We start from the raw sequence: 121,896 nt of genomic DNA on the forward strand, positions 1-121,896 counted from the left end.
ACCCCACCCAATGCAACCTCCTACTCTGCTCTTAAGCAGCTCTTCCCCAATGCTGCATCTTCCTCTCCGTTCCCTGGCCAGGGAGTGGAGGCTAGGGTTACCATATTTTGAGCCTCCAAAAGGAGGACACTCCACGGGGCCCCGCCCCCACCCCGCCCCTGGCCCCGCCCCAACTCCGCCCCCTCCCCTGCTTCCCGCGAACATTTGATTCGCGGGAAGCCTGAAGCAGGTAAGGGGGGTGTGGGGGGAGGAGGCGCGGCCCAGTCTGGCCCCCCCAGCGTCTCCAGCCTGGGTCGACTCGGGCCCTGGGGTGCCGGCCCCGGGCCTGGCCCTCGGCCGAGCACCCCCGGCCCGCCCAGCACTGCTGGTCCCCGGCCCAGCCCCTGAGCCCCCGGCCGAGCACCACCGGCCCCTGGCACTCGGCACCGCCGGTGCTCGGTGCTCGGCCCCGCCGGCGCTCGGCCCCGCCGGCCCCCGGCGCTCGGCGCCCCCCGGCACCGCCGGCCCCCGGCGCTCAGCACCGCCAGCCCCCCGCACCCGGCTCTCAGCACCCCCGGCACTGCTGGCGCTCAGCGCCCCCGACCCCCGGCGCTCCGCACCGCCGGCCCCTGGTCCCCGACCCAGCACCGCCGGCCCCCGGACCAGCCCCCGGACCAGCACCGCCGGCCGCGCATGTCCCGATTTTCCCGGACATGTCCGGCTTTTTGGGATTTCCCCCCGGACGGGGATTTGGAGCCCAAAAAGCCGGACATGTCTGGGAAAATCCGGACGTATGGTAACCCTAGTGGAGGCTACCCTGTCCAATGCCATTTCCCACTCTCTTTTCTTAATTGCCTCTTCCTACTCTGGCCGGGGAGTGGAGGCTGCATTTAGGGGAGGGAGCTTCCCTCTGGTGGTCAAAGCTGGTACCTGCCTCCTCTGCTCCCTCCTCACTAAAATCGTCCTTGCTGTGTCTCTGATGCTGGGAATGGAGCAGCCCCAGCAAGTGAGCTGAGAGCTGAAGCCTCAGCAAGCAAATGGAAACTTAATGAAATGGGTCCCATTACACAGACTGAGGAACTGCAGTGACGTCCCTGCTCAGTCTCAGGTGCCCAGGACAGAGGCAGCTCACTGGGATCCAGGCCTGTCGCAGCCAGGATGGGGCTGCTGGGGAGTGTGAGAAATCGTCCTAGCCTCCCCCAGGGCTGAGCTCTTCCCCTAATGCTCTGATTCTCTCTCTCTCTCTCCCACCAGCAAATGTGACTCTGGATCCAGACACGGCTCATCCCCAACTCATCCTGTCTGAGGATGGGAAAAGTGTGAGACGGGGAGACAGACGGCAACGACTGCCCAAGAACCCTGAGAAGTTTGAGACTGAGTTCTGTGTGCTGGGCTGTGAGGGATTTACCTCGAGGAGACATTCCTGGGAAGTGGGGGACTCTGGGCTGTGGGGGTGGCCAGAGAGTCTGTGAGCAGGAAGGGAGGGATCAGCCATAGCCCTGAGGGGGGGATCTGGGCTGTGCAGCAATGGAGGGATCAGTTCCGGGCTCTCACCTCCCCTGTGACCCCCCTGCCCCTGAGCCGGGTCCCCAGCAGGATCCGGGTTTGTCTGGACTGTGACCGGGGGCAGGTGACATTTATCGATGCTGGTGATGAGGCCCCGATCTTCACTTTCCCGCTGGGCTCTGTCTCTGGGGAGAGAATCCGACCCTGGCTCCAAGTGTGGCTGGAATCCCAGCTCCAACTGTGTCCCTGAGAGGGGGAAATATCCCACTGGGGAACTGGAAATCAACCTTTCTAGCCTCACAAACCCCAGTCTCTATGACCTTGGAGGATTCCTGTCTACCCAGCTCCTGGCTCCTCATCTCTATGTCCTCTGGAAACCCCTCCCCTTCCCTGCAGCCCCAGGGATGTGAGGGGGAGGGTAGGGTTACCATATCTCATAAATAAAAAAAAAGTCCCTCGTCCTCCTTTTCATGTGGGAAACCACCATCTGCTATTGCCCTAGCTCTCCTCCACCCTCCTATCCCTGGATACATTCCCAATCCCTACCCTCAGTTGCTAAGAGAGTAATTTAGTTGAGGGTGGAGTACAGGTTGTACACTTAGCCTGAGCAACTTTGCTTGAATGAGAGCCCTGTTTTTTTTTTTAATGGTATTTCATTATATAAATCTTGTACATTCAGCCATCAGGGATTCATTTCAATGGGTTTTCTAGAGTGCTAATGGGGTGCAGTAATACATTCATCTCTTCTAACTTTCCTCTGGTCTCTCAAATAGAGGCATAAGTGGGCTTCTCCAAGCACATGTGATTGCAAATAGATACTGAAGTTGACTTGAATCACTTGCTAACAGGCCCACCAATTTAGTGCATTATTAAATTGGGGGGAGGAAGAGAGCAGCATTCTCCTAGAGAAGAAAACACAATCTCTCATCAGAGAAGAGCAATTCCCCCTCATCATTGCACTCTAAAGAAAGGCTTTAATGAGCCATTTACACCTGAGAGTGACAGTTTTAAGTCTTTCTTTTATGCTTCTGAACAATCCTCATGCTCAGAGATTCCAATTTTTATTCTATGTAACAGGACACAACAGATTTTACTTAGCACCAAATATAGGAATGGCTAATTCTTATTGGCACTTTCAAGAGTGCAGTTGAGAGCCTAGTTCATATACCCTATATATCAGGATTGGATCCATGATTAATAACAGGCCTTGGGATGTTTCAGGTTAAACACTGAGCTGGTGCAATTAACTCCGAAGAACACGGTCCTATCCTCACTGAAGTCTATGGGAGTTTTGGCATTCTATCTAGGGTCTTTTAGTGACAAATGGACACAGGATTGGGATGCAGGTACGAATTCAGCTATCACATAGTAAGGACCCATCAGTGGATGCTACTTGCTGCAAGAAGGAACAAATTTGGTGATGTTTTCTCTTTGACATTTTATATAGAAAATATCCTTACTGCAGGGGGAAAAAATGTACTGGCTTTTAAGCAGCCAGTCTCAGAAACATACACTCTTGCTGCCTGAACAAGAGATGCAGAAGTTAGAATGTATTTGCTTAAGGAGTTAAACACCTGGAAGAAGACTTCTTCAGTTGCCTACCGTACCCAATTCCTGTGACAATTATTTCAGTATGTCTTGGAATCTAAGAGCTGTAATGGGGTGTACAAATGCCACCCTAGCAGGCTGGGAGGCTGTGTGCACCCCACTAGGGTTACCATATTTTGAGCCTCCAAAAGGAGGACACTCCACCGGGCCCCGCCCCCGCCACTTCCCCAAAGTCCCCTCCCCAACTCCGCCCCCTCCCCTGCTTCCCGAGAACATTTGATTCGCGGGAAGCCTGAAGCAGGTAAGGAGGGGTGTGGGGGGAGGAGGCGCGGCCCAGGCTGGCCCCCCTGGTGTTTCCAGCCTGGGTCGGCTCGGGCCCTGGGGTGCCGGCCCCGGGCCCAGCCCCCGGCCGAGCACCCCTGGCCCGCCCAGCACTGCCGGTCCCCGGCCGAGCACCCCCGGGCCCCCGGCCGAACACCCCTGGCCTGCTCAGCACCCCCCAGCCCCGCCGGCCCGCTCAGCACCCCCGGCCCGACCCCCGGACCCCCGGCCGAGCACCCCCCCAGCCCCGCCGGCCCGCTCAGCACCCCCTGGCCCGGCCCCCGGACCCCTGGCCGAGCACCCCCCCCGGCTCCGCCGGCGCTCGGCCCCACTGGCCCCCCTGGTCCCCGGCCCCGCCGGCGCTCAGCCCCGCCGGCGCTCGGTGCCCCCGGTCCCCAGCACCCCCGGTGCTCAGCCCCAGCGCTCGGTGCCCCCGGCGCTCACCCCGCCGGCCCCCGGCGCCCCCGGTCCCCGGCACCACCAGCCCCTGGCGCTCGGCGCCCCTGGTCCCTGGCCCCGCCGGCGCTCTGTGCCCCCGGTCCCCGGCACCCCCGGCGCTCGGCCTCCCTGGTCCCCGGCACCGCCGGCGCTCGGCCCGCCGGCCCCCGGCCCAGCACCGCCACCTGCATGTCCTGATTTTCCCGGAGATGTCTGGCTTTTTGGGATTTCCCCCCGGACGGGGATTTGGAGCCCAAAAGGCCGGACATGTCAAGGAAAATCCGGACGTATGGTAACCCTAGGGGAGGGGGAAGGACCCCTGGGGCTGCAGGAGGAGCAGAGGCGCCCTGAGGGACAGAGGTGGGAGCTGAGCAGGGGGGAAAACTAACAGCTGGGCTAGGGACAGGTGGAGGTGGGGGTGGCAGGGACACAGCATGAATCAATCAGGGTTTGGGGAGGTTGGGGAAAAGCAGCAGCAGCAGGAAGCATTTTGTACCAATCTGTGGGATTAGATCTCACTGGGGTCTCACACCCAGAACTCCTGCTGCAGGGGCCCAAGTCACCTTCCCCTGTAACTACAGGACAGCTGATAACCCTGTAATTGTCACAAATGGGGTGGGGGAGGAGATGGGTGCCGATCGACAAAAAAACATTATATAACCTTAAACAATCATCATTGTGTCAGTCTCATGATTATTTTTTTTTAAACTCCCAAGGTTGGCAGCACTGGGGGAGGCAGGGACAGGGTGGGTTTAACCAGAGGGAATTAGAAGAAGCAAGAAGAAAAATGGAAATTAAAATAAAAGAAGACTAAAGGTAGAGTCTATGAGAAATGGTGGAAAACAGAAATGAGAAGAGTGACAGGAACATATCCCTGACAGGGGAACCAGCCGGGGGCAGCAAGAGGAGAAGGGATAAAATCAGGGGAAAGAAGGGAGCAGCCATGGGGGATGATCTGTGACAGGGAGGGGAGTGGGAGAGACACAGGAAAATAAACAGGGATCGGAAGTGAGAGTTAGAAAAACAAGTAGAAAAGGACAGTATGAATAGAAAGGGAACATGACAGGGATAGAGATTTATTAGAAGTTACTGAAAGTGACACTGTGACCCATTAATTCCCTATATTCATTCCTGGATGACTGTACTGTTGTGCCATTAAGAAAACTGTTCTCAGTAGCTGGGGAATCTCCTTGCCATGCTGTGGTTATTAAGGCTCCTTCTCGGCTCTGTTTACTTACTACCTTTAGTTACTTACTGTAAATAAAACATGACAAACAATTCTTCATGTTTGTTCCACTTTACTGTCCCAGCTGCAGGTGCTGGGGGCAGAGTCCTGGGATTTGCTTTCTGACTTGGTTGTGTCCCCCCAGCATCCAGGGAATATCGTGTCCCTCAGATGAGAATTGGGATTTTACTGCGTGATGCGTCACTCTGCAGCCTGTGCTCTGTCTCTGTCCTATACACACCTGTAGTGGTTTAAAACAGCCCAGGAGAGGGCTGTGACTGGGAGCAAGTAGTTCCCAGGCTGATTGGGGAAGCAGGCTTAGCTGTGGCCATGCCCCAATCAGGGCTCAGCTGGCCCTTATAAGAGGGCAGTGGGCCAAGAGCAGACAGTCTCTCTCTCCCTGTAGAGAGGGCAACGCAATACAACTCAACTCAGGAGCTCACAGGGTACCTAGAGTGGAGCAGGGCTGGGGAAAGGCCAGAGGAGCTCTGGCCTAGAAGCCCTGCAGGCCTTGTTAAAGGCCCAGAAGGGTAGTGAGGTTGCAGAGGGCAGCCCAGGGGTAGGCCAAGGCAGCAGGTCCAAAAAAACCCTTTGGCCTTTACAGACTGCAATCTGCCCCAGTGAATGGGGGCTAGATGGTGACTGGCAGTAGCCAAAGACTGAGGTGAGGTGGGGATAGGGAGTTCCCTGGGAAGGGGAGACCCAGAGATTGGGAAAGAGGCACCAGGGGCTGGGGGGACAACAGCAAGTAAAGGACATTGGCCTGCAGTAGGTGCTCTGATGTCTGGTGAGCTAATTCCTGAGATGACCAGCAGGGGTGCCGCAGGGGTGAGTCCTGCCCTGCTACAACACGTGTGTCAATCTGGAATTGCTCAGTTGCGCTCTGCGGAGAGGTGACTGGTTGCACAGGAGGCAATCCATGAAGGGACTCAGGTGTTGCAATTCTGAGCATCACAGTGAGTAACTTTTAAGCAGCGAGACAATCACAGGGACAGCAGCACTGTGACCCTCAGAGCTGAGTCAAGTGCCTAAACTCCCTAGACAGTGCATGGGCAACACAGGCACCTTACAATGCGATTCACAAAAGCCATGTAAGCTAGCCAATGGGAGATGCCAACAAGGGGGGAAGGGGTGTCCTAAGCCACACCCCTCTCATGGATAGGTGCCTAAATCTGGGCTGCAGAGGGGTGTGTGTCTCTGCTTAGCAACCCACAAACAGGAACCCACCACCTGACATCCGGGGCTTCCAGTCGCAGCTGCTCCCAGTACCTGGTGGTGGCGGCTGGGAGCCCCAGGCCCTTTGAAATAGCCCCAGCAGGCTGCAGGGCTCCTAGGCTGGGAGCAGCCTGGGACCAAACCCTCCCCCTGCAGCCCAGCTGTGGCTGGAGGTGTGTGTGTGTGGGGTCTCTCTCTACTTCCCTCGGAGCGGGACCCGCCCTGGGGCAGGGGCTGGGCTGGGCAGGGGCCCTGGCCAGGCTGAGGGCTCTGCCCTCGGAGAGGCTCCTGGGCAAAGGCCTTGCTGGCTGTGGTTGTGTTACAGAGTCACCTGCCCCACTAGGGCCCAGGCTGGGATCCCAGCACATTCCACACAGGCCCCTGAGTCACCATCAGATGGACTTTCAGCCTCGGTCTGTGTGGTGGTGGTGGGGGGGGGGCACTGGGTTACTGCCCTGGGGGAGCTGCTGGGGGAGGGAGGAGACTTACCTGCTCAAAGACAATTTTAAGTTAAAAAGTTGAAGATTTATAAATCTCAGTGTCTAGTGTCATTAAATATTTCTGGTCTGACCAAAATATTGTCTGATTCCCGCCCCCCCGCATAATTTCCCACAACTGAGAAAATTTAAATTGGAATGAAATGCTAAAACCCCAGACTTTTGTGCAAGTGTGAAAGTTTAAATCAATAAATATAAATAATTGCTTAAAATAAACATTCTGTCAAAATTAAATATTATAAAAAAATTCTGCTCAGCATATCACTCCTTAGACACACAGCTCCTGCTCCTGCAGGCTCATCCTCACAGGCGGATGCCTCAGTGACCCTCCCCACCGGCACAGGGACTGATTGCAGGACCAGAGCCCTAGTATATTTTTTCACTAAAGCCTCCAGGGGTGAAATTGGTTGGGTCCTTCCTGCTCAGCAAACAGCACGAGTCAGTTTCAGGAAAGGAAACACCCCCTTATTGCTGCAGGCGGGGCATAGTGTGAACTCAGGAAATTGAAACTAACCCTGTTCCACTGCCCAGAGGGAGCCATGGCTGCAGAAAACCCCATAGAAAGTCTCCAGGAGGAAGCTACATGTCCCGTCTGTCTGGAGTATTTCACAGAACCTGTCACTCTGGAGTGTGGGCACAATTTCTGCCGAGCCTGCATCAGCCAGTGCTGGGAGGGATCCGACACAGCCGCTTCCTGCCCTCAGTGCAGAGAAACTGTGCAACAGAGAAACCTCAGGCCCAACAGGCAGCTGGCAAATGTCCTAGAAATCGCCAAGCGGCTGAGTTTCCAGGCAGCAAAGGGAGCAGGAGGGGACGGGGTGTGTGGGGAACACCAGGAGGCTCTGAAACTGTTCTGTGAAGAGGATGAAACCCCCATTTGTGTGGTGTGCGACAGATCCCGGGCTCATCGCACTCACACGGTGGTTCCGATACAGGAAGCCGCCCAGGAGTACAAGGTACCGAGTTGCTGTCCAGTCTAATGGGTAATAACTTTGGATGTTAATTACAGGTTAATGGTGTAACTGTGTCATTCAGCTGTGTGTAGCCTTCATTGCATGAAAGCTGATAGGGGAGTTACAAGCTGTGGCTGGTATTACTGGTTGTATCACAGTGTTTGTTATTTGCATCCCCTACAGACCACAGACGAGAGCTGACCTCGATTGTGGGAGGGTCTTGCACAAAACCCAGTGAGGGCCAATCCCTGCCCCGAGCCATTTACAGTCCAACTGGACAAGACAGACAAAAGGTGGGAGGGGAAACTGAGGCACAGTGAGGGGATGTGACTTGTCTAAGGTGACTCAGCAGATCAGTGGCAGAGCTGCATATAAAAAACCTGTTTTTCCAAGGCCCAGTTCAGTGCCCCAACCACTAGCTACTCTGCCCCTTTCAGCAGCACTGAGCAGTGATGAAGTGCAGACAGTAGGAGGAAAAGACTCCTTGATACAGGCCCCAGGCCCAGCTGGGAGATGAGGTTTCCTACTGGGATTGTGAATTCCTGTGCTGCTCCAAGAGGGGTTAAACTCAGATGCTGCTGCCTGCACTAGAGGAGATCACTGTGCTAAATGCGCTGTGGGACCCCAAGCACCTTGAGTGCACACCTACAAGGGCTCCAGACAGCGCAGGTCCGTGCCACATGCCACTTGGATTACACTTATCTTCAGCAAAACGAACCGCTGGGCAGTGCGGACCTACGTCAGTCTGACCTGTTCTCATGTGTTCATGGGTAAGGACCAGCCAAAGTGGTTCCATTAGTCACACCAGGCAGCCTTTTGAAATCTGCCAGAATCCACTGCTTCTGGGGTCTTTGCTAGGGACTTTGGGGTAGCTCCCCAGAGGCCATTGCTACAGAAAGGGGCTAGAACAGTGCTAGGGCAAACTCCAGCTGTTCCTAACACAAATCAACACATCTAATGGGGTTTGCCCTTGTCTTTAGTTCAGTGCTGTCCAACCAGTCCCACCCGCAGGGGTACAGGGCTGAAAGTCAATGGAGTTGGACTCCTTTGAGCATCCCGGCCTATATGGCTGCCCCCGGTGGCTTCTGGGATTGATATGACTGTTTCTGAAATCTGCTCAAAAGCATCTTTATAAATTCACCACCATGTGACACCAGTTTCCTGCCGGTTTAAATCGATGGTGAAAGTGGACATAATAACTCAACTCTGAATATAAAACACTCCCAGTTTCCATAAATAAGGTTTCATTTCCTTCGTGTCTCTGATGTCCTACCTCTAGAAAGACCCACTGTTGTACACAGTATTGTTGTAACTGTGTTGGTCCCGGGCTATTAGAGAGACAAGGGAGGTGAAGTAATATCTGCTCATGGCCGGCTTCTGTGGGTGAACAACAAGCTTTCAAGCTTACACTGAGCTCTTCTTTAGGCCTAGGAAAGAGTATGTTCCCCAGAGCTGAGTTGTGTGTAACTCTCTAACCAACCGGAGCTGGGCCAGCGGAAGATATTGCCTTACCCACCTAGCCTATCTAGGAAGACTGACCGTTACCTTGAATTTTGGGTGGAAAAACACCTCACCCACCCCCTACAACCCTCAAAATAAACCCACCAAATCATTTCTGTTTGTCAGGAAAAAATACAAGCCCATTTGAAGACTCTGAGGGAAGAGAGAGAAAAGCTGCTGGGATTTAAAGTGACTGGAGAGAAGAGAAGCCAGGAATATCTGGTAGGTGCCTATTTTTCTTTGCCTGCTGGGACATGGAGGTGGGAGGGGTGTGTGTGTGTGCGCCATTTCATTAGGGTGTACACTCACAGAGCTGTGCCCTAGCCCTGCCCCCATCCACTTCCTCCTACTTCCCCCCTCAAAACTCCCAACCCCTCCTGCTCCTTCTTCCCTGACTGCCCCCCAGGACCCTACCTGTCCCCTCACTGCCCTGACCCTTATCCACACCCCCGCCCCCTGACAGGACCCCCAGAACTCCCGACCCATCTAATTCCCCCTGCTCCCTGCCTCCCCCAACCCCTCTCCACACCCCTGCCTCCTGACAGCCCCCCCAGAACTCCCAACTCATCCAACCCCCCCAGCTCCTTGTCCCCTGACTCTCCCTCCAGAGACCCCCACACCCTAACTGTCCCCCAGGACCCTCCTTACTCCTTGTCCCCTGACAGACCCCGGGACTCCCATGCCCCATCCAACCCCCCTACTCCTTGACTTCCCCCTCCAGAGACCCCCACACCCTAACTGCTCCCCAGGACCCTCCCTGTCCCCTGACAGACCCCGGGACTCCCATGCCACATCCAACCCTCCCTGTCCCCTGACTGCCCCCACCCCTTATCCAACCCCCCTGGCCCCAGACCCCTTACCATGAGATGAGGCTCCTAGCCCCCCTGCGGAGCCAAACACTGCCCCACAGGAGTGCACAGCCCTGGCCCCCAGAGCGCTGCGCACACGGCAGCATGGCTCCAGGGGAGAGGGGAGCGTGTCTGCCTCCCCGCAGACCCCCGGCCCCCAGAGTGCTGTGCGCCGGACAGCACGGCTCCAGGGGAGGGGGAAGGCAGGGGAGGGGCCAGCAGCTTGCTGTGATCGGCTGGGTGCTCCGGCCTGGGAGCACAGATCCCAAAGCTTGCCGCACCAGGAGAGGGTGGCCATTTGCCCACCCCTGCATTAAGGTGTGCCTGGGCACACCCGGCACACCCCGTGCGCACACGTGTGTGTGTATATATGTGTGTCACGTGTTCTCTCCCTGAAGAAGGACAACAGCATCTTCTGCAGGATATACGATGCATTTTAATTAATGAGTTAATTACTCCCCCGGTGGCTTTCACAGCATTTCTCCCAAACTGCACTGAGTATATCCCAGTAGACATCTCCCTTTCAGAGAGATTGGGGCCAAATGGGAAGCTGTAAGAAAATCCTCTCCCTTGTGATCACAATGTATAGTCAATTGTCAGGATGTGAAGAATGCTGGGTTTTGAATCTCAGTCATTCAACCCAACCACTCTCCAGAGCCAGCAGGGGAGGGGCTAGTGGAACTCTGGCCCACCAGAGGATCTACCTATGAAGCTCCTGATTGGAGCAGACATTCGGATGCATGAATTACGCCAGCAGGAGTCACTGGAAGTTGTCCAAACAACTGAGTGAACTCCCGATCTGCTGCTGGACTGGACCCTGACTCTGGCTTGGCCCAGGCGTTGTCTCTGACTCAGGTTTGACCTGCAGTACAGGTCTGTCACATCTTACGCGCATTTAACATGCACAATTTCATCTTTATGCAGTCAGCAAAAACAAAGAGAAAAATAACAATTTTAATACTGTACCTGTAGTGCGGGCGATTCTGCCCGCCATTACACTCAATGTAATTTTGACTATACGCAATTTTCGCTTTACACGCTGACTGTGGAACGTAACCCCAGCGTAAGATACGACAAACCTGTACTGCTATCTGACTCCAGCTTAACCCTTCATGTGGCTGCCTGACTCTGACTCCAGTCCTGATCCCCCCGTGACTCCAGACACTGATTCTGGCTCAGCCTTTGGCATATCTCTTGAGATTGACTGTAGCCCCAACCCTTGCTGAGATCCTGACTTTGACTCCAGCTCTGACTTTGGCCGTAGTTCCCAATTTCCAACTGCAGCTCTGAGCACTAGGCCTGATGGCTCATGTCCTGGTCTCTATACTGATGTGTTAGAGATTGTAAAGAAACTCTCTTGTAAGACTGTATGAAAGGTCATCAGGCTCCATCCATGTTCCTGACCAGCCCTTTCCTTATTTCTTATAGAAACAGACAGAAACCGAGAGGCAGAAGATTGTGTCTGAATTTCAGCAACTGCGGCAGTTCCTGGAGGAACAAGAGCGACTCCTGCTGGCCCAGCTGGAGAAGCTGGACGAGGAGATTGTGAAGATACAGAATGAAAATATCACCAAACTCTCCGAGGAGATTTCCTGTCTCAGTGAGCTGATCAGTGAGATGGAGGGGAAGTGTCAGAAGCCAGTGAGTGAATTTCTGCAGGTGAGACTGAGCTAGAAACATCCCAGATCCCCACACAGGGACAGGACAGCTGCTGAGCTACGGGCACAGGGGTCCAGCAGTCAGAGATCTCAGTGTAACTCGGCATGTGCATTGCTGAAATGTGAATGACGATTATTCTTTGCAAATTCACAGACGCAGAGATATTAAAGATGGAAAAGCCCCATTAGCTCAGTGAAACCATGGCCCTGGGGCCAGGGCAGGGCTCATTTCCCCTGTATTTGAAAAATCCCTTTCCTAGAATCCCAAGTGTGTGTCAAGTGGTGCTGAGATTTTTTTTTATCTCTTTCCTCTCTCTCCCCTCTAGGATGTCAGAAGCACCTTGAGTAGGTATGTGGCTCTCTCTCACTCCCACACATACTTGGCAATGATGGGAAAGAGCATGAAGATGATGTTAGCACTGCATCTCCTCAGCAACATTATGTGGGGAAGGTCACATTTTGGATACAAATCTCTCAGATAAATTTAATCCAGAGGTTCTGACCCTGGTACAGAAGACTCTGGAATTCTCCATTCAGTGGGAAGGACTGACCTCCAGTGTTTCCGAGAGATGTCACCTCCCCGAGGGAATGGCTGCCTCAGGATTGTGGGGATGGAATATGGGCCTGTCACTGCTGGGGCCCTGGTCACCATTCAGCCCAGGGCAGCAGTGGTCAAGAGTCTTTCCCAGCCTGAGGGTTGTTAGGAGACCTGTGTGGAATGAGCTGGGGGAGGGGGGAGAGGAGTTGGTATCAGTCTAGTTTCTAGTGGTCAGATTTCTACAGCACTTCACATAGGAACCTCCTGTCCCTCAGAGCATGGAGGCCAAGGAGTGAATTGGCTATGGAGACTCTTTAGTCCCCAGAGCTGATCTCTCCAGACCAGAGTTGAAGAATACTAATGAGTCCTTTGAAGGGAAGGTTGTACGGCCATGGGCTGTGTTGCACCTGCTGTGGGGCTTGGAGAAGTCGAGGTCCAGGCCCATTAGAGCAGCGACTCACTAGCCAGAACTTATGAGTCACACAGTGAAATATAATCACATGAAATTGTTTCTCTCTAGGTGTGAGAAGGGGAAGTTCCAGCAGCCAGAGGAGATTTCTCCTGAACTGGAAGAGCGAGTCAGTGGTTTTTCCCAGCAAACAATTGTGCTATCGGAGACTCTGAGGAAGTTCAAAGGTACCTAAAACGGATCTAGGAATGGAAATTGGGATGAATCTCTGAGACTGTGGGAAGAGAATGGTGCTGGTCAATTGGTTCACATTTACATGATGCTACTATTTAATTGTTGGGTGAGAATGCCAGACACTTAGTTCCAAGACACTCAGGTTGATTAATTCAAACCTTTGTTTGCACCAAAAACATGCCTTTCAATTACAATTACAAAGTAAGAAATTACTCATAGACTTTAAGGTCAGAAGGGACCATCATGATTCATCTACTCTGACCTCCTGAACATTGCAGGCCACAGAACCTCCGCACCCACTCCTGCAATTTACTCCTAAACTCTGGCTGAATTACTGACGTCCTCAAATAATGATGTAAAGACTTCAAGTTAGAGAATCCACCATTTACAGATGTTAAACTAGAATAAATGATACGTGCACCATATGGCAGAGGAAGGCAAAGCAAACAAACAACCAAAACCCTAGGGTCTCTGGCAATTGGACTTGGTTGAAAATTCCTTCCCTATCCCAAATAAGGTGGTCAGTTGGACACTGAGCATTTCAGCAAGACCCAACAGCCAGACACCTGGGAAAGATTTCTCTCTAATTCAGAGCCCTCCCCGTCTAGTGCCACATCACTAGCCATTGGGATATTTGCTACTAGCCATCGCATATAGAAAGAAGTGCTGGCCAGTTCCCTTCTCCCCTGGCATAGGCGGGTCATGGGGGATTTCTCCTATGAAGCTCTGATTACCCCTTACAATGTCTGACATATTATACACATCCAAATTGCATATTTACTAGTTCTTTTCCAATCACCTTTGAATGATATGAATATTAAGTACCTTATATAGGTCATACACTGCACATGCATGAACATTTCATTGGCAGGGCTTTTTTTGATCAAGCTATTTTCATGTTATTGTTCTCTTCTCTGATTGGTTTATTACCACTGATTATGCACACGTCACTTTTTCACCCTTTTCTCCACACAGGGGGTATTGGACTTGGACTTCTCTGTGGCTGGATGCACAGCCCCACTCAGCCAAGCTTCTCAGAAGCAGCAGGGATGAGGGACAATGGGAAGGCAGTTCAGGGAGCCATGAGAGATGAGCCCCCCCACCACCAAGAATTTGTTTCACCCTGGACCCTGCTCACAAGAGACCCACAGCCAGGGCTTGTTCCTATGTCCTGGTCAGGAGACAGAGGAGGTTCCCACCCACCCTAGGATAACCTCTGCCCAGAGGGGGGTGCCCTGGTCACAGTGTGGAGATGGGAAACCCTGCTCCACTGAGACACCCTCCCCCCCCGCTTCCCACATCCTGTGAGATGATGGGGGATCTCCCATATAAGAGAGACAGAAAGGGGAGAAACATGGGGTAAGCAGTGTAGAGGTGAGACACACACACACACAGAGACACTCATCCTCCCATAAAACGTTTATTTAAACAAGAAAAATTAAGAAGTAGTGACAATGCACTGAAATATGGTTTTAGGATAAATATTTATTTCAATGCCCCCATCCTCCAAAAAAATACTGACTTGCAGTGAGGTACATTCAAAAACACTGAAGTGAGTTGAATTTATTATGATTATTGTTTATTATTTATTAGCTAGCTAGGTTATGGTTTTTTCAGTGTGGAAAATTGTGTGTTATTTTACGGGTTGAATGATGACTGAATGACATAACCAACCCACCCACCCTCCCCCAATGTCCATCACTAACTCCGGTAATTTTGTCATGTCCATTGCACAATATGATGCTGCCTACCCCAGCGAAAGGGACCAAAGTGGGTAAAGTTACTTTTATGACAAAGTCTTTGTATGACCTGGGTCTAGGTTGTGACAAAAGGCAGTAAGTGAATGAGACAAACCAACTGGAGTTGAAGGGTGGGAGGGGATGATGAGAGGAAAAGTAAATCTCTTACAGATTGTGTCCTGCGATGGTTGTGAGACTGCAAGGATGTTGGTTCCATTTCTGAGAGATGCCTGAATGAGAGAGGAAAGAGAAGGTTTTAGTTAATTTACACTTGACCTGCGCTCAGAGGAGCTGAGAATGCCTAGTGTGTCTCTGGGCCTCTCGGTCTCTTTCTGTCATGATGAAAACACAGTTCTGTGTGTTCAGAGTGGGGATGCTGTTATAAATATGAAAGTCTGAAATCTTGTCTCTTTTCTCCTTTCCCCTGCCAGACACTCTGCCGTCTGCACTGGAGACAAACAGAGGGAAACCCCTAGGAGCACACAGACAGGGTGAGATTGCAGGGGAGATGGTCTTTAAATTATGAGAAAATTCCGGTGAATACATGTTCATGGGATTGTAACTAAAGTTACCAACCAAATCAACAGTGGCCATGACACACACAGCCTTAAACATAACCCATTAAACAGCGAGGAGATCCAGGGACACTGGAACATGGGGGACTAGGGGGACAAGCCAACCCACTTTTTAACATGGGCATAGTTTGCGGGCAGGGGGCCATGTTGGAGCCCCAAACTGGAAGCCTTGGGCAGGTTTGGAGCGTCACAGGCAGTGGCTGCGCTTCATGGAAGTGCAGCTGATCAGCTCCCTTTTTAGTGCAGCTTCTTCCTGGTGCTGGCCCCTCTCAGTGGCCCCACCCCTGCTCCTCTTCCCCCTGGACCCTCCACCTGCTCTGGGTGGTGCACACTGGAGAGTGGGGACATGGGAAGGTGGAGGGTCAGGGGCTCTCCACTGTGGCCAAGGCTCCCAGCCTGGCCAGGGGCTGGGCTTCAGCGGGAAGATGAAGAGTGGAGCAGGGCCACAAAGAGGGCAGGGCCACAGGTGATGTGACCTAGTACCCCCCTCCCCAACTTCTACCAAGGTGCCAGAACACCTGGGAACATCCCAAGCTGACATCACACACATAGTCCTGACACCGACCTTAATGCTGAGTTCATGCCCATGCTGCTGAACAGAAACGCTCTCCCTGAGCAGCACCGGAACAGATCTCCCTGCCCTGAAGGCTGACACATCCCTCTGCTTTCACATCCCTCTGCTTTACCCGGTGCAGGGGGTCTCCCCATCACTCTTCTCCAACATCCTGCCTTTCCTCTGGGCAGGGCTGGGCTCTCCCATTGGAGCTGCTCCCTGCTTCCTGGATTGGGGAGATGCTCTTCCTGTGATGCTAGCAGCTCCTCCCTTCTCTCTGGGCTGGGGATGGTGCTACCCCACCCAATGCAACCTCCTACTCTCTGGTATTAAGTGGCTCTTCCCCAATGCTGCACCTTCATGTCTGTTCTCAGCCCTGGGAGTGGAGACTGCATTAGAGGAGAGACATTCATTCTGGGGTTCAAAACTGTACCTGCTTCCTCTGCTCCCTCCTCACTAAAGCCTTTCTTGGTGTGTCTCTCCTGCTGGGAATGGAGCAGAACCAACAGGGGTAGCTGGGAGCTGAAGCTTATGCAAGCAAATTGGAAACTAATGAAGTGGGTCTCCTTACAGAGACTGAGGAACTGCAGTGATGTCTCTGCTCAGTCTCAGGTGCCCAGGACAGAGGCAGCTCCCTGGGATCCAGGCCTGTTCCAATCAGGACAGGGCTGCTGGGGAGTGTGGGAAATGGTTGCACCCCCCCCCCCCGTCCCCAGGGCTCAGCTCTGCCCCTAATGCTCTTATTCTCTCTCTCCCCAGCGAATGTGACTCTGGATCCAGACACTGCTCATCCTCAACTCGTCCTGTCTGAGGATCAGAAAAGTGTGAGACGGGGAGAGACATGGCAGCGACTGCCCAACAACCCTGAGAGATTTGACTGTTGGGCCTGTGTGCTGGGCTGTGAGGGATTCACCTCGGGGAGACATTGCTGGGAGGTGGAGGTGGGGGATGGAGGATACTGGGCTGTGGGGGTGGCCAGAGAGTCTGTGAGGAGGAAGGGAGGGATCAGCCTTAGCCCTGAGGGGGGGATCTGGGCTGTGCGGCGGTGGCTGGGTCAGTTCCAGGCTCTCACCTCCCCTGTGACCCCCCTGCCCCTAAGCCGGGTCCCCAGCAGGATCCGGGTTTGTCTGGACTGTGACCTGGGGCAGGTGACATTTATCGATGCTGGTGACGAGGCCCCGATCTTCACTTTCCCGCTGGGCTCCGTCCCTGGGGAGAGAATCCGACCCTGGCTTGGGGTGGGGGGATCCGAGCTCAGACTGTGTCCCTGAGACACACAGCAGAGGGGGGAACTGGAAATCAGCCTCTCTGGACTCATGGACCCCAGTCTCTATGACCTTGGAGGACTCCTGTCTACCCAGCCCCTGGCTCCTCATCTCTATGACCTGTGGAAGCCCCTCCCCTTCCCTGCAGCCCCAGGGATGGAAGGGGGAGGGGGAAGTACCCCTGGGGCTGCAAGAGGGGCAGATGTGGGGGCAGGGGGCAGAACTAACAGCCTGGCTGGGGACAGGCAGATGTGTATGTGGCAGGGACACAGCATAACTCAGGGTTTGGCGGGTTGGGGAGAAGCAGCAGCAGGGAGCGGTTTGTACAGATCTGTGGGATTAGATCTCATGGGGTTTCCCAGCCAGAGCTCCTGCTACAGGAGCTAAAGTCACTTGAGAACAACTGGGCACACACTGTAATGGTCACACACATGGGGGTGGAGGGGGAGATGGGTAAGGGGTGCAGATGGATGGAAAAACTATTATATAACCTTAACAAAAATCATCATTGTGTCAGTCTCATGATTTTTTTTTTTTTTAATTCATGAGGTTGGCAGCACTGGGGGAGTCAGGGACAGGATGGGTTTAACCAGAGGGAATTAGAAGAAGGAAAATGTGAATGAAAGTAAAACAAGTATAAAGGGAGTGTCCACGAGAAATGGTGGAAAACAGAAATGAGAAGAGTGGCAGGAAAATATCCCTGGCAGAGAACAAGCCAGGTGACAGCAAGAGGGGAAGGGATAAAATCGGGGGAGAGGGGAAGCCATGGGGGATGATCTGTAACTGGGAGGGGAGGAGAGTGGGAGAGACACAGGAAAATAAACAGGGATCAGAAGTGAGGGTTAGAAAAATGAATAGAAAAGGACGGTATGAAAAGAAAGGGAACAGAGACATTTATTCCATGTTACTGAAAGTGAGACTAACTCATTAATTCCTGGCCATTGGAGCTATTTTAGTGCCATTAAGAAAACTGTTCTCAGTAGCTGGGGAATCTCCTTTCCATGCTGTGGTTATTAAACGCTTGCTTTTAAAACAAGTTTTATATTTTAAAAGGTAAACTCACCTGAGGTCCCTTCCATGGGGTCATGGTCTTGGATACTGGCTTGGGAGGGTACTTCAGTCAGGCTGAGAAAAAGATCCTTACTGTTGGGGAGAACGGAGTGCTGGGTGCTCTGTGCAAGCTCGTCCTCCTCCTCCTCCTCTTCCCCATCCGCAGAATCCTCAGGTGTAGCTGATGAGACTATCCCCGACCCGGAATTCACGGTCACAGGTGGGGTAGTGGTGACGGCCCCCCGTAGAATTGCATGCAGCTCGGCGTAGAAGCGGCATGTCCGCGGCTCTGACCCAGAGCGACCGTTTGCCTCCTTTGTTTTTTGATAGGCTTGTCTAAGCTCCTTGACTTTTCACGCGGCACTGATCTGAGTCCCTATTGTGGCCTCTCTCCATCATGCCCTTGGAGATTTTTTCAAAAGTTTTGGCATTTCGTCTTTTCAAACGAAGTTCTGCTAGCACTGAATCCTCTCCCCATATAGCGATCAGATCCAGTACCTCCCGTACGGTCCATGCTGGTGCTCTTTTTCGATTATCGGCCTGCATGGTTACCTGTGCTGATGAGATATCTGTGGTCCTGTGCTCTCTATGCTGGGCAAACAGGAAATGAAATTCAAATGTTCGCGGGGCTTTTCCTGTCTACCTGGCCAGTGCATCCGAGTTCACATTGCTGTCCAGAGCGGTCACAATGGTGCACTGTGGGTTAGCTCCCGGAGGCCAATACCATCGAATTGCGGCCACACTAACCCTAATTCGAAATGCTAAAATCGATTTTGGCGCTACTCCGCTCGTCGGGGTGGAGTACAGAAATCGATTTAAAGAGCCCTTTATTTAGAATTAAATGGCGTCGTGTGGACGGGTGCAGGGTTAATTCGAATTAAGGCTGCTAAATCCGAATTAAAGTCGTAGTGTAGACCAGGCCTAACTCCTTCTCGGCTCCGTTTACTTACCATCTTTAGTTACTTACTGTAAATAAAACATTACAAACAATTCTTCTAGTTTGTTCCACTTTAATGTCCCAGCTGCAGTTGTCGGGGGCAGAGCCGTGGGATTTGCTTCCTCACTTGGTTGTGTCCCCCCAGCTCCCACAGGGAATATTGCATCTCTAGGAGGAGAGTTTGGGGTTTACTGGGATGTGTCACTTTCCAGCCAGCCTGTCTCTGTCCTGTACACACCCATGTCAATCTGGAATTGCTCAGCTGTGCTCTGCAGAGAGGGGACTGGTTACACAGGGGGCAATCCATGAAGGGACTTGGTGTTGCAGTTTGTAGGCAACCAGAAAATCACATTCTGCAAAGCTCTGTCAGGTGCCTAAACTCCCTAGACAATTCATGGGCATCAAAGGCACCTTGGGCTTGGTCTACACTATGAGTTTAGGTCAAATTTAGCAGCACTAGATCGATTTTACCCTGCACCCGTTCACACGACACAGCCATTTCTGTCAACTTAAAGGGCTCTTAAAATCGATTTCGGTACTGCTGCCCGACGAGGGGATTAGCACTGAAATCGACCTTGCTGGGTTGAATTTGGTGTAGTGTGGAAGCAATTCAACATTATTGTCCTCTGGGAGCTATCCCAGAGTGCTCCATTGTGTCCGCTCTGGACAGCACTCTCAACTCCGATGCGATGGCCAGGTAGACAGGAAAAGCCTGGCAAACTTTTGAATTTCATTTCCTGTTTGCCCAGTGTGGAGAGCTGATCAGCACAGGTGACCGTGGAGTCCCAGAATCGCAAAAGACCTCCAGCATGGACTGAATGGGACGTACTGGATCTGATCGCTGTATGGGGAGATGAATCCATGCTGGAAAAGTCTGTTAACGTGTATGGGGATGGAGCGGAAATCTTCCAGGGACATCTCAGTGAAGCTCTCCTGGATGTACTCCCAAAGCCTTTGCAAAAGGTTTCTGGGGAGGGCAGCCTTATTCCGTCCTCCATTACCACACCAGGCCAGTAGCACGTAGCCTGGAATCATTGCATAACAAAGCATGGCAGCGTACGGTCCCGGTGTTTGCTGGCATTCAAGCAACATCCATTATTTATCTCTCTGTGTTAGCCTCAGGAGAGTGATATCATTCATGGTCAGCTGGTTGAAATAGGGGAATTTTATTAAGGGGACATTCAGAAGTGGCCATTCCTGCTGGGCTGTTTGCCTGTGGCTGAACAGAAATCATCCCCAATGTTAGCCACGCGGTGGGGAGACGGGTGAAGCGATCATCCCAGAGAATAGAGTAGTGTGGCGGGCTTTAGTTGGATTTGTGCTCCACATTAACCCGAAAACCGCAGCCCCTCCTTTTAAATGGCCAACCCATTTAAAATGGCGAACCCAATGGGTGCTTGGTATGGGACATGAGGTCGCTGCTGCTTGAAACCATTCCCACATGTTACGAAGGTTAAAGAAGCCAAAAGACTGTGGCTTACCATGGCTGCCTGCAAGCCGAATTCTGTTGCCCACCGGCCCTGCATGTGTGATCTCTCACACCAAACCAGCAGGCCCTCAATATAAGAGTCAAAATGCAACCTTGTATAGAAAGTGCACGTGCTATGTAATGTTAACGGCTTGGTTCACAGTGGAAGAGTGTACCTATTGTTCTCTAAAATGTGTCTTTTTAAATACTACTCTCCCCTTTTTTCCCCCTCCTGAAGCTGCAAATGTTTCAACACTCCCCCTATCATCTCCATCCCAGAGACTAGCAAAGATTAGAAGGCGAAAAAAATGCACTCACGATGACATGTTCTTTGAGCTCATGCAGTCTTCCCACACTGAAAGAGCCCAGCAGAATGCATGAGGCAGACAATGTCAGAGTACAGGAAAGCACAAAATGAATGTGAGGACAGGAGGGATGCACGAGAGGACAGGAGGGATGAGCGAGAGACAGGAGGGACCAGCGAGAGGAGATGTGGCGTCACTGTGATGAAAGGAGGCATGAGGCAATGCTCAGGCTACTTGAGGATCAAACTCATATTCTCCGGCGTATTGTTGTGCAGGAAAGGCAGCAGGAGGAACACAGACTGCTGCTGCAGCCCCTGTGTGACCAACCGCCCTCCTCCCCAAGTTCCATAGCCTCCTCACCCAGATGCCCAAGAACGTGGTGGGGGAGCCTCTGGCCACCCAACCACTCCACCCCAGAGGACTGCCCAAGCGACAGAAAGCTGGCATTCAATAAGTTTTGAAGTGCAGTGTGGCCTTGTCCTTCCCTCCTCCCTCTTCTCCACCACCCCACCCGGTGCTTCCCTCCTCCCCTACTCCTTCCGGGCTACCTTTGCAGTTATCCCTCCATTTGTGTGACAAAGTAATAAAGAATGCATGAATTTTGAACAACAATGATTTTATTGCCTTTGCAAGTGGTGATCAAAGGGGGGGGGGAGAGGGCAGTTTATTTACAGGGAAGTGGCGTGAACCAAGGGGGCAGATTTTTATCAAAAAGAAACAAACAGAACTTTCACACCGTAGCCCCCTGACCAGTCATGAAACTCGTTTTCAAAACTTCTCTGATGTGCACAGTGCACTGTTGTGCTCTTCTAACTGCCCTGGTTTCTGGCTGCGCGTAATCAGCAACCAGGTGATTTGCCTCAGCCTCCCACCCTGCCATAAACATCTTCTCCCTTACTCTCACAGATATTGTGGAGCACACAGCAAGAGGCAATAACAATGGGAATATTGGTTTCACTGAGGTCTAACCAAGTTAGTAAACTGCGCCAGTGCGCTTTTAAACATCCAAAGGGACATTCTACCACCATTCTGCACTTGCTCAGCCTATAGTTGAACAGCTCCTGACTACTGTCCAGGCTGCCTGTTTATGGCTTCATGAGCCATGGCATTAAGGGGTAGGCTGGGTCCTCAAGGATAACTATAGGCATTTCAACACCCCCAATGGTTAGTTTCTGGTCTGGAAAGTAAGTCCCTTGCTCCAGCCATTGACACAGACCAGAGGTCCTAAAGATGCAAGCGTCATGTACCTTTCCCAGCCATCCCTCCTTGATATTGGTGAAATGTCCCTTGTGATCCACCAGTGCTTGCAGCATCATTGAAAAGTACCCCTTTCAGTTTATGTACTCGCTGCTTTGGTGCTCCGGTCCCAACTTAGGGATATGCATTCCATCTATCACCCCACCACAGTTAAGGAATCCCATTGCAGCAAAACCATCCACTATGGCCTACACATTTCCCAGAGTCACTACCCTTGATAGCAGCAGGTCAAAGATTGCTTTGGCTACTTGGATCACAGCAGCCCCCACAGTAGATTTGTCTACTCCAAATTGATTCCTGGCTGACCAGTAGCTGTCTGGCGTTGCAAGATTCCAGAGGACTATCGCCACTCGCTTGTGAACTGTCAGGACAGCTCTCATCTTGGCATTCTTGTGCTTCAGGGCAGGGGAAAGCAAGTCACAAAGTTCCATGGAAGTTTCCTTACGCATGCAAATGTTTCACAGCCACTGGGAATCATCCCAGACCTGCCACACTATGCGGTCCCACCAGTCTGTGCTTGTTTCCCGGGCCCAGAATCGGCGTTCCATGGCATGAGCCTGCCCCATTGTCACCAGGATGGATAAATTGCTTTTAGAGAAGTCTGTTCCCTTGTCCTCATCACTCTCGTGACCGCCCTGCCATCGCTGCCATCACCTCCTCACCTGCCTTTGCAGGTTCTGGTGCTGCATATACTGCAGGATAATGCGCGTGCTGTTTACAGTGCTCATAAGTGCTGCAGCGATCTGAGCGGGCTCCATGCTTGCCGTGCTATGGCGTCTGAGTGGGAAAAAAGGCGCGGAACGATTGTCTGCGGTTGCTCTCAGTGAGGGAGGGGCAACTGATGACTGTAGCTATCCCACAGTTCCCGCAGTCTCCGCCAACCATTTGAATTCTGGGTTGAGCTCCCAATGCCTGATGGGTCAAAAACATTGTCGCGGGTAGTTCTGGGTACATGTCTTCAGCCCCCCCTTCCCCATGAAAGCAATGGGAAATATAGTTTCTAGCCTTTTTTCACTGTCACCGTATGTCTCCTGGGTGCTGCTGGCAGACGCGGTGCTGCAGTGCTACACAGCAGCATCCCCTTGCCTTGCCTTGCGGACGGCAGACGGTACAGTATGACTGGTAGCCATCATCGTCGTCCCGTGGGTGCTCCTGGCCGGCCTCGGTGAGATCGGTCGGGGGCGCATGGGCAGACATGGGTGCTCCTGGCCGGCCTAGGTGAGGTCGGTCAGGGACGCCTGGAGAAAAATGGGAATGACTTCAGGTCATTCTCTCTTTAAGTTTTGTGTAATGGATATTCAGTCCTGCCTGGAAAATGCCAGCTGGAGGCTTCTGCCTCAGGCTGCTCTCCCAGTTAACAGCACCGCGCTGTCACAAATACCCCAGCCTACCCCTTGCTCCCATGGCTTATGAAGCCTGGACAGTAGTAAGGAGCAGTCCAACTATAGGCTGAGCAAGTGCAGAATGGTGGTTCACTCTACTTCCCTGTAAGCCACCCGCCTTCCCCTCCCCTCTTTGATCTCTGCTTGCAGAGGCAATAAAGTCAGTGTTGTTTCAAATTCATGCATTCTTTATTACTTCATCACAAAAATGGGTGGATAACTGCCAAGGTAGCCCAGGAGGGGTGGGGGAGAAGGGAAGCAACATGTGGGGTTGTTGTAGGGGCACCCCCTAGAATGGCATGCAGCTCATCATTTCTGCGGGATGTCTGGGGCTCTGACCCAGAGCGGCCATTTTCCTCTCTGGTTCTTTAGTAGGCTTGCCTGATATTCCAGGCAGGACTGAAGGAAGGAGCAGGTGGGGGGCCTGACGACATGTATCCACAACCACCCACGACAATGTTTTTGCCCCATCAGGCATTGGGAGTGCAATCCAGAATTCCAATGGGGGACGAAGACTGCGGGAACTGTGGGATAGCTACCCACAGTGCAACGTTCCGAAAGTCGACACTAGCCTTGGTACTGTGGACGCACACCGCCGACTTAATGCGCTTAGTGGGGACACACACAAATGACAGTATCAAATCGACTGCTAAAAAATCAACTTCTATTCAATCGAACTAATTTCGTAGTGTAGACATACCCTTACAGTGCGATTCACAAAAGCCAGCTCACTAGGTGGGGAGCCATCTAAGCTAGACAACGGGAGATGCTGACAAGGGGGAGGGGTGTCCTAAGCCCTGCCCCCTTTCACAGACAGGTGCCTAAATCGGGGCTGCAGAGGGGCATCTGTCTCTCCTTAACAACCCACAGATGAGAACCCAGCACCTGGTGTTCAGTGGCTCAGGTGCCTAAAGCGTTTCTTGCTGGAATTAGGTTAGGGTGAGCATATGTCCCGATTTGATAGAGGCACTCCAGATTTTGGGAGCTTTTTCTTATATAGGCTCCTATTACCCCCACCCCTTGTCCCGATTTTTCACATTTGCTGTCTGGTCACTGTAAGCCAGACACCAGGGTGGTTAGAAGAGCACAGCAGAATGTGCTGTGCATCAGAGAAGCTTTGAAAATCAGTTTCATGACTGGCCAGGCTACGGTGTGATAGTTCTTTTTGTTTCTCCTTGATGAAAACCCACCCCCTTGGTTCACTCTACTTCCCTGTAAGCCAATTGCCCTCCTCTCCCCCCTTTGATCTCCACTTGCAGAGGCAATAAATGCATTCCTTATTAATTTGAAACTGCCAAGGTAGCCCGGGAGGGGTGGGGGAGGAGGGAAGCACCGGCATGGGTGGCAGGTTTGTAGAAATTTTGGTGGTGCCCAGAACCTGCCTCCCAAACTCTGCCCCCCCAAACTCTGCCCCCCACCTGCCTAAGGTTCTGGGAGGGGGGAGGAGGTCTGGGGTGCAGGTCCTGGGCAGGGGATTAGGGTGCAGGAGGGGTGCAGGATGCAGGCTCTGGGATGGAGTTTGGGTGGGGGTGGGAGTCTGGGGTGCAGGCTCTGGGATGTAGTTCGGGTGCTGGGTGCAGGCTCCGGGCTGGGGCAGGGGGTGAGTGTGCAGGAGGGGGTGAGGGGTGCAGGCTCTGGGACAGAGTTTGGGTGCAGGCTCTGGGCTAGGAGCAGGGGCATAGGAGGGAGTGAGGGGTGCAGGCTTTGGGAGGGAGTTTGGGGGTGGGAGGGGTGCAGAGGGAGGAGGTGCAGGCTCTGGGAGGGAGTTTGGGGGCAGGAAGGGGTGTGTGGGAAGGGGCGGGGGTGCATGCTCTGGGAGGGAGTTTGGGGATAGGAGAGGGTGCAGGGGTGAGGGCTGTGGGGCTGAGGATGAGGGGTTTGGAGTGTGGGAGGGGGCTCAGGGCTGGGGCAGAGAATTAGGGTGCAGCGGGACGAGGGCTCTGGCTGGGGATGAGGGGTTCATGATGCAGGATGGGGCTCAGGGCTGGGGCAGAGGATTAGGGTGTGGGGGGATGAGTGCTCTGGCTGGGGCTGGGGATGAGGGGTTTGGGGCATTGGAGAGGCTCAGGGCTAGGGCGGAAGGGCTGCCTGCCCTGCCATTAGTGGATGGGGGTACTAGGATCCTGGGGCAGCAGACAGCAGTTGATGCCGGGAGCCAGTGTAGTGTAGGATACCACTCCACGTAGGAATGTGCTAAACTGGCAGCACAAGCAGGCATGGGAGAGGCACAGGCCACTTTCTTTCAGGCAGGGGCGCGGTGGGGCAGAGGGGGAGACATGCAGGAGGAGGGGTGACAGACGGGGGCCAGTGCCCGCTCCAGGCAGGGCCAGGGGAGAGACCCATCTCCAAATATTGGTGGAGCAGGGCCCCTAGCGCTGAATATTCCTGGAGTCGAGGCACCACAAAAGAATATTACTCGCTGCCTATCAGCACCGGGTGGGGTGGTGGAGGAGGGGAGGAGGGAAGGACAAGGACACACTGCACTTCAAAACTTATTGAATGCCGCTCTGTTCTTGGGCGTCTGGGTGAGGAGGCTATGGAACTTGGGGAGGAGGGCTGTTGGTTACACAGGGGCTGCAGCGGCGGTCTGTTCTCATGCTGCCTTTCCTGCACCTCAACCATACACCAAAGCATATCAGTTTGATCCTCCAGTAGCCTCAGCATTGCTTCCTGCCTCCTCTCATCACACTGACGCCACCGATCATCTTGATCCCGCCACCTTTCCTGTTGCTTCCGCCACCTGTCCTCTTATGCGTCCCTCCTGTCCTCGCATTCATTTTTTGCTTTCCTGCACTCTGACAGTGTCTGCCTCCATGCATCCTGCTGGGCTCTTTCAGTGTGCGAGGACTGCATGAGCTCAGAGAACATTTCATCCCGAGTGCGCTTTTTTCGTCTTCCAATCTTCACTAGCCTCTTGAACGGAGATGATAGGGTGAACGTTGAAACATTTGCAGCTGTGGGAGGAAAAAAAGGGAGAGTAGTATTTAAAAAGACACATTTTAGAGAACAATGGGTAGACTCTTTCACGATGAACCAAGCTGTTAACATTACATAGTATGTGTGCTTTCTTTACAAGGTCGCATTTTACCTCTTATATTGAGAGCCTGCTGGTTTGGTATGAGAGATCACACACGCAGGGCCGGCAGGCAACAGAATTCGGCTTGCAGGCAGCCATGGTAAGCCACAGTCTTTTGGCTTCTTTAACCTTCATAACATGTGGGAATGGTTTCAAACAGCAGCACCCTCATTTCCCATACCAAGCAGCCGCTGGCTTGGCCATTTAAAATGGGTTGGCCATTTAAAAGGAGGGACTGCGGTTTTCAGGTTAACGTGCAGCACAAACCCAACTGAACCCCCCCCCCACAATTCCATGGGATGATCGCTTCACCCCTCCCGCCACCGCGTGGCTAACAGCGGGGATGATTTCTGTTCAGCCACAGGCAAACAGCCCAGCAGGAACGGCCACCTCTGAATGTCCCCTTAATACAATTCCTCTATTTCAACCAGGTAACCATGAATGATATCACTCTCCTGAGGGTAACCCAGAGAGATAAAGAGGATTTCCGCTCCATCCCCAGACACGTTAACAGACTTTTCCAGTAGCTGTACTGGCTGCGAATGCACCCCAAGTCTTCAGGGCAAATTAATTATTAAACATGCTTGCTTTTAAATCATGTATAATATTTACAAAGGTACACTCACCAGAGGTCCCTTCTCCGCCTTCAAGGTCCGGGAGCCTGCCTTGGGTGGGTTGGGAGGGTACTGGCTCCAGGGTGATAAACAGTTCCTGGCTGTTGGGGAAAATGGTTTCTCTGCTTGCTGTGTACTATCTTCAACCTCCTCCTCCTCTTCAACTTCCTCGTCCCCAAAATCCGCATCCCTGTTGCATGAGAATCCATTCATGGAGTCCTCTCACAGGGGTGGGGTAGTTGCAGGGGCACTCCCTAGAATGGCATGCAGCTCATCATAGAAGCGGTATGTCTGAGGCTCTGACACAGAGTGGCCGTTTGCTCTCTGGTTCTTTAGTAGGCTTGCCTGAGCTCCTTAAGTTTCACGCGGCACTGCTGCGGGTCGCTGTTATAGCCTCCGTCCTTCATGCCCTTGGAGATTGTTTCAAATATTAGGGCATTTTGTCTTTTGGAACGGAGTTCTGACAGCACGGGTTCCTCTCCCCATACAGTGATCAGATGCAGTACCTCCCATTCGGTCCATGCTGGAGCTCTTTTGCGATTCTGGGACTGCATGGTCATCTCTGCTGATGAGCTCTGCATGGTCACCTGTGCTGATCAGCTCGCCACTCTGGCCAAACAGGAAATGAAATTCAAAAGTTCCCGGGGCTTTTCCTGTCTACCTGGCCAGTGCATCGGAGTTGAGAGCGCTGTCCAGAGCGGTCACAATGGAGCACTCTGGGATAGCTCCCAGAGTCCAATACCATCGAATTGCGTCCACACTACCCAAAATTTGACCCAGCAAGGTCGATTTCAGTGCTAATCCCCTCCTTGGGGAGGAGTACAGAAATCCATTTTAAGAGCCTTTTAAGTTGACAAAAATGGCTTTGTCGTGTGGACGGGTGCAGGGTTAAATCGACCTAACGCTGCTAAATTCGACCTAAACTCATTGTATAGACCAGGGCTCAGTGTAAACACTGAAAAAGAAATCAGTTCTACAAGTTTAATTAATTTCACTTTCAATGTCCTAATGCTCCAATATTTGGCTTTCAAACACTGCACAGGAGTCTTGGTTTAAGAACTATTTTCAGTCAGATACAGACCCTGTAAAAATAAGTTTTAAGTGCTGGAACTAGGGGTACTGGGGATGCAGCACCCCTGGGGGCTTGAAGTGGTTTCATGGCTGCATGATCTCTAGATTATTCTTAGACATGATATTTTTGGAGATCTTTCTACTTCATCATGAAATAAATTTTCACATTATGTGTTGTAACTTGATCTTTCACCCTTAACATAAATGAACTGATGCTGAGCTACAGGGATTAAGATGAGGTAGGCACCTGCCTCGCTCCACACAAAATGTGAGTGTGCGGAGAAGGTGGAGGTGGTTTTTGTGATGTCACCTGCCTTATAACTTTTAGCCCCATGGTTAGAGCACTCAGCTGGCACATGGGAGACCCAGGTTCGACTCCACTGTCTAGAGTAGCTCACAGATGTGAGTACCAATCTCAGGGCAAACAGTTACAACCCAGGGTACAAACCCCAGGCTAGGTATCAAATGTGAACCTCTCAAGCACAATAACAGCCTTAACATGGAGTTACAGACAGTCCCCTTGGGTTCTCCGGTCTCTCTCTCTGCTTTTCTGCCTCCTCTCCTGCTGCATCTCCCCACTCCCCTTGCTGGAGCTGCCACATTCCCAGCAGCAGAGTTGGGGCAGCTCCTGGCCACAGGGGTCTCTGGTTAAAGCCACCAGCTGCTCTATCCTGGCCACAGAGAATGGTGGAAGACGTGGAACAGGAGACAACCTCTCCCCCACCCAGGAACAACCATTAATAGAAATCTTCCCACCCCAAGGCAAAGGGAGCAGGAGATGGCAGCACTGGAGGGAGAGACTTTTATCCAGAAACAGGGAGAAGCATCCAGGAAAGAGCTCCCCTCAGCCCAAAGCAAAGGGATGTGTCAGCCCTGAGGGGGAGACCTCTCCAGTCATGTCTCCAGAACCCACCTGGTCAGAGTTAAGGGTGTTTGGATGCTGGGCACTGAGAAGGTTTCTGTTTACTGGTGTGTGTGTGTATCCCAGACCTGGTTAGCAGCCACCGGACTGCTGTAATTCAAGCCTCTGGGACTGGAACAGAGTCCATCCACTGCTCCAATCTTGGGGTCCCTAGACACATTCTTTGGGGACTCTCCCCCTATCCGAGGTGTGAAACCCACTGCCTAACTCCCAGGTGTAGAGCTGACCCTCCAGATTCCCGCATGCCTGAACACACCATCTCCCAGAACTCCCTGCCAAGGTGAGAGCCTGCTAGTTTCAGCTGAACTCTCTCTGAAGGCATGCAGTAGTTGTGAATCATTTGGCTCTGTCTACACTAGACAGCAAAGCACTGCCTGTGTGGTCATCCACGAGCTCTGGGGAGAGAGATCTCCCAGTGCTCCTGGTAAACCAGGTTGACGCTCAGAGTCGGTGTCTACACTGGTGCTTTACAGCGCTCAAACTTGTAGAACTCGGGTTGTGTGTGTGATTTTTCACATCCCTGAGCCAACAAGTTGCTGCGCTGTGAATTGCCAGTGTAGACAAGCCATTTCACACACAGACAGACTCTTTGCACAAGTCCAACACACTCTTGCTCTTTCACTTAGGCATTTGCTGTCTGGGCTTTAGTCCACACCCCTCCCCATATTGATGGAGCATCTAAGGAGATAACAGCAAATCCAGAAACCAGGACATTGACATCTAGCAACTCACAACTCTGAGGGCTGCTTCCCCTGCACCCCGCTAGCTACGCTACATTCAAAAAATTTGTATACATGGCTGATGAATGCACCGATGCAAATGGACATCAAGTATTAAGTCATTGTGTACGTTATCTTGATGTCAAGGGTAGGCCAGTAGATGCATTTCTAGATGTTCAAGTTATAGAAGACACATCGGCTGCATCTGTGACAACCCACATCTTAGAAGAGTTAAATGCTTGTCAACTGGACCCCAAACAGATGGCTGCTTGTGCATTTGATGGAACTGCAAACTTCTCTGGAAGACATGGTGGAGTACAAGCTTTGCTCAGAGAAAAGTGTAACCCTAATCTCTCCTATACACACTGCAGAGGCCATCTACTCCAACTAGCACTATACGAGGTGCAGAATCTTCAAAAGACATTTAAAAAGCTATAAATTTAATGTCTTCATTATATTCTTTTTTCAGCAAGAATCCAAAAAGTCTGAATATCTTGGAAAATATAGAAGATACACTGGGACTGAAGTTCAAATTAGTCCAACCTGGGAAAACCCACTGGCTTTCTCCTTGGCTGTTGTCTTAAAATTACTCCAGCTATTATTACTGGCTTTGGAAAGTATCTACCAAGATGGGATGGATCTAAATAGTGAGGCTGGTGGATTACTTTTGCTACTACGTTCAGTGAAGACTATTGCCATTCTCAATCTCATAAGTCTACTGTTGAAACCACTTGGGTCATTAAACAATGCCATCCAGGCATCTGCTACAACCAGGGCCGGTGCTACCATTTTTTGCCAACTAGGTGGTTGCCTAGGGCGCCAAGATTTGGGGGCGCCAAAAAGCGGCACCCCCAATTTTTTTTTACAGTGGCCGCTGCGCTAGGAGGGAGAGGGAGTCTGAGCCATTGGCAGGCAGCCCAGGGGTTCCCCTGGGTCAGAGCTGCCGCATGGATCCCCAGGCCAGGGGGTGGGGAGCTGCCACGTGGGGGGGGTGCCTTAGGGTGGGGGGGAGCTGCCGCAGGGCTCCCCAGCCCAGCTCACCTCTGCTATGCCCCCTCCCCGAGCACGCCATTGCTGCTCCACTTCTCCCACCTCCCAGGCTTGCGGCGCCAATCAGCTGTTTGGTACCGCAAGCATGGGAGGGGAGGAGAATTAGAGTGGGGGCAGCATGCTCGGGGAGGAGGCGGAGCAGAGGTGAGCTGGGGTGGGGAGCTGCCGCAGTGGGGGGGTGCTTCGGGGTGGGGGGGAGCTGCCATGGGGGGGGTGCCTCAGGGCAGAGGGGGGGCAGGGAGCTGCTGCAGGGTTGGGGGAGGGGGGCGCAAGGTGGAAGTTTCGCCTAGGGCGCCAAACTTCCTTGCACCGGCCCTGGCTACAACAGTAGTAGATCTTTGTCCAGCAATAGAAGATACATTTGGATCAATCAGAGAGCTATCCATTGGAAAAGTACTGGAAGAAGCAAAGACTTCAGTCCAGAAGTTGACTAATGAAGGCATTTATATTGAATCCTTAAGTGAAGGAGACAAGAAGTGTTTGTTAAGACAACTGAAAAGGTACACAGACTTGATTCTTTAAAATCTACAACAGCAACTTCTGGATTCTACTCAACCTCTACATAGGTTTTACAGATCACTGTCCTATAAAACACCAACAGTTGAGTGGAGTGAGGCACTACCAGCAATAGGGCTGCCATGTGATTAGGACAGAATAGAGAATTTGAACACAGAGTGGAATATCATACGACGAATGAATGAAGATTTTACTTCAACTTCTTTTTTAGCATCACCAGTGGCTCGACCCGATCTTTGTGTTCTGTTTCCTGGGATGAAAGAAGTAGGAATTCATTTCTTGCTACTCCCAGTCACAACAGCTACAGTTGAGCGTTCTTTTTCATCATTGAATAGAATTGTGTGTTCTGAAAGAAGTCGCCTTCTGCCTGATCATGTGAATAAACTAATGAGCATATCAACTGAAAGAATGGAAGTACCAGACACACGAGAAGCCACCAAAGATGAGCGCATTGCAAGAAACCAAGAAGGATGTATATGTAGTGCTTCATAAAAGGCTAGAGTAGCCAACTTTAATTTGTGTGATGATTTTAAAACATGAGTTAAATCTAATAAAATGGTCATGAAACATTTTTCAGTTTTTACTATGGTGCCATACAGCCCACCTTCACCCTCAGTCTCACCCCTCATTGGCCCTGACACACACCTCTGTAAATTGGAACACCCCTCCCTCCCCCCGCAATTTCAATTCCTGGGGAAGCCACTGCATATTCTCTTCCTTCTAGCGGCTCTATTGAAAGATCAGCTCCTCTGAGTTCCAGCAACCTCCCCCTGTCTGCCCCCCCTTCCTGTGACAACCTGTCCCCTTCAAGATTGTTTCCTCCAAGTGGAGCAGGCCCTGCAGGAATGAGGCCACTTGAGCCCAGAGGGGTTTTCATCTGTTCCTGACTGGGACGGGTCTATGCCCCAAGACAGGGTGTGTTAATCTAGTTTTATAAATTTGGGGTATATCTAAATTAAATAAACTTCACACCAAAATGTTATTGGGGGGATGAAGGAAGCAATAGAAAAATGGAAGTTGAATAGCAATAATCATTCAGCCTTAACTTAACTTAAGAACACATAAGGGAAGGAAAGCTCATAAAAAAACATTTATATGTATTTCTGTTTATGTTTTAGGGAAACGAGATCTAGCTATTGGTAAGTGTCATTTTCTTTCGTCTGAGAAGAAAATTTTTGTACACAAATGGATCCTCATGTAGGAATGTAATTGAATCATCGGTGTGTTAGGTGGCCTAGTGGTTAGCATACTTAGTGCCCCCTCCCAGTGGGAAGATCTTGCAGTCCTGGCCCTCTTTTAATCAGAGGTGCAAGGAGGTGGGCAGTGGTAGGAGAGCCCGGGCCCAACCACTCTACCGGGCTCTGACCCAGCGCCCTAGGAGGGTCAACAGTGTCTGGTGCCCAAAGTTGTCCTCTGAGTCACCCTCCCTGTGTCACTTCCTACCATCTGCTGTTGTCCCACAGCTTCCAGTCCAAGATAAGTTGGGGGAAAAAGAAAAGGCAACCAAACCATCAGCCCCAACCAGGCTAAGTATACAGTCAGTCCCTTGTCAGGAGCCTTCAGGGTAAGTCTGTCCTCCTCCCCAGCCTCTCCCGTTTGAGCTGGGTTACTCCTCTTTCAACCCTCTCCAGCTGGAGCATGCTCTGCAGGGCTGGATGGGTGGGGCTACCTGGGCCCAGTACTGTCCTTTCAACCCATCAGACCCAGTGTGGGGTTCATGTATCCCATCACACACCCTCCCCAACAGACCCTGGACTGTGATGTCCTGGGACCGGTTCATGTCCCCACCATCCTGTGAAAAAGAAGTCCACGCTTTTATTTTCAATGACTAGGCAATGTACCAGCTGAAAGCTCTATGGCTGCATTGAGAGATACCACTGAATAATGCCTGGGTTAAGGTCTGTCATTGAGTTCAGCCAGTGGAGTGGTGCAGGGTCAGTTACTATGTGGAAAGGCTGCAGTCACCAATGATAGCGTAAGGCATCAATGGCTCATTTCACCTCCAAAGCCTCCTTCTCAATGACCTATTAGGCTACCTCCTGTGGGAACAACTTCCTGATGAAATAGAGAACAGGGTGTTCTCCTCCTCTGAATTCTTGAGATAACACTGCTCCAAGTTTGCCATCGGACGCATCTGTTTGGAGAATAAAGGGCTTTGAGAAGGCTGAGTGGAATATTTCTGGGCTTTGAGAAGGCTTAGTGGAATATTTCTGTCGGGTCTTGTAGTGCCCTAAATGTCTTGTCACAGCTTTTGATCCAATGGACTCTTTTGGATGCAGTGTCCTTAACCTGGTCTGTCAAAGGGGCAGCCATGGTAGGATGAACCATTGATAGTATCCTGCTATTTGCATAAACCACTAGACTGGCTTGTTAGTGAAAGGGACAGGGCAGCCCACTAGCTTGGAGTTTTTCCAACAAAGGTTGTAGCTTCCCCTTCCCCACCCCACAGAATATGATACGTGACTTCATGGGTGGCCACTTGACACTTGGTTGGGTTGGCCATGAAACCCAGCTGTCACTGCAGATGATGATATTATCAATGTATGTGGCTGTGTAGGACCCATGCGGCCAAAGCACTTTGTCCATCAGCTGCTGGAAAGTGGCAGTGGCCCCATGAAGTCCAAAGGGCATGGTTTGAAACTGGTGTACTCCACCCTTATCACAGGAAGTTTGGTCAATTGTGGAGTTATTTGCTTTTAAATTTAACTTGTATTTATTTATTTATTTATTTATTTTTACATAATTAAACCTGTTTTTGTTTGTTTGTTTGCTTACTTTATTAATTATTATTATTATTGAACTTAATATAATTTCATCAAATGTCGGGGAAAGACTAACTTGGATAAATTTCCCACAAAATGCTAATTTGAATAATTGGTAAGCAATAGAGTAATTGGGTTTGTTTAATCTGGAGAAGAGAAGACTGGACAGCAAGTGTGAAAAATTGGGACAGGGGGTGGAGGGTAATAGGAGCTTATATAAGAAAAAGACCCAAAAATCAGGACTGTCCCTATAAAATGGGGACCTCTGTTCACCCTACTCTCCACAGCCCAGTCACACCCAGCTCATTGCCCGGGGACCTGCCATTGCAGCTGCGTCACTCTCCCGATGCTCCCTGTGCACAGAGCAGAACTGTCTCTTGCTCCCCTTGGCTGCCCTGCCCCGACCTGTGGCTGCCAAGCTTGTGATCGCACGGCCCAAGCTCTGAGCCCAGCTGTGCGAACCCAGTGTCCAGCCCAGGTGCTGGGGGCAGGCGGGTGCTGCTGACAGGGTGGACTCACTCCCGCAAGCTCCGGAAGCCGAGGCCATGAGAATGGAATGAAACTGCCCCAACCACCGCACAGGCCACCAGACGTGGGGAGGTGGCAGGGGGCGCGTCTGACACACAGATCTGTGGCACCCAGCTCCCTGCCACTGCCGCATGGTCCTAGCACTCTCGGGAGCACTCCTGCTCCAACCAGGGTCACTGGGCCTGATCCTGCGGGGAGGGGAGACTGCTAAGCACCCTGGGCTCCCTCCAGCTGACACTGCTGGGCCCGATCTTGGAAGGGCTGAGCACCCTCTGGTCCAGTTGATGCAGCTGGGCCTGAACCTGTGGGGGAGGGGGCTGAGACCCCTCTGCTCCCGCTGAAGCGACTGGGCTTGATCGTGGGGGTGGGGAACAAGCACCTCTGGCACCATGGCAGCTAGGTTCCATGGGCAGGGGCCAGCTCCAGAGGTGATCATTAGCTGACACTGGGCTTCTTTGGGGCAGAGCTAAGAGTGCATCATGGGTGCAGCTCAGAGCTATGCTCCCCACCCTGCCTGGAGAGACCCTGGCCTTGCAGAGGCAGCCGGTTTGAGGAGAAGGACATAGAGGGCTGCTGGGCAGTCAGCCAGTTCCCTGGCTCCCAAAGCATGGAGAGCCTGGGGCCTGAGCAGGCCAGGTGGCTTCCACCAGTTTCTGATCGGCCGGTGCCCCCTCAGTTTGAAAATCTCTGTGCTAAATGGAAGGCAGAAATCTAGCGGGGCACATGACCCCACTTGCACACTGGCCCATTTTCCTGCTGGCTTTGCACCCTGGATGGCTGCCTCTCTCACCCTGCACTACTTATGGACCTGTTTCTGTGGCAGGGGCCAAAATCAACTTCCTCTATGAAGCTGGGAAGGTTGGCACCACTGTAATCACACACATGGGGATGGGTAGGGAATGGACAAAAATCAAGAGATAAACCAGATACATTATATAATATATTTTTGAAACCTCCGTTTTTTGGGGGTCAAACCCATGATTTTTGGCTCTAACTCATGATTTTTAACTTTTGGGGTTGGCAACACTGGACAAGGTGGGAATAGAAGAAACAAAAGGAAAATATGTCAAAGTAAAACAAAATCAACAGAGGGTCCTGGAGAAAGGGTGAAAAATAGATATGAAAACAATGAAAGCAAAACCCTCTGAAGAGGTGAAACAGCCAGAGGCAGTGAGAAGGGAAAGAATGGAGAACATGAAGGGGAATGATCTGTGACAGTGATCAAAGGAGAGTGGAAGAGACACAGAAATAAACAGGGATTGGAAGTGAGTGCTATTAAAAATGATGAGTAAAAATGAACAGTCTGAAAGAAAAGGGAATGCAAGAAGGACAGAGATTTATAAAACATCACTGAAAGTGAGACTGTAACTCTTCAATGTTACTTCCTTGACTTTGTTGTCATTTTAGTGCAATTAAAAAAGCTATTTCCAAAATCTGTGGGTCTCTTTTCCATTGTTGTGGGTATTAAAGCTGCTTCTCGGTTCCTTTTTACTCAGATGGGTATTTACAGTAAATAAAGCAGAAAAGACAATTCTGATTGGTTCCTTGTTAATAGTCCGACTGCAATTGTTGGGGGCAGAGTCATGGGATTTGCTTCCCTACTTGGTTGTGTCCCCCCAGCACCAACAGAATATACCATGTAGCCTTTTATTTTATTTAAAGTGAATTTAGTAAAGTGGTGTTACACCACCATGGGTTCAGCTTTGGTGGCTACAGTTTCAAGCTCAGAGTGAAATAGGGTGACCAGATAGCAAGGGTGAAAAATCGGGACAGGGGGTGGGGGGTAATTGGCACCTATATAAGGCAAAGCCCCAAATATCAGGACTGTCCCTACAAAATCGGGACATCTGGTCACCCTAGAGTGAAAGTCGCTTCTGCTACATGTTTCAGATTTAGAGCCTCTAGGAACACACAAAGACCAAGGATAGTGACCACCCAGACATTCACAAGTACATGCTCACATCCTTAACGATATTCTTAAGGTCTGACGGCTGCCTTGTCAATTGGTCATTAGTAGAGGATGGTTCCATAGGGAACTCATTTTACCCAATCTGCAAGCATTGGTGCAGGTGCTCGGGCTGTGTAGGGCACCAGGATTAGTAAGGACGGCCTTGCTCAGCTGGGATCTAAAGGGACCTGAGGTCAAGTGGAGAGGGGGCTGTTGCAGTCAGCAGGTGCAATTCTCCCCCTCCCCCTTGCACATGTCCTCCATTTTGCCTGTTTTGAGTTTCTTTGGTGGAGTTTCCAGCTCAGGAACTGTCCCAAACCGGTTTTTCCTTTCTCCTGTGCATGGGGTGCAAAGATCTCCCCCCTCTTCAACTCTGCTGCTGTGCCAAGCACTCTGGGAAGTGTGGTGTTGGCACCAATCGCTGCAACTGGAACAGACTGAGGAATTTGTCTCTCCAGTCTCTGCCCCACTGCTCCTGGGTTTCACTTCTGCTGCCCTAAAATAATTGATTGGGGAGGGGAAATGAAGAAAAGCAGCAGAAACTCTTTGCCAGGGACAATGAAATAAGGTAACTCTGGGTCCGAGTCCCATTCTGTTCCATCCAGGCTGGGAGTGAAGCTGATCCTCCTGGCAATGAGACCTGTTGGGACGGTGCTGAATTAGTATGATTTGGTTGTTATGAATGAATGTGGTATGGCTTGACATGTCTGAATTTGCTAAAGGATTCTGGGAGCAGGATTCTTCTCTTAGCATCAGGCAATTGATGTAGAAATTCACTAGCTGGCTCTGTTCTGTGTGTATGTTTCAATACCGCCCTTTGGAATAGTCAGTCAATATGCCAGCCCACTAGGTAAAGAAAATGTAAAAAAACATGTTTCAGAGGGGTAGCTGTGTTAGTCTGTTTCAGCAAAAACAACGAGGAGTCCTGTGGCACCTTAAAGACTAACAAATTTATGTGGGCATCAGCTTTCGTGGGCTGGAACCCACTTCATCAGAGGCATGAAGACAAGCGATCAGTGAGCTTGGAACAAGATGACCTGGCGCAAAAATGACCCCCTTTGGAAGGCATCGCACTGAGAGCTTGAGTGAATGATTGATGAGAAGGTAAACATGGAGTGATCTTTGGTCGGTACCTCTGTGCACTCCCTTCCAAAATATTAATTAGAGAAAATTAGTAATAAAACGCCCACAGAGAATGTTTCTGGAACACGTGACTTCTTGGAAGAAAAAAGGTATAAATATTAAGCAAAGTAAATTAAGGTTAGAAGGAAGGAAGGAAACATTCCTTAATTAACTTCCGAAGAGACCTGTAATGCCATAAGACAATCTCAGAGTAGCCAAGACTCTGCCTCGGGGGATATTTGACAGACCAAGTGGCAGAGAAGAGAAGAAGCCTTCATCTAGAAGTGATACCTATACCCACTTTGTTTGCCAATCAGGATACGGTGTAAGGCCAGCATAGTTACTGAGGGTTTTTGCTTGGGGAATTGAGGCTCACTAGGGAGACGTGCATTAGATAACCTTATACTGTATTCTCAAATAAACTGCTGTACATTCACTATACTGGATCCGACTTTTCACTGGTACTGGTAAACATTCTCCCCAGTTGTGGGCGGTTAAAGATCTGTTTCAATAAGAACCAGGTAGAATATCACTCAGGGCATGTCTACACTAAAAAATGCAGTCAACCTAACTTATGTTGGCATACAGCTGCCACAGTAACTGCATTACTTGTGCATGTCTCCACTTTGCTTCTTGTGTTGGCGGTGCGTGTCCTCACCAGGAGCGCTTGTATTGATTATACTGTTAGTGTGGGGCATCATGGAATGGCTCCTGAGAGCCAGTAACAGTGGATGTAAGCTATGCAGTGTCTACCGGAGCCCCGGAACCAGTTAGGGCCAAGGGGCCATGCCCCCCCTTTTTAACATGGGCATTGTTTGAGCGGCAAGGGGCCACGTTAACCCCCCAAACTGAAAGCCTTGGGCAGATGTGGAATGGCGCTGACAGGGGCTGCACTTCATGGTGGGGAAGCCGATAAGGTGATCAGCTCCCTGGATGTGAAGTGTAGCCCCTGCCGACAGTGCCAGATTCTTCCTGGTGGGGGAGTTGAAGTTGGCCTTAGCCCCCGACCGGCAGTGAATCCCGATCCCTCTCAGTGGCCCCACCCTGCTCCTCCTCTTCTCCCTAAGCTCCCACCCCCTGGCCTGCCCTGAGTGATGTGCCCTGGGGGGGCAAGGGAGTGGAGCACCTCCAGGGAAAACTAGAAGTCAGCACCTGTGTGGCACAGTATTGCCAACCACAGGCATTTACAAAGCACCAACTTCATTGGTGTTGGTCCTGCTTTGAGCAGGGGATTGGACTGGATGAGCTCCTGAGGTCTCTTCCTAATCTTCTATGATTCTATTAAATGTAATAATAATAAATATTAGATTGTTTCTATTTGGGTTTCGGTTGCTCTGACCTGTAGGCGGCACTTGGGTCACTTTTTCTAGATTTTCTCTGCAACCGAGAGGGCTAGAATCTTCCATTGCATAGAAAATGAGAGCCGAGAGTCTCACCTCATCACTACTTCCAGGAGCTGGGACTTTACTGGCTTGTCTGTAAAGGCCTACACTTCAAGGATTTAGGTATATGTTTATCATTTAGCTAGTTATAGAGGTATAAAAGAGAGAATCAAAACCACAGTCTGCCTGTGTAAGGCCTTCCCTTACTGTGACAGTCTGAGGCCCTGTTCTTAGGCTAAGGCCTTTGGCCAAGCAGCAGAGGCCAGCCATAAACTGGGAAGCGAACGGTCACATCCTCACATTCCAAACCAGTCACATTGAAATAAGGTACTATTGGGCTGTTAGGAATACAATCCTGTCCTGATAGTGCCTATCACCACCAGATAAAGAAAGCTTAGTTTGATAGCACCCTGTCTGGCAAGAAATCACTTCTCAGTAGCTGTGGTTGTGAAACCCTCACTTCTGTATGTTTTATCTTTATGGCCCCCACCTTTCTATTGTTAATCTGTCTGTTTCTCTACTTTTTTCTGTCTGCTGAATAATTAATTTTGTTAGATGTAAGTTAATTAGGGTAGTTGGATATAATTGGTTAGAGAATTCTGTTACAATATGTTAGGATTGGTCAGACAGATTTCAGTAGAATGATTGGTTAAGGTATAGTTGAGAATATTACTATATAAATTAGGGGCAAACAGGAAGTAAATTGGGATTCGAAAATAAAGAAAAAGGAACTTGGATTTAAGCTTGCTGGAAGTTCACCCCAACAAACATCGAATTGTTTGCACCTTCAGACTTTGGGTATTGTTGCTCTCTGTTCATGCGAGAAGGACCAGGGAAGTGAGAGGGTGAAGGACTAAACCCTGTAACAGGGCTTTAGCAAATGCACCAAATATAATGAGACTCATGATAAAATCATGAGAGGTGGTGACACTTTGCATTAAGGCCTGTTTACATTGAGCAAGAGCAGCCTTAAAGTAAATGAGAATCAGGCCTTTGAAACATGGACTCCAGATTAACAAAGTTTTTAGCCTGTGGATTTAATATCACTAGGTTTAGAAGGATTAGAGTTGATCAGTAAACTGTGATAAATGTTGATTTCACCTTACACACACAAACCAATGACAATATATTTCCATTGATGATAATCAGAATGTACAGACAGGCACAAAAGGAACCGTGCTGCATGAGAACTTATTTGAGTTTGATTTAAGGAGAGTTACTTTGCATCTTTTGACGTGTGATGTTGACAATTTGTGTTTTAATGGGTATACAGCTTTAACTTTTTGAATCTCAGTGTCTGCTGTCATTAAATAATTGTAGTCTGACCCGCTATTGTTTTATCCCCCACTAATTTCCCACAAGTGTGAAAATTTAAATTGAGAAAAATCTAAAAACAAAGCTCCAAACCCATCATATTCTGCAACTGTGAAAATTTCACTCAATAAAGAAAAAATGCTTAAAAACAAACACCAATATTATACAGCAAAATTATAGATACACACACACTAGCCTGACTATCCTTCCTGAGGCCTAGTCTTCACTTACCGGCTGGTCCGGCGGCACGCCATCGATGTTCTGGGATTGATTTATCGCGTCTGGTTAAGACGCGATAAATCGATCCCGGATCGATCCCAGAAGTGCTCACAGTCGGCGCCGGTACTCCAGCTCGCCGAGAGGAGTACGCGGCGTCGACGGGGGGAGACTTCCGGCCGCGTCTGGACCGCGGTAAGTCCGGACTAAGGTACTTCGAATTCAGCTACGTTATTAACGTAGCTGAATTTGCGTACCTTAGTCCGAAGTCCGGACTAAGTGGGGACCAGCCCTTAGACACACACAGACCCTGCTTCTGCAAACACATTGTGACAGGGGGCTGCTGATGTTCCGTGAAGTCTCAGTGACTCTCCACAGGATCAAAAGAGCTGTAGCGGCATATGGGGGGTGGCATGTGTGATCACGTTCCACCCCAGATTTTAATTGTTAAAGCTGGGTGCCCCCAGGTGCCTCCCCAGGATGCCTCCAATCTTCCCCCAGCCCCCCTTTGCCCTGCTGGCACCAGTCACCACTTTGTTATCAGTGAACTCATCCCAGCTCAGCAAACAGCCTGAGTCAGTTCCAGGAAGGGGAACATGGTGACACCCAATTGTGTTGCAGGTGGGGCATATTTCTGAGCTCAGAAAAGTGAAACTAACCCTGTTACACTGTCCAGAGGCAGCCATGGCCGCAGAGAATCCCATGGAAAGTCTGCAGGAACAAGCTACTTGTCCCATCTGTCTGGAGTATTTTAAGGACCCAGTGATAATAGACTGTGGGCACAATTTCTGCCGAGCCTGCATCAGGCACTACTGGAAGGGATCCGATACAGCCGCCTCCTGCCTTCAATGCAGAGAAACTGTGCAACAGGGAAACCTCAGGCCCAACAGGCAGCTGGCAAACATGGTAGCAATAGCCAAACGGCTGAGTTTACAGGCAGCAAAGGGAGCAGGAGGAGAGAGAGTGTGTGGGGAACACCAGGAGACTCTGAAACTGTTTTGTGAAAAGGACCAAACCCCCATCTGTGTGGTTTGCCATCTATCTCCGACTCACAGAGCTCACAAGGTGGTTTCCATAGAAGAAGCTGTCCAGGAGTACAAGGTAGGGAATTACTGTCAAGTTTAATGGGCAATAACTTTGGATTTTAATTACAGGTTAATTTCACTACAAGTTGCCTGTCCCAAGTGTACCTGCATCATGCAGTTCTGGCGGAGTGGCAAGAAAGGCAACAAGAATGAACAACAACAAAAGTCATTAAAGATACCTGACTTGGGCAACTTTTATGTGAGAAGCTGAATCCTTGTCAAACCCAGCTTCCACTGGTGAAATAAGGGAACTTTTCATGAAATAGAAGCTGTTAAATGATCAGTGAGGTTTAAATCACAAGAGCTGGAGGCCCGTCTAAGGCCTGGTCCCCACTAAGTCCCCAAATCGGACTAAGGTACGCAAATTCAGCTACGTTAATAACGTAGCTGAATTCGAAGTACCTTAGTCCGAACTTACCGCGGTCCAGACACGGCAGGAAGTCTCCCCCCGTCGATGCCGCGTACTCCTCTCGGCAAGCTGGAGTACCGGCGCCGACTGTGAGCACTTCCGGGATCGATCCGGGATCGATTTATCGCGTCTTAACCAGACGCGATAAATCGATCCCAGAACATCGATGGCGTGCCGCCGGACCAGCCGGTAAGTGAAGACTAGGCCTAAGTGAGAGTGCTGCTTTCAGGCTGGAGAAGGGAAACTTACAAGCTGTGGCTGTTATTACTGATTTGTATCATAGTTTATAATTGTTCTTATTTTTATTTGGATCACAGCAGCCCTTATGGCTCTGAAATGAGATCTGTGCCCTGCACAAAACACACTGAGGGACAATCCCTCCCCTGAGCAGGTTGCAGACAAGAGAACAGGTGTGAAGGGAAACTGAGGTGTAGAGAGGGAAGTGACTTGTCCAAGGTCACGCAGCAGGTCAGTGGCAGAGTTGGGAATACAAGCCAGATATCCCAAGACTTAGTCCAGTCCCCAAACCACTAGGCAATGCTGCCACCCTAGCAGCAGCACTGAGCAGTGATGAAGTACACCCATTAGGAGGGAAAGATGCCTTAATAAAGGTCCCAGGGAAGCCCAGCAGGGAGAGGAGGTTTCTCACTGGGATTCTGAATTCCTGTGTTGCTCCATGAGGGGTTAAACTCAGATGCCGGCCTGCACTAGAGGAGATCACTTGGTTAAATGCTCTGAGGACCCCAAGCACTTTGAGTCCACACACAAAAGGGCTCCAGAGAGTGCAGGCTCATTCCAAATACCACTAGGATTAGGCTGATTGCAGCAGAACTAACCTTTGGGCGGTGCTCAGCGGTGTCATTCATCTGCTTTATTGTGTACGTGGGCAAGGACCAGCCAAAGTGGTTCTATCAGTCCCACAATGCAGCATTTTCACATCTCTCAGAATCCACTGCTTCTGCGACCTTTACTAGGGAGTGGGATTCTAGGGGTAGCTACCCAGAAGGCATTTCTACTAAACGCATTCAGGACAGCACTAAGGCAAACCCCAACCAATCTTACCAGAAATAAGACTGTCTAATGGGGTTTGGCCTTAATGCTTAGACCAAATCTGTCGAACCAGTGCAATCCCCAGAGCGTCAAGGCTGAAATTCAATTGGGAGTTGGGCAGCTTGGAGAATCCCAGCCCATATTTCGAGCCCTGGCGCTTTCTGGGATTTGTACCACTTTGTTAATCTTCTGAAACCCATGTTAATTGATTCACCACCACGTGACCCCAGTTTCCTGTTCTGTGCTGTACTAGTTGTGATGTTGCATCCCATAATGGTTTATAGAAATATGCTTATGAATATTAATATGACATAAATTGAATATGTTTTATGCTAGATATGCCATGTAACATATCTTTGCAAAGATTATGTTCTACTGAATGTATTCATCCTATTCGTATGCATGTATCGTTTTTATATCTGATGTTATGGGCGTTGGCTCTATGCTTGTATTTAAAGTGTTTGCTGTAGGAAGCACCTAAGGCAAATCTGGTCAACATAGTGTGAAGGGGTTATTCAAGTAATTGGGGGTACTTAGCTAACAATGGACCTTGATAGACGCCAATCCACATCTGAGCTTTCCTGGGAACATTCAAACTAGCATTTGGACAATGGTGTCGGCCTGTAAAGAACTGAGTCATGCATGAATGTGTGTAGTCGTGTTGGCCGAGGTTCGGCTCTCAGCGGGCTGTGGGGTATCCCACCGCCTCGCTCTGGTGCGGTGGCAGTCTGGGACAGCAGACACACAGTTAAGGGCTCAGGCCTGTAAGCAGGGGCTGAGCCAAGAGGTCAGAACCCAGGCCCTTAAGCAAGGGCTGAGGCAAAGTCTGTAGCAGCCCAGGCCCTAGGTCAGGGTGGAGCAATAATCAAATAGTTAGTCAGAAACCCAGGCCTTTAAGCAGGGGCTGGGTCAGTTTGTAGCAGGTCCCAGCCGCTCTAGGCCAGGGGAAAAGGGGGGAGTCTGCCACCCAAGGAGTAGGTGGCAGGGGGGACGTAGGCCCTCCCACTCCACTGCGTCCCAGCCCGGGGCCCTAGCAGCAACGGAAACTCGCTGTTGTCAGTGGGGATCCTGGCCGCAACACACTGACATCAGCTCTGGCAGGGCAGCAGCCAGACTGGGGTCGGCTGCCCCCGGGCTACTTCCACACTCCCCCTCGTATGGTACCTGGGCTGTCCTAGTGTCGTCGGTGCTCTCCACCAGCATCGGCTCCTTTGGGTAGATAGCGCAGGGCAGGCTCGGCTCCTCCTCAGGGTAGCTGGCACGAGGCAGGCTTGGCCAGTCCTCCTCAGGATATCGGGCGAGATGTAGGCTCGACAGGCCTGGTAAGTCAGCAGGCCGGTCGCGGCTTGCGGCTGTCTCCCAAGCGGGAGCTCGGCCACGGATGTCTGCTCTCTCCGCCAGCATGGGCTCCACTGAGCTCTGCTGGCGGGCTTTTATACTTCCGGGTTGGGGCCATGACCTCAGAGGGGCGGGCGCCAGACCCAGTGGCTCCGCCCACGTTGGTATTAGGAGGTTCAGCTCTCAGCGGAGCTATGGGTATCCCACCACCTCACTACAGTGTGATTTGCCCATGTGACTCCAAAACTCCATCTTGTAGCTGTAATTCTACACAGGGGGATAGAGGGGTTTCCACCCACAAGAGAGAGACTATATAAGCCCCTGGGAAACCCTTCCATTTTGTCTTCAGCTGGCTCAAGAGATAGCCTCTCCACCCCAAAGAGATGCCTGAAAGAAACTGGAACAAAGGACAGTAACTACAGGGTTGTGAGTGATTGCTGGACCCAGAGTAGGAGGAAATCCAGTCTGTAAAAGAAGCTTATTGGAACATCTCTGAGGATGAGATTTGCCTGCATTTAGTTTCTTACTGTATTAGGCTTAGACTTGCGTGTTTTATTTTATTTTGCTTGGTAGTTCACTTTGTTCTGTCTTTTACTACTTGGAACCACTTAAATACTACTTTTTATGTTTAATAAAATCACTTTTTACTTATTAATTAACCCAAAGCAAGTAATTAATTCCTGGGGGAGCAAACAGCTGAGCATAGCTCTCTATCAGTGTTATAGAGGGCAAACAATTTATGAGTTTACCCTGTATAAGCTTTATACAGAGTAAAAAGGATTTATTTGGGGTTTTGATCCCATTGGGAACTAGATGTTAGAGGGCTTATTCCTTCACCCTCTCACTTCCCAGATCTTTCTCGCATGAACAGAGAGCAACAATACCCGAAGTCCGAAGGTGCAAACAATTGAATGTTTATTGGGGTGAACTTCCAGCAAGCTTAAATCCAAGTTCCTTTTTTCTTATTTTTGAATCCCAATTTACTTCGTGTTTGCCCCTAATTTATATAGTAATATTCTTAGCTATACCTTAACCAATTATTCTACTGAAATTTACCTAACCAATCCTAACATATTGTAACATAATTCTTTAACCAATTTTATCCTACCACCTTAATTAGTTTACACCCAGCAAAATTAATTATACAGCAGACAGAAACAATCACAGAATCAGACAGAGACCATGTAAAGAAACAATAGCAAAATGGGAACTATAATAACAAAACAATACAGAAGTGAGGATTTCACAACTACCTCTATAAAGACATAAGGGTATCCCAACTATGTCTAGTGATAAGTGAGTTCTTACCAAACAGAACTATCGAACTAAAATTCCTTTTACATCTTCTAGGCTCTTCCCTTTCTCTGGAGGTGATAGATCAGATAACCTTTCTAACAGGCCCAGATTACCTTATTTCTATATGACTAGTTTGGAATGTGAGGATGTGATCATACACTTCCCACCTTAGGGCTGCTCCCACTGCTTAGCCAAAGGCCTTAGCTTAAGAACAGGGCCTCAGACTGTCACAGTGAGAGAAGGCCTTACACAGATTCTTTCTTTTATACCTCTATAACTAGCTAAATGATAAACATAGACCTACATTCTTAAAGTACAGGCCTTTACAGACAGGCCTGAATATCTATATCCTAACACTGGGTATCTAAGGCCTGATCTACACTACGAGTTTAGGTCAAATTTAGCAGCGTTAAATCAAATTAAGCCTGGACACGTCCACATGACAAAGCCCTTTTTTTTTGACGTAAAGGGCCCTTTAAACTGGTTTCTTTACTCCACCTCCAATGGGATTAGCGCTGAAATCGACCTTTGTGGGTCAGATTTGGGGTAGTGTGGATGGAATTCGATGTTATTGGCCTCCGGGAGCTGTCCAACAGTGCTTCATTGTGACCGCTCTGGACAGCACTCTCAACTCAGATGCACTGACCAGGTAGACAGGAAAAGCCCCGCGAATGTTTGAATTTCATTTCCTGTTTGCCCAGCGTGGAGAGCACAGGTAACCACGCAGAGCTCATCAGCACAGGTAACCACGATGGAGTCCCAGGATCGCAAAAGAGCTCCATCATGGACCGAACGGGAGGTACAGGATCTGCTCGCCATATGGGGAGATGAATCAGTGCTAGCTGAACTCTGTAGTAGTAAATGAAATGGCCAAATATTAGAAAAAGTCTCAAAGGCCATGAAGGACAGAGGCCATAACAGAGACGCACAGAAGTGCTGCGTGAAAATTAAGGAGCTAAGGCAAGCCTACCACAAAGCCAGAGAGGCAAACGGAAGGTCCGGGGCAGAGCCGCAAACATGCCGCTTCTACACGGAGCTGCATGCCATGCTAGGGCGTGCAGCCACCACTACCCCAACCGTGTGCTTTGACTCCATCAATGGAGAATCATGCAACAGGGAAGCGGGTTTGGGGTACGAGGAAGATGATGATGAAGACAATGAAGATAGCTCACAGCAAGGAAGCGGAGACACTGGTTTCCCCAACAGCCAGGATATGTTTATCATCCTGGACCTGGAACCAGTAATCCCCGAATTCACCCAAGGCGTGCTCCCAGACCCTGAGGGCACACAAGGGACCTCTGGTGAGTGTACCTTTGTAAATATTACACATGGTTTAAAAGCAAGCGTGTTTAATGATTAATGATTAATTTGCCCTGGCAATCGCGGCCAGTGCAGCTACTGGAAAAGTCTGTTAACGTGTACGGGGATGGAGCGGAATTCCTCGAGGGACATCTCCAGAAAGCTCTCCTTCATGTACTCCCAAAGCCTTTGCAAAAGGTTTCTGGGTAGGGCTGCCTTATCCCGTCTGCCATGGTAGGACACTTTACCATGCCAGGCCAGTAGCACATAGTCTGGAATCATTGCATAACAAAGCATGGCAGCGTATGGTCCTGGTGTTTGCTGCCATGCAGACAAAATCCATTCCTTATCTCTCTTTGTTATCCTCAGGAGAGTGATATCATTCATGGTCACCTGGTTGAAATGGGTGATTTTATTAAGGGGACATTCAGAGGTGCCCGTTCCTGCTCGGCTGAACAGAAATGTTCCCCGCTGTTAGCCACACAGTGGGGGGGGGAGGGGTGAAGTGATCATCCCAGAGAATTGGGTGTGGGGGAGGGAGGGGGGTTAGTTGGGTTTGTGCTGCATGTTAACCCGGAAACCACAGCCTCTCCTTTTACATTGCAAACCCATTTTAAATGGCCAACCCAATGGGTGCTTGGTATGGGAAATGAGGGCGCTGCTGTTTGAAACCATTCCCACATGTTAGGAAGGTTAAAAAAGCCAAAAGACTGTGGATTGCCATGGCTGCTTGCAAGCCAAATTCTGTTGCCTTGCACTGCATGACTGATCTCTCACACTAAACAGGCAGGCCCTCAATATAAGAGGAAAAATGCGACCTTGTAACGAAAGCACATGTGCTGTGTAATGTGAACAGCAAAATTTAACGTGAAAGAGTGTACCCATTGTTCTCTAAAATGTGTCTTTTTTAACCACCTCTCCCTTCTCCTCCACCAGCTGCAAATGTTTCTCCTTCGCAGAGGCTAGTGAAGATTAGAAGGAGAAAACGATGGACTCAGGATGATACGTTCTCAGAGCTCGAGATGTCCTCCCACGCTGACAAAGCACAGTAGAATGTCAGAGTGCAGAAAAGCACAATATGAACGAGAGGAGAAGTGGAGGGCTGAATCACGGGCTGAAGAGAGCAAGTGGCAGGCTGAAGAGGATAGGTGGCGTCAGCTTGCTGACAGAAGGCAAGAGTCGATGGTCCAGTTGCTGGAGCATCAAACTGATATGCTCCAGCGTATGGTTGAGCTGCAGGAAAGGCAGCAGGAGCAGAGACTGCTGCTACAGCCCCTGTGTAACCAACAGCCCTCCTCCCCAAGTTCCATAGCCTCCTCACCCAGACGCCCAAGAACGCGGTGGGGGGGCCTCTGGCCACCCAGCCACTCCACCCCAGATGATTGCCCAAGCATCAGAAGGTTGGCTTTCAATAAGTGTTAAAGTTTTAAAGTTTTAAACTGCAGTGTGTCCTTTTCCTTCCCTCCTCCCCCACCCCTCCCAGGCTACCTTGGCAGTTATCCCCCTAGTTGTGTGATGAATTAATAAAGAATGCATGAATGTGAAGTAACAATGACTTTATTGCCTCTGCAAGTGGTGCTCAAATGGGGGAGGGGAGGGTGGTTAGTTTACAGGGAAGTAGAGTGAACCAGGGTGGGGGGGAGGGTTCATCAAGGAGAAACAAACAGAAGTTTCACACCGTAGCCTGGCCAGTCACAAAACTCATTTTCAAAGCTTCTCTGATGCGCACCGCGCCCTGCTGTGCTCCTCTAACCGCCCTGGTGTCTGGCTGCGCGTAATCAGCGGCCAGGCGATTTGCCTCAACCTCACACCCCACCATAAATGTCTCCCCCTTACTCTCACAGATATTGTGGAGCGCACAGCAAGCAGCAATAACAATTGGAATATTGGCTTCGCTGAGGTCTATCCGAGTCAGTAAACTGCACCAGCGCGCTTTTAAATGTCCAAATGCACATTCTACCACCATTCGGCACTTGCTCAGCCTATAGTTGAACAGGTCCTGACTACTGTCCAGGCTGCCTGTGTACGGCTTCATGAGCCATGGCATTAAGGGGTAGGCTGGGTCCCCAAGGATAACGATAGGCATTTCAACATTCCCCAACTGTTATTTTCTGGTCTGGGAAGAAAGTCCCTTCCTCCAGCTTTTGAAACAGACGAGAGTTCTTGAAGACGCGAGCATCATGTACCTTTCCCAGCCATCCCACGTTGATGTTGCTGAAACGTTCCATCTATCACCCCACCATAGTTTGGGAATCCCATTGCAGCAAAGCCATCCACTATGACCTGCACGTTTCCCAGAGTCACTACCCTTGATATCAGCAGCTCTTTGATTGCGTTGGCTACTTGGATCACAGCAGCCCCTACAATAGATTTGCCCACTGCAAATTGATTCTCGACTGACCCTTAGCTGTCTGGCGTTGCAAGCTTCCACCTGGCTATTGCCACTCGCTTCTCAATTGTGAGGGCTGCTCTCATCCTGGTATTCTGGCGCTTCAGGGCAGGGGAAAGCAAGTCACACAGTTCCATGAAAGTGCCCTTACGCATGCGAAAGTTTCGTAGCCACTGGGAATCGTCCCACACCTGCAACATGATGCGGTCCCACCAGTCTGTACTTGTTTCCCGGGCCCAGAATCGGCGTTCCACGCCATGAACCGCCCCAGTTCCACCATGATTTGCACATTGCTGGGGCCTGTACTTTGTGAGAGGTCTATGTCCATGTCAATTTCCTCATCACTATCATCGCCACGCTGCAATCGCTGCAATCGCCTCCTCACCTGGTTTTGCTTTGGCATGTTCTGGCTCTGCATATACTCCAGGACAATGTGCGTGGTGTTCATAGCGCTCATAATTGCCGCGGTGATCTGAGCGGGCTCCATGATCCCAGTGCTATGGCATCTGGGCTGAAAAAAGGCATGAAACTATTGTCTGACGGAGGGAAGGAGGGAGGGGCGAGTGATGACATGGCTTACAGGGAATTAAAATCAACAAAGGTGGCTGTGCATCAGGGAGAAACACAAACAACTGTCACACAGAATGGTCCCCCCAAAGACTGAACTCAAAACCCTGGGTTTAGCAGGCCGTTGATTTCACAGAGGGAGGGGGAAGCAAATGAATACAGAACAAATCTGGTCCATCTATTTTTTACATCTTAAGCTTGCAGGAGACGGTGCAGCATGACTGATAGCTATTGGCATCTTCTGGGTGCTTGGCAGAAAATGCTGTATTACGACTGCTAGCCATCATCATCAAGACTGCTCAATAGGACTGCCAGCGGGATTGAGTCTCCAGGAGACAAAACATGTCTGCCCAGGTGCCTCTGACCGAACTCACTGAGGAATACGACGATGATGGATACCATTCGTAATGCACCATCCACTGCCAAAAGGCAAGGAGCTGCTGCTGTATAGCAATGCAGCCCCACATCTGCTAGCACCCAGATCGCTGATGACGGCTACCAGTCATACTGCACCGTCTACAGCCAAGAGGCAATTAGCTGCTGCTGTGTAGCAATGCAGTACCACGTGTGCCGGCACCCAGATGACATATGGTGATGGTGAGCTGAGCTGAGCGGGGTCCATGCTTGCCATGGTATGTTGTCTGCACAGGTAACCCAGGTAAAAAGGCGCGAATTGATTGTCTGCCGTTGCTCTGATGGAGGGGGAGGGGCCTGATGATATGTACCCAGAACCCCCCGCGACACTGTTTTTGCATCATCAGGCATTGGGATCTCAACCCAGAATTCCAATGGGCGGTGGAGATTGCGGGAACTGTGGGATAGCTACCCACAGTGCAACGCTCTGGAAGTTGATGCTAGCCTTGGTACTGTGGATGCGGTCCGCCGACTTAATGCACTTAGAGCATTTTATGTGGGGACACACACAATCAACTGTGTAAAACAGATTTCTATAAAACCGGCTTCTATAAATTTGACCTAATTTCATAGTGTAGACATACCCTGAGTGTTGGAGACAGGAGCACTTCTTAAGCTGTTTTCAGTTAAGCCCGAAGCTTTTGGGGAACGTGGTTCAGACCTGGGTCTGTGCTTGTAGCAGGCTAGCGTGTCTGGCATAACCAGGCAAGGCACTGAAGTCCCAAGCTGCCAGGGAAAACGGGCTTAAACGTAGTCCCAGCACATCAGGTGGCAGTTCCCAAAGGGGTTTCTGTGACTGAACCCATCACACTAGTAATTAATTAATAAATACCAATCAAGCTTGGATAATGGAGGTCTCTCTCTATTTACTAAAAAGACTGAATCTGAACTGGTAATAAGCCTGAATATGACACACTGCCAGTCTTCATTGTTAGGTTTCATTTCTTTGGTGTCCCTGGTGTCATCAAGTGATTAGGACCAACATTCACCTTGGGTTTGGGTGGAAAAACATCCCTTCCACACCCCTCTCAGCCCTCAAAATAAAACCTCCCAAATCATCTCTGTTTCTACAGGGAAAAATCTGGGCCCATTTGAAGACTCTGAGGGAAGAGAGAGAAAAGCTGCTGGGATTAAAAGAGACTGGAGAGAAGAAAAGCTGGAAGAATTTGGTAGGTACCCGTTTTTACTAACTGGCAGGGACTGGCAGTGGGAGGTCTGTTTGGAAGAAGACTCCTGTGTGGCCTTGGAGAATGTGGGCTTGTGTGTGTTTCTCCATGATCCTAGATTTTCTATGTTAGGTTCATGGGCAAAATCTAAGCTTTCATCTCAGTGAATGAGTCAATTTCTAGCCCTTGTAACTTTCCCTGTGTCTGCCTCATTTCTTGCGTTGGTGAATTCTTTGATTCCTTTTTTCCCTTGGAACTTCTGTCAGTGTAATGCTGAATCCTGCTTCCTGCTGCTCTGGGTCTCCATGCTCAGAGGCCATTGATAACACAATGTCCTACCCACATCAGATATGGAAACATCCCTTTTCAGACACACTGTTGAGAAATGAAAAAGATGAGAGAGAATCCTCTCCCAAGTGACCACAGGGGAGAGTCAAGTGTCAGAAATGTTAGGGTTTGCAAAGAAATTCTCCCCTCTGCACACTCAGCACTTGATGGAAGGACCCCAGCCTGCTGCCATGTCCCTGACCAGCCATTTCCCTGTTGCTTTACAGAAACACATAGAAAAGGAGAGGCAGAAAATTGTGTCTGAATTTCAGCAACTGCGGCAGTTCCTGGAGGAACAAGAGCGACTTCTGCTGGCCCAGCTGGAAAAGCTGGAAGAGGTGATTGTGAAGATAGAGAAGGAAAATATCACCAAACTCTCTGAGGAGATTTCCTGTCTCAGCAAGTTGATCAGTGAGCTGGAAGGGAAGTATAAGAAGCCAGCGAGTGAATTCCTGCAGGTGAGACTGAGTTAGAAATACTGCAAATCCCACTACAGGGACAGGACTGCTCCTAAAACATGGGCACGGGATCCAACAGTCAGAGATCACAGTGTAACTCAGTGTGTGCATTCCTGAAATGTGAATGACCATTGGTCATTGCAGAGTCACAGACACATAGATATTAAAAGAGACAATAGCCCCATTACTTCAGTGAATATATGGCAATGTGGTCAGGGCAGGGTCTCTCTTACCCGTATTTCAAAATCACTTTCTTGGAAAATTAAGTATGTGTAAGGTGACACTGAAATTCTTTCCCTCTCCCTCTCTTCTAGGATGTCAGAAGCACCTTGAGCAGGTACGTGTTTCTCTCTCATTCCCCTTCACACTTCTCAATGCTGGGAAAGAGCTTGGTGTGATGTTAGCACCACATCTCCCCAGGGCTCTACAGCAAAATGTGTGGGGAAGGTCATATTCTGAATACAAATCTCTCTGATCAACTTCATCATGAGGTTATCACCCTTTTATAGAAGACTCTGGAATTCTCCATTCGGTGGGAAAAACTGACCTCCAGTATTTCCAAGAGATGTCACATCCATGGGGGACTGGCTTCCTTGGGATTGTGGGGATGGAATATGGGCCTGTCACTGCTGGGACCCTGGTTACCATTCAGCCCAGAGCAGCAGTGATCAAGAGTCTTTCCGACCTGAGGACAGTTTGGAGACCTGTGTGGAATGAGCTGGGGAGTGGGGAGTTGGTGTCTCAGTCTAGTTCCTAGTTGACAGATTTCTACAACACTTAACAAGGAAACCTCCTGTCCCTCAGAGCATGGAGGCCAAGGAGTGAACTTGCTATAGAGACTCACATCCCCTTTGATCCCCAGAGCTGGTCCTTTGAGGGGAAGGTTGCATGGCTATGGCTTGCATTGCACCTGCACTAAGGCTGGGAGAAGTCGAGGAATTCTAACTCTAGGCCCTTGAGAACAGCGACTCACTACTAGCAACAACTTATAATGCGTCACTAAATGAAATAGAACCATGTGAAATTATTTCTCTCCAGGTGTGAGAAGGGGAAGTTCCAGCAGTCAGTGAAGATTTCTCCTGAGCTGGAAAAGGGGCTCCATGTTTTCTCCCAGAAAACTGTTGCTCTAATGGAGACTCTGAGGGAGTTCAAAGGTACCGAGAAGGAATCTGGGGGGTGCGGGGAATTGGGATAAGCCTCTGAGATTTAGGGATGAGAATGGTTCTGGCCAATTGGTTCATAATTAGATGATACTTCTATTTAATTGTTGGGTGAGAATATCACACACTTGGGGTCCAAGTCACTCAGGTGGATTAATTCAAACCTTTATTTTACCAAAAGCCTGTCTTGCCATTACAATTACTATTAGAGTAAGTAATGACAGACATACTGAAAGAACTATTGCCCAGTTACTTTCTCCTGGGGCCAGAGCCACTGTCCATTGGACAGTTTGTGGCAGTTGCCCTGAGCCCCACGCTTTGGGGGGGCCTGCACGTCAGGGGGATGCGGGTCCTGGAAGGTGAGGGGCCAGTGGCCTCGCTCCCCATTTCAGGAGGACGCGGGGCCTGGGTGGCACAGGGGCCAGCGGCAGCGCGACCAGCCCCACTTCACTCCATCTCGCTTGCTCCCCACATTGCTCAGGAGAGAAGGGGGGTGGGGCTTGGGGGAAGGGGTGGAATGGGGGTGGAGTGAAGACGGAATGGGGTGGGAAAAGGGGGGCAGGGACAGGGCCTGGGGTGGAGGGTAGGTTGTCCCAGGCCCCACAGCCCCCTAAGGACAGCCCTACCTGGGGCATAGGTGGGTCACAGGGGATTTCTCCTATGATGCTCTGACTACCTCTTACAATGTCTGACATATTATACACATCCATATTATATATTTATTAGTTCTTCTTTGAGTGATTGCTCTCAACCCCCCAGGAGGGGTTCAACGGAACGTTCCTCTCCAGTCCTGCACTCAGAAGGGGGCCAGGCACCGCACTTCCATCCTCATCCTCCCCGGATGAGGCCATTATGGCGCCCCCTATTCCTGTTCCCCAAGGGGACACACAGGCCCACCAAGAACTCCTGAAAAGTCTGGCCTCAAGCCTCAACTTACAGGCTGAGGAGGTGGAGGAGCCATCGAACTCCCTCTTTGATGTCCTCTCAACCAGAGCATCGGCTAGGATGTCCCTCCCACTCCATGAGGGGGTGGCGAAAATCTCCACTGTCCTATGGCAGATCTCATCTTCCTTTCCCCCCATCTCTAAGAGGGCAGAGTGGAAGTATTTTGTGCCCACCAAGGGGCACAAATATCTGTACACTCACCCCGCCCCCAACTCCCTGGTGGTCGAGGTGGTCAACCACAAGGAACGCCAAGGCTAGCCCATGCCCACCCCAAAGAATAAGGACTCAAGGAGACTGGACTTGTTTGGCAGAAAGCTTTATTCCTCTTCAAGCTTTCAACTGAGGGTGGCAAACCACCAAGCCCTGCTGGGCAGATATGATTTTAACTTGGGGTGGTCAATACCTAAGTTTACGGACTCCCTCCAGGAACATGATAGGAAGGAGTATAAGGCCCTGGTGGAGGACGGCATCGCTGCTGCCAGAGCAGCCCTTCAGGCAGCTTTGGATGTGGCAGACATGGCAGCAAGAACCATTGCTTCTGTGGTGTCCATGTGGAGGGTGTCCTGGCTCCTCTTGTCCGGGCTGTCCAATGAGGCACAGACCTCCCTGTAGGACCTCCCCTTCGATGGCAAGGCCCTATTCGCAGAGCAAACAGATGGAAAATTACATGGTCTGAAGGACTCTCGCATGACCTTAAAGACTCTTGGCCTCTATGTCCCGGCCCCAGCCAGACCAAGTTTAAGCCTCAGCAACCCCCAGCCAAGCCACCCACTCCCGACATGAACCTTCTTACAGGAAATCTAGAACCTATAACAAGCATTCACAGCGGCAGTCTCAGTCCGCCCCCCAGCCTGGCCCGTCTAAGGGCAAGCAGGTGGGTAAGTGCACATTTTGATGGGATGCCCGGGGACGACTTACCAGTCTGCACCAGGGATCCACCCATCCTACCCTTCTCCAACCGTCTCTACACATTTCTCCCAGAGTGGTCACTGCGTTATGCAGACAAAACTACACAGGATTGTTTCAGGGGACAAGATAAGATGCCACATGTATTATGATAACACGATTTGATTTATGACCAATAACTAATATCTAATACCTATGTATACACACACACATCAAATGTTCTGCAGCTGCTAGATAGTTACCAGTCCTGAATGTAGCTTGAGTTCGTGGCTTGGGTTCGTAGCTTGTGGCAGCTAACTGGCCAGGAAAGCCGGGCACAAGGAAGGACTGGGTCTCTGTTGGACATGCACTGATGCCCTTCCATGTTGGCAGCAGAACTTTACCCTCCAAAGTCTTCCATCGCACCCATCCTTTTTGTAGGCTTTAGTTTGAATCCAGAGTCTATAGGTCTTGCTCTGTCACACTGCTTCTGGGGTTGGTGTGATTGATCACCCGTCAATTGCAGACATGACTTTCAGCCTGGGACCTGGCTTTGATGTTCCTTCAATTGTACCTTTGTTCTTTTCTTTTTAGGGTGGAGTCTTCTTGCTTTGTTAGGGCTGTTGTCTGCATCTTCAGCCCTTGGTGTTTAAACTTTATTTCATCAGGACGGACTGGTGCTGGAGGTTGATTTCATCACCGATACATACCTCATTCACACATCTAAACTAAACTAATAAGATTACAGCAGGGTTTTGCAAAAATGAAGGTTGCAGCAAGCTTTTACAAAATGGAGTAGGCGTTGTAAAATGGAGTTTGAGTTACAATATGGCAAACAGTGAACAGAAGTAGACAAGTGTAATGAATGGCAAACAATGAACAGAAGTTACAATACTGAAACAGTGCAAGTCAGTGATTTAAGCAGGAATTGGATTGACAGTGAAATTTACTAGGGCAACTGGCTAAACGTTGTGGCTCTTAACTAGCATCTTAATTGTCAATTAGCCAGTTATTGGGGTAACTAGTTTTATGAGTGAATGTTATTTCATTTATAAAACTTTACTTATGAAGTTACATTAATAAAGTGAACAACTAAAAACAATTTCATTCATCCATTCTACAACTGCTGACCTCAGACCACTGGTTCCTCAGCACCATCTCCCAGGGCTATATCCTCCAATTTCTTTCTACTCCACCTACCCACCCTCCCTCCCCATCCCTCTTCAGGGACCCCTCTCATGAAAGTCTGCTCGAGCAAGAGGTGAGGCAGCTCCTTCACCTAGGAGCGATGGAGGTGGTGCCTGCAGAGTTCAGGAACAAAGGTTACTACTCCCGCTATTTCCTTATCCCAAAGGCCAAAGGGGGCCTCAGGCCCATCCTGGATCTGTGAGGACTAAACCAGTACATGGTAAAACTCAAGTTCTGCATGATCTCCCGGGCCTCCATCATTCCCTCCTTGGATCCCGGAGACTGGTATGCTGCCCTTGATCTCAAGATGCGTACTTTCACATTTACATATTTGAGGGACACAGATGTTTCCTCTGCTTCACAGTAGGACAGGAACACTACCAGTTCACCGTTCTCCCATTTGGCCTCTTGACGGCACCCAGAGTCTTCACAAAGTGCATGTCTGTGGTGGCAGCCTACCTCAGACATCGGGGGGTCCAGATCTTCCCTATCTCAATGACTGGTTGGTCAAAGGCAGCTCTAGGTCGCAGGTACAGGATCATATAACACTCTTGCTGTCCATGTGCACCGCACTGGGACTGTTGGTAAACAACATCAAATCTATGTTGGTATCGGTACAACAAATAGAGTTCATTGGCGCAATTCTCGATGTGACATCAGCCAGAGCTTCCCTCCTGCTGGACAGGTTCAAAACCTTGAGGGATCTCATCAGGGCAATCTCGAGGTATCCCGTGACAATGGCCAGGGTGTGCTCCAGCTCCTGGGCCACATGGCAGCATGCATATTCATGGCACAACACACCAGACTCAGAATGCAGCGCCTTCAGCTCTGGTTGGCCTCAACATTTTCCCAGTCCAGAAACAGGTTGGACAAAGTCTTCACCGTGCCCGAGACCGTACTCACCTCCCTCCTTTGTTGGACCACGCTGGAGAACATGCTTCAAGGGGTCCCATTCAGGAGCCACTCTCCCACCATAGAACTGGTGTCCGATGTGTCGGACTTGGAGTGGGGAACCCATGTTAGAGACCTCCAAACCCAAGGCTTCTGGTCTGTGCAGGAACTGGGCCTGCACATAAATGTCAAAGAACTCCGAGCAGTCCATCCGGTCTGCATGGCTTTTCACTCGTGCCTTGCAAGCAGGGTAGTCAGCGTTCTCACGGGCAACACGGCCTCAATGTTCTACATCAACGGGCAAGGCGGATCCCGCTCTACAGCCCTCTTCCAGGAAGTCCTCCTGCTGTGGGATTTCTGCATCACCCATAATATCAACTTGGAAATCCACCACTTACCTGGCATCCGGAACTCTCGAGCAGATCACCTGAACTGGGACTTCTCCTCCCAGCACGAGTGGTCGCTGCACCCAGAGGTGGTGCACATGATCTTCCAAAGGTGGGGCACTCCCCAAGTGGATCTCTTCATGACCAGACAGAACCTCGGGTGCCCACAGTTTTGCTCCAGGAGGGGCCTGGGCAAGGGTGTGATCTCCGACACCTTCCTTCTGTCCTTGTTGGGCCAGCTGCTATATGCCTTTCCTCCAATTCCCTTGATAAGCAAGGTCTTGCAAAAAATCAAGAAGGACAAGACTTGCGTCCTCATGATTGCCTCAGCATGGCCCAGACAACACTGGTATGGGACTCTGATGGACCTGTCCGTTGCCCCCCCGGGGCCGCTGCCGGGCCACCCAGACCTTCTCTTTCAGGACCAAGGTCACCTCCTCCACCCCAACCTTGCAGCCCTCCACCTCACGACATGGACGCTCAGTGGTTAGACCAAGAGGAAAGGACCTGTTTGGAAGGCATCCAGCAAGTCCTCCTGGAAAGCAGGAGGCCCTCCATGCATCAGGCTTACCTGGCAAAATGGCCAAAGTTCTGTCGATGGGCTGCCGATCACGGCATCTAACCAGTGGCTGCTCCACTCCAGCTAATACTGGATTAACTCCTTCATCTAAGAGCCAAGAGTCTAGGGCCCTCATTCGTCAAAGTGCACCTGGCAGCCATATTAGCTTTCCACCCGCCTGTGCAAGGCCACACACATAGGTGGCAAGTTATATGGGCTGGTGATGCCTGGGCACCAGGAATGTTCCTGGCCCGGGGCCTGGCTCTAGCAATGTTTGGGGCTGGGTCTCTCCCACAGCCCCGCCTGCCACCCCTGGGTGCTCCCCCCCCATCCCCTGGGCTATTTAAAATGGCCCAGGGCCCCTGCCCACCACCAGCAGCACAGTGGGGCTGAGTGGCCTCCTGTCTGCTCGCTCCACGTGGCTTCCGGCCCCTCCCTGTGGCCCTTGGGCAGGGTGGAGCGGGGCTGTCTCCATGCGCTCCCCTGAGTACCACTGTGGCCAATAGGAAGCTGCAGGAGTGGAGCCTGGGGGCAGTAGCACACAGAGACCTGCCCACCCCGCCTAGGAGCCCCAGGTAAGCACCGCATTCCCCACCCCGTCCCAGAGCCTGCACCCCTACCCCCTTCCCACATACAAGCTCACACCCTCAAACTCCCTCCCAGATCCTCTACCCGCAGCCCCAGCCCAGAGCCTGCACCCAAACTCCAGCCCAGAGCCTGCACCCCTCACCTCTCCTCTTGCTCCCCACCCCCTGCCCCAGCCCAGAGCCTGCACCCCTCACCCCCGCCTCCTGCACCCCAATCTCCTGACCCAGCCAGGGTCTGCACCCCAGACTTCCTCCCCCACCCAAACTCCTTCCCAGAGCTTTAGGCAGGTGGGGGACAGAGTTTGGGAGGGCAGGCTCTGGGCATTCTGGGCACAACCAAAATTTCTAGAAACCTGCTGCCCCTGGCCACACAGTATTTTTTCCTCACACCATGACCGGTCAATTCCTTAAGGGCTTGGAGTGCCTCTTCCCTTATGTTAGAGCCCTTGTTCCACAGTGTAATCTTAACTTAGTTCTGGCCAAGCTGACAGAGCCTCCATCTGAGCCGTTTGCCACATGTTCCTAGTCCCACCTTTCATGGAAAGTAGCCTTTCTCGTGGCAATCACTTCTGCTAGAAGAGTCTCGGAGCTCCTGGCCTTGACTTCCAAACCCCCGTATATGGTTTTTCATAAAGACAAGGTCCAGCTCTGCCCACATCCTTCATTCCTCCCCAAAATGGTCTCAGTCTATTATATGAGCCAGGACATCTTCCTTCCAGTCCTCTGTCCCAAGCCTCACACATCTAGTGAGGAGCTCCGTCTAGTGAGGAGTGCCATCTCCACATGCTAGATGTGAGACGGGCCCTGGCTTTTTACCAGGAACAGACAAAACCATTCAGGAATCTACACAGTTGTTTATCACCATGGCTGAACGAATGAAGGGTCAACTGATCTCCACTCAGCGGCTCTCCAGCTGGATCACTTTGTGTACCCATACATGTTACAACCTCGCGGGAGTCCCTCCGCCACCAATTGTGAGAGCACACTCGACAAGGGCGCAGGCCTCATCGGCCGCCTTTCTAGCTCACGTCCCTACTCAGGATGTTGGTAGAGCTGCAACATGGTCATTGGTCCACAAGTTCATCTCGCATAATGCGATCATCTCCCAGACCAGGGAGGATGCCGTGTTTGGCAGGGCAGTGCTCCATCCTGAGTGTCTGTGAACTCCTATCCACCTCCCAACAGGTATCGCTTGGGAATCACCTACTGTGGAATGCACATGAGCAATCACTCGAAGAAGAAAAGACAGTTACCTTTTCCATAACTGGTGTTCTTCAAGATGTGTTGCTCATGTCCATTCCACATCCCGCCCTCCTTCCCCACTGTCGAAGTTTTCCGGCAAGAAGGAACCGAGGGTGAGGGGAGCGAACAGCAACCCTTATACCGCGCCAGGCAGGTGCCACTCCAGGGGTCACTAGGGGCGCTCCCCTATGGGTACTCCTTGGGGGAAAACTTCCGGCACCAGTGCACGTGGAGAGCACACACACCTACTGTGGAATGGACATGAGCAACACATCTTGAAGAACACCAGTTATGGAAAAGGTAACTGTATTTTCTTTTCCAATCACCTTTGAGTGTTATGAATATTAAGTACCTTTTATAACTCATACACTATACATGCATGAGCTTTTTAAAGGCAGGGCTTTTGCTGTCAAAGCTATTTTCATGTCTCTATTCTCTTCTCTGCATAGGTGTTGTGGACTTTGCTAACTTCTCCTTGGCAGTACATGTTGGGTGTCTGTTGTCTTTAAGCACATTGTGTGATCAAAACATCTCTTTGTCCCACATAGCAACTTATGAACACATCACTTAATAACAAGGTCACTTAAGGCAACATTTCCCTTATGTCAAGCAAACTGCTCACCAGAGTCCAGGCCAAAGCTAAGTTAGTCAATATAAATGCTCAATCTTGGTCTGTCCAAAAGCTGGACCCAGCCCATCACTGCGCTTGGGTTCCATACGGCAGCTAGTCTGGCCCAAATGGGCTGTAAGGAAGGAAGGAGCAAGCTCCTCCCCCATGGTGAGAGATCCCTCCAGCACAGGAGCCTCTTGTGCCTCCTCCCCAGGAGCTGCAGGCATAAGGCGTGTTCCTGAGAGAGCTGGGAATGGGGTGGGGGTGGTGAGCATGGAGTGGAAGAGGGAGGGGGTGGATGAGGGATAAAGGGAGGTGGGCAGTGTTAAGCTGGGCCTCTAACACTCTGCACAGTGGCCAAGACACACGGGGGCCATTGTCATAGGGATGTAACTCTGGCTGGCTTCAGAACTTCCTTAGCCTGTGCCAAGGTCTGCACTGGCCCCTGCAGCCACCGTTAATGTCAAAGGGAACCAAGTGGATAAAGTTACTTTTATGCCAAAGTCTTTGTATGAGCTGGGTCTAGGATATGACAAAAGGGAGCAAGTGAATGAGACAAACCAACTGGAGTCTGAAGGGTGGGAGGGGATGATGAGGGGAAAAGTAAATCTCTCTTACAAATTGTCTGTCCTGGGATGGTTGTGAGGCTTCATGGATGATCATGTACTTGGTCCTGCTAGTGAAGGCAGGGGGCTGGACTTGATGACCTTTCAAGGTCCCTTCCAGTTCTAGGAGATAGGATATCTCCATTAATTGGGGGGAGGGATAGCTCAGTGGTTTGAGCACTGGCCTGCTAAACCCAGGGTTGTGAGTTCAATCCTTGAGGGGGCCACTTAGGGATCTGGGGCAAAATCAGTACTTGGTCCTGCTAGTGAAGGCAGGGGGCTGGACTCAATGACCTTCCTAGGTCTCTTCCAGTTCTAGGAGATAGGATATCTCCATTCATTTATCATTATTTATTTATTTATGTTGGTTGCTGGGAGATGCCTGAATGAGAGAGGAAATAGAAGGTTTCAGACCTTTTAATATTAAATACCTGAATGTGTCTCTGTTTCTTTGTCATAATTAAAACACAGCTCTATGAGTTCAGAGTGGTGATGCTGTTATAATAGGAGAGCCTGAAATCTCACCTCTTATCCTTTCCCTCTCCAGACACTCTGCCATATGAACTGGAGACAAAAAGAGGGGAACCCCTAGGAGCACACAGACTGGGTGAGTTTGCAGGTGGAGATTGTCTTTAAATTATGAGAAAATTCCAGTGAAAACATCTTCATGAGATTGTAGCTAAAGTTACCAATCAAACCAACAGCGGCCATGACACACACAGCCTTAAAAATAACACATTGAACAGTAAGGAGATCCAGGGGCACAGGAACAAGGTGGACCAGGGAGCCATGCCCCCCCAACTTTTTAACATGGGCATAGTTTGGTGGCAGGGGGCCAAGTTACTCTCCCCCCCCCCCCCAAACCTCAAGCCTTGGGCAGGCATGGAGCATCACAGGCAGTGGCTGTGCTTCATATTGGGGCAGCTGATCAGGTCTCCCCTGCCCACAGCTCCAGCCTCTTCCCAGTGCTGGCCCCTCTCAGTTGCCCCATCCCTGCTCCTCTTCCCCTGAGGCCCTGCCTCCTGGCCAAGCCAAAAACTGGAGCCCAGCTGCCACCCGGGGAGCTGCACTGGGGAGCCCTGGATCCTCCACCTGCCCTGGGTGGCGCACTCCGGGAAGCGGGGATATGGGCCGGGGGCTGCTCTCTGTACCCCCAGACCTCTGTCCAGGCCAGGTGGAGGGTCAGGGGCTCTCGACAGGGGCCAAGGTTCTCAGCCTGGCCAAGGGGTGGGGCTTCAGCAGGAAGAGGAGAAGTGGGGCAGGGCAAGGGGGGGGGCCACAGGCAGCAGGACTTCGTGTCCCCCCCACAACATCTCTCAAGCTTCCAGCACTCCTGGGGAGATCCCAAACTGAAGTCACTCCTAACAACGAACAGTGCTGCATTCATGTCCACTCATTCTCACTGAGCCGCACCCGAACAGGGCTCTCTCCCCTGAGGGCTAACACACCCCTCTGCTTTACCCAGACATTCCCCATCGCACTTCTCCAACATCCGGCCTTTCCTGTGGGCAGGGCTGGACTCTCCCATTGGAGCTGCTCCCTGCTTCCTCTGTTGGGGAGATGCTCTTCCTGTGACACTGTCAGCTCCTCCCTTCTCTCTGGGCTGGGGATGGGGCTACCCCACCCAATGCCACTTCCTACATTCTGGTTTTAAGCAACTCTTCCCCCACACTGCACCTTCCTCTCTGTTCCCTGGCCTGGGAGTGGAGGCTTCATTAGGGGAGAAAGCTTCTCTCTGGGATTTAAAGCTGGTACCTGCCTCTTCTGATCCCTCTCACCAAAAGCTTCTGACACCTTCCTGGCTGTGTCCGTGCTGCTGGGAATGGAGCAGCCCCAGCAGAGCGGGAACGGAGCTGAAGCTTCTGCAAGCAAATGAGATACAGAGGAGGAGCTGCAGTGACATCTCTGCTCAGTCTCAGGTGCCCAGGACAGAGGCAGCTCCCTGGGATCCAGGCCTGTCCCAGCCAGGATGGGGCTGCTGGGGAGTGTGAGAAATGGTCCCAGCCTCCCCCAGGGCCGAGCTCTGCCCCTAATGCTCTGATTCTCTCTCCCCAGCGAATGTGACTCTGGATCCTGACACGGCTCATCCCCAACTCGTCCTGTCTGAGGATCGGAAAAGTGTGAGATGGGGAGACACACGGCAGCGACTGCCCAACAACCCTGAGAGATTTGACTATTGTTTCTGTGTGCTGGGCTGTGAGGGATTCACCTCAGGGAGACATTGTTGGGAGGTGGAGGTGAGGGGTGGGGAATTCTGGGCTGTGGGGGTGGCAAGAGTCTCTGTGAGGAGGAAAGGATGGATCAGCCTCAGCCCTGAGGGGGGGATCTGGGCTGTGCAGCGGTGCGGGGGTCAGTTGCGGGCTCTCACCTCCCCTGAAACCCCCCTGCCCCTGAGCCGGGTCCCCAGTAGGATCCGGGTTTATCTGGACTGTAACCGGGGGCAGGTGACATTTATCAATGCTGCTGATGAGGCCCCGATCTTCACTTTCCCACCAGGCTCCATCCCTGGGGAGAGAATCCGACGCTGGCTCTGGGTGGGGAGGGGATCCCGGCTCAGGCTGTGTCGCTGAGACACACCAGGGAGGGGGGCATATCCCACTGGGGACCCTGAGATCAGCCTTCCTAGCCTCACACAGCCTTGTCTCTATGCAGGGCCGGCTCCAGGGTTTTGGCCGCCCCAAGCAGCCAAACAAAAAAACAAAACAAAAAAGCCACGATCATGATCTGCGGCGGCAATTCGGTGGGAGGTCCTTCGCTCCGAGCAGGAGTGAGGGACCATCCGCTGAATTGCCGCCGAACAGCTGGACGTGCCACCCCTCTCTGAAGTGGCCGCCCCAAGCACCTGCTTGGTAAGCTGGTGCCTGGAGCCAGCCCTGTCTCTATGACCTCTCCCTGTGGACTATCTATCATGCCATCACTGTGACCTTGGAGATTGCTTCTGGTCTCAACTCTGTGCAGCCTCTGCACTGTCAAATCATAGAGAGCAGGGAGTGAGAGAGGCAGAGAAGCCAATCTCACTGCCCCAGGGATTGTGCAGCATGTTTGCCCTGTCCTCTGTGGTCCAAGAGGACTCTGGGAATCCTGGGTCAGACAGTGTCACTGAGACACGGGGGGAACAGCCCTCTGGGAATGAAACAATGGGCTTCTCTAGCCAAATCATCCTAGTCCCTATGGCCTGGAGGATTCCAGTCAATCCAATCCTCTGATATCTTAGCTCTATAACCCTTGGAAGCTCCTCCTCCCTTCCTTCCTGCAGCCCCAGGGATAGGAGGGGGTGAAGAACCCCTAGAGCTGCAGGAGGAGCAGAGGGGCCCTGAGGAGCAGATGTGGGGGCTGGGTACGGTCAGAACTGATGGAGGGGCTGGGAGCAGAAGTGATGTGGAGTTGGGGGAGAATTAACAGTTGGGGTGGGGACTGGCAGATATGGGGGTGGGAGGGACACAGAATTAATTAGTATTTGGAGGGTTGCGTAGAATCTGGAGGATCTGTACCAGCAGGTATCCTGAGAGTGGGAGAGCAAGGGACTGGGGAGTGTGACCTACAAGCCACGAAGGACTGGCTGCTTAGGTGGGAAGGAGTTAGAGGGTGGGGTGATGTCAGCAGGATGAAGATGTGGAGAGTCAAGCACAGGGCAGGTTTAAAGGAGAGAAGAAATGAAAGAATAAAAAAGGAAAAAATAAAGTCAAACCAGTGTAAAGAGAGAAGCCTGGAGAAAGTGGAGGGAAACTCAAATGAAGAGTGAACGCAAAACCATCCTTAGGAGGGAAATGCTCTGGGTGAGCAGCAAGAGATTAAGGGATAAACTGGGAACCTGAGGTGGAATGATCTGTGATAAGGAATAGAGACGGGTTGGGGAGACGCAGAGAAAGAAACAGATGGAAAACGAGTGCTAGAGAAAATGATGTGTAAAACTCGATGAAATTTACTCCTGGGGGAATTCAGCCCAATGCAGATTTTGCACAGAATTTCATGTTCTGTGCAGCATTGGGGCTGCAGAGCTGCTGGCCATCACTAGGGGCGCTGGACTCTGCAGAGCCCACTCTCCCTCTTGCAGTGAGCTGAGTGGCCGGGCTGGGATGGAGGCTTTGCACACTGCACTGCAGGGCTTGATCATCCACCAGAGATGGGAGCGAGCCCAGGAGACAAAAGGTGAGGAAGAACAGGGCTTTACCGCGTCCACCAGCAAGACAAAACTGTGCTGAGCGGAGCCTGGGGCTGAGCTCTTGGGGGAGGGTGGGCAGATGTCTGTGCTTGGGGGGCCCCGGTGCTGGGCTCTGGAAGGAGGAGGCAGGTGTCTGGGCCAGGGGGCCCCATGGCTGGGCTCTGGGGACAGGCGGGGGGGAAGGGAGCATGTGTCTGGGCCAGGAGGCCTCACGCAGCCCCCTCTAGCAGCCCTCAACTGGAACTGGGTTGTTTTAGGGTTTAACTCTCCACTCCCGGGGGAATCTTTCTCACTGCCTGCGTTATTGACATACCTGCTGACAAGTATTTTGAAATTAATTACTAAAATAATTGAAACGGGTGTGATTTTATTGTGTTATTTTGACAAATAAAAAATGCAGAATTTTGCAAAATTTTAAAACATGCAGAACTGGTCATTTTGGGGTGCAGAATTCCCCCAGGAGTACAGTACACACACCTGAGCCCAGTGAAGGTGTCTCCAGACACCCCAAGTGTTGTAAAGAGGCTGCAGCCATTGCTCAAGCCCAATACTAGAGGATGCTTCGGAGAAGGCGGGTGACTTGACCAGTTGTGCAGAGGGAGGCTGACAGATACCAGGTTTCATAGTGGAGGCCCATTCACATGGAAACAGCTGCCTTGACAAAGAACACGGTCTTCATTGTTACATGAAATTGGGGTAGCTAGTAAGCTTAGGGAGGACTAATGATCCCCCAGAGTTTGGCAGAAAGCAGCACGTTTATTATATTGCTAGCTAAGCTCAAAAGAAGGGGTGGGGGAGGGTGTCACACTCACATTCGCGTACTCACGCTCCCAGGACAGGCATGGCACTGGAGATGTCAGGATCCTTCAAGGTAAGTGTCTCACAGCACAGTGATGGATGGTGTGATGAAGGTAAGTCTTCCTGAGGCACGATGAAATGCAATGCAGTGAACCACTGGCCAGGAGGTCCGGGCAAAGGGCCTTCACGGAAGGTAGTTTGTTGCTAACATCCATCATTTAGTTATCGAGTGACTTTTAAGAGGGTTTTTAAAAAAAAAAAAAAAAGTTTGGTACCTCAGCTACTTTTGAGCCATCATTAATTTCACACGCCCCACCCATTAATTTGTTAATTAATGAACAAACTTTGTCTCTAATGACAGGTTTCAGAGTAGCAGCTGTGTTAGTCTGTATCCGCAAAAAGAACAGGAGTACTTGTGGCACCTTAGAGATGAAAGCTTATGCTCAAATAAATTTGTTAGTCTCTAAGGTGCCACAAGTACTCCTGTTCATTTTGTCTCTGTTACTTTCCCCCTTGACAAATTTTGAAATGTTCATCTTACCCCCTGTAGCTCAGCATCAGCTCATTTCTGTTAGTGGTGAAAGATCAAGTTACAACACATAATGTGAAGATTTATTTCATGATGAAGTAGAAAAATCTCCAAAAATATCATGCCCAAGAATAATCTAGAGATCACGCAGCCACTGTGCTGGCCCTGTATATGATGAAAAACACTTCAAGCCAGGGAGTGCTGCTAGGGTTGCCAATTCGGTCGGACCGGACGCCATTTGCAGCAATGGCATCCAGTCCGACCGAGTTGGTGTCAGGGTTCCCCCACACACACTCTGAACTCTGGGGTACAGATGTGGGGACCCACATGAAAGACCCCCTAAGCTTATATTTTACCAGCTTAAGTTAAAATTTCTCCAAGGCACAAATCCCTTTCCTTGTCCTTGGACAGTATTGCTGCCACCACCAAGTGATTTACACAAAATATTCAGGGAAGGGTCACTTGGAATCCCTATTCCCCCCCCTCCCCCAATATATCCCCCCAAGCCTCTTCACCCCCTTTTCTGGGGAGGTTTGAGAATAAACTACCAACCAGTTGTCTTAGCAATGTGAGCACAGACCAGACCCTTTGTCTTCAGGACACTGAAATCAATCAGGTTCTTAAAACAAGAACTTTATTATAAAGACAAAAGTAAAAGAATCACACCTGCAAAACCAGGCTGGAAGGTAACTTTACAGGGTAAGAAAAAGATTTTAAACACAGGGGATTCCCCTTTGGGCTCAGCTTCACAGTTACAAAAACAGGAATAAAACTAACTCTGTAGCATAGGAAAATTCACAAGCCAAAACAAAAGATAACCTACCGCATTTCCTTTCCTTACTCGCAGTTTCTGTGGTTTTAGATGGATTATTCCAGGTATATTTTTCAGGAGATATTGTACCTGCTTGGTTTCTCCCTCCGTCTGGAGAGGGAACAACCCACAGAACAATGAACAAATCCTCCCCTCCCCCCCCGCCCCAGGTTTGAAAGTATCTTCTTTTCTCATTGGTCCTTCTGGTCAGATGCCAACTAGGTTATTTGAACTGCTTAACCCTTTACAGGTAAAGCAATCCAGTACAGCTGCCAAGCATACATAAAGGTTGCTATCCTTCCCCCTATATTCATGACAGTTTGCAACCCTAGGTGCTGCACCCCTAGTGCCCCTATTTCCAGCACTTATAACTTTGTTTTAAAGGCTCTGTAACTGACTGAAAATAGTTCTGAGACCCAGATTCCTGAGCAGTGTCTGAAACCCAAACATTGGAGCACTAGGACATTGAAAGTGAAATGAATTAAAAGTTGTAAAACTGATTTTTTTTTCATTGTCCACACTTAGATAAATGGAGAAAGTAAAGCACAGACAGGCTGCAAGAGCCATGCTGCAGAACAGAAAACCTGGAATTGTTCCCCGCTGTGAAGAAACAAGCCTAAGCTGCCACCACCACAAATATTGTTTAAATTACACTGAAACTTTGCAATTTTTTCCAACTCTCTAATTTTGCAGTGAATGGCAGCACCCCATTGTGGCCATTTATTCTACCATTTAGTCCCACTTGTCTGTGGGAGTCTTTCCTTTGGCAACAACGGGCTTTGGGTCAGGTCCATCGGCTGTGACACAGAAACACCGATTCCTCTGTCAGTGTCTGGATTTTACCAAATCTCCTCAGAGTGGGGCTGCACTTTTCCAGGACCTTTTTCCCAGATACCTTTTGAGGAGCTGCTGCTCCTCAACTGCTACCCTCGAGGGCCATTTTCATAGATTCATAGATTCTAGGACTAGAAGGGACCTCAAGAGGTCATCGAGTCCAGTCCCCTGCCCTCATGGCAGGACCAAATACTGTCTAGACCATCCCTGATAGACATTTATCTAACCTACTCTTAAATATCTCCAGAGATGGAGATTCCACAACCTCCCTAGGCAATTTACTCCAGTGTTTAACCACTCTGACAGTTAGGAACTTTTTCCTAATGTCCAACCTAGACCTCCCTTGCTGCAGTTTAAACCCATTGCTTCTTGTTCTATCCTTAGAGGCTAAGGTGAACAAGTTTTCTCCCTCCTCCTTATGACACCCTTTTAGATACCTGAAAACTGCTATCATGTCTCCTCTCAGTCTTCTCTTTTCCAAACTAAACAAACCCAATTCTTTCAGCCTTCCTTCATAGGTCACGTTCTCAAGACCTTTAATCATTCTTGTTCCTCTTCTCTGGACCTTCTCCAATTTCTCCACATCTTTCTTGAAATGCGGTGCCCAGAACTGGACACAATACTCCAGTTGAGGCCTAACCAGCGCAGAGTAGAGCGGAAGAATGACTTCTCGTGTCTTGCTCACAACACACCTGTTAATACATCCCAGAATCATGTTTGCTTTTCTTGCAACAGCATCACACTGTTGACTCATATTTAGCTTGTGGTCCACTATAACCCCTAGATCCCTTTCTGCTGTACTCCTTCCTAGACAGTCTCTTCTCATTCTGTATGTGTGAAACTGATTGTTCCTTCCTAAGAGGAGCACTTTGCATTTGTCTTTGTTAAACTTCATCCTGTTTAACTCAGACTATTTCTCCAATTTGTCCAGATCATTTTGAATTATGACCCTGTCCTCCAAAGCAGTTGCAATCCCTCCCAGTTTGGTATCATCTGCAAACTTAATAAACGTACTTTCTATACCAATATCTAAGTCATTAATGAAGATATTGAACAGAGACAGTCCCAAAACAGACCCTTGTGGAACCCCACTTGTTATGCCTTTCCAGCAGGATTGGGAACCATGAATAACAACTCTCTGAGTACGGTTATCCAGCCAGTTATGCACCCACCTTATAGTAGCCCCATCTAAATTGTATTTGCCTAGTTTATCGATAAGAATATCATGCGAGACCGTATCAAATGCCTTACTAAAGTCTAGGTATACCACATCCACAGTTTCTCCCTTATCCACAAAACTCGTTATCCTATCAAAAAGAACAGGAGTACTTGTAGCACCTTAGAGACTAACAAATTTATTAGAGCATAAGCTTTCGTGGACTACAGCCCACTTCTTGTTAGTCTCTAAGGTGCCACAAGTACTCGTGTTCTTTTTGCGGATACAGACTAACACGGCTGCTACTCTGTATTCTATCAAAGAAAGCTATCAGATTGGTTTGATATGATTTGTTCTTTACAAATCCATGCTGGCTATTCCCTATCACCTTACCACCTTCCAAGTGTTTGTAGATGATTTCCTTAATTACTTGCTCCATTATCTTCCCTGGCACAGAAGTTAAACTAACTGGTCTGTAGTTTCCTGGGTTGTTTTTATTTCCCTTTTTATAGATGGGCACTATATTTGCCCTTTTCCAATCTTCTGGAATCTCTCCCGTCTCCCATGATTTTCCAAAGATAATAGCTAGAGGCTCAGATACCTCCTCTATCAGCTCCTTGAGTATTCTAGCTTTCTGCTGTATCTTCTCTTCCAGCTGGTAAATATTTGTATCTCCTGTTGTACTTACTGTTTAACATTTCTGAGGGTGGCAGAGTCTCACAAACTTGAGTACGATCAGTGAATTTCATGGAGATGATGTTTACTCTCTCAAACCCTAACAGCAACACACCAGAAACCTCCTTCCAGCTTAATCCTTTGTATTTATCATAACTCTTTGTATAAACCCTTCAGTGAACATAAACCTAAACCAATCTGAACAATTTGTACAATTGGGCCAGCAAATTTTGTTTGTTATAGATCTGTGCTGCTAACATCAATCATTTAATTGTACTCTAGATAGTGATTATTTTTAAAGGCATAGACCATAGTGTTAATTTAAAAAAATTGTTTAAATAAATAGATTGGGCTACTTTTGGGCTAGTTTTTAAGTGACTGTGGACTACTGATGCAATAGCAAATAGCCCTGGGAATCATAGTTAAAGATGCCCCCAGCTGCCCGGCACCAAAATCTGAAATGGTGCCTCTGAAGGCTAAGCACATTGAAGATTGTGAGGTGCCCAGATAGAGCAGTGACGGGGGACAGAAAGATATCTGCAATGATAAGAAGTGAGGCTGTTCCCTTTCCACACCAAATCACAAGGGTGTTTCACAAATTCTCTTAATGTCATCTGGATTCTTTCAATATCTTTTGGTTTTGTTAAAGCCCCAGCTCCTGGAATCCTGCGAATACAGGAGAAACTCTCTCTCTCTCTCTTTATTTTTTATACAAGTTTCTTGCTGGAGAAGCTTAAAAGTTTGAAAGGCTGATTGGGGGAAGCAGCCTCAGCTGGGGCCACACCCCAATCAAGCCACAGCTGGCCCTATAAAGGGGCTGCTAGGCTGGAGCTAGGTCAGTCACTCTCTAGTTGTTGATTGGTGGAGAATGCGGGCATAGGCAGTCTGCCCCCAATACAAGGGACAGGGCAAGGACAGCGGGACTATTGCCCAGAGACGTGAGAGCTACAGGGGATGATGGATCCTGGATACACCGGAGTTGTCTATGCAGAGACCCCACGTGCCACCCCTGGCTGGGCCCCGGTATCAGCACCCCGGCAGAAGGGGGCTGATGACCTGCAGGGGATCCAGAAGACCCAGAAGGGACTATGGGAGGTGCAGAGGGCCCTCCATGAACAGTTGGGCCAGCTGGCAAGGGAACAGTGGGCCCTGGTAAAACTCCTCCAACAGGAGTTTCGGAGGAACCACCGAGACTGATGGGAGAAGCCCAGTGCTGGGAACAGGAGGCCTGGGGGAGAGCGCCGGGTGTGTTACAACTGTGGGCAGCGCAGACATGTACAGGCGAATTGTCCCTGCTGGGATGGGGACAGGGAGCCTCACCCAGGACAGGAGGAGGGACAAGCCCCTACAAGAGGCCCCCTGGCAAGGGAAACCAGGAGGCGAAGAAGGTATTGGGCCTGTGGGTGGTGGGGTCACCTATGGAAGGAGTGCCCGGCCCCAAGGACCACAGTCCAGGGCAACCCAAGGAGAAGCCGGAGCCCAAGGCAGCAAAGGGGCAGCAAGCCTGCTTTGGCTGCTGGGAATGGGACCACATAAAGAGGGATTGCCCCCTAGGAGGAGGGAAATCTCTGGTGGAGGGGCCTGAGGACCCAAAGGGGTCAGGGACCAGCCAGGTAGCTGCTGCAGGGATGGCAGTAGACCTGCCCGGGAGCCACCCATGGGGGAAGGCGGACCAGGAAACCCAGACAGACTGGGCCCTGCAGGAGGCCAGGACCAGGTGGGGGTACAGCAGGTAGCAGTGGGAACCCAGACCCTGAAGGAAGAGGGCCTGGGGGACCTTTACCTGCAGGCGTGGCTGGCAGCCATGGAGGTGGCCCGCCAGAAGGCAGAGGCTCAGACCCAGGAGATGGCCCAATGCTGGGAGGCCTCAGAGATGAGGCAGGAGGCCCTGGAGGGACGGCCCTGGAAGGGCAGCTCTGAGGAACACAAACCGAGGGTCCCCCCCCCCAACCAGAGGGGTGGGGATTGGGGGGGGTGTAGCGGGGTGGTCACCCCACTCCTGCCCGGAGTGGTTAAAAGCAGCCCTGGAGATGGCTTTGGCTGGGGAAAGGCTGATTGGGGGAAGCAGCCTCAGCTGGGGCTATGCCCCAATCAGGCAATAGCTGGCCCTATAAAGGTGCTGCTAGGCTGGAGCTAGGTCAGTTGGTCTCTAGTTGTTGAGAGGGACAGGCCTGGCTGCTGGGAACTGAGCGGGGTACCTAGAGTGGAGCAGGGCTGGGGGAAGGCCAGAGGAGCTGGGGAGCTCCAGCCTGGAAAACCCCCAGGCTGCAGGCCTTGTTAAAGGCCAAAAAAGGTACTGGGGGTTGCAGAGGGGCAACCCAAGGGTAGGCAAAGGCAGCAGGTCCAAACCCTCCTTGCCGATGATGACTAGCGATTCTACTGCCGTCCACCCCAGTGAACGGGGGCTAGATGGTGACTGGCAGTAGCCAAAGACTGAGGTGAGGTGGGGATAGGGGGTTGGGCGTTCCCCAGGGAAGGGACCCAGGGAGACTGTGGGGTCAGGGGCAGAACCCTGAGAAAAGGGGCATGGAGTCCAGAAGGGGGGGCGCCAGAGCCAGGTGAGACACTGGCCTGCAGAGGGCACGCCTGAGTGGAAAGAGCTAATTCCCTGGACGACCAACAGGAGGTGCCGCCGGGTGAGTTGTCGCCTCGCTACAGGGCCCCACAGGCAAGATAGGCTTTCCTCTGACAACCTTCTGATTGAGGATCCTTCTGGGGTTTAGGTGTGAGGCAGGTGTCTGGAGGCCTGGAGTGAGGCAGCAGCAGTGCCCAGGCCCAGAAGCAGAAATTTAGGAACCTTGGGAAATTTAACCATAGAAATGTTGGTGCTGAGTGAGCAGCCAGGCCGAGGTTTTCTGGATTTCAGTGGCATCTCATTCTGGGAGTCAGGGGTCAAAACCTGGGCTTTAGGCACCTAAGTCCAATTGCAGCTCTGAGTCGTTAATGCAAAACGAAGGAGACTGGCCATGGGAGAAACTAAATTCTACTTTATTATTCCAAAGGACGAACAAAGACAGACTCCGTGCCCCACCCACAGCCCAGCTCAGCGGGTACTTTCCTGTTCCATCCCAGCACAGTGCCGCGTCCAACTCCCACAAGAACCAACAACAGTGCAACACGTAAAAATGGTAGAAAAGTGGCGAGAAGCCATGAGAGACGCTAGGACCCAGTCACAAAAGGAAAGACTCCGAGAGCAGGGAATCCAAAGAGCTCCGGTAGGAGGGATGCAGTGTGGAGTGAGTGGGGCAGAGACAGTCTCTTTTGTTCCCACTCAGGACACTGCAGTAGATGGGGAGGGGTGACCAGCAGGGCTCTAGGGCTCCTCTTCTCCCTCTGCCCTCAGTGATGGTGGTCGGCCTGGCTTCAAGGCTGCCCAAGTCTGTTGACATCCTCCCTTCTGATCGCCCAACCTCGGCATCTCAATAGGGGGATGCTGCTCCCCTCCCCTCCCCCCATCATTTTTGTGGTGTTATTCATGGTCCTTTAGATTGCAGGGAAAGCTTCGCATGACACTCACAGGCCAAGGCTAGTCGCTCTCTGGCTCTGATGCAGCGAGTTCACAGTTCTCAGCCATCTGGCTCTGAAGAGCAAACCCAGCCATTTCCCAGCTCTGTTCCCCCACTCTCTCCTCCTCCTGACTCAGAGGCGTGATCTGCGCATGCAACCTGCATCAGTTGTGAAATTCCACCCCTCTCCCCAAGCGGCACAGCTGTACCAAGCTAATTTCTGGTGCAGACAGCACTATGGCAACAGGAGTGTCTGTGCTGAGACATACTGACCTTTGCCATTGTTCAAATAAAACTAAATCCACATCACAAAAGGGTAGAAAAAGGTTAAAATAAAATAAAAAAAGGACCGTACTGGCCAATGATCATTCGTCTCATTAAGTCCTCAATAAATCTAAGCTACGTCTAAACTAAACTAATATCAAAGTTTGTGACCAAACAGCCTTCTGGAATAGAGAAAAACCCACACTCCAGGGTGGGTTATAAAACACTTTTACATTCATAAAGTGAAAGAGAATCTGAAGACTCAAAATCAGGAAAATAAATTTTCGTCTAAAGTGGCTAAACTGGCTTCACTTCTTGCCTAATAATTTGGTTGTATTAGTTACAAAAGTTTTAGCATCGTCATAATAAAAGAAATGAACAAACAAACAAAAACCCTTCCCATCTACAAATGATCTGGACTAGCACAGAAAAAACCTGGAAGCAATTTCACCAATAGATGGAAACAGATCAGGAAGTTCAAACTGTACTTTGAGGTTCTTTGGGATTCCTCCCTTCCCCTCCCTCGCAAGTCTGTGACGATTTCTTCTCCAGCCCTCAGAAGTCTCATGGAGGATCACAGAAATCAAAACTGATTCTTAAGCATGGAGAGACAGGGACATGGTGGTAAGTGGGGGAGGGGTAGAACGGGGACAGGATAAAACTCTCCATTGCTGGGATGGAGGCTGCTGTGTCGAGAGTGGAGCGTGACAGTGATGGGGGTAGGAGGGAATCCCTCGGACTCACTGTTCATGCTCCCCACTTTTTTAGCATCTGTTTAGCTCTGCTCCCTCAGGGAGAATAATATACAAACACTCAATGCTTTTCAGTATGGCCTGGAGTAATGTGAGGCTATCTGGGAATGAGACAATCAAGCCCCAAAGGGGGAACTCCGGGACCAACGATCACTCTGCTCACGGAGAGGATGGGAATAGCTAATATACTTAGGGTCAATGTGACTAGAAGGAGTGTTGGAGAGTCTGGGAAGATGTGCTAGCTAATCCCAACCATTTTTCTACCATAGACAGACATTCAGAGGCTGATGCTGCGGAGGCAGAGGTGGGATCTCCAGGCCTCCCACAAAAGGCCCTGTGGGAATCAGCCCCTCTCAGTGGTGCTGTCTGAATGCAGAGGGGGCAGGGAGAAGGGGCAGAGGGGGTGAGTGAGGAGAGGCAGCACCTCTCTACCCCTGTGCTCTCCCTCGCCTCTGATCCCATGATGTCCAAACACTCGATAGCCCAGCACCCAGCTCTGCCTGCTTCTCAGCTCCCCCAGCCCCAACCATTCAATCCCCAGTTTCCTCCCCATAACCAGTGGGTTATGGGGAGGTCCCTTAACGTTTGATCCTGAGGAATTTAGGGAGGGGAGGGGTTACCAAGCCCCCAGGGACACACCCTCTGCAGAGAACAGCCCCAGGTAAGTGGGGGAGCCCAGCCCAGGGGCTGGTGGAAGATGGGGGGTGGGGACAGGTGTCTAGAGTGAAGGTGGGGCATGGACCAAGTGTCCTTCTCCTCATCTCTATGGCAGGGGGATCCCGGCTGGGAGGGGAAGGGAGAGGGGGGAACTTCAGCCAGGCAGAGGGAGTGTCTGGAGGAATTTGTCGTCTTTCTCCCTTCCCTCACCTGCGGCCCATCAGCTCAGCAGCCAGGGCTGCAGCAGGGGGGAGGGGCTGATCGGTGCTTCTCCTCCTCTGCCTGGGGTTTGCTTAGACCAGGCAGAGCCAGCGGGTCACTGACCAGCTGATGATCAGCTGCTGCTGTATCTTCACCCCAGCAATGGGCAGATAGATCCTTGGGAGGCAAATGCAACTGATGTGTGTGGGAATGAGGAAACGGGTTGGTCACCATGGCCAGCCCTAGTCAGGGCCCTGAGAGAACTTCTGTGCTCTTTGGAGGAGTCTCTGATGTCCAACATGGTGTTAGCTCCACTTGCAGCATTTTCCACACTGAGAACATCTCAGAGGTTTCTTCCTTATGCAGATTTGCAGATGCCTGATACTCCAGGAGCACCAAACGAAGCTTCCACCGCATTCAAGATCTCTCTGTTCTGTGGATCACTGATGTGTGAGCTCAGATTGAATCTCACACCTTTGTGGATTCTCTGATGTTTAATGAGGTGTGATCGCTGAATGAAGCTTTCTCCACAGGCAAGACATTTATGAAGTTTAGATCCTGTGTGGATTATCCCATGTTTAATGAGGTTTGATCTCTGTGTGAAACTTTTCCCACAGTCCAAGCACTTATGGGGTCTTTCTCCAGTGTGGGTTATCTGATGTGTTATCAGACATGATCTTTGTGTGAAACTTTTCTCACACTCCAAGCACTTATGGGGCCTCTCTCCCGTGTGGATTTTCTGATGTAAAACAAGGGCTGATCTGTTTGTGAAACTTTTCCCACAGTCCAAGCACTTATGGGGTCTTTCTCCTGTGTGGATCCTCTGATGTGTTATAAGGGCAGACTTCCACCTGAAACATTTCCCACAGTTAAGGCATTTCTGAGGTTTGTCTCCAGTGTGAATTCTGTGATGTGCAACAAGATGAGAACTCCCAATGAAACTTTTCCCACACTCGAGGCATTTATAGGGTCTTTCTCCCGTGTGGGTTCTCTGATGTTGAGTGAGTTGTGAGCTGCATCTAAAGCTTTTCCCACAGTCCAAGCACTTATGAGGTCTCTCTCCTGTGTGGATTCGCTGATGTGTGATAAGATCGGACTTCCAACTGAAGGAGTTCCCACACTCGAGGCATTTATAGGGTCTCTCTCCTGTGTGTATTCTCTGATGCCTTGTAAGGGTTGATCTCTGTATGAAATTTTTCCCACAGTCCAAGCACTTATGGGGTCTCTCCCCTGTATGGATTCTCTGATGTGTTATAAGGTCTGACTTCCAACTGAAACTTTTCCCACACTCCAAGCATTTATAGCGTCCCTCTCCTGTGTGGACTGTCTGATGTGTAACAAGTGCTGATCTCTGTGTGAAACTTTTCCCACACTCCAAGCACTTATGGGGTCTCTCTCCTGTGTGGATTCTCTGATGTATTATGAGGGCTGACTTCCAACGGAAACCATTCCCACAGTAGAGGCATTTATGGGGTCTCTCTCCTCTGTGGATTCTCCGATGGTTAGTAAGGTTTGTGCTGTTACTGAAGCTTTTCCCACACACCAAGCATTTATAAGCTCTCTCTCCTGTGTGGACTGTCTGATGTCTAATAAGGTGTGATCTCTGCATGAAACTTTTCCCACAGTCTGAGCACTTATGGGGTCTCTCTCCTGTGTGGATTGCCTGATGTGTAACAAGGCCTGATCTCCATGTGAAACTTTTCCCACAGTCCAAGCACTTATGGGGTCTCTCTCCGGTGTGGATTGCCTGGTGTGTAACAAGGCCTGATCGCCGTGTGAAACCTTTCCCACAGTCCAAGCACTTATGTGGTCTCCCACCTGTGTGGATTCTCTGATGCATAATTAGTGCTGACTCCCCACTGAAACGTTTCCCACACTCGAGGCATTGATAGGGATTCTCACCCGTATGGCTTCTCCCATGGTTATTAAGATCTGAGTGGTTATTGAAGCTTTCCATACAGTGCAAGTATTGAAGAGGTTTCTCTCCAGTATGGATTATCTGATGTATCACAAGGTGTGATCTCAGAATGAATCCTTTCCCACACTGGAGACAGTGGTAGGGTTTCTCTTCCTTGGGATTTGTCTGCTGGACTGTGGGATCCTTGTCTCCTCCCCCGCATTTAATAGATTCATCTACTTTCTTCCTTGGGTGGTTTCCCAGGAGCTTCTCTGACCTGTGCCAATTTCCCCAGGCTTCTTCCCAGCACTGGGAAAAATTCCCTTCAGCTCTTCCCACAAAGGGCCCTTGTGGTTCCACTTCCCCAGAAACTTCTTCATGATGATTCCCCTCCTCGTTCTCACTCACTCTCTCATCACCTGCTGGGAGAGAGAGACAATCCAGACAGGAGTCATTGTGCTGTGGAGAAAGAGAATTGGCACCAAGGGAAAACCCAACACACACAAGTTGCGAAGAATCAGCAATTGGATTCTGCCTCCACTTCCCACCCAAACATGCACACAGAAGGAAAGTCGGGAAGGGAACTCCTGCAGCTAACAGGACAGGTGGAAAGATGTGAGCAATATCTGCTGACTACAGCCCTACTCTGGCTGACCTGAAGAACAACTGACGGCTCTTTCTCGCACCACATTTCTGGGATTCTCAACTTTTTCCTTCATTCGTCCAATGGTTTCTTTCAGTCCTCACCTGTGCAAGTGCCCCTTGGGATCTCTTTTTCCTCTGAGGCCTGGAGATCCCGGACCCACGGCGCTTCCCCTCGTTCCAGCCGGGCAATCAAGTCAGGTTTGGGAAGGGGGAATCCTGTGCAGGGGGGGAAATCAGACCAGATCAGGGTGAATGGAAGATTGGGAGTTTGTCTGTCACAAAGGACAATCCGTGAGTTGAACCTATCCCGGTGCTGTGCTGGTAGAACATGGAATCCAAAGGGATGGGAACAGGGTCACTGAGCTCCCTTGGGAGAGGCAGATGTCTGGGGAGGTGGAGATAATTTTTACGCCCTCACTAGCAGTTCCCAGGATCTGTGCACTTTGGGGGCCTTGCTGACACACACACAGCTCTGGAGTTACCCCTGCAGAGCCCAGAGCCCTCCCCAGGACTGGAGCTAGTCCTAAGGAGGGAGGTGAAAAGGGATTCTGTGCTCAAATGAGAAACAATACACACAGGACAATACATGGCTTCTCGGCCTTGATAGCTGGAGGAGTGGGGAGGGTTTAGCATGTCCGTTTTGACACTCTGGTCCCATTGAAGGGGGTTTGGAGATGCAAGTCTCTCTCACACGGCAGCTATGGATTATGGAACCCATTCCCCTCCAATCTAACTGATCAGGGAAGGACCTGACCAGAGTTAGAAATGCAGGTCCTACACTTTCTAATAACCAAGGGGGCAGGGATCCCTTACCCAGCGAGGTCACCGTCTCATAGTTCTCCCGCATGACGTCCCTGTAAAGGGCTCTCTGAGCGGGGTCCAGCAGAGCCCCCTGCCCCTGGGTGAAATACACAGCCACCTCCTCGAAGGTCACCGGCATCTGAAACAACAAGAGTCCCCCACTCAGCACCTGCTGCCCCAGCCACAATCCCACTGGTCACACGGGAAAGGAAGAAGAAAAATAAACATCTTGGAAGCTCTGGGAGGCTCAGAAAAGCAGAATCCCACCCCCACCCTGCTCAGAGCAGCCAGGAGGCTTCAGGGGGTGGGAGAAGGTCAGAGCTCCTTGTCCCCCAGCACACGGAGCAGAGCAGGCTCTTCTCATTTCCCACACACCTGCCAGCGACAGGCTGATATGGGAAGCAGAGCCCTGAGCCGGGGACAGGGACAGAAATCTTAACAGCTTCTATTGCTATTTCACAGCAGTCCCTGGCTAGTGGGTTCAGGCTCCAGCACTGGGAGTCTGGAAAATGTTCCCAGGCCTGCCGAGGGGGGTGTTTCCTGTTTCAGAAATGTGGGAATGTTTCCCCGCTGCCAATGGGCCAGCTCCGAAAATCAGCAGGTTTATCACACCCTGTCTCCTCCCTGCCTCTCCCTCCACCCGCCCAGCAGCTCCCTCAAAAATCCCCTACCTGAGCTGGCTCCATCACAGCCATTTCCCTGCCCTGTCTCCTGGAAGACGAGTCAATCTGGAGCGAAATGTGGACGTGATTCCTCAGCCTGTTGGGGCAAGAAGGGCAATGGGGAGGGGTGTGTGTTCAGAAGGGGCTTTAGTCCATGTGGCACCCCGATTCCCCCCAGGCACTCTTCCTGCAGATAGAGGCTCTGGACTCTGCCATGCTGGGAAGAAACCCAGTTAGTTTATTACCATCCAGGCCAGGCCTGTCCCAGCAGAACTAAACCCACCCAGGGCAGTTTTAAACTCTCCCCGTAACAGCATCTCGGTGCCAAACTCTAGAAAAAGAGCAGAATCAAAGGAGTCACTTTGGGGGGTTGCCCTACAGTGTAGTGCAGTCGTCACCAACCAGTGGATCCTGGAGTCTCTAAGAGTCAGTCGTGATCACTGGCCACTAAATGTCTGGCAGTGCAGCGGGGCTAAGACAGATTTCCTGCCTGCCCTGGCCCCGTGCCACTCCTGGAAGTGGCCAGCAGGTCTCTGCTGCGCAGCCCCTGGGGAGGGTGGGGCGGGAAGGACAGGGGTTCTTAGCTCGCTGCTCCTGTCTGCAGGCACCATCCACGCAGTTCCCATTGGCCGGGAACGGGGAACTGCGGCCAATGGATGCTGCGGGGGTAGTGCCTGCAGAGAGGGGCAAGGCGCAGAGCTACGCCTCCCCCTCCCCCCCCCAGGGACGTGTCAGCCGCTTCCAGGAGCGGCATGGGGACAGGGTAGGCAGGGAGTCAGCTTTAGCCCTTCTGCACTGCCGCCCGAGGTAAGCGCCACCCGGCTGGAGCCTGCACCCTGCACCGACTCCCACACCCCTGCCCCAGCCCTGAGCCCCCTCCCAGAGCCAGAACCCTAAACCCCCTCCTGTACCCCAAACCCCCTGCCCCAGCCCTGAGCCCCCTCCTGCACCCAAACTCCAGCCCAGAGCTTGCACCCCTCACGCCCTTCTGCACCCCAACCCCCTGCCCCAGCTCAGCCAAGAGCCTCCTCCCATACCCCAAACCCCTCAGCCCCAGCCCACACCCCCTCCAGCACCCCAACCCCCTGCCCCAGCCCAGTGAAAGTGAGTGAGGGTGCGGGAGAGCATGGGACGGGGCGGGGGTGGAGTGAGTGGGGCAGGGCCTCAGGGAAGGGGCAGGGTAGATCCTGGGTTTCACTTAAATTCAAAAGGTGATCTTGTGTGTAAAAAGATTGGAGACCACTGGTGTAGTGTAACCCTCTCTAGCTCCCCCACCCCCAGACACACAAAAATTCCCACAGGAGTAGAGAGTTAAAGAAACCCCTATGACAACCCAGTTTCTGTTTCTCTGCCCCCTTCCCATCCTCCCCAGGGCCCAGCCAGGGGGCCAGACCCCCACAATCTCTGCCCTTCAGAGCCCAGCCATGCTTGCCCCAGCCAGTATATCTGCACCCCCTTTCCCCCAGAGACCAGGCACAGGGCCCCTCCTTGCCCAAATACCTGCACCCCCATGCCCCCAAAGCCCAGCCACAGGGCCCCCCTTGCCCAGATAGCCGCCTCCAGCCCTCAAACCTCAGAGCCCAGGGTTCCCTCCCCCCCAGCAGTGTCGTCTATGGGTACGTCTTCACTACCCGCCGTATTGGCGGGTAGCAATCAATTTATCCGGGATCAATATATCGCGTCTCATTAAGAGAGGGGAGCCACGGCCATCGATCCCGCGCCGTCTGGACCCCAAGTAATTCGATCCAAGATACTTCGACTTCAGCTACGCTATTCACTTAGGTGAAGTTGCGTATTTTGGATCCATCCCCCCCCCCAGTGTAGACCAGCCCTATGTGTGAGCTGGGAACTGCTGGGTCCAGCAGCCCCTAGTAGCAGCTAGCAGCATTTCAGCCCATTTCTGTGGAGGAAAGGACATTCTGCGTGCACAACATTTAATTTCTGCAAAATTCTGCATCGCGCAGTGGCACAGAATTCCCCCAGGAGTAAAGGTTACATTCAGAAAAGGGGGAGATTTGGGGGCATAGGTGAAAAGAAGGGGCCAAAACCCAGGGAAGGGCTAGCAGTGGTATAGAGAGGTTCCCACACTGCCTGTGGTACTTATGTGGCCCCGTCACCACAGTGTCTCAGTGTTTCACAAGGTCTAACCTCCTCAAGCCCCTCGGTGAGGTAGAGCAGCGCTGTTATCCCCATTGTACAGATGGGACACTGAGGCACACACAGACTAAAGGCCAGATTTTGAACAGTGTTTAGGCAGCTAGTGGGATTTTCTAGAGTCCCTAGAAGGTTAGATGTTTTGTAAACCCCACTAGATGCCTAGCTGCACCTTCGGGTGCCTAAAATCCTTTGAAATTCAGTCCCTAAGGCACTGGCCTGATGTCGTACATGGGGGGTAGAATCCAGGTCTCTCAGGGCCAGCTCCCAATCTACTGCACCTATCTGCTGCATGCTGCAGAAAAAGAGGACTCAGAGATGGGAGCAAAATATGGCAGCCGGTTCTCTGAGACTCCAGCAAATGGTCCCAGGCGATTGGGAAGGACATCCTGGTTGACAGCATGCAAAGAAGCAGAGAGGTCAGGAAGGATGAAGAGAGAACGAGAGAGGAGAGACAATCACTGAGCCCCAAAGGGGTGGCACGGTCTTCCCCAGGCTGGGCTGTAGAGCAATGGCTGCTGTGCATTTTTACATTTTAACTGAAAAGCATTTTGTTTTGTCATTTTCTGTTCTGCGTTGGCGAAAAGGAAGGAATGAGAAAGTGTCGTAGGTGTGTTCCTGCCTCAAATTCTTAGGGTTGCAGCTGGATCCAGGCCAATTCCAGAGCAAAGAACCGAAATTGCATCCTCAGAGTCCATAAAGTCGCCGACTGTCATGATTTGTATTATTCACTGGGCATCCACCTGTGTACTCAGCACAGTTCAGAATATACCAGTAAATACAGTCTCTGAGCCAATGTGTAGCCCTGGATAAGATGACTCTGCTATTTAAGTATGAAGTGCATAGTTATTCAGCACATCTATGAGTGAAGGTGCTGCTTTACTGGATTAAGGACTAGATTTGACTTTCCAACTTTCTTTCAAGTGGAAGAGCTGCCCAGAGCTCCTGGGCCTGTTTATTTTCCTTTCCTGCCTGCAGTGGCCTTGATACACCTCAGAAGTCTCATTTTTTCCCCTCAACTTTGAAATCTGGAATTTTCTTGGTGTTTGGTTTTAAATATTCTCCTGTGAGAACTGCAACTCAATCACTGTAGTGTTGTGTTGAAGGACCTTCTAGAAAGTAACTAGCCTTTAACCAAAGTGAAAGCAGCATGGCCAGTTCTCATGATTTTGTCATGAGCCTCAGGAGAATGATTGTTTTCCTTAAAGCCCCAGCTTCTGGAGTCAGGTGCAAATGTGATGATTTCAGCCTTCCTTCTTAAAGAAAAATGAAGTTTCTAGCCCTAATGGCTGTGGAGAAAGTTTCAAAATGAGACACCCCCCGCAGTGCACCCTAAATGCTCAAATAGCAGAAGGTGAATAAAAAACACCAAATCTATTATTTGTACACAACCTCACAATTTTAAAGCCAATCTCACAATTTTTGAACGTTGGGGGTTGACAATACTGGGAAAGTGACTTAAAAGTGTCAGTTTCACGCCTGTTTAGAGTCAGTTTCTAGTTAAAAGCAACAGAGGGTCCTGTGGCACCTTTAAGACTAACAGAAGTATTGGGAGTGAAGAACTGAGGTTCTTACCCACAAAAGCTTATGCTCCCAATACTTCTGTTAGTCTTAAAGGTGCCACAGGACCCTCTGTTGCTTTTTACAGATTCAGACTAACACAGCTACCCCTCTGATAGTTTCTAGTTATTATTTGTAGTGGAGTAACACCCCTAGAGTCCCAGGCATGTGCAGTATAAACTCATAGGGTCTTGACCTAGGAGGATGTTTCCAAAAGTTAAAGGATCTATTCCAGCCCTGGTGAACTGCAAAAAAAAGTGATAGGAAGTAATCTAGATTTTTCTACAATTGTTTCAATTGTTAACTCAGAATAGACATTAAAATTCCCAAACCTAACCCGTTTCCCTTAGGTGACTTGGCACAACATGAGAACATGTTAGTATTAGAGCTGAGTGGGTCTGATATTTATTGACTTCTCTTTTTTTAATGTAGGAATTAGATGTGGTGTGGCTGTCAGCTAAGTTCTAAGTTATTGTCTGCAAAAAAAAACCTAGAGTTTTCAGGTGCCTAAGTAGCCCCTGGAATCACAGTTAAAGTTGCTCCCCACACCAAAAATCTGAACTGGCTCCCGTGAGAGGGGTTAGTCCCCTGCCCACTCACTCCCCAGTGCTTGTTTGACCAGATCCAGAGGGAAAACATTTCCAGCTGCCTTGTATCTCTCTCCACCCCTCTGCCTTCTCCCTGCCCCCGGCTCTCCCTTCCCCAGCCAGTCTGCGTTTGCTCTCAGTCTCCCTCCAGCCACCCTACATCCCCCCTTTCCCCTGCATCGCCCCATCATCCCTGCTCCCTCCCCCATCCCATCCTACCCCCTGCATCCCCATTACCCGCCTCTTGCCCCCCATCCCTGTTCTCCGTCCTGCCCATACATCCCCCTACGTCTCTGTATCCTCCTCCCCGCGCAGCCCGGGTGGAAAGGGCCTGGGGGGGAGGGGCACTGCTCCTCAGGGTCTCTCACCTTCCCTCCGAGCGGGGCCCCCTGGGGCAGGGGCCGGGCCGGGAAGGGGCCTGGCCGGGCTGGGGGCTCTGCCCTGGGAGAGGCTCCTGGGGAGCAGCGGGAAGGGCCCTGCTGGAGATTCCCCTCTCCCGGCTGCAGCCAGGGCTCCGGGCTCCCAGCACCAGCCGCCGGGGCTCGGGGATCTCGCCAGGAGCCTGGAGCCAGAGTCCCCGCAGCGGCTGCGAGTCACTTCCTGCTGCCGGGCCTGAGCCCAGCGATCGCTCCCCCCAGAGCCGCCTCCCAGCTGCTCCTGGGTCCTACCGATCAACCTATTGCGCTGCAGCGTTTCTGGTCACAGGCTACATTAGCACTGCTGAAAAAAGGTGGCGTTGTCTGGACCGGGTGAGCCAGGCTTGTAGGTGACAGAAGGCAAAAGGAGAGAGAGGAGAAGTAAGGTGGGGAAGGAAAATGATGCTTGAGTGGAAGGATGACAGCAGACCCCCAAGTCTCACATCCCAGGGGGAGTTCAGGATTTAGCCAAAGCCAGTGGAGTTGAGGAGGTCGGCTGATTCCCCCTCTCTGGTTAGCTCTGCTCAGGTCCTCTTTCAGAATCAGGATGATGAGAGCCCGATAGTGCCATGCTGGGACCCAGAGGACAGTGGGTGTGAGACATACCCCAGGGTACAACGTACAATCTGGACTGTTGAACTGCTGAATTCTCCATCCCGGGGTATCTTTCACACTGCTTCCCTGTGTGAACAACAAACCTATCCAGGCTCTGATCCCACACAGCCACTAGCATGCAAAGTCACTCCCAACTATACAGTACTGAGTGCCACTAGCCAGTGGCTCATGAAATAAACTACAGAGTAACATAAATCAGTTCGCTAGTCCCGGCCTTGCACCCCAGAAATGTGAGCCTTGTACTGCCCAGTTCGTTCACTGTGCTGGACAAGCTCATTAATTAGTTTGTCATCCCCACAAAGGATGCTGATCAGGCAACAGCCTTGTTATCTCAAGTGAAATTCCCCAAACACGTCCATGAAAACACACCCGTTGGGATAAAACCATAAAACAAGTTTACTAACTAGAGAAAGGTAAATTTTAAGTGGTTACAAGTGATAAAGGTATAAAAGGTCTGATTTGGTTACAACAAAAATAAATGGTCAAAATGCATTTAAATTTTATCAACCTAAGTAAGATGCGAAGCCAACAGGTTTTCTCACCCCACTCAATGTTGCAGGCAGTTCTCAGTTCTTAGTACCCAAGCTGGATTTCCTTCCAGCCTTGGTCTGCCCTCCCCAGTCCACTGCTCCTGTTGTCTTTCAAGCCATCGTGTTGCCTTCCAAAAAGATGGGGGAGAAGAGGTAAAAATGGAGGCAATTCTCCCTTGTGTTTTTATACCACTCTCCTCTTTGAGGTTTACCCCCCACCCTCCAGCTGGGGGGCAGTCAGACAATGACTTTTCATATGATACCTCACAAGGCATACTTTGGACAAGATTTATCATCATTTTGTAAAAGTGGTGACCATAACAGTGTAGAACAGTGGTTCTCCAATTTATTTCATCGGGCCCCCTTCTTTGTGTCTGTCGCAATTTAACCCCCCAACCCCACAAGTACATATATTGCCACCCAGCTCTGAAGGCAGAGTGGAGAGCAGTGGCTGCTGGCCAGGTGCCCAGGTCTGAAGGCAGCACCGCCGCCAGCAGCAGCCCAAAAGTAAGGGTGGCCATGTGAAAAGTGATTTTTGCCAATACTACTGTTCACAGCAGACTTGTGACCGCATTGCCACCCTTACTTCTGGGCTGCTGCTCCACCTGGGATTGTGAGGGAGGAGAGCCCGAGCCTGGGTAGCAGGGCTCCGTCTGTCCCCTTTATCCCCACCTCCCAGATGTGCACGGCCCTTCGTGCACCCCAGCAGCCCGGGGTTGCTAGCCAGTGCTCTCTTTTTTAAAAAAAACACACAGGTCACCCTCCCTTGACACATTCCTGTGACTCCCTTGGGAGACATGCCCCATAGTTTGAGAACCACTGGTGTAGATTAGTCATAGTGGGGACTGGCAGACAAGATGGTAACACCTGCTCCTTTTTGTCCCTGGGATCCCCAGAGAAAATGTCCAAGCAGGAGAGCGAAGCAGATCCCATTAACATTAACCTTGCAAGACACATTTTGGTGATTTCAGCTATAAACATTTCCTCCCATTTCCACAAACTTTCAGCTCCTGCCCCAGTGATTGCAATGGGACTGAACTAGAATTAGGCAGGTGGTGAAGTTGTGAGAACAGGGGCACTGGGCTGAAACAAGGCTCAGGGATCAGAATCACGATCACACAACATGTGAGTGTATCTCCTGCAAACAGACCTAGATGCCAATGGTCTGATTCGCCCCTCACAACAACTTCACACTGGTGTAGACAGGTCACATGACTCCAATGGGATTACTCCTGCCTAGCACCAGGGTGAGGGAGAGGAGGATGAGCCCGGGAGCCCAGTCAGACTGTTCCTGATTTGTACTGAGGTCAGGGAGGGAGGCACAATTTTTCAGTGAGTTTTATCTCTATGGGAAGTTTGAGGAGCCTGTGACAGGGCAGGGGTAAGGTTAGCTGGGGGACCTCACTGTGCATCTCCATCCCAGATCACGTCTGCATTGCTTTAACCTTTCACCTTACCTCGGCAGTTGGCAGCCATTTCATGCAACACAACAGAAACTGGGGGTGGGAGAAACTAAATTGTATTTTATTATTCCAAAGGACAAGCAAAAGACAGACTCCTTTCCCCACTCTCAGCTCAGCCCACAGCTCCACCCAACTCCCCCATGCACCAGCAACTTTTACACACTGGGAGAAAAGTGCCGGGAAGCCAGGAGAGGCGCTCAGAGCCCATCACAAAAGCTAACACCCCAAGAGCAGGGAATCCAAAGAGCTCAGGTTAGAGGGATGAGTGTGGGGTGAGTAGGGCAGAGACAGTTGCTATCGTCCCCACACAGGACACAGTGGTAGATGGGGAGGGGGTGACCAGCTGGGCTCCAGTGCTCCTCATCTCTCTCTGGCCTCCACAATAGGGATCTGCCAAGCTTCAAAGCTGCCCAGGTCCCCTGATATCCCTGGCCTCCTTCTCATCTCGGCCCAGCCTCGTCCTCTCAGCAATCAGGAGACGCTGCCCCTTCCCCACAACATTCCTCTTGGGCAGGATTCACAGCATTTTACAATTCAGGCACCGTTTGACCGGACACTGGCAGGAGAATTCCTGTCTCTCACTGGCTCTGATGCAGCGAGTTCACAGTTCTCAGCCTCAGCTGCCTGGCTCTCAAGAGCAAACCCAGAAGTTTCCCAGCTCCATTTCTCCCCCACCCTCCTGATCCCCCACCCTCTACCCCTCCTAGCTATGTCCCACATCACTGCAGGCCAGGCGGTAACTTCCTTCCCCATTTCAGTGTCTGCCTCTTGGAGTGTGAATGTAGCTCGCACCCTCAGTGTTCGTGCTGAGGGATATTGATAATTGTCATTGTTCAAAGAAAAAAAATTAACAAGGCGTAGAAAAAGGTTAAAAAATTAATTGAAAAGGACTGTTCTTGCAAATAAACATTTGTTTCACAAAGCCCTCAATAAATCTGAGCTACATCCGGACAGACTAATCTACTATCCAAGTACATGACCAAACAGCCTTCAGGAACAGAGAAAAACCCACAATACAGGGTGGGCTATAAAACATTTTCACATTCATAACATGAAATCCCAGAGAATCTGAAGACTTAAAATCCAGAAAATAAGTGTACCCATTTTCTTCTAAAGGGGCTAAACCTGCTTTACTTCTCGCCTCATTATTTCGTCGTGTTACTTACAAAAGTTTTAGCATCCTGAAAATAAACCAAAAACTCACAAACCAGCTTCCCATCTACAGATGATCTGGTCTAGCCTAGACAAAAACTGGGAGCTATTTTACCAAGAGCTGGAAACAGGGCTATAAGATCAGAAAGGTTAAAATGTGCTTTCAGATTCACTTGGATTCCCTTCCTGGTTTGTGACACTTCCTTCTCCAGCCCTCAGGGGTCTGACTTAGGATCACAGACATCAAAACTGTGATTCTCAGGTATGGAGAGCCAGGGACATGGTGGTAAGTGACACCTTGGGAGGGGGAAAGGTAAAATGGAGACAGGATAAAACTCTCCACTGCTGGGACAGAGGCTGCTGTGTGGAGAGTGGAGGGTGATGGTGCTGGGGGAAGGAGGGAATCCCTTGGACTCACCCCATTGCCCTGAAATAGCACAGATGCTAAAACACCACATTTTACTGTCCCGGTTCCCACTTTGTTAGCATCTGTTTAATTCTGGGCCATAAGGGAGAAAATGTACAAATACTAAATGCTTTTCAGCATGGCCTAGAGTAATGTGAGACTATCTGGCAATGAGACAATCCAGTCCCAAAAGGGGGAACGCAGGGACTAACGATCATTCTGCTAATCAGAGGAGGGGGGGATCAGAATAGATAAGATGCTCAGGGTGAGTTTGTCACGCTCTCTGGAGTGGTTCACAACTATGAGTGCCAACCTACGGGCAGACTGGCAGAAAACCAGGCAGACGCCCCAAGCTGGTGATGTGTTCTGTAATTAGATTTCACCAAACTAGTGACAAATGTGAACTCCTGGATCACTATCCCAGTCTTACCCTAGACTCACAGACAGCCCACTTTGACTCTCCAGTCTGTCTTGCCACCCAGACAAACTGGACTTTGCGATAAAAGGTCACTTAAACCAAAAATCACATCACATCACATTGCTCCCAGTCCCAGGAGACCAGTCACTTACCCCAGAGCAAGTGGTACCCTACATCCCACACCAAAGACAACACAGGCAGCCAGTTCTATAGTAAACTAACTAAAGGTTCATTATCTAAGGAAAGGAAGTGAGAGTTATTGAGAGGTTAAAGCAGGTAAAATATATGCATAGGTGAGTCACTGTTTCTAATTCCAAAGGGTGGCAGTGATTTAATAAATTGCCAGTTTCCCAAAAGTCTTTTCAGGGTACCCACATTGTCTCTGGAGAGCTTCACTTTCTATCCGGTACACTTCCCTGTAAGAGTCCAAACAGTCCAGAGATAAAGGATCTTTCCTTGAATCTGTACTTATGGCTTCTGCTCACACACAGAAAAAGGCTAATAGGGTCACTACCCACGTGGGCTTTTCTTCTCATGACAGAGAGTGAGGAACGCATTTTGATTCTTTGACCTCCAATCCTCACGCACAACACCCACTTGCTTTGAAATTAGCTCTTTTCTGTTAAAGTTCTTCATTTGCATTCCACAAGTTATCTTCCTCGTTTGACGGGTTATTTATTTACAGGAGTATACACAATGGAAATGTTTGCTACTACATTATAACAAGATATAGTTAAGTGAAAACAAATCTCATTAGTTGTCATGAATTTTAAACACCAACTACACTCTTACACATTTCACAATCACTTTGATCTATCCTAATACACAAGTGAATTGGTCTAGGGCTCTGGTCCCTGACTGCCAGCGTCAGAGAGTTTACACCAGGAAATCTGGTGGAGGGTCACAGAGATGTGCTGGCTAATCCCAACAACAAGACCACTGTGACCAGCCCTAGTCAGGGCACTGAGGGAATTTCCCCCATATATGGAGGAGTCTCTGGTGTGCAGTATGGAGTTAGTGCCACCTGGAGCATTTTCCACACTGAGAACATCTCAGAGGTTTCTTCCCTGTGCAGATTTGCAGATGCCTGATACTCTACAATACCTTACTGGCTACACGGAGGCCAAAGCACAGTTCCCTTGAAGCAACCCAGCCTTGGGCTCCCTCCCAGACAGCCCAGTGAAATATGATGGGAATTACTGAAAATCTTGTTCATCATATAAAAAGTTCTACCAATTCCAAAGGATCGGAAACATTACCCACCAAGTTCATGAATACTTCAGTTCTTACCCAAATACATGCTTACACCCAATTCTTATTAACTCAACTAAGATTTATTAAAAAGAGAAAAGAGTGAGAGTATTGGTTAAAAGATCATTATACATACAGACATGAATAGAGTCCTTAGGGCAGTTTCACTGCAGAGATGGTGCTTTAGAATTGCAAAGAGTCCTTTTCAGAATCATTTTATCAGGTTATAGTCCTATGTCCAAATGTTTAATATCAGGGGGATCCAGCTGGACTGGAGATCTGTCTCACAACTCAAACTCCGCCCCGAATAAAGTTTAAGATCTGAGATAAAAGGATCAGGTCCCAAGAATTTTTCTAGAGATTTTTGCAGCCTCTCGTCAGCAGGCAGTCCTTGGGTGAACAATAGGCTTTTGAAGTAAGCTTCTATTTCCTAAACATCGCAGGTAAATAATTACAAGGATTAACATAAGGTAATTATCCATAAAGCAGTTCATAGACAGTTAACCACAAACTTTAAAGAGGCATACAGACAATGACATTATTACACCCAAGTTTAATCTAAATGTTAATATTCCCTTTTGATCTCTGACTTAACAGAATACAGCCCTAGACAGGAACCGTTTGTTTACATTGTTAACCTCTAACAAGATAAAGGTAAACATCAACTACTACAAAAGGAACAGGAGTACTTGTGGCACCTTAGAGACGAACAAATTTATTTGAGCATAAGCTTTCGTGGGCTACAGCTCACTTCATCGGATGCATGCAGTGGAAAATACAGTAGTAAGATATATATATACACACACAGAGAACATGAAAAAATGGGTGTTACCATACACACTATAACTAGAGAAATCAGTTAATGTGAGCTATTACCAGCAGGAGAGGGGGGGAAAAAACAACTTTTTTGTAGTGGTAATCAAAAGGGCCCATTTCCAGCAGTTGACAAGAAGGTGTGAGGAACTGTAGGGGGGGGAAATAAACATGGGGCAATAGTTTTACTTTGTGTAATGACCCATCCACTCCCAGTCTTTATTCAAACCTAATTTAATGGTGTCCAGTTTGCAAATTAATTCCAATTCAGCACTCTCTCGTTGGAGTCTGTTTTTGAAGTTTTGTTGTTGTAATATTGCGACTTTTAGGTCTGTAATCGAGTGACCAGGGAGGTTGGAGTGTTAGCCAACTGGTTTTTGAATGTTATAATTCTTGACGTGTGATTTGTGTCCTTTTATTCTTTTACATAGAGACTGTCCAGTTTGGCCAATGTACATGGCAGAGGGGCATTGCTGGCACATGATGGCATATATCACATTGGTAGATGTGTAGGTGAACGAGCCTCTGGTAGTGTGGCTGATGTGATTAGGTCCTATGATGGTGTCCCCTGAATAGATATGTGGACAGAGTTGGCAACGGGCTTTGTTGCAAGGATAGGTTTCTGGGTTAGTGTTTCTGTTGTGTGGTGTGTGCTTGCTGGTGAGTATTTGCTTCAGGTTTGGGGGCTGTCTGTAAGCAAGGACTGGCCTGTCTCCCAAGATCTGTGAGAGTGATGGATCGTCCTTCAGGATAGGTTGTAGATCCTTGATGATGCGCTGGAGAGGTTTTAGTTGGGGGCTGAAGGTGACAGCTAGTGGCTTTCTGTTACTTTCTTTGTTGGGCCTGTCCTGTAGTAGGTGACTTCTGGGTACTCTTCTGGCTCTGTCAATCTGTTTCTTCACTTCAGCAGGTGGGTATTGTAGTTATAAGAACGCTTGATAGAGATCTTGTAGGTGTTTGTCTCTGTCTGAGAGGTTGGAGCAAATGTGAGTGTATCGTAGAGCTTGGCATGTAGGTAAGTATAGCGGTCAGTAGGTTTCTGGTATAGGGTGGTGTTTCTGTGACCATCGCTTATTTGCACTGTAGTGTCCAGGAAGTGGATCTCTTGTGTGGACTGGTCCAGGCTGCGGTTGATGGTGGGGTGGAAATTGTTGAAATCATGGTGGAATTCCTCAAGGGCTTCTTTTCCATGGGTCCAGATGATGAAGATGACATCAATGTAGCACAAGTAGAGTAGGGGTGTTAGGGGATGAGAGCTGAGGAAGCGTTCTTCTAAGTCAGCCATAAAAATGTTGGCATACTGTGGGGCCATTCAGGTACCCATAGCAGTGCCGCTGACTTGAAGGTATACATTGTCCCCAAATGTGAAATAGTTGCGGGTGAGGACAAAGTCACAAAGTTCAGCCACCAGATTTGCCGTGACATTATCGGGGATACTGTTCCTGACGGCTTGTAGTCCATCTTTGTGTGAAATGTTGGTGTAGAGGGCTTCTACATCCATAGTGGCCAGGATGGTGTTTTCAGGAAGATCACCAATTGATTGTAGTTTCCTCAGGAAGTCAGTGGTGTCCCGAAGATAGCTAGGAGTGCTGGTAGTGTAGGACCTGAGGAGGGAGTCTACATAGCCAGACAATCCTGCTGTCAGGGTGCCAATGCCTGAGATGATGGGGCGTCCAGGATTTCTAGGTTTATGGATCTTGGTTAGCAGATAGAATACTCCTACTCGGAATCCTAGGGGTGTGTCTGTGCAGATTTGCTCTTGTGCTTTTTCAGGGAGTTTCTTGAGCAGATGGTGTAGTTTCTTTTGGTAACCCTCAATGGGATCAGAGGGTAATGGCTTGCAGAATGTGGTGTTGGAGAGCTGCCTAGCTCTACTACTATACTACAGTTACCATCTTCTTCCAGGTCTTTAACAATAAAAGTTTAAATTTCAAAGTTCTAGTCTATCTAATGTGGAATGGCCCTAATTACCATTTAAACACTTTTCAAACATGTCTCTAAAAGTTGAATATGGGTCAATTATTCTGCAAGTTTCTTAACCCTTTCTGGCCATGTGTCACAGAAGTTTAGATCCTGTGTGGATTCTCCCATGTTTAATGAGGTGTGATCTCTGTGTGAAACTTTTCCCACAGTCCAAGCACTTATGGGGTCTCTCTCCTGTGTGGATTGCCTGATGTCTAACAAGGGCTGATCTGTTTGTGAAATTTTTCTGACAATCCAAGCAATTATGGGGTCTCTCACCTGTGTGGATCCTCTGATGTGTTATAAGAGATGATCTCTGTGTGAAACTTTTCCCACAGTGTAAGCACTTATGGGGTCTCTCTCCTGTGTGGACTGTCTGATGTTTAATAAGGTCTGACCTCCGTATGAAACTCTTTCCACAGTCCAAGCACTTATGGGGTCTCTCTCCTCTGTGGATAGCCAGATGTTTAACAAGGTCTGACCTCCATACAAAACTTTTTACACAATCTAAGCACTTATGGGGGCTCTCTCCTGTGTGGATTGCCTGATGTTTAACAAGGGCCAATATATTTCTGAAACTTTTTCCACAGTCCAAGCACTTATGGGGTCTGTCTCCTGTGTGGATTACCTGATGTTTAACAAGGTCTGACCTCTGTATGAAACTTTTCCCACAGTCCAAGCACTTATGGGGTCTCTCTCCTGTGTGGATTGCCTGATGTTTAACAAGGTCTGACCTACGTATGAAACTTTTCTCACAGTCCGAGCACTTATGGGGTCTCTCTCCTGTATGGATTGCCTGATGTTTAACAAGATCTGACCGCCTTATGAAACTTTTCCCACAGTCCACGCACTTATGGTGTCTCTCACCTTTGTGGAATGCTTGATGTTTAACAAGGTCTGACCTCCATATGAAACTTTTTCCACAATCTAAGCACTTATGGTTTCTCTCTCCTGTGTGGATTGCCTGATGTTTATAAAGGGCTGATCTGTCTCTGAAACTTTTTCCACAGTCTAAGCACTTAAGGGGTCTCTCTCCTGTGTGGATTGCCTGATGTTTAACAAGGTCTGACCTCTTTATAAAACTTTTCTCACAGTCCAAGCACTTATGGGGTCTCTCTCCTGTGTGGACTGCCTGATGTTTAACAAGGTCTGACCTCTGTATGAAACTTTTCTCACAGTCCAAGCACTTATAGGGTCTCTCTCCTGTATGGATTGCCTGATGTTTAACAAGGTCTGACCTCTGTATGAAACTTTTTCCACAGTCTAAGCACTTATGGGGTCTCTCTCCTGTGTGGATTGCCTGATGTTTTACAAGGTCTGACCTACGTATGAAACTTTTCTCACAGTCCGAGCACTTATAGGGTCTCTCTCCTGTGTGGATTCCCTGATGTTTAACAAGGTCTGACCGTCTTATGAAACTTTTCCCACAGTCCACGCACTTATGGTGTCTCTCACCTGTGTGGATTGCCTGATGTTTAACAAGGTCTGACCTCCATATGAAACTTTTTCCACAATCTAAGCACTTATGGTTTCTCTCTCCTGTGTGGATTGCCTGATGTTTATAAAGGGCTGATCTGTCTCTGAAACTTTTTCCACAGTCTAAGCACTTAAGGGGTCTCTCTCCTGTGTGGATTGCCTGATGTTTAACAAGGTCTGACCTCTGTATGAAACTTTTCTCACAGTCCAAGCACTTATGGGGTCTCTCTCCTGTGTGGATTGCCTGATGTTTAACAAGGTCTGACCTACGTATAAAACTTTTCTCACAGTCCAAGCACTTATAGGGTCTCTCTCCTATATGGATTGCCTGATGATTAACAAGGTCTGACCTCTGTATGAAACTTTTCTCACAGTCCGAGCACTTATAGGGTCTCTCTCCTGTGTGGATTGCCTGATGTTTAACAAGGTCTGACCTCTGTATGAAACTTTTCCCACAGTCCACGCACTTATGGTGTCTCTCACCTGTGTGGAATGCTTGATGTTTAACAAGGGATGACCTCCATATGAAACTTTTTCCACAATCTAAGCACTTATGGTTTCTCTCTCCTGTGTGGATTGCCTGATGTTTAAAAAGGGCTGATCTGTCTCTGAAACTTTTTCCACAGTCTAAGCACTTAAGGGGTCTCTCTCCTGTGTGGATTGCCTGATGTTTAAGAAGGTCTGACCTCTGTATGAAACTTTTCTCACAGTCCAAGCACTTATAGGGTCTCTCTCCTGTATGGATTGCCTGATGTTTATAAAGGGCTGATCTGTCTCTGAAACTTTTTCCACAGTCTAAGCACTTATGGGGTCTCTCTCCTGTGTGGATTGCCTGATGTTTAACAAGGTCTGACCTCTGTATGAAACTTTTCCCACAGTCCACGCACTTATGGTGTCTCTCACCTGTGTGGAATGCCTGATGTTTAAAAAGGGCTGATTTCCATGTGAAACTTTTCCCACAGTCCAAGCACTTATAGAGTCTCTCTCCTGTGTGGATTCCCTGATGTTTAACAAGGTCTGACCTCTGTATGAAACTTTTTCCACAGTCTAAGCACTTAAGGGGTCTCTCTCCTGTGTGGATTGCCTGATGTTTAACAAGGTCTGACCTCTGTATGAAACTTTTCTCACAGTCCAAGCACTTATAGGGTCTCTCTCCTGTATGGATTGCCTGATGTTTAACAAGGTCTGACTTCTGTATGAAACTTTTTCCACAGTCTAAGCACTTATGGGGTCTCTCTCCTGTGTGGATTGCCTGATGTTTAACAAGGTCTGACCTACGTATGAAACTTTTCTCACAGTCCGAGCACTTATAGGGTCTCTCTCCTGTGTGGATTGCCTGATGTTTAACAAGGTCTGACCTCTGTATGAAACTTTTCCCACAGTCCACGCACTTATGGTGTCTCTCACCTGTGTGGAATGCCTGATGTTTAAAAAGGGCTGATCTCCATGTGAAACTTTTCCCACAGTCCAAGCACTTATAGGGTCTCTCTCCTGTGTGGATTCCCTGATGTTTAACAAGGTCTGACCTCTGTATGAAACTTTTTCCACAGTCTAAGCATTTATGGGGTCTCTCTCGTATTTGGCTTATCTGGTGTGTAATTAGTGCTGATTTCCAATTCAAACATTTCCTGCACTCAAGGGACTCATTGGGTTTCTCTCCTGAATGGCCTCTCCTATGGTTATTGAGGTCTGAGCGGTTATTGCAGCTTTCTCCACAGTCCAAGCACTGAAGGGGTTTCTGACCAGTATGGATTGTCTGATGTGTCACAAGGTGTGATCTCAAAATGAATCCTTTCCCACATTCGAGGCACTGATAGGATTTTTCTTCCTTGGGATTTGTCTGCTGGGCTGTGGGATCCTTGTCTCCTGCCCAACATTGAATGGATTCATCCACTTTCTTCTTTGGGTGTTTTCCCAGCAGCCTCTCTGACCTGTGCCAATTTCCCCAGGCTTTTCCCTCTTCCAAGCACTGGAAAAAATTCCCTTCAGCTCTTCGCACAAAGGTCCCCTGTGGTTCCACTTCCCCAGGAACATGCTCATGATGATTCCCCTCCTCATTCTCACTCACTCTGTCATCACCTGCTGGGAGAGAGACAATCCAGACAGGAGTCATTGTGTTGGGGAGAAAGAGGAATAGCACAGAGCGAAAACCCAACATGCTAATGCTGTGAAGACTGAGTAATTGGATTCTGCCTCCACTTCCCACCCAAACACTCAGAGGGATAGAAAGATGGGAAGGAAACTCCTGCAGCTAACAGGACGGGTGGAAAGCTGTGAGTGATATCTACTGACTCCAGCTCTGTTCTGCTGACTCCAGCCCTGCTCTGGCTGAGATGAGGAAGAACTGAGGGCTTTTACTCATACCACAATTTTGGGATTCTCAACTTTTTCCTTCATTAGCAAGATGGTTTCTATGTGAGTCCTCACCTGCGTGGGTGCCTCTCGAGATCTCTCTTTCCTCTGAGGCCTGGAGATCGGGCACCCACGGTTCTTCGCCTCGTTCCAGTCGGGCGATCAGCTCAGGTTTGGAAATGGGAAATCCTGTGCAGGAGTGAAATCAGACCAGATCAGGGTAAATGGAGTATCAAGAAAGTGTCTGTCATAAAGGGCATTCCATGTCCTGGTGCTATGCTGGGAGAATCTGGAATCCAAGAGGACGGGAACATGGTCAATGAGCCCCCTTGAAGGAGGGAGAAGTCTGGGGAGGTGGGGAGAATTGTTACACCCTCACTAGCAGTTCCCAGGATCTGTGCACTTTGAGGGCTTTGCTGATGCACACACAGCTCTAGAGTTAAACCCCTGCCTATTTCTAAAACCTGCAGAGCCCTCCCTTTGGCTGGAGTAATTCCCAAGGAGGCAGATGAGAATGAGAAACAATATAGATGGGACAATACGTGGCTTCTCCCCCTTGAAAGCTGGAGGGGTGGGGATGGTTTAGCACGTCCATTAGGTTTGACACCTGTATCCCATTGGTGAGGGTATGGAGATGCACATCTCTCTCACACGGCAGCTGTGGATTATAGAACCCATTCGCCTCCAATCTATCTGACCTGGGAAGAACCTGACCAGATTCAGCAATGCAGGCCCTACACTTTCTAATAACTGAGGAGATGGGAATCCCTTACCCAGCGAGGTCACAGTCTCATAGTTCTCCTGCATGACATCCCTGTAGAGGGCTCTCTGAGCGGGGTCCAGAAGAGCTCCCTGCCCCTTCGTGAAATACACAGCCACCTCCTCGAAGGTCACCGGCATCTGAAACAACAAGAGTCCCCCACTCAGCACCTGCTGCCCCAGCCACAATCGCACTAGTCACGGGAAAGGAAGAAAGAAAAAATAAAATAATCTTGGAAGCTCTGGGAGGACCAGAGTAGCAGAATTCCTCTCCCACCCTGCTCAGAGCAGCCAGGGGGCTTCAGGGGGTGGGGAGAAAGTGAGAGCTCCTTGGCTTCCCAGCAGACGGAGCAGGGGCCAGGGTCTTCTCATTTCCCACACGCCTGCCAGCCACAGGCTGACACAGGAAGCAGAGCTCTGAGCTGGGGACAGGGACAGGAACCCCAACAGCTTCCCTTCATATTTCACAGCAGCCTCTAGCCAGTGAATTCAGGCTCCAGAACTGGGAGTCTTGAAAATGTTCCCGGCCCTGACCACGGGGGTTGTGTCCTGTTTGAGAAATGGCGGCATGTCCCCCCTTCCTCCCCGTCAATGGCCCTGCTTCATCCTGTGTCTTTCCTGCCCCTACCCCTCTACAACATGCTCCCCACAGCTCCCTGAAAATCCCCTACCTGTGCTGGCTCCATCACAGCCATTTCCCTTCCCTGTGCCCTGGAAGATGGGATGATCTGGAGCGAAATCTGGACGTGATTCCTCAGCCTGTCAGGGCGAGAGGGATGATGGGGGAGGTTACAGAAGCGACTTGAGTCCATGTCACACCCCAATTCCCCCCAGGCTCTCTCCCTGCAGACAGATGCTCTGAACTCTGCCATGCTGCCAGGTCAGGCCCCTCCCAGCAGAACTAAACCCACCGGGGACACTTTTAAACCCTCCCAGTAACAGCATCTCTGCGCCAAATGCTAGAAAAAGAGCAGAATCCAAAGAGCCACTTTGGGGGGCTCCCCATGATATTATCGTGTAACCCCCTCTAGCTACCCCCCTTCTCCCCAGGTAGTGTGGGGTTCAGCAGAGTGACAGACCTGCGGGTGGCTATCTTACAACAGAAAAACTTCAAAAACAGACTCCAACGAGAGACTGCTGAGCTGGAATTGATATGCAAACTAGACACAATCAACTCAGGATTGAATAAGGACTGGGAATGGCTGAGCCATTACAAACATTGACTCTATCTCCCCTTGTAAGTATTCTCACACTTCTTCTCAAACTGTCTGTACTGGGCTAGCTTGATTATCACTTCAAAAGTTTTTTTTCTCTTACTTAATTGGCCTCTCAGAGTTGGTAAGACAACTCCCACCTGTTTATGCTCTCTGTATGTGTGTATATATATCTCCTCAATATTTATTCCACTCTGTATGCATCCGAAGAAGTGGGCTGTAGTCCACGAAAGCTTATGCTCTAATAAATTTGTTAGTCTCTAAGGTGCCACAAGTACTCCTGTTCTTTTTACGGATACAGACTAACACGGCTGCTACTCTGAAACCTGAAAATATAGCTACTGCTGAGTGAGCTTTGGCACCTAGAGGGTTCAACAGGAGTTTTGTATGTCTCTGTGGATCCTAAACTGGGATTTAGGCTCCTAATCCCAGATTTATGTGCCTAGCCTGGACTTTGGGTGTCTGTGAGCCATTGTGAATCCAGCCCTCAGTCTCTGTAATGTGGCCATACGTAGCAGAAGCACCTGGGTTCATTGGATGTGAAGAACGTCAAGATCTCCTTCCTTTCACAACACTACAGTCAGTGTTGTCAGCAAACCCTTCCCACACAGCAGCCACAAACATGCTCTTGCGCCGAGCAGCCCACTGATATCCCAGGGTGTGACGAAGGGGGAATGTTTTTAATGTTTTCTCGGAATACTGTGTGTGTGCCTCAGTTTTCCCAATGTGTTCCTCAAGCATCGAGCTGGTGGGATACAGGTGTGTGATCATTGTGGAGACCCCTAGAGGGCAGGGGTGACTGCAGACTGGCTGCCTGGGCACAGAGAATGGCTGAACACTCTGTATCCTGGTTAGTGGTGGCAAGAGCCATCCTCTGTAAGGAGCCAGGCAAAGGTGTTGGAGAACAAAGAGAGAGGGGGAGGCCAGGTGACCTGTTTGCCCAGGAAAGGGACAAAGCAAGGAGAAGGGCAGCTGGGCATGACTGAGGATGGGGGGCTGGAAGCAGGTCAGTCTCTTGGTTTGGGACTCGGCGGGGAGAGCCCAGGGCTCTGGATCCCGCCCAAGATGGACTTTGCTAAAAGCTCCTGATTTCTGTGCTAACAAGTTCTGCTCTATTCTGTGTTCCTAACGACTAACAAACCCTTCTGTTTTCCAAGCTGGCTGAGAGTCACTGCTGACTGCGGAGCTGGGGTGCACGGTCCCGTTGAGGGGCGTATAAGGCATCCCCAGGTGTGTCATCCAGATGGACTCCCTGCGGGGAGCTCACGGTGTGAACAGGGGTGCTGCACACTCCAATGTCAGACCCAGGAGGTGCTGAAGCTGAGGAGGCTTCTTGCCCAGTGGTGGAGACACTGAACTAGAGTCCTGCCTGGCTTCCTTCAGAGCAGTGACTCCGTGACACAGAGCTGACAAACACAAATCTCCCGTCCAAGCTTTGACTGTCTCAGCTATCAGGTGAATAAAAAGGGAGCGGCCTGCCAGGTGGCTTGTCTCCAAAACTTCCTATACAGCTTTGGAAACAAATACAGAGCATGTCTAGTAACTACAGCCACAGCCTATTTCTGGATGCTTTTGATGTTTTATGTGAGCTGAGAATACTCTTGCTATGTCTGTCAGGGTGCATCCTCACACCTAGCGCAGCCACAGACTCATCGATCTAACCGTCCTCATGTAAGACAGGGGTAACAGACAATGCTGTCTAAGTTACATTTTCCTGGCAGTGCCTAGTTAGTAAGAGATAAACTTTGCATAGCATGTGGTGAGCAAGCATCTAAAGGCTGAGATCAAAGAAGAATCTTTATATTTGAAAGCACCAAAACTGTGAATCAATTGGTTTATTCTCATGGGACAAGAGTTGCCTCTCTTTGTCTAAGTTGCTTATAAAGGGGATCCCTGCACAGCAGGATCTACCATCACTATCTGGCCTTTATTCTGCTGCTCAGTACAGATGTCCTAACCTGCGCAGGGCAGGGAGAAGGAGCCAGAGAACTTTAAATTTCAACCTTAACCCATTTATTGAAATGTTGTAAGGACAAAACTGTGAAATATCGTAATGGTGTTTCTACCCAGGGCAACGCTCAGGAAAGGTGAGATGAGTGCCTCACTGCTTCACTCCTCCTCTTTGGACTTGAGAAATCTAATGTGGGTTACACCTGGATGATACAAAACTTTCAAAATGTTCAAGACAGATCAAAGGCCTGATAATTATTAGAATTTGGGGGAAGGTCTCCTGCACTTGTCTGTGGTTGCCCTGACTGCTAGTGTCAAAATTAAGGCCACCTTCATTCTGAATGAGAGCGTCCACACAGGGGTTTGAGCTGCTGGGATTTATGTGCATTAACTTCAGACCTTTAGTGTCAGACCATCGCAGACAAGCCCTCAAAGAGTAAAGGGAATAAGGGAAATTAAGGCGAGGGGGTGGAATCTCCTGCTAATTCCTTTAGTTTTAAATGCTTCAACTGGTTTTCCATGATGCCCTCACAAACGGGCGCAGACATTCAAACGCAGCACCTGGCAAAGGAGCAGGAGTAGTAGCTACACAATCAGTATCAGAGTTTTCAGCCCATGAACAATAATGGGTCATTTAACATCCGAGTCAGCAGTATAGTCTGTGTCTATAAGAAAATGGGTGTTTTTCCCAGGGGGGAACTAATCTGCATTAGCTATCCCAGTGTGAAAACATAAAAGACGTAAAATACTTTCGTTTCACCAAAATGTAAACTAGGTGAAGTCAGCACAGTGTCCTCCTGCCTGACCAATGCAAAGGAGAAACGGAACAGTTAGTTTTAAAAAATCTTTGACTTTGGCCGTACAAATCAGTACATGTGTCAGAATGAAGAACATCCCTGAAATGTATCACAACAAAAAACGTAGCACCCATAAAAGGCTGTGAACTTAAAATAGGCCATTAGAAGTATAAGAAAATGCGATAGAAAATCAACATCAATGCATACAATAAATGACATCACAGAAAAGTAAAATGTGCATTTCAGTGTGTGCAGAATGGGGGGTTACTTACAGAAAAAAGGTTTTTAAATCAACTGTCAACTGCAAGTGGTGGTGGGGAATCACATGTTCTGGGAAGTGCAAAATGGCATCGCATGTTACAGGATTGTACGGCCATTCTAGGTATATGGACCCTTTGGAAGGGGTAGCAGCAAAAGTATGAAGTGAGGGCGCTCTTAAGGCTGAGACAGAAAAAGATAAATAAAAGAAAAAGAAACTTTATTTTTTTATTTAAATTCTAGACTTTTGGGTGCATAACTCATGGGGTTTGAATTCTTGGGGTTGTATATCTATGCTTTGTAAAAAAATACCCTAGAAATTTCCTTTTTAGAAGCAATTCATACAAGACACTCTAAGGCCCCTAGGGACAGATTTTTAAAAGGATTTTGGCCACTAGTGGCATATTACAAAGTATCTAGGTGCCTTGAACCTTGAAACTTCTAGCCGTTAGTGAATATTTGGGAACCAAATTCTACACACAAATGGGACATGGGATAAAGCACTAGGGTGCTGGATAGAGAGACAAAGTCATTGCCTAAGGCAAGCCCCATTGGTGGATCAAAGGAAGTTGAAGGAGTTTTGAGACCAGCCCATGAAATCAGTCAGCACTGAACTCAAATTACAATAGTGCAATAGAAACAAGAAATGTTACAGTGTCACCCTGAGATGTGATTGCCGTAGCTACTAGCAACTGTTAATATTTCCCATGATTATTTGCTATTAAGAATATTAATTCCATGGCACGACGTCCACTTGCACAACGTTAATGAAGTTTAGAATGAAGAGCTCTGAGTAATAGAAATAATATTTTAAAGGTAAATAATTTAAACGTGTGAAACTCCATAGACTAGTTTACAAGGGGAATAGGCACATTTATGAAGCGCTGGGGGCGGGGGTGTCTGTAAATATTAAACTGGATCAAGTCTCCTTTAGCAGCTCAGTAGCATCTTATACAGGAGAGGGGCCCTGTCCAGGCACTGCGATGCACTGGGCCTTTAAGGACACGGCTCTGGGAAATGGGAGCTGAGATCCTGCCAAAGGGGGGAGGAAAAGCCCCTCTGGCCTCCCTCCCTCCCTTTTTGCAACCACTGCAGCTGGCTCACTCCATGGGGGCGGGGAGCTTTTATTCCTCTTCCCCTCCCATTACTCGGTTATCTCCTCTGCCCTGTCTGGCAGTGCCTGTACCCCGGCTCTCACTCCGATCTGCCTCCCCCGCCACCTGTGTCTGTCCCAGCCCCACGGGCTGGCTCCCCCCGCCCCGCACACACCGGGAACGGGCGGCAGCTTTCCCGGGCCCAGGGCGGGAATCGCAGCCAGCTCCGCGGGGAGCCAAGGACCAAACCCTCCCCCTGCAGCCCGGGGGTGACGGGGGGCGGGTCTCTCTTACCTTCCCTCCGAGCGGGGCCCCCTGGGGCAGGGGCCGGGCCGGGAAGGGGCCTGGCGGGGCTGGGGGCTCTGCCCTGGGAGAGGCTCCTGGGGAGCAGCGGGAAGGGCCCTGCTGGAGATTCCCCTCTCCCGGCTGCAGCCAGGGCTCCGGGCTCCCAGCACCAGCCGCCGGGGCTCGGGGATCTCGCCGGGAGCCAGAGTCACCGCAGCGGCTGCGAGTCACTTCCTGCTGCCGGGACTGACCCCAGCGATCGCTCCCCCCAGAGCCGCCTCACAGCTGCTCCTGGGTCCTAGCGATCAACTCATCGCGCTGCAGCATCTCTGTGTCCGGCTCCTGTTAGACTCACAGGCTCTAAGGTCAGCAGGGACCATCATGGGTTAGATAATGGAGATATCCCATCTCCTAGAACTGGAAGGGACCTTGAAAGGTCATCGAGTCCAGCCCCCTGCCTTCACTAGCAGGACCAAGTACTGATTTTGTCCCAGATCCCCAAGTGGTCCCCTCAAGGATTGAGCTCACAACCCTGGGTTTAGGAGGCCAATGCTCAAACTACTGAGCTATCCCTCCCCCCTATTTTCACGACCAAATTTTTGGTGACCTCAGAGTGCAGCCAGCACTCGCTGGTGGCTGCTCAGACACTGTTTCCTAAAATACTTAATTAACTTAGCAAAAACCAGAAGATGTGCACATAGGCAGTGATTGGCAACGTATCAACACAGACACAACTGTCCACAATAAAAATGTTGAGTTCCATGGGAGTCGCTCCCCGCAAGCAACTCCCCTGGTGGAGGTGCAGCCAGGCAGCTCTGCACGCTGCCTCCGTTCCCCCTCCCCAAGCGCTGCCTCCGCGGCTCTGAGCCCTGAGGGGAGCCCGAGGGGGGCCATGCCGCTGCTTCCAGGAGCTGCTTGAGGAAAGTGCTGCACGGAGCCTGAACGCGCCTCCCGTTCCCCACACTCCTGCCAGGAGGAGACTGATGCTGGGAAGAAGGGTCCTGCACCTAGAGTCTGACGGCGTGTGGCCACCGTCAGTGCACGTGTCTGTTTTTTTTAAGAGGGAGTGATGGGGGGGGCAGCCCACCAAGAGCCTGTGGGATATCTAGGCTCCAGGGAGGGAGCCATAGGCGCCAACTCCGTGGGTGCTCTGGGGCTGGAGAACCCACAGGGAAAAATTATCAGGTGCTCCGCACCCACCGGCAGCCAAGCCCCCCTCTCCTCGCCTCCTTCTCCCCACCCCAGCGCGCCACATCCCAGCTCCTCCGCATCCCGCCCCTCACCGCCTAGCAGGTGGCATTTAGGACTTTCCGGGAGGTGTGTTCAGGGGAGGAGGTGGAGAAGAGGCAGGGTGGGTGGGGATCTGGGGGAAGGGTGTGGAATTGGAGCAGGGCTGGGGTGGGAAAAGGTAACTGACACTGATCTCACCTCGTGAGTACCACCCCGCACCACCCTCCAGCACCCACAACTGTACCCCACCAGGCTCCCATCCCTCATTGGTGTCCTCTTTTTGGGCACCTGGAATATGGTCACCCTAGTAACAAACATACAGTAAAATCTCACCATTCTACATTCACTGGTGTTACATACATTTTGATGGCATAATATTCAGCAGATCATGAGTTTTCCAATGATCCCTCACCAGGCACACTTTGTACACTATATATCAGAACCATAAGCAAGTGGGAAACAGGGCATTAGTCACAAGAGGGATCAGTGTGGGGTGAGTGGAGCAAAGAGATTTTCTGACATCACAACACAGGACACTGCGGTAGATGGGGAGGGGGTGATCAGCTGGGCTTTCTGGTTCCTCATTTCCCTCTGGCCTCAATGATGGGGGTTGGCCTGGCTTCCGGCTGCCCAGGTCTGTTGACATCCCCGGCTCCTTTCTTGCCTGAGCCCAACCTCGGCATCTCAGCAATAGGGAGATGCTGTCCCCTCCCTCTATTATTTTTTTGGGTGTCGTTCATGGTCGTTTTGATTTCAGGGGCAGCTTCATACGACACTCACAGGCCAAGTCTAGTTGCTCTCTGGCTCTAATGCAGTGAGTTCTCAGTTCTCAGCCTCAGTCGCCTGGCTTTGAGGAGCAAACCCAGCAGTTTCCCAGCTCTGTTCCCCCACCCCCTCTTTCTCCCCTTCAAACGTACCTCACATCACTGCAGGGATCAGGCAATAACTTCATTCCTCCATCTCTCGCACTGTGAATCTAGCTTGCACCATCAGTGGTTGTGCTGAGAGATACTGATCACTGTCATTGTTCAAACCACAGAAAAAAATCTCATGATAAAGATTAAAATAACAAAATCTAAAAAAGGACTATTCTGGCAAATGATCATTTGTCTCGTGAAGTTCTCAATAAATCCTGTCAAATTAAATATCAATGTATGTGACCAAATGGCCTTCACGAAGAGAGAAAAACCCACAATCCAGAGTGGCCTATAAAACACTTTCATGTTCATAAAATGAAATCTCAGTGAATCACTTAAGGCTCAAAATCAGGAAAATAAATTTACCCATTTTCTTTTGTAGGGGCTAAACCAGGTTCACTTCTCGCCTCATTATTTGGTTGTATTAGTTGCAAAAGTTTTAGCATCATTATACTAAAAGAAAGAAAAAGAAACACAAATCTTCCCATCTACAAATGATCTGGACTAGCCTAGAAAAAGCCGGGAAGCAATTTCACCAATAGATGCAAACAGGGCTACAAGATCTGAAAGGTCAAACTGTGCTTTAGGTTCAATGGGATTTCCCCACCCACTCCCAGATCTGTAACACTTTTTTCTCCAGCCCTCTGGAGTCTGACTTAAGATCATAGACATCAAATCTGTGATTCCTAAGTGTGGAGAGAGAGGGTAATGGTCAGGGCCGGCTTTAGCAAGAGCGGAGCCCGATTCCTGCAAGCCCCTCCCCCAGGAATCGGCTGCACTCCAGCCGGAGCTCCGGCCGGGGTCGCGGGACTTGGGGCCGGGCCCGGAGTCTCATTGGAAACAACTGGGAGGTGCAAGCCCGCCCACTTCTAAAGGCCCCTCCCCCAGCCTAGCGGGAGGGACCACTGGACCTAGGAACCAACTAATCTCTTGGGACAACTAATGAAAAAACAGTGAGTGGAGTGACGGTCAAAGGTTCAAAATCAGGGTGCCGGATGGGGACACCGAGCAGAGAACCCCGGACAGCGCCCACTGCTCCTCAAAGGTGTCAAGGGAGCCAGCGGACGCTGCCCAGTGGAACTCTGCCCAGAGACGTGAGACCAGGGAGGTACGGAAATAGGCCCCACAGTCACAGAGCGCCCCCTCATCCAACATCCTCTCCCTGGTATTGTAGAAGGTGAGTTTGGCTAAAGCCAGGAGGAGGTTGACGAGGAGGTCTCGCGACTTCATGGGGCCACGGATAGGGTGTGCGTAAATGAACAGGTGTGGGGAAAAGTGCAGCCAGAACTCAACAAGAGGTTCTGGAGGAAATGGAACAGGGGCTGCAACCTGGCGCACTCGAGGTAGGCGTGCGCCAGGGTCTCCCTCACGCCGCAGAAGGGGCAGGCCTCGGGAATAGGGGTGAACCGCGCCAGGTACACGCCCGTGCTCACAGCTCCATGAAGGAGCCACCAACCGATGTCCCCGGCAGGCCTTGGGACTAAGGTAGAATAAAGGCTGGCCCACCGGGGCTCCTCACCCTCCACAGGCAGTAAGTAGTCCCGCCATTTGGTGTCGGGGTGGGACGCGAGGGTGAGGAGATGCAGCGTGTGGAGCACGAGCGTGTACAGGTGGTCTCTAGGCACAGTTCAGAACCGGACCGGCTGCAGGGCGTGCAGCCGGCTCAGAGTATGGGAGCAGGGAAGCCGGGGGGGGGCTCGCGGAACAGGGGCCCGATAAAAAGGTCCGGAGGGCCTGGGATGAGGGGTGGGCGGGGAGTGCCCTCTCGCAGGGCCCGCCACAGGAAGCTGAGAGAAGGGGGCGACAAGGCAGCGCCCACCTCCTGGAGTACACGCAGGGGGGTCGAAAGGGTGGAGAGCCCCATGCGCCGGCCGAGCGCATGGGGATCCACCCAGTCCCCCCTGGCATAGTCCAGGTGGTCTCCGACCCTGGTGGTTTCTGCCAGGACCAACCTCCGGCTCACCGAGGGAGACTCCACCACCTGCACACGGAGATCGGGGTTGTGTAGCAGGGGCTCCGCAAGGAGGTCCGCGTCCTCGGTGGCCACAATGGACCTGGTCACCGAAAAAGTTTCCAGGTCCGGAGAAGGTCCTGGTAGAAGACCAGAAGAAAAAGGAGCTGCCGGTCGTATCGGAGCCCTCGGAGGTGGCGGAGGAAGGCGTGCGCTAACGTGCTCCACGCCGGACTACCTGCACCATAAAGGAGCCTCTGCAGGGCCTGGAGGCGGAAGACATGGACCTGGCTACGAAGGCAGACCAGGCTCTGTCCTCTCTCCTCCAGGGGAAGACTCAGGACCCCTGCAGAGACCCAGTGCAGTCCTGGCCAGAAAAACTCCAGGGCCGTCCTCTGGAGACTGGCCAGGATCCCCGGGGCCGGGCTCAGGGTGTTGAGCCGGTGCCAGAGCATGGACAGGACAAGCTGGTTCAGCACCAGCGCCCTCCCTCGCAGGGAGACACACCGGAGCAGTCCTTTCCATCTCCGCAACCGCTCACCCACCCTGACCTCTAAATCCTGCCAGTTTTCCGGCGGAGAAGGATGCATGGCAGAAAGGTAAACACTGAGATAGAGCAGCGGACCCGCACTCCACCGAATGGCTTGAAGCGCGGGTGGAAGGGAGCTCGCCTGCCACCCGTCCCCTACCACCAGGCCAGAGCCACTGGGGCTGGGGTCGGCATGCTCAGCCGGAACCAGGGCCGGCTCCCCGGGGCCCGAGCCGGTCTGGAGCCGCTAGGGCCAGAGCCGCCGGGGCCGGGGGCCACTGGGGCCGGTGCCGGTGCCACTGGGGCCGGGGCCGGCGCACTCAGCCAGAACCGGGGTCGGCGTCCCGGGCCCTGAGCCGGGCCGGCTCCCTGGGGCCCGAGCCAGGCGGGAGCTGCTGGGGCCAGAGCCGCCGGGGCCGGGGGTGCTCGGCCGGCGCTGCTCGGCCAGGGCTGGGGCCCCAGGGCGTGAGCCGGGCCGGAGCCACCAGGGCCAGAGCCGCCGGGGCTGGGGGTGCTCGGCCGGCACGCTCGGCCAGAACCGGGGCCGGCATGCTCGGCTGGAACCGGGACCGGTGCCCCGGGGCCCGGGCCGGAGCCGCTGGTGCTGGGGCCGGAGCCGCTTGGCCGGGCTGGGGCCAGAGAGAGCCGCTCGGCCAGGGCTGGACTGGGCCATGCCGTGCCTCCCCGGAGCCCTCCTCCTCGCATCCCCCTCCACCCCAGCTTACCTGCTGCTGCCCGCCTGCCCCTGCTTGTTTTCAGACTTCCCGCGAACATCTGATTCGCAGGAAACAGGGGAGGAGGAGGAGCAAGGGGGCGGAGCGTTCAGGGGAGGGGAGGAGGGGGAAGTGAGCTGGGGGAGTGGTAGACAGCTGCGGGGCCCTTTTAGGCACGGGGCCTGATTCAGCCGAATCGGCCTAAAGCTGGCCCTGGTAACGATGGTAACTGACACCTTGGGAGGTGAAGGGGTAGAACGGGAACAGGATAAAACTCTCCATCACTTCAACAGAGGCTCCTGTGTGGAGAGTTCAGGGTGATGGGGAAGGGGGGAACCCTGAGACTCACCCCATTGCCCTGAAATAGCATGGAATCAGGCCTTTGAAACATTGATATCAGCTTAACCTAGGTTTTGTCCTGTGAATTTCATATCACTGGACTTGGAAGGATTAGACTTTATCGGTTGATGTCTGTAAATGTTGATTTCACTGTACACACACAAACCAGAAAAAATACCCCCACTGCTAATAACTGAAATTTACCAATAGGCCAAGGAGAAAAATGCTGCCTGAGAACGTAATAGACATTGAATTTAGAATATTTCCTTTGCATATTTTGACATATGATGTTGAAAATCTCTATTTTAATGGTTATGAAGATTTAGCTTTTTGAATCTGTCTCTACTGTCATTAGTTATTGTCTGACCCAAATATTGTCTGATCCCGCCCTAAACCTCCCACCACTGTGAACATTTAAATTGATAACAATTGGAATGAAATGCTTAAAACCCAGATTTTTCTGCAACTGTGAAAGTTTAAATCAATAAATATAAAATTGCTTAAAAATAAACATCTGTCAACATTTGATATATATATAAAAATGAATTCTACCAAGTCTGACTATCCCGCCTTAGACACACAGCTCCTGCTCCTGCAGGCTCATCCTCACAGGAGGATGCCTCTGATTGCAGGACCAGAGCCCTAGTGGTACATTTTTCACTGAATGGTCCAGAGGGAGCCATGGCCGCAGAGAACCCCCTAGAAAGTCTCAAGGAGGAAGCTCCATGTCCCATTTGTCTGCAGTATTTCACAGAAGCTGTCACTCTGCAGTGCAGGCACGTCAGCCAGTGCTGGGAGGGATCCGATACAGCCGTCTCCTGCCCTCAGAAACTGTGCAACAGAGAAACGTCAGGCTGAACAGGCAGCTGGCAAACATGGTAGAAATCCCCAATCGGCTGAGTTTACAGGCAGCAAAAGGAGCAGGAGGGGACGGGGTGTGTGGGGAACACCAGGAGACTCTGAAACTTCTGTGAAAAGGATCAAACTTTGATCTGTCTGGTTTGCCATCTGTCCCGGGCTCACAGAGCTCACACAGTGGTTCCCGTAGAGGAGGCTGCCCAGGAGTACAAGGTATGGAATTGCTGTCACGTTTAATGGGTAATAACTTTGGATTTTAATTACAGGCTAATTTCACTGAAAGTTCCCTGGCACAGGTGTGACACATCATTCAGCTCTGTAAACCCTTCATGGTATGGGAGATGCTATAACAAAATAACTGATTTGACAGAGTAGCAACAGAGGCAAGTCTTTAACGATACCTGATGTGGGAAAATGTCCTCTGAGATTCTGATGGGGATTATTGAAAATCTTCATCATATAAAGAATTCTACCAATCCCAAAGGATCAGACACATTACCCAAGTTAATGAATACTTCAGTTCTTACCCAAATACACGCTTACAGCCAATTCTTGTTAATGAAACTACCATTTATTAAAAGAAAAGACAATATTGGCTAAAAGGTCACTAGACATACAAATGCGAATAGAGTCCTTAGGTCAGTTTCACCATAGAGATGGCACATTAGAATTGAAGAGAGTCCTTTTCAGTATCATTTCATCATGTTCTAGTCCAATGTCCAAATGTTCAATAACAGGGCAGTCCAGAAGGGACTGGAGATCTCAGTCTTACTACTCAAACTCCCCCTGAACAAAACTTAAGAAGAACTAAGATAAATGAATCAGGTCCCAAGAGTTTTTATAGACATTTTTGAAGCCTCTCGACAGCAGTCAGTCCTTGGGTGAACAATAGGTTTTGGAAGTAACCTCCTGTTTCTCAAACATCACAGGTAATAAAACTACATGGATTAACATAAGGTAATTATCCATAAAGCCGTTCATAGACAGTTTACCACAAACTTTAAAGAGAGAGATATATACAATGACATTATTACACCCAAGTTTAATCTAAATATTAATATTTCCTTTTGACTTCTGAATTAACAAAATACAGTCCTAGACAGGAACCCTTTGATTACACTGTTAATCTGTAACAAGATACAGGTAAACATAGACTACTACAATTACTATCTTCTAGGGCTGTCAAGCGATTAAAAAAATTCATCCTGATTAATCGTGCTGTTAAACAATAATAGAATACCATTTATTTAAATATTTTGGATGTTTTATACATTTTCAAATATATTGATTTCAATTGCAACACAGAATACACTCCATGCATCTGATGAAGTGGGTTATAGCCCACAAAAGCTTATGCACAAATAAATTTGTTAGTCTCTAAGGTGCCACAAGGAGTCCTCATCGTTTTTACAGAATACAAAGTGTACAGTGAGCACTTTATATTTTTTATTACAAATACTTGCAATGTAAAAAACAAAAGAAATAGTGTTTTCAACTCACCAATTGCAAGTACTGTAGTGCAATCTCTTTATTATGAAAGTTGAACTTACAAATGTAGCATTATGTACAAAAAATACCTGCATTGAAAAATAAAACAATGTAAAACTTTAGAGCCTACAACTCCACTCAGTCCTACTTCTAGTTCAGCCAATCACTCAGAAAAACAAGTTTGGTTACAATTTGCAGGAGATAATGCTGCCCGCTGCTTTTTTACAAGGTCACCTGAAAGTGAGAACAGGCGTTCTCATGGCACTATTGCAGCCGGCATCACAAGATATTTATGTGCCAGAAGCGCTAAAGAGTCCTATGTCCCTTCCTCCTTCAACCACCATTCCAGAGGACATGCATCCATGCTAATGACGGGTTCTAATCGATAATGATCCATACCAGACCGGACTGACGTGTTCATTCTCATCAACTCAGTCAGATGCCACTAGCAGAAGGTTGATTTTCTATTTTGGTGGTTCGGGTTCTGTAGTTTCCCAATCAGCATGTTCCTCTTTTAAGACTTCTGAAAGCATGCTCCACACCTCATCCCTCTCAGATTTTGGAAGGTACTTCAGATTCTTAAACCTTGGGCCGAGTGCTGTAGCTATCTTTAGAAATCTCTGATTGTTACTTTCTTTGCATTTTGTCAAATCTGCAGTAAAAGTGTCCTTAAAATGAACATGTGCTAGATCATTCTCCGTGACTTCTATATTATGAAATATTTGGCAGAATGTGTGTAAAACAGAGCAGGGGACATACAATTCTCCTCCAAAGAATTCAGTCACAAATTTAATTAATGCATTATTTTTTTTAAATGAGCATCGTCAGCATGGAAGCATGTCCACTGGAATGGTGGCCGAAGCATGAAGGGACACATGCACGTTTAGCATTATCTTGCACATAAATACCTGCATTGCCAGATACAAACATGCCATGCGAACACCTTCTCACACTTTCAGGTGACATCATAAATTAGAAGCAGGCAGCATTATCTCTCGTAAATGTAAACAAACTTGTTTGTCTTAGCGATTGGCAGAAAAAGAAGTAGCACTGAGTGGACTTCTAGGCTCTAAAGTTTTTAATTGCTTTATTTTTGAGTGCACTTATATAATTAAAATAATCTATGTTTCTAAGTTACTTTCCTGATAAAGAGATTGCTCTACAGTACTTGTATGAGGTGAATTGAAAAATACTATTTTTGTTTTGAATGTTTACCGTACAAATATTTGTAATAAAAAATAAAAAATAAAGTGAGCACTGTACACTTTCTATTCTTTGTTGTGATAGAAATCAATATATATGAAAACGTAGAAAAACAAATTTCAAATGCTATTCTATTGTTTAACAATGTGATTCATCGAGATTAATTTTTCTAACTACGATGAATTAATTGCAATTAATTTACAGCACTACTATCTTCTTCCAATTTCTTAACAATACCAGGTTACATTTCAAAGTTCTAGTCTATATTAATTGGAATGGCCCCAAATACCATTTACACACTTTTCTAACATGTCTCTAAAGGTTGAAGGTGGGTCAATTAGCCTGCAAGGTTCTTAACTCTTTCGGGCCAGGTGCCACAGAAGTTTAGATCATGTGTGAATTCGCCAATGTTTAATGAGGTGTGATCTCTGTGTACAACTTTTGCTCAGTCCAAGCACTTATGGAGTCTTGTGGATTCTCTGATGTAAAACAAGGACTGATCAGTTTCTGAAATGTTTCCCACAATCTAAGCACTCATGGGGTCTCTCTTCAGTGTGGATAGCCTGATGTTTAACAAGGTCTGACCGCTGTATGAAACTTTTCTCACAGTCTAAGCAGTTATGGGAACTCTCTCCTGTGTGGATTGGCTGATGTTCTGAAGGGCTGAGGTGTTTCTGAAACCTTTCCCACGGTCCAAGCACTTATGGAGTCTCCCTCTTTTGTGGATTGCCTGATAATTAAGGAGCCTTGACCACAGTATGAAACATTCTCCATAGTCCAAGCACTTATGGGGTATCCTGTGTGGATTCTCTGATGTAAAACATGGGCTGAGCTCTATATGAAACTTTCACTACAGCCTAAGCACTTATGGGATCTCTTTCCTGTGTGGATTAGCTGATGTTCAACAAGGTGTGACCTGTAAATGAAACTTTTTCCACAGTCTAAACACTGATGGGGTCTCTCTCCGGTGTGGATTGCCTGATGTTTAAGAAGGTTTGACCTCTGTTTGAAACCTTTTCCACAGTCTAACCACTTGTGGGGTCTCTCTCCTGTGTGGATTGCCTGATGTGCCATAAGATTTGATCTTTGTGTGAATCTTTTCCCACAGTCCAAACATTTATGGGATTTCTCTCCTGTGTGGATTGCTTGATGTTTAACAAGGTCTAACCTCCATATGAAAATTTTCCCACAGATTAAGCACTTATGGGGTCTCTCTCCAGTGTGGATTGCCTGATGATCAAGTAGGGTCGACCTCCGTATGAAACTTTTTCCACAGTCTAAGCACTTGTGGGGTCTCTCTCCTGTGTGGATTGCCTGATGTTGAACAAGGTTTGATCTTTGTAAAAAACTTTTCCAACAGTCTAAGCAGCTGTGGGGTCTCTCTCCTGTGTGTAATGCCTGATGGCGAACTAGGTGTGACCTTTTTATGAAACTTTTCCCACAGTCCAAGCACTTGTGGGGTCTTTCTCCTGTGTGTAATGCCTGATGTTTAACAAGGTCTGACCTTCTTATGAAACTTTTCCCACAGTCCAAGCACTTGTGGGGTCTCTCTCCTGTGTGTGGATTGCCTCATGTTTAGAAGGGCTGATCTGTTTCTGAAACCTTTCCCAGAGTTTTATTGTCTTATTGTCTCTCTCTTGTATGGATTGCCTGATGTCTAACAAGGTGTGACTTCTGTGTGAAACTTTTTCCACAGTCTAAGCACTTATGGGGTCTCTTTCCAGTGTGGATTGCCTGATGTACAACAAGGTGTGTCCTCTGTATGAAACTTTTTCCACAGTCTAAGCACTTGTGGGGTCTCTCTCCTGTGTGGATTGCCTGATGATTAAGTAGGGTTGACCTCCGTATGAAACTTTTCCCACACATTAAGCACTTATGAGGTCTCTCACCAGTGTGGATTGCCTGATGATTAAGTAGGGTTGATCTCCGTATGAAACTTTTTCCACAGTCTAAGCACTTATGAGGTCTCTCTCCAGTGTGCACTGCTTGATGTATAAGAAGATCTGACCTCTGTTTGAAACTTTTCCCACACATTAAGCACTTATGGGGTCTCTCACCAGTGTGGATTGCCTGATGATTAAGTAGGGCTGACCTCCGTATGAAACTTTTCCCACAGTCTAAGCACTTATGGGGTCTCTCTCCAGTGTGGATTGCCTGATGTACAACAAGGTGTGTCCTCTGTATGAAACTTTTTCCACAGTCTAAGCACTTGTGGGGTCTCTCTCCTGTGTGGATTGCCTGATGTACAACAAGGTGTGACCTCTGTATGAAACTTTTTCCACAGTCTAAGCACTTATGGGGTCTCTCTCTTGTGTGGATTGCCTGATGTACAACAAGGTGTGACCTCTTTATGAAACCTTTTCCACAGTCTAAGCACTTGTGGGGTCTCTCTCCAGTGTGGATTGCCTGATGATTAAGTAGGGTTAACCTCTCTATGAAACTTTTTCTACAGTCTAAGCACTTATGCGGTCTCTCTCCAGTGTGGATTGCCTGATAATTAAATAGGGTTGACCTCTCTATGAAACTTTTTCCACAGTCTAAGCACTTATGAGGTCTCTCTCCAGTGTGGATTGCCTGATGATTAAGTAGGGTTGACCTTTGTATGAAACTTTTTCCACAGTCTAAGCACTTATGGGGTCTCTTTCCAGTGTGGACTGCTTCATGTTTAACAAGGTCTGACCTCTGTATGAAACCTTTCCCACAGATTAAGCACTTTTGGGGTCTCTCTCCTGTGTGGATTCGCTGATGTAAAACAAGGTGTGATCTCCGTATGAAACTTTTTCCACAGTCTAAGCACTTGTGGGGTCTCTCTCTTGTGTGGATTGCCTGATGTACAACAAGGTGTGACCTCTGTATGAAACTTTTTCCACAGTCTAAGCACTTGTGGGGTCTTTCTCTTGTGTGGATTGCCTGATGTACAACAAGGTGTGACCTCTGTATGAAACTTTTTCCACAGTCTAAGCACTTGTGGGGTCTCTCTCTTGTGTGGATTGCCTGATGTGCCATAAGATTTGATCTTTGTGTGAAACTTTTTCCACAGTCTGAGCACTTATGAGGTCTCTCTCCAGTGTGCATTGCCTGATGATTAAGTAGGGTTGACCTCTGTATGAAACTTTTCCCACAGATTAAGCACTTGTGGGGTCTCTCCCCTGTGTGGATTCGCTGATGTAAAAGAAGGTGTGATCTCCGTATGAACCTTTTTCCACAGTCTAAGCACTTATGGGGTCTTCCCATGGAGGTCCCCTTTAATTCCCCGTGCCCAGGAACTTCCTTCTGTTGATTCCCCTCCTTGTTCTCACTCACTCTCTCGTCACCTGCTGGGAGAGAGACAATCCAGACAGGAGTCTTGTGCTGGGGAGAAATTAAGAGGAATAGCAGCAAGGGAAAACCCAACATACTAAAGCTGCACAGACAGATCAACTGGATTCTGCCTCCACTTCCCACCCAAACTTTTACAGAGAAAGAAAGTTGGGAAGGAAACTCCTGCAGGTAACAGGACACGTGGAAAGTGATGTCAGTGATATCTGTTGACTGCAGCCCTGCCCTGGGTGAGATGAGGAAGGAACTAAGGGCACTTATTGATCCCTCATTTTTGGGATTCTCAACTTTTTTCTTCATTCCCCAGATGGTTTGTGTGTCAGTCCTCACCTGTGTGGGCGCCTCTCAGGATCTCTCTTTCCTCACAGGCCTGGAGATCGGGCACCCACGGCTCTTCCCCTTGTTCCAGCCGGGTGATCAGGTCAGGTTTGGGAAGGGGGAATCCTGTGCAGGGGGAGACATCAGACCAGATCAGGGTGTGTGGAGGACTGAGAGAGCGTCTCTCAGAAAGGACATTCCGTGAGCGGAACCTGTCCCTGTGCTGTGCTGGGGAATGTGGAATCTAAGAGGACGGGAACATGGTCACTGAGCCCCCTCGGGGGAGGCAGACATTTGGGGATGTGAGGGGAATTGTGATGCACACCCAGCTCTAGTGTTAAACCCCTGCCTATTTCTAAACCTGTGGAGCTCAGAGCCCTCCACATGGCTGGAGCTGTTCCCAAGGAAGAGGGAGAAGAGGGATTCTGTGAGCGACCGAGAAACAGCACAGACAGGACAATACACGGCTTCCCCACCTCGCAAACTAGGGGGGTTGGGTGGGGATGATTTAGTATGTGCCTTAGGTTTTGACACCCTGGTCTCATTGGAGAGTGATGAGGGAAGAACCTGACCGGTGTGAGACACAGAGACTCCCCCAGCTTCAAATAACCAAGGGGCCAGGAATCCCTTACCCAGCGAGGTCACCGTCTCGTAGTTCTCCCACATGACATCCCTGTAGAGGGCTCTCTGAGCGGGGTCCAGCAGTGCCCCCTGCCCCTGGGTGAAATACACAGCCACATCCTCGAAGGTCACCGGCATCTGAAACAACAAGAGTCCCCCACTCAGCGCCTGCTGCCCCAGCCACAATCCCGCTACTCATGGGGGAGGAGGGACAGAGAAGCAGAATCCTCCCCGCACCCTGCTCAGAGCAGCCAGGAGGCCTCAGGGAGTGGGGAGAAGGTGAGAGCTCCTTGTCCCCCCCCAGCAAAGAGAGATGGGCAGGTTCTTTTCATTTCCCACACGCCTGCCAGCCACAGGCGGATGCAGGAAGCAGAGCTCTGAGCCGGGGACAGGGACAGGAATCCCAACAGCTTCCCTTCGTATTTCACAGCAGCCTCTGGCCAGTGGGGTCAGGCCCCAGCCCTGCCCAGGGGGTGTTTCCTGGTTCAGAAATGGAGGAATGTTTCCCCCCACCCACCAATGGGCCTGTTCAGAAAATCAGGCCCAGGTTAATCATGTTCCAGCAGGTTTATCATACCCCGTCCCACCCCGGGTGATTAACCCCTCTACAATACCCCTCCCCCACCACCAAAAGCTCCCTGACAATCCCCTACCTGAGGTGGCTCCATCACAGACATTTCCCTTCCCTGTCTTCTGGAAGACAGGCCGATCTGGAGCGAAATGTGGACGCGATTCCTCAGCCTGTCAGGGCAAGAGGGGCGATGGGGGAGGTTACAGAAAGGGCTGGAATCCATATCATTCCCCAATTCCCCCCAGGCTCTCTCCCTGCAGACAGACGCTATGATTCTATGACTCTGCCATGCTGGGAAGAAACCCAGTTAGTTCATTACCTCCCCAGGCAGCCACCTAGGGTGACCAGATCACCCAGGTCAAATATCGGGACACGGGGGGGGGGAGGCGGTGGCACGGGGGTGGTGTGGCAACAAAAAAAAAAGGTTGGAGAGCAAACACCCCCCCCTCCTCCCTCCATAAGCACTGGAGGGAGGCCCCGGAGATGCAGGGGGAGCGCGGGGCCGGGGTGAGTGAGAGTCCAGCCTGGCCCTGAGCGCAAGCAGGACTCAGTCGGGTGGTACCTGGAGGGAGAGGAGGGGGGCGGCCCGCGGGGCCAGGCGGCGGCTGTTCTCCCCGCTGGAAGCAGCCGCTGTTGCAGCTCCCACTGCCGCGGGGGAGGAAGTGGCCGATGGCCAAGCTCGACGGCTGCGGCTCTGGCGCCCCCGAGCCCGGGCCTGCTGCGGAGACCCAGCAGCGTGCACGCTGCACCCAGCCCCTGGCCAATCGCGTCTGGGCTGCTGCCCAGCTGGTGCTATCCCGCGGCGGCCCCGGGGCAGAGGCATCGGCAGCCGAGCCCCATTCGCTCCCCTGCAGGACCCGAGCGGGACGGGGGGGCTGGAGCCTGCTGTCCCCACTCCGGGGCCGCCCGCGGGATTGCACCAGCTGGGTAGCCAGCCCAGATGTGACTGGCCAGGTGCTGGGCGTGCGCAGCGTGCGTGCTGATGGGTCCCTGCAGCAGACCCGGGCTCAGGGGGTTCGCGGGCGTCAAGAGCCGCAGCCGCCAAGTGCCATGGCCGCTTCCTCCTCCCGCGGCAGTGGGAGCTGCAGCAGTGGCTGCTCCCAAGTCTCGATGCCCAGATGGGGAGAACAGCCGCCGCCTGGCCCCGCGAGCCGCCGCCTGGCCCCGCGAGCCGCCCCCCTCCTCTCCCTCCAGGTACCGCCCGATTGAGTCCTGCCTGCGCTTGGGGCCAGGCCAGACTCTCACTCACCCCGGCCCCGCGCTCCCCCTGCATCTCCCAGGCCTCCCTCCAGTGCTTGTGGAGGGAGGAGGAATGGCGGAAGAGGCGGGGATTTGGGGAGGGAGCCAATGGGGGAAGGAGGGGGCGGAGTCGGGATGGGACGCGGGGGGGGGGGGGTGCGCGAGCACTTCTGGGCTCCGGAACATTTGCTCGTTTGTCCAGTGTCCCGACCTAACATTGGTCGGGACGCGGGACAAATAAGCAAATATCGGGACAGTCCCGATAAAATGGGACGTCTGGTCACCCTACAACCACCCCCCCATTAGAACTAAACCCACCAAGTCCCTTCTAAACCTCCCAGGAATAGCAGCTCTGAGCCAAACACTGGAAAAAGAGAAGAATCAAAGGAGTCACTTTAGGACACTGCCCCACAGTGTATTGTAACCCCTCTGAAAGGTTTCAGAGTAGCAGCCGTGTTAGTCTGTATCCGCAAAAAGAAGAACAGGAGGACTTGTGGCACCTTAGAGACTGCTCTCCCCCATCTCTCTAAGTAGTGTGGTGCTCAGCCCAGTGAGCAACTGGCTTTTCCTCTCTCAGCTCCTCCCCTTGTTCCCAGGAGAGCTGACTGCCCCGGGGGTGCAGGGAATGGCTCTGGGCAGGGCTGGGAACCTCCCTCCCCACTTCTTGCTCCTGCTGCCTTTCAAGTCTCTCCGCTCTCCCTTTTTATTTTCTTCCCTCGCCCTGGGAGAACGGGCGACTGCCCAATTGTCCTGGGCCTTTGCTCTCCTTAGGCAGCTCAGCCACTGACACTGGTAACGGGGGTTGAACCTGGCTGTGTCACTGAGGGCAGCAGCTCTGGGACTCCCAGACACAGGGAGCCCCTCCGCTTGTAGGCCAAACTCACCAGCTGGTCCCTGAAAGGGGCCCTTTGTACAGAGTCATTTCCCTGCCCGGATCCAGCCCTTTCCCCAGGTCTCTCCATCACCTGGAGGCTCAGGCTGAGGGGCTGGTATGGTTAGAGGGGTTCCAGCCACTGGAGAAAGTGCCCCTGGGCTGGTCTCAGAGGGGTGTGATGAAGCAGGAATGTTCTTAATGTTTTGTCTGAATACGGAGTGTGTACCTCAGTTTCCCCATGTGTTACTCAAGTATCAAGCTGGTGGGATACAGGTGTGTGATCATTGCAGAGACCTCTAGAGGGCAGGTGTCACTGCAGAGTGGCTTCCTGGGCATAGAGAATGGCCAAAATTCTGTATCCTGGCAAGCTATGGCTGGAGCCAGTCCTCTGCAAGGAGCCAGCCCAAGGTGCTGGAGAACAAAGAGAGAGGAGGAGGCCATGAGACCTGTTTTCCTGGGAAAGAGAGAAAGCACGGAGGAGGGGGAGGTGGGTGTCACTGAGGAGGTGGGCCTGGAAGCAGATCAGTCTCCTGGTTTGGGACTCAGTGGGGAGAGTCCAGGGCTCAGGACTCTGGATTCCCCCCCAAGATGGACTTTGCTGATTGCTCCTGATTTCTGTGCTAACAAGCTCTGTTCAATGCTGTTCCTAGTGACCAATAAACCTTCTGTTTTCCAAGCCAGCTGAGAGTCACAGCTGACTGCGGAGGTGGGGTGCACGGCCCCTGTGAGGAGCAGGTCAGGCTTCTCCTTAGGCTGCCCCCAGGGTTCAGGCTGGGGCCACACACTCGGGGGGGGGGGGGGGGGGAGTTGGGTAGTGCCTCCCTCAGCCCTAGATTCACCCCCCACCGGTTGTATCCTGTTCTTATCCCCGGCTCCTAGTCCCAGGCAGGGGGGCTGAAACAATCTGTACAGTGGGGGGGCGCTGAGAGCCATTGAACCAAACTGTAAACCCTGGATAGGATGGAAACCCCTTCAAGCCGGGGGGCGACTGGACCCCACCAGCCTAGATCGAGCGCCTGTGCTGCCCCCCCCCCCCCCGATTGTGCCCCTAGGCCCCTCTCCTTCCCCGGCCCCCAGCTGGGCCCCCCACCCTGCATTCAGTTTGGCCCCTGCCCACTTTCTGCCCCCCTCAGATCTCCCCGAGCTGCAGCCTCCGTCCAGACCAGCGCGGCCAGGGGCAGGGAAACAAAGCAGGGGATGGGGGAGATGGGTGGTAACGTGATCCTGCTCCCGCCCCGCACACACCGGGAGCTGGCGGCAGCTGGGCAGGGAATCGCAGCCAGCTCCGCTGGGAGCAGCCTGGGGCCAACCCGCCCCCTGCAGCCCGGGGGTGACGGGGGGGGCGGGTCTCTCTCACCTTCCCTCCGAGCGGGGCCCCGCTGGGGCAGGGGCAGGGGCCGGGCCGGGAAGGGGCCTGGCCGGGCTGGGGGCTCTGCCCTGGGAGAGGCTCCTGGGGAGCAGCGGGAAGGGCCCTGCTGGAGATTCCCCTCTCCCGGCTGCAGCCAGGGCTCCGGGCTCCCAGCACCAGCCGCCGGGGCTCGGGGATCTCGCCGGGAGCCTGGAGCCTGGAGCCAGAGTCACCGCAGCGGCTGCGAGTCACTTCCTGCTGCCGGGCCTGATCCCAGTGATCGCTCCCCCCAGAGCCGCCTCCCAGCTGCTCCTGGGTCCTAGCGATAAACCAATCACATGCAGCCCCCCTGCCCCACAACCTGCCTCCTGGGGGCCCCACCTCCCCTGGGCACAGGCAGCTTCTCCCCGCATTAAGGGGGCATCGTGCATAGAAGCCACCCTGTTAGTGACTGGACAGAAAGGATACATCCAGACCCCAGGGAGGAGGGAGAAGGGGCGTTTCTAATGGAGACTGGGGATTGTTCCAGAGACTCCCCAATAGCCTCATGGGGGTGAGAGGTTCTGGTCCTAGAGAGGCTGCCCAGAGCCCTAGCAGCAGGGGAGACATTTCTCGGGGACACTGATTCTGTGTGACACCTCACCCTAGACACAGGAATGTCGTTTTTCAAGGGCTTAATTTGTGCCAGGGCTTCCCAGGGGTGAGCCCCGGCCAGCACCTCTGGGCCTGGCAGTTCATAGCCGCGGCACCTGTGGGCCTGGCAGTTCATAGCCCCGGCACCTCTGGGCCTGGCAGTTCAGAGCCCCAGCCACTGGTGCAGGAACACTTTGAATAGTGGGGGTGCTGAAAGTCGGTGCCCTTACCCCTGTCTGCCCCACCCCTCCCATGCCAGCAGCGGGGACCTGGGGAAGGGGGGCCAGCAGCTGGGACCCGGGCACCGGTGGGCTGGCAGTGGGGTGCCGGCGGGCCAGCAGACAGGGTGTGGGAAGCTGGCAGCGGAGCCCTGGCTAAAACCTGAGGG

At 50.5% G+C, this 121,896-nt stretch overlaps 6 protein-coding genes and 1 long non-coding RNA gene across 17 annotated transcripts in view; 3 read left to right on the top strand and 4 right to left on the bottom strand.

Moving 5' to 3' along the window:
- LOC135975039 (uncharacterized) overlaps nt 1–5,019 on the top strand; it is a 16,128-nt gene extending 11,109 nt beyond the window's left edge. The window contains exon 3 of the long non-coding RNA XR_010592092.1: nt 1,234–5,019. This is a non-coding gene — a long non-coding RNA (uncharacterized LOC135975039). The remainder of the gene's footprint in view (nt 1–1,233) is intronic.
- Nucleotides 5,020–7,234: 2,215 nt separating this feature from the next.
- LOC101949135 (zinc finger protein RFP-like) lies at nt 7,235–21,365 on the top strand. Of its 2 annotated transcripts, XM_065565022.1 has the most exons (8): nt 7,236–7,685; nt 9,309–9,404; nt 11,459–11,689; nt 12,015–12,037; nt 12,747–12,862; nt 15,040–15,099; nt 16,496–16,560; nt 20,695–21,365. In XM_065565022.1, the coding sequence occupies exons 1-8, from the start codon at nt 7,269–7,271 to the stop codon at nt 20,740–20,742; spliced, it is 1,056 nt and encodes a 351-aa protein (XP_065421094.1). In that variant the 5' UTR covers nt 7,236–7,268; the 3' UTR covers nt 20,743–21,365. The 2 variants fall into 2 exon arrangements, with proteins under 2 accessions (XP_065421093.1, XP_065421094.1); XM_065565021.1 differs by having other exon boundaries at nt 7,235–7,685; nt 16,496–21,365.
- Nucleotides 21,366–41,216: 19,851 nt separating this feature from the next.
- On the top strand, nt 41,217–66,725 carry LOC112060875 (zinc finger protein RFP-like). Its single transcript, XM_065565020.1, has 7 exons — nt 41,217–41,741; nt 51,561–51,656; nt 52,208–52,438; nt 52,753–52,775; nt 53,477–53,592; nt 62,044–62,103; nt 63,552–66,725. Exons 1-7 carry the CDS (start codon nt 41,325–41,327, stop codon nt 64,064–64,066), a joined length of 1,458 nt encoding a protein of 485 aa, XP_065421092.1. The 5' UTR covers nt 41,217–41,324; the 3' UTR covers nt 64,067–66,725.
- Nucleotides 66,726–73,428: 6,703 nt separating this feature from the next.
- LOC122172110 (zinc finger protein 382-like) lies at nt 73,429–87,184 on the bottom strand. The gene is made up of 6 exons (XM_065563887.1): nt 87,166–87,184; nt 84,516–84,804; nt 79,856–79,943; nt 79,197–79,323; nt 78,486–78,599; nt 73,429–78,197 (listed from the first exon to the last, which is right to left on the bottom strand). Exons 1-6 carry the CDS (start codon nt 87,182–87,184, stop codon nt 78,190–78,192), a joined length of 645 nt encoding a protein of 214 aa, XP_065419959.1. The 3' UTR covers nt 73,429–78,189.
- A 3,275-nt stretch (nt 87,185–90,459) lies between these two features.
- LOC122172102 (zinc finger protein 850-like) lies at nt 90,460–103,647 on the bottom strand. Of its 5 annotated transcripts, none has more exons than XM_065564717.1 (5): nt 103,368–103,647; nt 98,432–98,519; nt 97,775–97,901; nt 97,077–97,190; nt 90,460–96,731 (listed from the first exon to the last, which is right to left on the bottom strand). In XM_065564717.1, exons 2-5 carry the CDS (start codon nt 98,453–98,455, stop codon nt 93,268–93,270), a joined length of 3,729 nt encoding a protein of 1,242 aa, XP_065420789.1. In that variant the 5' UTR covers nt 98,456–98,519; nt 103,368–103,647; the 3' UTR covers nt 90,460–93,267. The 5 variants fall into 5 exon arrangements, with proteins under 5 accessions (XP_065420789.1, XP_065420791.1, XP_065420790.1 ...); XM_065564719.1 differs by having other exon boundaries at nt 90,460–96,728; nt 103,368–103,646; XM_065564718.1 differs by lacking the exon at nt 103,368–103,647 and adding an exon at nt 101,994–103,270.
- A 6,800-nt stretch (nt 103,648–110,447) lies between these two features.
- LOC135974850 (zinc finger protein 436-like) lies at nt 110,448–114,152 on the bottom strand (the record flags this gene model as incomplete). The annotated part of the gene is made up of 1 exon (XM_065563888.1): nt 110,448–114,152. A coding segment is annotated over one exon (732 nt), but the record flags the coding sequence as incomplete, so codon positions are not given.
- On the bottom strand, nt 110,448–121,191 carry LOC135975002 (zinc finger protein 585A-like). Of its 6 annotated transcripts, none has more exons than XM_065564912.1 (6): nt 120,885–121,178; nt 119,754–119,938; nt 117,497–117,584; nt 116,855–116,981; nt 116,235–116,348; nt 110,448–115,937 (listed from the first exon to the last, which is right to left on the bottom strand). In XM_065564912.1, exons 2-6 carry the CDS (start codon nt 119,765–119,767, stop codon nt 115,897–115,899), a joined length of 384 nt encoding a protein of 127 aa, XP_065420984.1. In that variant the 5' UTR covers nt 119,768–119,938; nt 120,885–121,178; the 3' UTR covers nt 110,448–115,896. The 6 variants fall into 6 exon arrangements, with proteins under 6 accessions (XP_065420984.1, XP_065420983.1, XP_065420985.1 ...); XM_065564911.1 differs by having other exon boundaries at nt 119,538–119,938; XM_065564913.1 differs by lacking the exon at nt 119,754–119,938 and having other exon boundaries at nt 120,885–121,191.
- Between the last annotated feature and the right edge of the window lie 705 nt (nt 121,192–121,896).

This window comes from Chrysemys picta, chromosome 12, assembly GCF_011386835.1.
Source record: "Chrysemys picta bellii isolate R12L10 chromosome 12, ASM1138683v2, whole genome shotgun sequence".
In the NCBI taxonomy this organism is placed as follows: Eukaryota; Metazoa; Chordata; order Testudines; family Emydidae; genus Chrysemys; species Chrysemys picta.

Coding starts and splice junctions, on each gene's coding strand:
- LOC101949135 (XM_065565021.1), top strand. CDS start 7,269: ATGGCTGCAGAAAACCCCATAGAAAGTCTCCAGGAGGAAGCTACATGT. Junction 12,038..12,746: donor GTCAGAAGCACCTTGAGTAG/GTATGTGGCTCT, acceptor GTTTCTCTCTAG/GTGTGAGAAGGGGAAGTTCC. Junction 15,100..16,495: donor CCTAGGAGCACACAGACAGG/GTGAGATTGCAG, acceptor CTCTCTCCCCAG/CGAATGTGACTCTGGATCCA.
- LOC122172102 (XM_065564717.1), bottom strand. CDS start 98,455: ATGGCTGTGATGGAGCCAGCACAG. Junction 97,902..98,431: donor CTGTGATGGAGCCAGCACAG/GTAGGGGATTTT, acceptor TTGTTGTTTCAG/ATGCCGGTGACCTTCGAGGA. Junction 96,732..97,076: donor CTCGAGAGGCACCCACGCAG/GTGAGGACTCAC, acceptor TCTCTCTCCCAG/CAGGTGATGACAGAGTGAGT.
- LOC122172110 (XM_065563887.1), bottom strand. Junction 79,324..79,855: donor CTGTGATGGAGCCAGCTCAG/GTAGGGGATTTT, acceptor TTGTTGTTTCAG/ATGCCGGTGACCTTCGAGGA. Junction 78,600..79,196: donor TGAGACGGTGACCTCGCTGG/GTAAGGGATCCC, acceptor CCCCCTGCACAG/GATTCCCCCTTCCCAAACCT.
- LOC135975002 (XM_065564908.1), bottom strand. CDS start 119,575: ATGACTCTGTACAAAGGGCCCCTTTCAGGGACCAGCTG. Junction 116,982..117,496: donor CTGTGATGGAGCCACCTCAG/GTAGGGGATTGT, acceptor TTGTTGTTTCAG/ATGCCGGTGACCTTCGAGGA. Junction 116,349..116,854: donor CGAGACGGTGACCTCGCTGG/GTAAGGGATTCC, acceptor CCCCCTGCACAG/GATTCCCCCTTCCCAAACCT.
- LOC112060875 (XM_065565020.1), top strand. CDS start 41,325: ATGGCCGCAGAGAATCCCATGGAAAGTCTGCAGGAACAAGCTACTTGT. Junction 51,657..52,207: donor AGAAAAGCTGGAAGAATTTG/GTAGGTACCCGT, acceptor GTTGCTTTACAG/AAACACATAGAAAAGGAGAG. Junction 52,439..52,752: donor CAGCGAGTGAATTCCTGCAG/GTGAGACTGAGT, acceptor CCTCTCTTCTAG/GATGTCAGAAGCACCTTGAG.